A 144,179-nucleotide genomic window follows, 5' to 3' on the forward strand; every position below is an offset into this window, starting at 1 on the left:
TTTAGCAGAAGCCCTGGCTGTGCTAGGATTTGTTTTGGTTTTTATTGTTTTGTTTGACACACAGTAGCTCTGGCTGTTCTGGAACCCACTATGTAGACCAGGCTGGTCTCAGACTCACAGAGAAGCACCTGCCTCTGACCTCTCAGTGCTGGGATTAAACCATGCACTATTACAGCAGTAGTGCTGCTGTTCTTATCTTCAGCATTAGGGCTGGACAGACTTCAAAGACAAGGCCCACCGACTACCTGAAACCCCTCAGAGAGACCACCAAGGCGCTTGGTGTTCCAGGGTGTCTCTCTGTCAGGTACAAAGGCTGGCAGACCACTTGCACCTGTGTCCCTTAGTGAGGGTGAGAGCTTTCCAGTGTTGGCTGAGATACTTGCCTGCCATTGCTTCACTAGGGCATTCTGCATGATCCGCTGCCTCTGGAATACCACTTCTGTATACTACAAGACTAGTAGCAGCAAGGTCCCTCTGTACATTGCGCCTGAACTGTGGGATATAAAATGGAAAACTGGAAGCCAAAGAGCCCCAAGGGGTGAGTGAAGGGGCTAATATATCTTCATTGGAGCCAAACAAAAGGAGCCTAAGATCAAGTCACATTTTTGTTTTCCTTACTCACTCCAACAGGTCATCAGATGACCAAAGAAGGGTATGACAGCTCCTATATCATTCTTTTCATGGTATTAACTGCTTCATTCACAGATTTCCACTTCTCCCAGGGTAGAGTTTCAATGTTACTTCAACGTTACTGGGGAAACTATGAGTCTAAGATTCTAAACAGAAGCTCTACAGAGGATCACCTGAGCCCACAGAAAACACAGGAATGTCCTGCTTTACTGAGACTTGTTTCAGAACCAACAGGTGAGCATGGTATTCCTTCACACATGGGTAGCACACACAGTAAAGATGCCATGCACCTGCAGAAGCAAAGAGGGCTATATGGGAGGCTTTTAGGAAATCAGGAAATGATGTAATGAATTATCTCAAAAGACATTTTTAAAAGATTTATTTATTATGTATAGTGTTCTGTTCTGCACATATGCCTGCATGCCATAAGGGGGCACCAGATATCATTATAGATGGTTGTGAGCCACCATGTGGTTCCTGGGAATTGAATTCAGGATCCCAGCACTCTTAACCTCTGAGCCATCTCTCCAGTCCCAGAAAAGAATTTTTTTTATGAGTGTACACACACACATTCCCACTTAAAATATTTAACTACCGCTGAAGTTAAGTCCATTTTGTATTTTGTCCATCTCATGGTCTACTACATAAACAGGCATAATTATGACTAAGAAAGCAAAGTGCTTTTTACACATGGACTGATAGCAGGACCAGAAGCCACAGTGGAGTGCCAGGGAGCAAGGAAACAACCAGGAAAGATGTTTAACCTTCTCCCCTTTCCCACATGCCAGAACCAGAGAACAGAAGCAGTAAAGACCACTCACCCAAGTGACATATGGAGTATGGAATAGAAACCAACAGGATCGAAGAATACTTTTCAAATCAGTGTAGTTGTGCCTGATTATTGTATAAATCAGTGCTACTCCTAACCTTGGTTAAAGTAGCTTCTTTTTGCAATGAGCAGCAGTCAATGCAGAGTCGTAACTGGTCAAAGTGCTGGAAATAAGGGACTGTTAGGTGCTCAGTCTTAAATAGAACAGCAGTATCAACACTGCTAATATTCAGGGAACGTAGCAGAAAAGAGGTCTAAGCAGACAGGGAGGAGTATGGTGTAATATAGTTTGCTGTTATCATCATAGCACTCATGAACTTCCACCTCCCCCAACACACACACACACACACACACACACACGATCAGGTCAGTTAACATTCCAGGGCTTGAGGCAATACTCTTACTTGAGGGCCTATCAGCACTTGACAGCTGCTAGGGGAGGCAGTCATTTTTCTTCAGGGTTGTAACTTCTGGCCAAGCTCCACTGAATGCCCCACAGCTATGTGCTTGTAGGGAGCACTAACTAGAAAAGGAGGATGTAGTTAGAATGGGAGGCATGTGAAGCTATCAAATAGAAAATACTATTTATAAAACAAAAGGCTAGAGATATAGCTCAGCAATTAAGACTATTACCAGCTCTTGCAGAGAACGTGGGTTTGGTTCTTAGTACCCACCTAACAGTTCACAAGCATCTGTAACTCTAGTTCCAGGGAACCTGATATTCCGTCAGGCTCTACACATGCACAGTGCCAGCACATATACATGAGGCAACCATGTATATACACTAAAAATACATTTTAAGAATTCATTATCAGGGCTGAAGGGATGGCTCAGAGATTATAAGCACTGACTGCTCCAACAACTACATGGTGGCTCACAAGCATCTGTAATAAAATCTGATACCCTCTTGTGTGTCTGAAAACAGCTACAGTGTATTCATATACATTAAATAAAATTCACTATCAACAGTGAAAGCCCAGAACTAGTTTATAGATTATGTATTGATTGTAAAGACAAGATGAAATGTGCACTTAGCACAGTACCTGGCATGTGTCTCATTCAAAGCAATCTGCTGTCATCTGTTCATCTCTGTGGCAATTCCCTAAAATTTCTTTCAAAGTGAAAGACTACCTGAATGCAAACTGCTACTAAATTTGAATTTGGGGAGGAGGGTCTGTTTGCAATATAAAAGAGTGCTATCATCTGGATGCATTATAGAATCTTCAGAAATATTATTTAGGCAAGGTAGTTTGCCTTTCAGTCAACTGTTTCAAGTAAAAAGAGATTCTAGATTGTATTTGCATACTGCAGAAACCTAGATCTATCACTTAAGTAAGCAATCTGGTCATGTGCAGATGGAAAGGCTGATGGAATCAATAGAAACCTCTCTCCTTCACACTGAGAACCTGCACTGAACCAACTCAGTCAGGCAGCAGCTCCCAGTTCTTTCAAACTTCAGTCTTAGATAAGGTTTCTATTGTGATAAAACATCATGACCAAAAGCCAGTTGGGGAGAAAATATACTTCATCTTACATTTCCACAGTCCACCATGCTGAGGAGTCGGGGCAGGAGCTGAAGTGGAGGCCTTAAAGGATGGCAGTTTGCAAGCTCACTTGAGACCTGTTAAGACTGTTCATTCTGCCTTTGGTTTAGCTGGTTTTTCAATAGTAAAAATGCTGCCCAAAGTATTCCCTGGGTGCACATGCACTCTGTGCACAAAACATTTCTTCTTGTTGATAAGGGAAGGTTGGTTTATTTTGCTAAATACAGTGAATTGCAGTATCTGTGGGCAGATGCCATTAACTACCCATACAGCAGGTTCTTTGATGACATCTGGGTATAACAGAAGACTTGTTTACCTACAACACTTCTTTGAAATGGTATCCAAACAAAAACTCAAGAAAGGTTTAAATTAAGTGGGTCTTATGCAAATACCCATCCAAATCATGTTTTGAGAATACAAAACTGGCTCAGTTTTGAAACTGAAAGCTATCACATCTAACGAATAAACTCTGCCAGAGCTGACAAAGGCAACAGAAAGCAGCATTGCAGCCTCTACTGATAGATACACAGAGTACACTCTGGATTAGATACACTTTTCTGGCTGTTGCTAAGTGTGATGGTTTATCTTGTCAACTTGACTAGCTTTAAAATTACCTAGGAAACTGTTGAGGTACACCTCTGGACATGTCTTTGAGGGAGTTTCCTGAAAGGTTTAATGAATCCTGAATGTAATGTATGAATGTAATGAAAGGTTAGATGAATCCTGAATGTAGGAGGCCCATTCCAGCCTGAATAAAAGGGAAAGAAGAAAAGAAATAGAAGCCTGGCTATATTCTATCAGGACAATGATTTCTGTCATTAAATTATAATCCAATAATTTACCATGTATTGCCTCATTTTTATCAAGAAGGTAAGCAGAGTGGTGCATCACCTTCCCATGGATCTTTTTACTTTCTGATTCACAACAGCTGCAAAATTCATTTAAATTTTACATATAAAAAACCTGGGGCTGGAAAGATGGTTTAATGATTAAAAGAACTGCTCTTATAAAGTATCTGAGTTCAATTCCCAGCATCCACATGGTGGCTCAAAACTGTCTTAACTCTCGTTCCATATGATCTGACGGCCTTTTCTGGCCTCCATGGGCACCAGGCACACATGTCGTGCACAGACCTTCATACAGGCAAAGCAGGAATGCACATAAAAATAAACCTTAAAAAAACCTTCTTAATCAGACACTAAACTAGCACCTTTCTATATGAAGAACTTATTTCAAAACATCCAAGCTAAATGTGATTCTGAGTATTCAGACAGTGTATAAAGACCAATGTACAGACTGAACCATATACAAGTATATTTCACATATAAAGTGGTAATTTTGATTTTTTGTTATTTTGGGTTTTTTTTGTTTTTGTTTTTGTTTTTTTGAGATAAGATTTCTCTGTGTGTAGCTCTGGCTATCCTGGAACTCACTCTGTAGACCTGGCTGGCCTAGAACTTAGAGATCAACCTGCCTTTGCCTCCTGATTGTTATGCGCCACCATGCCCAGCTTCAATGTGGTAATTTCATATAGCTAAATCTAGTATGCTGAATCAGCAAGAGATTAAAACTTCCTATTAGTCTAGATGATGTAACCTTCTAATTTAAGACTAATGCTTTAAATCTATAGGATACAAAAAAAAAAATCTATAGGATACTATGGGAATTTCTAGATTTGCTCACTTGGCCAACATCTGTATACAATTACATCAATGGTTTTAGCAGCCAGAAATGAGAAAGCAAGCAGCTCAGTACCTCATCTAGGTGGTTTTGATCTGAAGCAAGGGTGTCTGAATTCATTATAAAACAGAGACACACATCAGTGCTGAGGACTCAAACACTTGGCCACAATCCCCAAGCCATTTTTTGTTCAGGCTGATTCTTAATACTTACATGAAGCCTCAATGCCAATCAACCTGTGTATTAGTATGTCTACATACATGGTAATGATAACTGGCCATAATCATGCAACAATTTTAGACATTCAAATATAAGCCTCATAATTTTTATAGTGTGCATCACATATGGTAATAAGACTGCGTGACTTTTGCCTAAGCTGCAATGACAAAAAAAAAAATTAGAATTTACTGGGTGGGTAGACTTGGTGTGACTGCAAGTGCACCTGTTTTTCATGCTAATTTAGAACCTTACAATCACAATGTCTCCTGGATTCAAAATTCCACAATAAGCACCCAGGAGGTGTAGGATAAACCTACAAGTAATTTAACACAGAGATAACATGCTTCTTTTATGTTATGAGAATCCAGACAAAAAGCATGGGAAGAAAGTTATCACAACATGTTACATAAACCACAATGTTTCTGAAGACAAAAGAAACCAAAGTTCTACCAGGGATGAAAACAAATAACCTCATAATGCCAGTCTCTTCTTCTGTTGTGAAGTAATTTCCTTTGAACTTATTTCCCTTTCAATATAAAGAGTTAATGGACAATAAAAGCATAGTATTATATCAAGCTAGTAAATGTAAAGCCACACTGACTACTTGAAAGTTCTGGCTCCAATGGGTAGCAGACAAATGCATGAGCACACAAAGGCAAAGCATCAAAAATAAACCAAACCCGCTTCTCTTCAGAGAGCACTCACCATCTCATGCAGGCAAGTGGGAGCTGTATCACATACTACAAATCTCACCTAGAATCTGACCAAGTGTTATCCATTCTTGAAGTTGGCTAAGAGAGTAGTATCTATTTTTCTAAAGTAACACTCCAATACTTTGCATTTTAAACATTTTAATAGTTTTATTTGGCAAAGAGAAGCCTAAGAATTTTTTAAAAAACATTTCCAGACGGAACACCTTTTACCATAAAATAAACTGTGTGGTCTAGGAGGACAAATCTCCAATGTATATATTTTGACTCTGCCAATCTCAGAATTAGTACAAAAAAGATAATTTGCTGAAATTCTTTAAAAATGTAAAAACCAGTCCAGGCAACATAGCTATACAATCTTGCTGTAAAAGTACTTATATCAAATTCTGCCCAAAATATTTTTCGCAATATACTAAATTGAGTTTCTCAAGTCATTCTTCACTGGCGGCTGGCTTTCCCATTTTCTGTTGTCTCCATCCTGAAAAGTTTAGAAGGAGGAAAGTGAGATGGTGATAAAATATTTAGTAACAATTCATAGTTTGATCTACTTTTACCCATTGGAACTAAAATCTAACCTATTCACAACAGGAGAACGTGGGCACTTTAAGAAAGGGATTGAAGTTCGGGGTCCTCCAGTCAGTCCAACCTCCTCACTGTGCACATGAGAGAAAGGTGAGCCTGTAAGCATCAGGGCATGTCCCTAAGGCCCCCTCCCTATCCCACTCTGCTGTAAGCATCAGGACATGTCCCTAAGGCCCCCTCCCTATCCCACTCTGCTGTAAGCATCAGGACATGTCCCTAAGGCCCCCTCCCTATCCCACTCTGCTGTAAGCATCAGGGCACTACCCTAAGGCCCCCTCCCTATCCCACTCTGCTGTAAGCATCAGGACATGTCCCTAAGGCCCCCTCCCTATCCCACTCTGCTGTAAGCATCAGGACATGTCCCTAAGGCCCCCTCCCTATCCCACTCTGCTGTAAGCATCAGGACATGTCCCTAAGGCCCCCTCCCTATCCCACTCTGCTGTAAGCATCAGGGCACTACCCTAAGGCCCCCTCCCTATCCCACTCTGCTGTAAGCATCAGGGCACTTCCCTAAGGCCCCCTCCCTATCCCATTCTCCCTTCTCCAAGCAAAGAAAAGAGAAGTCTCCTAGATTTAGTCAAAGAGTTCTACAAAAGGAATTCCTTTAACAGTATGCTATAGAGAATATCTTCTTAAAACAACCGATTAAAATAATCACGTCTGAAATTTATTCTAATACTTTAACATTACATAGATTCAGTGTGTAGTTTTGTACCCCCCTGAAAATATAATGCTGTAAGTAGCAGACAGCTTCATAATTACAATCAATAAACTGGGCCTTTGTGAGTATCAAGGGTCTAACAGGTTAATATCTTTCTCCTTAGAGGCAATATAAGTATTAGCTCATAATAGCAAAACAAAACTGCTGACCAAAAGCAAGCAGTTTCATTACAGGACTACACAATCAACAAAGCAGTTTCCACAGGAAATTACACAAACCCATTTTCCTCCTTAAGGTGTTGATATAGCTCTGCTCTGTTATTGACAGAGTTCAAACGCCCAGCAAACTCCTGGTGCTTTCTGGAATTGGCAGTGTTTATTCTGTTACTCCACAAGGATAATAAGGACACTGGCCCTGGTGTTAGAGCAGAAAGAAGAGAAAAAAGCAGAAAAATTACTACTTCAAGTTTTAGAAATGTAACAAATTTAACCCTCACTTCTGTTGTTCACTTTATACTCTTCAGGCACTGTACCATGCTAAGAAAGTCAAACAGATTTCCAGCAAAGCCACAGGGCACACTTAGAAAAACCAGCCTTAAAGGCAGTGTAGGTAGACATCAGACACACAACTGGCTTTGGGGGGGACAGAAGGTGGGAAGTCTTTTCCAAAGCAGATGAAATGGGTTTAAGGAATGCTGTTGATCAGAAAACACACAAAGATTTAGCTCATAAAACAGAATGAAAGACATGAAGGTAGGAGGGGAAGAGGGAAGCAGGAATTGGGGGTGGAAACGAGTCAGATGCACTGCAATGAAAATTGCAAAGAGTAAAAAAAAAAGAACAAAAAACTTTAAAGTATAACTAAATATTTCATTCTAATCCATAGTGGTATATCCAGCATGTGAGATATGTAATTATATCGTAGACACCAATTTAAACTGTATTATTTCTAACTCTAGCAAAGGCCTGAGAGGCAGGCACCAAACCATCTCAAGGTGACCCCTGGTTCCCCAAATGCAAGGACATGAGTGGCTTGAAGAATGAGTATGTCTGTCCCAGTGCACACTGATTGGGGTGACTAGCCTGCCTGCTCAGAGGATGACCTGCCAGTAACGCTGGGCTGCCCTGCTCTTGATGGCTAGGAGACACAGGCATCAGATAGTGTGATGATTTTCCATATATTCTAAGAGGACTGAACCCAAGTTAGGCCCAGAATGACATCAGGAACACGAGTCTAAGTCCCATCATTTAGACCTAGAATTACTTCAAGAAGAAATTTAATTTTCTTCACCTATAAATAAGGTTAAAGTTTTCATGGTGAAAATATGGCTTTTAACAGTATCTTCACTTAAGCTTGGTCATACATTACTACTAAGTAAGTGTCATTACATTCCTCCCTGGGTATCAAGAGTTGGGTGGAAGGGAGAACAAGTATTTCTCTTTTTCACACGTAGGCTCTAAATGTTTTGTGGATGCACATGAAAGTGGGAAAGAGATTCCACGTGTGTGCACATGCACATGTGAAAGTGGGAGGGGTATGAAGGGACTATTGAGGGAGTGCAGGGGCAGAAGAGCATCTCATGCGGAGAGGAACTGTGAGCAACAAACCATGTCACAATAAAACCAACTACTCTGTTCATTAATCGAAATGAATAATGATAAAGGGGCTTAGGGAACAGTCTGTCCTCCATAAGCCAGCACTTGGCAGTTCCAGGAACATAAGCAGATAGAAGCTTCTAATTTACAAATTCTTTTTTTTTTTTTTTTTTTTGATTTGGTTTTTTCGAGACAGGGTTTCTCTGTATAGCCCTGGCTGTCCTGGAACTCACTCTGTAGACCAGGCTGGCCTTGAACTCAGAAATCCGCCTGTCTCTGCCTCCCAAGTGCTGGGATTACAGGCATGCGCCACCACTGCCCGGCCTAATTTACAAATTCTTAAAGTGTGGATTTTATATAAAGTGCTGTATTTTTCAAAGCTTTTATTAATAGAAGTATACTACTACTATTTTTTATTAAATGTTAAAAATATCTTCACTTCCAAGGATGTAAACAGCATCACCAGGCACCAGGCGTCAGCAGCTCTTCCTCACAGACACAATGTGAAGTAACACTGCACAGAAACAAGTGCTTAGCTAAACGGCCCAGGCCACTCCCAAGGTTGTCCTCACCTTTAGACTTTTCCATGTGCTGTGTCTCATCCATTTCAACAAGGGGCTTTTTGTTTGGAGGTTCTGGAGAATCAGGTGAGTCCTTTATGACCTCTGCTTCAGCCAACTCCTCTTTCCCTCGTTCTAAAATCCCTTTCAGTCTTGTAGAGGGACAAATAATGAAGCAGACTTTAGAGTCTATAAATGGCCTAGTAACTACACTACTGTGTGTATCAGTTTTTATAAAACATACTTGATCTCATAAAAGAATCTAAAAATCATATAAAATAATTTAATGAGTTCAACACAATTTTATTTCCCTTTATAGTAGTAACAGTTCAGGAATTAGTCCAATGTAAAAGTTAAAACTAAACCAGAAAATTTAAGTTAATAGTTAAAAGGTTAGAAACAATGTAATTATGAACAAGACAGTTCACATTCTAAAAGTGAAGAAAAAAATCGATTGCAAATTACAAATAAAATGAGTCCTAATGTCTGTCTTGAGTGTGGTGCGGTTTGTGTGATGAGGTACGTTCTAAGGGGTCCTTACTTGCAAGCCTCACTCTAAAGCTTTTCCTTGAGACAGTCTCAGTGTGTAGCTCTGGCTGGCCTCAAACTCTCTATGAAGACTAGGCTGACCTAGAACTCAGATCAACCAAAGTGTGTCTACCTGAGTGCTAAGTTGAAAGGCCCTACTCTAAGCTTTTATTAGCATCCTTAGTAAGAGGAATACTTATATATGCACAAGGCCACACACTGAAGGTCAACTGGAGCTGATGTAAGTATACTGCTTAAACTGCTAAGAAGTGTTCTACCTGACTAGAAATGATGAGGACTTCAAGAACTACTGTCAACATATTCCCACGGACCAATGGTGAAGGTGGAGGACATGGAAACGTGTATGCATGAGTAGAGATCTTCCATGAATTAGTAAGTGTGAAGGCAGAAGCTATTTGTCTCTACAATAAATTTAGCTGTCTTGTCTGACTTGTGGCAAGGACATAGAAGTTGATATATTAAGATATTTGTTAACTCTTACATAAGGATACGGGCAATTCATGTACAATGGCATGTGTGGAGGTCAGAGGACACCATGCAGGAGTCAGTTTTCTCCTTCACCATGTTGGTCCCAGGAATCCAACTCAGATAGTCAAGTGTGGCTTCAAGGGGAAACAGTGTGCTGATTAGGAATGATGTCAAAATTAGGATTGCATGCTGGTCTGCTCCAAAGGGCAACCTGAACTTAATTCATATAAGATAGCGTCTTCCACACTGTGCTGTGATCTCTGAAGTGTGGCCTATCTCTAAAATAAGGCAGGGTGTTCTTTCAGGATGGGATCTTGTGCCGAATGCCTAGCCAAAGACTCCCTAAACATAAAATTATGTTTGTGAATTTTACAATATTCAAAGTACATACTGGTATCAAACATCATGATGATAACCAGAAGCTAGTTAGAAAAAAATTAACACAATTTTGCCACAACAATAAAAGTTCATACCTTTTTAAGGCACAGAAAGATGGGGTAACTGAGAGTGCAATTAGCATGGACAAGCACATACTGAATGAAGTGAATGTGTGACAGGCCAAGATGTGTGCTAGGGGACAAGTCACCTGTCTGCGTCCGGCCGGGGCTTTTCCATGCCGTGCTCCTTCCCCGCTTGTTCCGACTTGTCCTCCCTGTCCTCCCTTTTCCTCCCTCGCTTCTTCCGCTCTTCCTCTTCTGGGGGTTTGCTCCTACATGCCATCAGACACTCCAGGACTCTCTGATGCTTCTCAGAGTTGCTGATATGGGCTCTGACAAGAGTCTCTAGTTCATTCCACATGATCCGGTACTGTTCATCTCTAGAGTAAACATCAAAAGCACCCTCAGAAATGCTCCTGGTTATAACATCTAAACATTAGGTACTTGCTATGGTAAAGGAAAGAGAAAGGGAGATGTATTTCTTTCCTTTTACTCCACAGTTAATGGTGGAACTCCAAGTTACACTATAGAAATGCCTACCATTATATGTCTCCATCATATGGTACATAACACCTCCTCAGATACTTTACACACAGAGGAGTTATCTTACAAAGTAATGTCTGTTAAGTAAACAGATGTGTGAAGGCATAAAGAAAACAGCACTACCTTTTAGGTCCCTTTCCTCTGGTACCAACTGTAGAAACAGGAAGAGGATCATTCTTCCTTTCCATATCAACTAAGTTGTATATAGTTTTTTGACAGTTTAACACATCCTCTTCTGTCAAAGACTCTTTCACAATGACACCAGCTAATGGAACTACCTGTTAGGTTAAAAAAAAAAAAAAGAAAGAAAGAAAGAAAGAAAAAAGAAAATGAAGAACTTGGCTTAAAGCTGACTTTAAAGATGGCCACACCATAACTGCTGCTTCTGTTCTCAGTCACTAACTCTTCAGCCACAACAAAATCATGCTTCCTATCTTGCTTGAGAAATGACACCAATTACAAATTAAAAAATTTATTTTCTAAAAGCATATTTGCAAAAATATACTAATCCAGAAAAAAATGAGACTCACCGCTTGCATGTTGAAAATAGTGGTTTGTGAAATAATCATGGGCCAGTAGCGGGTGTGCTTTTCTAACTGATCCTTTGCACGTTCCAACGGTGTCTCTAGACTTGCGTCAATTTTATATCTGGGGTCTAGAAAAGGAGTTAACCTGTTTTCCCTCATAAATTCACCAAAATCCTAATGATAACCAGATAAGACACAATTAGAAACTAGTCTAATGTTCCATCACAGTCTGTTTCCCTCATGTCCTCTGTCCAGTGACTGTCAGCAAAGCTCTTTCTCTAACAGTGACCCACCTCACTGCTTGCCCCACCCCCCCTTTTGAAGTTGAAAGCTATTAACATTTACACAATGGAAATGAAGCATGCCCCCACTTCACACCTATGATGTAACTGCTTTTTTTCAGATGCGTGTGAATTAATCGCATGGCAAAGCCAGTTTGCTTATAAAAAGCTCCGATAGAACATCAAAATGATGACTGTTAATCTTTGAATAATGGAATTATAGGTTAAGTTAGAGGTTTGGTTTTCAGATGCTTTTAGATTCTCAATTTTCCATAATGAATACTGATTGGTTTTCAAGCCCTTATTAAAATAACTACCAAGAAAAAAAAAGACTAATAAAATAATTCAATTACGTAATATTTGGTAGTTTATAAAAAGTAGTTATACATAAGAATCCACATTTAAGTTCCACCATCTCAAAAAAGTAGCCCTGAAATATCAAAATATATAAAAGAAAGCACTAATTTAATCATATCCTCTCTATAACTCCAGTGCTTCAGAACCCAGACACTTCCTACTTATTGAATCTGCCACATGGCAGAGTATTCAGTGATAATGGTTACTGAAACAACAATTAGCTTTTTTGAGACCACTTCTCCCTATACCCTTATCGTATAACGAGAACTCTTGCTAACTGACTCAATAGTAAGTTTTATGGCAGGGCTAGAGAGATGGCTCAGTGGTTAAGAGCACTGGTTGCTTTTGCAGAGGACCCAGGTTAGATTCTCAGCACCCAAATAGTGGCTAACAATCGTCAGTAACTCCAGTTCCAGAGGATCCAACACCCTCTGTTGGCATCCAAGGGCACCCGGTGTGCACATGCACATGGCACACAGACAGAGGCAAAACACTCATACACATATAATAAACATTTTTTTAAAAAGTCTCACTGTAATCCGGTAGTCTGTAACTCTTCCTCCACAGCCCTCACTAATTGAAGGTGGATCTTCTAGAATGGATCTAGAACTGCTAAGGACATGCAAAAAGATCTCTCCTCCATGGCTGCTAAGCATGTGACTGATGACTTTGGAACCTGACTTTCGTGGCTGCTCCAGCAACACAGATCGACCTGTCAGAAGCAAGATCAAGCTATCAGTAACAAAACTCAAACAGCTATATTTTAACCAGCATTGTTAAGCTAGTGTATCTACACTTCTCTCCTAATACTTAGCTTCTCTCAGACTCTTTAAGGTTTACACAGGCATACGGCTATTTTCACAATTATAATGGTATATTTGCTTTAGTGAATTTCAAACTCATAAAAAAATTTTCTCCTAGACATTCAAAATCAAAATTAAACTACTGGGGAATTCTCAGGTTATTAAGGCTACAAAGTATTTGAGGAAAAGGCAGTCTCATCCCTGTTCACAATGCCACCTTTTTGGTATAACTATTTCTATTTCATGTGCCGAATACTGTTGAATTTAGATTTTACATATTATGATAATCAAACTGAACATTGTAATGAAAATAACCTTGGAAAAAAGCACAGACTTTTAATCAATAGTTCCAAAACTTAAGATTACCCTAAGCTTCCAAAAAAGTGTTAAGTCAGACCCTAAAGACCAAATTTCTAATAAAAATTCTTAAAACTATGTTGGATAAAACTCACTTAGATATAAAACCTGGAAATCAGAAAGAAAGTTAATTTCTGCCCCCAGCAAAACTGTTAAAGGCTATTTCCAATCACATGAATTTAAAGCAATCTTGGTAAACAGACCATCATGACATGAATGACCCCACTTAATAATAACTGAAGACAAGCCTTTAAATGATGGTTACCATTGAGGAGAAAATTAGTGAGGCAGGAAGAAGGTCTACTATTTACATCAACAGGTGAAATTCGGTAAGCTCCAGTGCAATAGTGTAATTCTGAAATAGAAAAAAACAAAAAACAAAAAAAACCACTGACTTGAAAGAATACAATATCCTACACCTAAAAGAAAGCAAATCTGCTTGCTGAGTCCTTTAAGGCAATGAAAAACAAAATTTAAAAGGAAACTTGAGATTCAACTTTGCACTTACAGACCTTTGCATGTGCATGCCCTAGCTCCCCCAGCCCTTCTCCTTACCAATGCTGTTGGTCCTGGGTGTGCACCACTTCAGGGTTACTGTCTCTTTAAATGTCCCTTCTCTGCTGCTGCCCCCTGAGTGGCTGTCACCTTTAGAGAGGTCATAGAAACATTAACTTTACTAAGGAGGTCACCAACTTCAAAGTGGTGGTTATTTAAGTTTTCAAAGTTTAAACTCTGGAAGAGAGAAGAGCTCTATGAGAACACACTTTTTACAAAATCTCAGTGGAAAAGGCCAAATAGAAGGTGGATATAAACTATGGTTAGCATCAATAAGTAATTTTCCTCCAAATTTTTCATTCACTGGTTTAAGTAATTTAGGTCACTGTCTTAATAACCAGTAATAAAAATTTTATAGACCTCAGATATGATAGTAACATAGCCAATACTCAAAAGGTTTAAGATTCTAAAATGCACAAGTAAACCCTAGTGTGTTTCTTTAGAGGAAGCATAAAGGCTCCTTATATAAGGAAGCAGAACAGTCAATACGTTTGCCTTCATGAAACCTGCAGTGTGGCAGAGCAGATGTGCCAATCCAACAGTGGGAAAATTTGAAATTACAAAGTTGTCAAAGATACTTTGTTGAAGAAGATATATGTACACATACACACACACACACATACATACATATATATGTATATATGGGTATATATATATGTGTGTATATATATGCTATGAGAGCCTCTGGCACCGAGATCTGACCTATTCTAAAGTACTGGAAAAGCCTCCTTTAGATAGAAAGATTGGCTTAAGTTCTCAGAGAATGGTGTAAAAATTAAAGGAAAAGAGGAGAAAGCATTCTGAGCAGAGAGACAGCAGATGCCAAGATCTTTGCATCAGGGAGCAAGGAGACAACAGAGGGAGGATCTGGCAATGTAGGTCATGGACCTGAAGACAGAACTACACAGGCCACAGAGGAACGCTGCTTACCAGCTGGCTTATCCGGGCCTGCTCAGCTACCTTTCTCTGAATATCCCCACCCCACCTGCCCAGGGATGGCAGTACATCAATTAGCAATTAAGAAAATGCCCCACAAACAGCCACAAGCCAATCTGATGAAATCCATTTTCCACTTGAGATGCCCTTTGCCCAGGTGAATGTAATTTGCGCCAAGTTGACAGAAATGATGCTGGTGACACTGCATGGGAATTAGGACAAAGATGAGCTCAGTCTGTGTGCTTGGTGAGAATCCTGGGTAACGCCTCTTACCACTTCTCAGGAAATCTACATGTGCATCTTTGTGATGAAGTAGCTCCACGTCATAGTTGGCGGATGTGTTGGCATGCTGCTCTTCCTTTAAGCAAAGTTTAAGACATTTTAAATAACTGGGGTCTGCTTTCAAAATAATGAAATAAATTACTCACTTTGCTTTTTGCTGCAAGTGAGGTCAAATATATTCTATCTACAACATTAGCTAAATAAGAGGATGTTTTGCTCTCATTTATTTAAAGATGCAATACTTTCCAACAGTGTAACAAATTCTATTGTAGAACTATTCACTGAACACTGGCACAGGTAATAACTTTCTTATGTCAGAATTAACACAAATGATTCTTCTGGAATTTTTGAATTTTACTACAAATGTATCTTCTTGCCAATAGTTTAAATACCCAAATATAATATCATTGGAATAATTTATGTAAATTGAACTTAAAATACCTGTTAAAAATAGGCAATAGCATCTTTAAATACCTGCAGTGAATTAATGAACACCACTTATTTAAAATAGCAAATACTAACTAATAAACAAGCTTAGTAACTTGTTTTTTATATTATCTATTAACAGAAAGAGCACAGACTACAGAGGCACACAGTATCAAGTCCAACAAGCAAGCCACCTGCTGCCTTCCTGGCAATTCTGTTTCAACTCAGACATAAGCTGGAGTTTGTTACAAAGTTTTACTTGTTCACGGCCTCTTATCCAATGCCTGCTACAGGTCTCCTAGAAGTAGCAAAGAACCAGCCAACCACCGTGGGAGGATTAAAAAATGAAAATCTAAGATGACTTCTCATGCAATTTAGTATCCATGAGATAATGGTAAAAGAATTGAAAACAAGGCTGGGTACTATGATTCACAACTGTGAGCCTAGCATTAGAGAAGCTGAGGCAGGAGGATCACACATTTCAAGTCAGCATGGACTATAAAGTGAAACCTTGTCTCAATAATAAGAAAGTAAAAAAGTTGAAACTGGACTCCAATAAAGTCACCATGAATTTTTAGGCAAAAGTTGTTACAGTGTGGACCCAATATAGTAATGACTCATTTGAAGCTTACTGTGGGCCAGGCATTTTGCTTCATCCTGACGACTTAATGACAGCATGACTAGAGTGACAGACTCCTAAGCAAAGCCCATTGGTATAGCCATAGACTCATACCCACAGCTCTCTATCAGAAGAGCTAAATCAACTGGAAGCCAGGGGCTGTTTTCTGCTAGTCAGACCTTTATCAACATCTTTACACTTGGGTGGGTAAGAATGAAAGTACAGGAAATAAAAGATCCACTCAAATATACAAGTTAAATCTAATTATACAGCTCTCAGGAAAAGAATCACAGAGAAATAATTTAAAATATAGATTTTGATAAAAAAAAATAAGAACATAGTTTTTAAGAATCTTATGATATGTTCTTATTAGAAATAGTAATAGCACATTTTGTTCTGTGATCCTTTCTTTTTGATTTTCAGTATTTACTGACCTGTTCAAAGACACTGAATGTGGGCTAGCAAAACAAAATATGATATGGGGAGAAAAAGTAAAGGTTCAATTAAAGTGAATAAGGCATGTCAAGCAAACAATTAAAAAGCACACAAGAGCTCTCAGAACTGCCTACCTTCATAGGAATGTTTGTGATGGTTGTTGAAGCCAAGTCAAAATGCTGCTGTACTAGAACATTCAACTTGGTAGCAAGATGCCGCCCAGCTCGGACACTGTGGACTTCACTGGTCAAAACTGGGGACAACTGTAGGAAAGTACCAAGAAAGATAATCCACAAGGCATTATTTCATGGTAGCTCTCTGCTGAGTATTTTACTATAGACTATTAAGTGTCCATTGGCTTTTTAAGATGGGTCAGGAGAGTATAAAAGCTAGCAAGGATAATTATTTCATTAATGAAGTTTCATCTGTAATATATGTAATCTGTTTACTATACTATAGGTCAGGAACTATGTGAACCATTAGGTAGTCACAATACAGACACTGTCCTCTTAAAACCTAGAGGAACCATTCACTAAAATACATATTTGTATTTTTTAAGTTCTGCTTATCGATATGAAAATAGCCTTTAAGTCACAGAGATACTATAAGAAAAATAACTCACTCTGTATAAAGGACAAAACTGCAAATAAAAATTAAGAAGGAACATGGAAATCACAAGCATCTGACTTTATAACCAGTATGAGGTAAGGGAGCAAAAAAATTAGTAAACTAACAAAATTTTATTAATTCCAGGCAATAATAGTATATTTAATTGTTTTAGTTACCAAAAAGTAAAACCAACATATTGTGTCACAAAAAAGAGACATAAAGTAATCAGGAAACCACCTAAAAATGATAGTTAACAACCTGAAAATACCACTTAAATACAAAAATTCATATTCTAAAGTAATAGTGAATACGGTTAAATTAAAAAAAAATTGGCATACTACTATACATTTAGTATAACTACATACATGGATAGATTTGTATTTCTGAATACAAACTACCAATGAAGATGTGATATGTAGATATCTACCAACAAAATTATCTTTTCATTTAAAATTTTTCTACTTTTTAAGTTGGTTTCTTTGCCCTCTGAGATTAGAATACACTCCATCTCTCAAAATGAGGAAAAGTTAGAGTTACTGAAGTAACTAAAATTCACATTAAAGAATAGTAAGAATAAAAATTATAAGGATTTGCAACACATTTTATTAAAATAAATGTCAGTAATGATGGAAAAAGAAGAAATATCTAACATCTGTAATTACAACAGTCTATTCTGACTACTTAGGTGTTTGACATATAGGTTTGTTCTCAAACTTTCAAATAGTTTCTTGGCAGAAAAAAACAGCAATGGGATCAGTTTAATGCTATCATTCTTAGTACTGCTTAATTTGAACTCACAACCATCTTTTCCTGCAGTACTTCCACACTTACTTCTTTTTTAGGACGATCAGACACAAGGCTATCTTCACCAACTGGGTAGGTGTGAATCAAGACCAGCTCACATTTTTGAATCTGCATGAGACTTAAAAAAGAAACTTTCACTTAAAATGTTAGAATGGATATTATAAAGAATTCAGGCAAGCAAACCATTTCAACCTAATAATAATTAGTATTATGTACATAATAAATAAAACTATAATTAGATATCACTGTTATCACTCTAAGCTACACAGTTACACAGTGTATAATAAATAATTGCATTCATTTAAATGAAATACAAAACCTTCCTCTGTGTATTTAAGTAATAAAAACACTGACAGTGGGTGCTGGGTCACAGCCATGCACCAGGGCCCTGCTTTCCCGCAACGTCACTGAGGCAATCCCTCTCCTGCTGCCACTAGCAGATGAGATGCTCAGACCAAGTTACTGTGGAGAGTAAGAGACTGTACAAAGCATAATGTATCTAATTATATGACAATCTTTGCATAATCTGTTCAAAGTTAAAAATAACAATGGAGAGAAAGGCCTCAAGATTTTCTATAATCATCACAAAGAAAATGAGTATTTGTATATTGAATTTCTTAATTTTTTTTAAGGACAAAAATCAGGCAATAATAACTGCAAACTGTAAATGATTACTTCTAAGAAAATAAGACTAAAAAGTGTCCTCAGTTTTTCAAAATTACATTTTTATGGGAGGGAGTGTACCAGTGCACACGTGGAGATAGAGATCAGAGGATGTCGTGTTGTCAGATACGGAGCCATCTCACCAGCCCTTCCCTAACTTTGTATTCTGAAGAAAAGCTGACAGTAGTATATTCAATGAAAATCCATATATTCTACATACACATTCACTATTAGTTATATCTATGTTCTTTTGACTCTGAATAGAGGTAAGACTGTTTCTTACTAAACCATTCACAAGTAAACTGCACAAGATATTTCCAAACACTTGAGGATCCTTCTACTAAGGACAGTTCCACTTCTAATAGAAATGTCACTTATTCCCATAAGAAAATTAGTAACTGCTCAATCTCAACTGCAGTCCAGTACAACTGCAATAAACACACCTTTATTGGCTGTGATGCAACATTTGGTCTATGGACTGGGCAGATGGGACAGAGCTCCTAAAACCCTTACTTATAGGACTTTAGTCCTAAGTACTATGGGTACTAAAAGTATCTTCAGCTCTCTACTATTTGACCTTGGATCTAAGTTCTTGACAGCTGGTTCCTAAATCTCTGGGAATGTCCTGAGTACCAGTTCCTCTGTGTTAATGATCTGACTTGGGAGTCTTCACAGCTCCTGGATAGAGAAGATATTACCAGAAAGATAATGCTTTTGTTAGAAGCTTGGGACCTTTGAATCCTACTCTGCCTTCCTTTAGGAAGGAAAGGGGGAGCTGAAGAATATCCAGTCGCGCCTGTGTGACATCTCCATGAAAGCCCCAGAGATGAAAGGCTCAGGATCTTGACACGAACACATCCATACACATTCATCTCCAAGGGGTAAAAACTCCTACACCTGGGACTTCCTCTGCTTTGCAATATGTCACCTGCTTTACCTGTATCCTTTAAAACACATTAGCATCCTAGTTCACGGCAAACTGTCAGACATGATGGAGCTGTAGGAACAACTGATGGTTAGCAAGTCAGACTGACATTGGTGTCTCAAAGAATAAGGAAGGTATTCAATTCTGAAAAACTGAGCTTTTAATCTCTAGAGGCCGCACTAACTTTAGAGAGCTGGTATCATAAATGAACTGCAGGTTAGCAAGATGTTGCCCACAGAATGGCAAAATTGTTTGGTACAGAAAAACAAACAAACATAACACTTTTGATCATCCCTAAATATTGCTGAGTGTAAAGGAAACTAATGTTCTTTTAAACTGCTATTATTTAAAATTAAATTCACTATGCAGTGAGCTGAATAATAACATCCTTAATCTGCACATTTTGTAAGTTCCTAGAAGTGTATAATAATGACTTACTGAAACAAATATGCATTATAATTTAGGTATTATTTTAGGATTCTTAACCCTTTTCCTGTGAAAAGAAAGTAATACTCTAAAATGTAAGGAAAATGAAAAATCCTGATCAAACTTATAGCATTATGCTAATTTATTAAGTAAGAAAAATCAAGGGAATGCTACCAAACATACAAAAAAAATTGTTGCAAATAAATATGAAATTATATCATAAGGAGTTAAAGACAGTTATTTCATCCATGAATTATACTCACTGATCTGAATTTGCAGCAAGCTTGTTATGCTCATGAATTGTTTCCTGGACACAGTCTTCAAGCATTCGTACATGACTATCACTATGTTTTTTAAAAAGAGAGAGAGAAAACTTACAGGAACAAATAGTAAGAAAATAGTCAAAGCCACTATTCAATTACAGCATGCTGACACTGGCCCATCAAATTACTTGAGCAGGGCTGGAGGGAGTGCTCAGAGGTCAAGAGCAAGCACTGCTCTTGCAGAGGACCTTAGGCTGGTTCCCAGAACCCATGTCCAGCAGCTCACAGCTGCCTGTAACTCCAGCTGCAGGGGGATCTGACGTCACTTCTAGCCTCTGCAGCACCTGTACTCATGTGTAAACCCACTCACAGACACATGTGTACATATGGTTTAAAAAATAAAAATAAATACTTTTAAAAAATTACTTCAGCAAAGACTGTCCTGAATGTACTTCATTATCAAATTGTTAGCTTAAAAAAAAAATCAGTGAAAAAAATTGTTTTATCAATCTACATGATAATTTAAATAGTTTTCACTAAGATGATTTTGTTGAGAGTAGCTCTGGCTAACCTGGAACTCACTACATAGGTTAGGCTAGCCTCAAACTCAGTGCCATCTTCCTGCCACACCTCCCAAGTACTAAGAGTGCAGATATACATAAGCTTGTGCAGCTTATCAGGATGGATTTTTATTTAGAACTGAATAAGCCCAGTCTATTAAAGGCAAATACTAGAAATAAATTTGAGAATCATTTGCATATCCAAACATATTTAGAGGCCATCCACACTTTGTAAAATAAAATCATAGTAATTAAAATTCTCTCAAGCAAAGGATCACTGTGATTAGCATCCTACCTTTTTGCATTTGTAATGCAGATTATCCGTCCTCTATTCCCAACTCTTTCTGCATTCTCCATGAGTAAAGTGCGAGCCTCATGTTGGTATTCGGTAATTTTGCAAAGGGTTTCCACTGCTGCAACAAGACCATGCAGAATGCTGCAGCATTCTGGATCTGCCCGAGGGTTAGGAGGCCCCACAGTGGCTAGTGCTGCCATTAGCTAAGTAAAAGGAGAAACAACTATGTTGACAAAAAAATAACAATGACAAGTAGGACAAAAACATCCTGAAGAAACTACAAACCAATACTTCTTAAAATATGGACAAGGAGCTGGACAGTTGGTTGAGCAATTAAGAACACTGGTTGCTCTCCCCAAGGAACACACACATTCAATTGCCAGTACCTTCATGGCACCTCACAACTGTCTATAACTCCAGTTTCAGGGGATCTAACACCCTCACCAGATATATATGCAGGCAAAACCCCAATGCACATAAAATAAAAACAAAAAAATCATATATATGGATACAAACTCCCTGAACAAAATACTAGCAAGCCAAATCTAACAAAACACATCATAACCATGGAAGATTTCGGTCAAGAATGAAAGTGAACTTAGAATCAAATAGAAAGAGAAGAGAGAAAGGGCTTGTGGGAGGGAATATGGGAAGAGACAGCTAAAATTAAGGAATATTGGAAGGGTAATATGGAAACCTAATACAGTAGAAATTTTGTAATATATATATATATATATATATATATATATATATATATATATATATATATATACATGCACACACATATATACATACAAAAGTAATCTAAGTGAAATCTCCAAATAATGGAGAAGACAGTCCCAAATGGCCACTTCTTGTAACCAAATGAAGCTTCTAGTACCAGGATTGAGTTATTGGCCAAAGGAGCCCCACAGGAATCTCCAAACGACTCAGGCTGTTGCCAAGACTATAGGTTGCTCTCCACAATTGACAGCAAGGCCCCACTGCTGCAGACAACACCCATACAACTCACTGAATGGATATGTCAAGCTGGTGCCTAGAGAGCCTTTGCTCCTACATTCCAACACCTTTGGTACAGGAAGGTACTCTGCATGCTCTCAAAACACTAAGACCCTTTATCTGCAATGGTGTACTACCTGCAACACAGGATAAGGTAACAGTGGCTCAAAGCTTGCAGGAATAACCAATCAATAACTGATTTGATTTAAGGCCACTCCCTGAGATGGAATTCAAACCCGACACTGTTTGTGTGATCACAAACTTGAGACCAGAAAGCCCAGGGACCTGGAGTAAAACCAAATAATAATGGTCTAAAAAAATGTAGTGATAAAATGACTTATAATAATATTCTGCCATTTTCATAGGTCAATGCCTTGCGCTGCCATTACCAAAGACGCTTACTCTGTAAGAAGATGGGAGCAAAGACCCACAGCCAAACATTATGGAGTGAGGGACCTTGGAACACTAGGTGGTTTGAAAAAAAATGGCCCTCAATGGCCCATTGGGAATGGCACTACTAGGAGATGTTGTTCCTCCTTGTTGGAGGAAGTGTGCCACTAGGGATGGGTTTTGAGGTTTCAGAAGCTCAAGCCAGGCCTAGTGTGGCTCACTGTCTCTTCCTGCTGCCTGCAGTCCAGATGCAGAACTCTCAGCTACCTCTCTAGCACCATTTCTGCATGCATGCCACATCACTCTCACCATGAGGGTAAGGGAATAGGCCTCTGAACTGTAAGTTAGTCCCAGCTGAATGTTTTCCTTTATAAGAGTTGTCATAGCTACGGAGTCTCTTCACAGCAATGAAACTCTAAGACAAACACTCAGTACTAAATGAGATGTCTCCATAGAATCGTTCCCCTCAAAGCTCAGATAAACTCCTTGGAAGAAGAGGTGGAAGAGTTGAAAGGCCAGAGGGGATGAATAACACCAAGAAAATGAAGCTCTCTTAGTCCACCAGAGAAAAGCTCATATGAACTCAGAGAGACTGGGACAGCATGCATAGGGGCTGCAGAGATGTGGGTCCTCTGTGCTTATATTCTGGCTTCCAATTTACTGTTTGTATGGGATTCCTGAGTGTGTGAATGAATGTGTTTGACTCTTGTGCCTTCTCTTCAAGTCTTTTCCTTTTGCTGTTTTCTCTTGTCCAATTTTGATGTGATAGTTTTATTTTATCTTATTTTATTTTGTTACATTAAAAAAAAAAAAAAGAACAAATGAATGAATGCCTAGCTACTAGGGCAAAGGTTAACAACTGACCTGTCATTTTTACCTGCTAGAAGAGAGATAATCAGTTTTTTCCAATGGAGTGACACAGGGTGTATCAACCATTCTAGGACATGCCTTATGATCAGGAGTAACTAGTTGACCATATAATGGACTCCACAATTTATTTGGTTACAGTTTAGTAGGGGTTTTGCTGCTGTTTGTTTTGGGTGGTGTATCACTTTATTTTCTTGGTTCTGGGGAAGGAAGGTTATTGTTTTGGTTTTTGAGAAAGAACTAAAAAGTTGGGTGGGTAGGGAAGGGAAAGGGCTTGGGGGAGAGGAACATTATCAATATACATTTAAAATTTAAAAATGTTTCAAATAATAAAAAAAATAATAAAAATAAAATCAAGCTAATTTAGCATCAAAAAAGTAAATGTAAAACATATTACCAATAAAAAAACCCAAACCACACCATCACTTCATATAAACCCAGGAAAAGGTTTTGACAACATACAAATCAAAAAACCAATGGACTGGAAACAATTTCCTGAAAAACCCTTTGAGGGCATCATAATTAATGGTTGAAGACTAAAAGTATTAACCCTAATTACCTACACAAATCAAGATTAAAGTTGTAGGATATAAGATCAATACACAAAAAATTAATTATATTTCTATATACTTAGAACAAAGGATCCCAAAAGAAAATTAAGGGGGGGGGGGGAACCAATTTAGAATAACTCTTAAAAAAAAGAAAATACTTAGAATACATTTAACAAAATAATGAAGCTGGCACACGCCTGTAATCCCAGCACTCTGGGAGGCAGAGGCAGGCGGATTTCTGAGTTCGAGGCCGGCCAGGTCTACAGAGTGAGTTCCAGGACAGTCAGGACAGTCAGGACAGAGAGAAACCCTGTCTCAAAAAAACCAAATCCAAAAAAACCAAACCAAACAAACAAACAAACAAAAAAAAACCCAAAAACCAAAAAACTGCAAACGTTAACAAAATAATGAAAAGATTACACCTTAAAAACTATAAAACACTGATTAAAGAAATTAAAGAGATCTACATACAGAGAACAACTTCCTATGCTCATGGAATGAAAGACTATACTACCAAGACGCAACATCACCCAAATGATCTACAGTTTCAGTATGGCTCCTTTCAGTCTCAGCTGACTTCTTTGTGTCCAGTAAGCACATGAAGAAATGTTCGATGCTATTACTCATTAGAGAAATACAATTTTCAGATGAAGTAATGTTATATGTACTAGAGTCTAGAATCCAAAGTCAGATAATAAAAAGCAAGCATCGATAAGCACCCAGAGAAACATGAACCCTCACATTCACTGCTGGAAGGAGGCACGTGGTATATCTATTACTGTCAAAGAGTTTGGAAGTTCTTCAAAGTGTTAAATACAGGTTACCAAATCACCAACCAATTCCACTCTTAAGTATGTATAAAAAACAAAACAAAGGGTCATAATTTTCACATGAAAAGCATGTATGGGTGTTTGCAGCACTATTACCCATAAAAGCCCCAAATGTCCAATGCCTGACAAACAAAATGAAGTACATACTAATACAACAGTCTATAATAAAAAATGAACAGAGAGCTAAAGAGATGGCTTGTCCTCTTGCTAGCTAATGATGCAAACCTGACAACTTGAGTTCAGTGCATAACCATGTAAAGATGGAAGGAGAGAAATGAGTCCACAAAGCTGCCCTCTGATCCTCCACATGGATTCACACACATACACACACACATACACACACACACACACACAAAAAAAAATCATGAATACATACACAATTAAAACAAAAATGCCCAGGCAGTGGTAGCACATACCTTTGATCCCAGTACTCAAGAGGCAGAGGCAGGTGATCTCTGAGTTTGAGGGCAACCTGGTCTTACAGAGTGGGGTCCAGAACACCCAGGGCTATAATATATAGAGGAAACTGTCTTGGGCGGTGGGAGGGAAGCATAAACAACATTATGGATGGACCTTGAAAACGATGCAAATGCTAAGTCAAAGAAGCTAGTTACAAAGCCACATACTACAGGATTCCATTCACATAAAAATACTAGAACAGAGAAATCTATACAGAAAGATTAGTGATTAGTTGTCTAGAAGTTGGGAAATAAAAAGTAGTAATAACCAGTATGTATGGGGATGTTTTCGAAGTGAGGGAATATTCTATACACAGTTGTGAATATATTAAAATTTTAGTAACAGTATAGTTCAATAATTCTATACTTTCAATGAGCAAATTTCATGATATATGAGTTATTCTCAGTATAGCTTTTTAAAAGAGGAATCTCTGTGTCATGTGCCTGTGGTCCTAGATACTGAAGATGGTGAGGTAGAAGGACTGCATGACTGAGAAATCAAGTATATTAACTATAAAACATGATAATCTCATTGTTTTGGCTCCCTACTTTCCAACTCATTACATTCTGTGGAATGAATAAGGACATTTAAAATTTTCATGTAAGATTCTATTATAAAAGCCCATAAATCTATCTGGTATTCTAAATATCTATGAATTCTAATATTATTGCAGAATTAACACCTCAAGACATTCAAAGGATTTATAAAACATTAATATAAGAAAATAAGCATATTCTATCCTACCAATAAGTAATCTTATTTTATATTAAATGATTTTTTTTTAAAAATAAAAACATATTAACACTGCAGTTTTGGTGGCCCGTCTTTAATTCCAGAATTTGAAAGGCAGATAATATGGGTGGATCCTGATAAGTTCAAGGCCATCCTGCCTATACCATCATTTCTAGGCCAGTGAGGACTACACAGTAAAACCTCATCTCAAAAAAAAGAAAAAAGAAAAAAAAGAGAAAAGAGAAAAAAAAAAGAAAAATATAAAAGAAAAAATAAATCAAAACAAAACAAAAACAAGTGACACATTTTCACTCAAATGAACAACAGGTGCAAGACGTCATCTTCAGCAGAAACATCAATTCAAATAGTTTAGGATTTAAATGGGTTTGGGGGTGGGGGCTAAAGGACTGTTGAACACTGCTTACCAGACTTAAACAACTATACAATGTATACATTTGCTGAGCATCACGTGTACTGGGTTTGCCAATACATTATTTCTATGTCACAGTAGAAACCTTCACACGATGCAAGGGAACCAAGAATATCACGGTGACTAGATTTATAAAAATAGGAAAGGAGGGCTGCTAGATGGCTCAGTGGTGATATGTGCTTGCTGTCAAGCCTGGTGATTTGAGTTTGATTTCCAGGACCAACAAAGTTGAAAGAAATGGAGAATTGGCTATTTCTATGCTAGGATGGTTTGTTTGTAGAAGGTACTCAGGTAGCTCCAGCTAGGCTCAATCTCGATGCAGCTGAGGGTAACCTGACTTCTGAACAGCTACTACCGTCAACTCTGGCGCTGAGATCATGGGCATTTACTACCACAGATCTAAATGCAGGGCTTCATACCTACCACAAACACAAGTGTTCTACCAACTGAGTCACATCTCTAGTCTAAGAAAGAATTTTAAAACTTTTTAGTCTAAAGGAATGTTAAATTTAGGCAGATACAGTTTACCTGATTTGAATGTCATATGATGTATTCATATTAAAACATCACTTCTTACTCCATCAACACATATTATTTTTGTAATCAATGAAATAAAGGGTTTGTTTTTTTAAGCATTGATTTGCAGTTTCTCTTTACACTGTGATTTGGAATCAGGGTATTGCTAATGTAAAGCTGTTTAGAATGGCACTGGTTCAGCTCTCTTCAACTGCCACAAACAAGTTTTAGCACCAATAACCAAAGAAGAAATTAAAAGTGGGCAGTGTTTTAACAATTTGTACTTAGTGCAAATCAACGTCCACAGGCTCCCATGTTTGCACAGGAGGTCCCCAGCTAGTGGCGCTGTTTCAGGCTATGAAACCTCTGCATTTGGGAGCCCACAAAGCAAATGTAAGGCAGGTCTTTGAGGGAGACAGCCTGGCCTGGCTTCAAGTGTCCCCTTTGGCCTCCTGATCTGCCAATCTCACATTCCCACACAGATAGCTCCAGACAGGGATGCAGTCACCATGCCTTCTCTGCCAAGATGGGACTGTACTCATCTGAAACTTTGAACCAAAGTAATGCTCTCCTCCCTTAAATTGCTTGACAGGCATTATGCCACGACAACAGGAAAAGTAATGAACATGATTATGAAACACATACATGGAGGTACACATGTATGGGTAGAGATGAACATTTTTTAAAATTAGATGGATAAAAGTAACTACAAGAAGAGAGAATATTATTTATAAACTGCTAAATAACCCAGCAAAATAGGAAAAGCTTAACAAGCATTGGTTTACAAGAGGAGATAATATATTTCCTTGGGAAAGCAGAGGGAAAAAAGCTTTGGAGTCAGATATGGATTGACAGTCTCTTCAGTCTTTTATTACCTGTGTGACCCTGGTCAAGCTCTTCTGGCCCTTTTCTTCATCTAACTGAAAAATAATAGAACTTGTTCCATATTAGTGACACTCTTGGTCAAGCTTTATTTAACAGACAAGTAAGACCTAAACCCCTCAAGTGTGAAAATTAAAAACAAAAAACCATGTATATAGACTAGAGATGGGTGCCACACTAGAAAGACCATCTCTGGTAGCTGTGGGTCTTGGGCATTTTGCCTGCATGAGGAAGGAATTACATAGCAAAGAATGTTGAAAGTTCTTCCAGCCTAAATATTTACAACCAGGTGACTTCATTCATTATTCATGAGGATTTCTGACAACTCACTGTGTGAGAATAACCAAAGCACAATGTACTATATACACTTCAAACAAACAAACAAATGCATTCAACATCAGTGACATACTAGAGTTGTCCTCACAATTGAGTTTCGCCCTGATATACTCAAACTTCAGAATACTGAAGGGTTCCTCCCAACACTAGACATTTGGAACTTGCTTCATTTGGTATGCTGGGTTTACTTTATGTGACAGGGTCTGCTGTAGTCCAGGCTACCCTCAAACTATGACACTATGTAGTGAAGACTTATTTTAAATTCCTGATCCTGCTGCCTCAGGAATCGTCCTAGCAAAATCTTCCCTGTCCAATCACACTAAATATTAATACGAGAAGCCTGTAACTGGACAGGGAAAAGGAAGGCAGAGTGAAGAGTTACAAAAACAGAGACAGAGGAAGGAAGACGGAGCAGCAGAAAGATAATCCAGATTCTGCATGGCTGTAAACAGCCACAGGTAGCCATGAATACAATAAGAGGATAGAATAATTGGGATAACTTGTCTAATCTAGGTGGGCATCTTGTGAATTGAGAATTTATTGTTATATAAATCTGACTGGTTAATTATAAGCTTCAAGAGTTTTGATTTCCTGGGTTACTGGAATTTGGGAAGGAAAGACTGGGAGGAGGAAGAGTGCTGACTGGGGCTAGCTCGAAGCTGTGAGACTGCCAGACAGAGAGTAGCTGGTGTAGCTCGGAAACTTGCCCTTCTTTTTAATATTTTTTGCAACGCCTCCTAAATGCTGGGAATATGGGACTGTGCCATCATGCACATCAGAAGTTGTGCCAGCAACTTCTTTTATAGTCATATGCTATGGATAAACCTCCGTAGTGCAGAAAGGAAGAGCTATACCAGTATGTGCTGATTTTTATTTACACACAAGTAGAAAGGTTCCAAGATTTTTTTTATGGCATTTCCTGAAAGATAGTGAAGATGTATAGAATCCTTAAATTGTTTTCAAATAATTAACAAAATATTAAGAATATTCTGGAGAAGTAAAAGTATAAAGGCAAGCCAATAAAACCCCATTTCTTCAGTGACTTACCTCAAAACAATGAGAAGTTAGGCATCCTTACAGTTTAAAAGACTAATCACAAATATTGTAGGACCAAGCACAGTGATAAACACATTTTATAGTCTTCTATTAAAACTAACCTTGGAAGGATTATTTCCATTGAGGAGTATTCATTAACAGAAAAATGTTTAAATAAATTCATTCAAATAGTATATTCAAATATTTCATTAATCTCTTTGTCTCATATTGTTCATAGGCATCAGTGAAGAATTAAGTAGGAAAGGAACTTTTAAAAAGCATAAACCTACCAGCCTTAATTGGGCAGGCATCTAATAAGCTATATGGAGGTAAGGCAGGGGAATCATAATTTTAAGGTCTGAAAAGTCTATAAAGGAGATGCAGCTGATGTTAGAGTGCTTGTCTAGCATGTAGGAGGCCATAAATCTAATCCCCAAGAACATTTCCACCACTGCCACAATAAAAAAAGCACAAAATCCCCATATTAAATGTAGACAATGAATAAAAAAGAATATGGAAATATCACTGAGAATTATAAAAATGGAAAATTGGCAATGAGCATAACAGTACTGAACCTGCTGAAGCCTAAATACCTACATGGGAAGAAAGACAAGATGACAACATGTACAGAAAGGGCGCATTTCCAAGTAGGAGGCACCATGCATCACACAAAGCAAGGCTAAACAAGGTACTAAAAATCCTACAAATAGCTTGAAGGCAGTTATACAGCACACTCCAACTCAGACCCTAGTCTACTAACCTTTCCCAGGCAACCCTAGACAGACACAGAGTCACATTAGTAACATGCCTTGCAGTGTACACCACAGAGTGCAAAGGCAAGGTCCTGAGCTAGCACTGCCCAACAGAGCTTGATGAAATGCTAAATTCCTGTCTGTCCTGGTCCATACAGTAACCACTATCTACCTGTGGCTTACTAAGCACCTAAACATAGCAAAGGGTACAAAGGAACTATAATTAAATTTTAAATAGCCACATAAAGCTAAAACTTCTCTTACATAGCAAAGGTCTACATTAAAAAACGGCAAGATTGAGTATATTCTCAAAGTCCACCTATGAATGGCAGAACCCGCCTTTCTTTCATCCCAGAAAGCTGACAATGAAGTTTACAGCACACAGGTAAAAAAGTAGAGGACACTCTCTGGAGACCCTACAAGATCCCTAAGAGATAATCTGTTGACTGTGACATTTTGCAGTTCTTTAATGAGATCAACTCTGGCTTATAGCACAGTGAAGCCCAGTCAAGAATACCTACCCACAACTGAAGATCTTCTAACTGCCCATTCAGTGACTTGCTAATAAATGACACTGCATAGCCAAAGGTCAGCAGGCATTTAAGTAAAGTCTTAGCATGGAAAGAACTCTGGGCACAGAGAGATCAAAACTGATCTTCAAGGAAGTCCTAATTAATAACCCTACAGTTCTAAAAGCCATGACAAAAAAACGAGAAAAATCTGGCAATAGGACATAATTAAAATATAAGGACAAGCTCTTGAAAATTAAAATAGTCAAATAAAACCTCCAAGTAAGAGTTAAAAGGTTCAAAATAGTCAAATAATAGAGGTCCTCAATGAGAAAAGTAACTTTAACCTGGGAAGTCCAACATCCTATTAATAAATATTCTAGAAAGACATAGAACAGACACAGGAACAGTATCAAAGACACAATTCAGAATTTCCTCTACTAAAAAGAGTGTAAGGTTCAATCTAACAAGTGAGAAAAGACCCACACAGGCAGAACACTGAAAATGTTCAGAATATAAATGAGGAAAGAAAAGATTCTCAAAGACTTCAGCATTTAAATGGCACGACATTAGACTTCAACAGCATCAATGGAATAGTGGAGTGAGATCCTTACAATTTTGATAAAATTATTCCTTCTATATCCAAAATACTGGTAAGAAAAATCATGTTACATGAACTGAGGAGGCCATACTCTACCAGACAAATGAGCACAAAGAGGAATCGATGCAATGTGAGAAGCAGAAGACACCTGGCGTCATGCAGTCAGTGCAGAGGAAACACTGAATTATCTGATACACTTGTGGTAAGACAAACACTGAGAAGATTTGAGAGACATATATATAGGTAAATATGTATACAGGTATACAACAATAGGTATATAGAGGAAAAGGAAATGATAAAATCTACAAATAATCATAAACAATATTTGGCACAGTAGTGAATAATACTTTTATGGATATTATTATGCAAATACAGAATTCTAATAAAAATTCTAACAAAAATTCTGATTAGAAAAAATTAGAAAGGCATGAGTGTGGAAGTTTTAGTAAATCATTACTAACAATCATGATAAAGTTTAAATCAAGAATTCAATAAATGCTATGTAGAAATTGTATTTAACAAGTAAGTAAAAAAAAAGACACTAGAGCTGAGATTTGCTTGATGGGGCTGAAATGGAAAGGGCTGTTTTTTTTTGTAATATAACTTAGGATTTTAAAACTCTGTGAAGATATTTTTTTAAATTAATTATTCTTAGAAAGTTTTACCATTTAGATAATTTTCAAAAACTGCACATACCTCCTGTAAGTTTTGGTCTTCTTGAGTCCATGAATTTAAAACATGTGCTCCCGAGTCACTCACAATGAAATTAACCTAATAGATGTCAAAGAAACAATTAGTATTCCACTCTGCTTTCACTCAGTCACCAGCACACTACACTGTAAAACCACACACAATTCCTAACACTGGCAATCATCTGCTTCATCTATTGTGTAAGCATAAATCCCTAGGACATGCAGCTGTTCTTCCAGCACTGAGTATATGGGAACCCGGTGATAGACATAAAACAGTTTGTCACAACATGGAGAATGTCTGGGGTGAAAAATGTGGTAAAGAAGTATAGGAAGAACACAGCAAATATAATCAACAGGGTAATTTCAGGGAATGATAAATGCCATGAAAAGTAACTCAGTTAACTCCCCAAGACGAGGTGTTGACACATAGATTGTCTACAGACGTAGGTAGCAACTTTAGGGAGCTACAAATTGACTAGTGAACCAGTCACAGAACAAGCCAGGGATAGGTAACTCCAAGTACAGCAAACAGCAGCCAGGAAGGCACAGGAAGGTCTTTAAATTTAAATAAACCCCCCAAAAGGCAAAATCCAAAATAAGTAGAGGGTTTAGAGGGTTTAGAGGTAACCCTGAAGAAGCAGGCTTTCTGAGCACTGATAGCCACAAAAAGCAGTGACAGCCAAATAGCAGTCATGAACTCCATTCTTTCTTCCCCCTCAATAAAATGCAAAGTTAAAAAATACCATAAGGGCTGGGCAGTGGTGGCGCACACCAGTAATCCCAGCACTCTGGGAGGCAGAGGCAGGCAGATTTCTCAGTTCGAGGCCGGCCTGGTCTACAGAGTGAGTTCCAGCCAGGGCTACACAGAGAAACCCTGTCTCGAAAAACCAAAAAAAAAAAAACAAAAAAAAACAAAAAAAAAAACCATAAGGGACAAAAATACAAGTCAGTGGTATAGGGTTTGCCTAGCATGCAGTGTTAGGTTCAATCCTAGTGCAACAAAACAAAACCCTATCAGGTAAGGTGATGAGGACCTTGGTCAAGCAAAGAAACTCATCTGCTAGGTTCCAGCTTAGGCGTCTGCAAGTAAGATGGAGCACATGCCATCTACTCACAAGTAACCCTCAAACAGCTAAGATACTCAAACCTAAAGGTGACTTTAATATTTGGCATTTCTATCAAATGTCAATGTCTCTTCTTACTGATGGAAACAAAAGAAAACAAAAAACAAAACACCACCACCAGCAACAACAAACCGTAAGCTTTTTGGAGCTGGGGCGATGGCTCACATCTTTAATCCCAGAACTTGAGAGAAAGAAGGTGAATTTCTGTGAGTCCAAGGCCAGCCTGGTCTACATAGTGAGATCTAGGACAGGCAGGGCTACAAAATAATAACCTCTCAACATTCCCACCAATTGTTCTTAAAGTTTGGTGCCTGTTCCATACTTGTAACACGTATAGTACTTACTTCATTGGCCTGCTGAGAGGCCAGTAAGTACAAAGCCCTTTGGAACAAGCCTGGAACTTGTAAGTGCTCAGCACCATCATTACTGCTGCCTGTAACTAAATACCAACACTACACTAATCATAAGGGGCAGTTCTGCATACATTTTAACTATTCAGTTATAACCCTACAGTAAATACACAGTTAAGTCATCATCCCATCATACTTTTGTTCATAACACTCACCAGTTTTTTGAAAGGAAATATGTCATACATTATTCTACAATATTCCATGGACGATTCTACTGAGCAAGTCCACAAGGATTTGGAGATGGGGGCCAAAGGGATGATGCCTTGGGTCCTATTCTTCACCAGCATATCAAACTCCACATGCTGCCGACATGATTCTGCCATGTATGGGCAGTGATCCACAACAAAGACTGTTTTATGAGATTCAGAAAAAATCTTCATTTTGTTTTAACCTGTAAAAAGATAAACATACTAGTCAAATGTTGACAGATAACATTTATCTTAAGTGATTTCTCACTTAGGTGTGTTTTCCTCAAGATTTGATAGGGATCCTAAGTTCTGGGAATTTTGTGCAAAAAGGGCCAGAGTAATGGTGCCAGTTCAAAGGATATGCTCCATCATACCATGCAGTAAACTCGCCAAATGTAGTTTATACTTTTTTCTTCTACAAAGCACTTAAAATAGAAGAAAATATCTGTACACATTCTATTTGATTTTTATGCCTACAAACCTAAGGTAACTGCATATTGCGTCTTCCTATGGCTCAAACTCATCCTCTCTCTCAGCTTGCAATACACTACAGTAATTCACCACGTAGACCAGAACAGATGCTATTCCATGCTGGTGAGGAGGAAACACTTCTAAAACTTTTTCTTATAAACACAGAACATGTGGTGCACTGCCCTGCTTCACTCCTAAAATTTAACAATCCCCAAAAAATTAAAAAAAAAAAAACTACATTCTAAAAGTACATGAGAAACAGCAAGTGTGCAGGGTAACGAACAGTCTTACAGTCCCGCTATTAACTCCTGATGCTCCGGAACGCGCCGCGCCGCCCCGCCCCGCCAAAGTCCCCGTCCGCAGCCTTCTGCACACACCTGGCAGCAAGGGGGGGGGGGGGCGAACGAGGTGAGTGGGCGGGGAAGCCCTCGGCATCGGGGTTCGCTTACTTTGGTGCCTGGTCCTGTAGTGAACGAATGGAGGCTGAGGGAGAAGGCAGACGAGGGTAGGTGGGGAGTCGGTGCACAGTCGGTCCGCTACCACCCGCAGATGACTGACTGCCCGGCTCATCTCCCAACACTCCGGCTTCTTAAACGCAGGAGCGCGCGCATGCGCGTGCACGCACAAGAGCGCACTCGGGCTCGCGCGTGCGCACGGCGCTCTCGCACAGCCCCGCCATCTTCCCTTCCCCTTAGAGGCCACTAGAGGCCGAACCGGAAGAGGGCGGAGCAAGTGAGGGAGAAAAAAAAAAAAAAGCCTTTAACGATTGTTCCCAATCAACCGTTGGGAAGAACGGTCAGGACGACCTGAGAGAACCCGCAAAGTACTAAGCCGTGGCCGGGACAAACCGGCCTCGGCTCTGCACAGGCAGAGCCCACCTACTCAACCTCCCCCCTCCGCCTTCAGTCCAGGACTGTAGCACCTCGGAAAAAACGCGAGAGTGAGCGGGCGGCAGGGCAAAGCTGTGAGAGCAGGCGAGAGATAGGCCCCGCCCCCTTCACTTCCACCAATCAACGACCAGAAATTCCCAGGAGGCGGGGTCTTCGGTAACCCGCGGAGGGAAGTCTCGCGAGGCTAGTCGTCCCTTGGCTGCCGGTAGCGGAGGTTCTGGTCCGCCCGGGATGGAGCCGAGGCGAGTGGGCTGCGGGTCTGTCCCTCTGCTGTGTGAGCAGGGCTGTGCGTCCGCTCACTAAACAGGCGCAGCGAGGGTGCGGAGACCACTTCCAGGGCACTCCATCTCGCGGGTGGTAGTCGCCGTAGGGGGGCCGAAGCTGAGTGGAATAACACGCGTGGGCGAGCCTCCGAGCCGGGCTCCCTCTCTCCGTGCTCTCACCGAGGTCCTGCTGGGAACTGAGGTATGGAAAGTTCCGTGGAAACCCTGGGCCTGCACGCCACGGGACACCCCTTCCGGGTTTCCCTTCCTGCCACTCGAGAGCTCCGTGGGCGGTGGCTGGAGGGACTTGTCACTGTTGGGTTTACCTCCGCACACTTGGCCGCGTTTGCGACTTGGGCTTAGCCTCGGACCTAGGCATCTGCTGGAATCGTTTGAATCCCGCAGCGTCCTTTCTGAATTCTGTTCCAAGTTGAAAAACTGGTTTTCTCCAGACAGATGTTTCAGAAGCTCCAAGTGTGTGCATTCCACCGTTTTCAAGAACAGTGCAGATCTCGGCTTTCAGAGTGGTGTGTGTGGACAGGATGTATGCGTGGTCTGCACTCATTCTTTATCCCGGTCTAAGGAAGACACATGCCTTTTATATTGCTACCACCATCTGTGTCTGCTCACGGACCTCAGAATTGTCTGTATTCCACAGACACTCACACTGCGCCAGGGTTTTGCTTCTTTCACTGTGACTATTACAGTTGCCCTCCCTCCACTCCAAACCGGGTTCCCGGCCTCAGCCTTCCATACTTACTGTGTAGTGCATTCTCCTGAAACTTTGTCAAGTTCTAATTTAAGCATATCGATTCGTCAAGGCTTTTTACCATCCCATCTCAAATCATATTTTACCTCTTCAGTGTCATCTCGTTGCCGACCCTAATACTTTTCCATCCACCTGTGTCAGGCTGTTGGATGTTTCCCCAACCACGCCTCACATTTCCACCTCTGTGCCTTGTGAGCCCATATAGTCTTTTGGGATGCTTGCTTTTCCTTCTGTCTCACCATCTATCAAAACCCAATTCATAGATGAGTCTTTTTAGACTCCCTCAGGTGACACTGATAATACAGTGAACTTCCAGAGCTCTTGACATAGTTCTGCAGTGTTTATTAGGATGTATTATTTGTTCAATTACCTGTCTCTCCTGCCAGCTTGAACCTGAGACTGGAATCATGTCTTATTCATGTTTAAAACAAATGCTACCTCAATATTGGCCCATAGCAAGATATAGATATTTGTGTGTGTGTACATATATGTACACATACATATATATACACACATGCATATGTACATGTATAATGTAATTATTCTAAAGAATTTGCTGTAAAAACTCTGTCTCTTAAAAATCAGAATCTTATAACCCAAAGGAACTTTTTTATTTTGGGTAAAAGCCCTTACCTGTTTTGAACATGAGCAGCCATGTACTCCTAACACTTATGTAATTGTACTTTTGTTGTTAGTGGGTAGATATTGTATATAATATCAAAAGCACATGCATGCACACACCCTATGCATTCAAATGATTTTATATTATGTTAGTATCATGTTTGACAACTAGGATGTTATGTGATGCAAATGTTTTTGATAGTGCTCAGCATGAGAAAAATTCTACCGACTCTTGGCCTATGTTAGAAATAACTGGCTTGAGTTAGGTTAGTTCTTTTTTGGATTGTTAATTTGAACACACACACACACACACAAAGCATAGCCACAATTTTAGGGAGCGTATAGATTGGTCTTGATTCAATGTGCTCTTTCAAATTGTGTCCTTTCAACTTTAAAAACTGGTTTTCTTCCTAAAGCTCCAAGTACATAACTTTCAAGAAGAGCAGACATTTCCTGTCCTTTCAAGTAGTGCATATGTCTGAACAAGAGGCTCAGTTTTATATGTTTTGTATATACATTCTTTTTGTTTGTTCATGGGTTGTTGTTGTTGGAGTCTCTGCATAGACCTGACTGTCCTAGAACTCATTAGATAGAACAAACAGGCTGGCCTTAAGTTCACTGATAATCACCTGGCTCTGCCTCCCTAGTGCTGGGATTAAAAGTATGTACTACCATATTTGTCTGTATACGTTCTTGATCTCTTAAAGTATTTCTCTGAAAGACTTAACACATTTTTATTTTGCTATTTTCAGGTGCCAGTTAATATATTATCTGTGTATTTACTAACACTAGAGGCACCCACCTGAGCAGTAACAGTTTAAATTTTTGACATTTAAAAATACATCTGTCATATAACACCATGTTTTTGTGTCTCCAGAAATTGGATAATTTGTAGACTTGTTTATAAAAAAAACAAGAGTTACTTGAATTTCTTTAGATTTTTCTTAACTAAAAGCTAAAAGATAACCAGCTGGCAATTGCTACTGTGGGTGGGTGGTGGTTTCTCTTTAATGAGCAGCAGAATGTTCTGGACCATCTGTAAGAATCTGACTGCAGATGTCTTAGTGGTCGAGTGGGTGAAAATGTGGCTAAAGCCGGAAGCAGAAGAAAACTTGATTCTTAAAGGCTTACCTCTGTAATTTGACCCTACCTGTTTAAAATAACAAGACCTTTTTTATATTGGAGTCAATTTTTTTAGTGTGTTTAAAAGGATGTGGAAAACTCTCTCCCACTTTATTTACTAGTCAGAAGGGGGAGAAGCGTCTTTTCAAAGGATGACAAAAGAAATAAGTACATAGATTTTCAGAAGCTGTGTCAGTGTTTTTCTGAAATGGTAATTAAGTGTTGAGTTTTCTGTTTATAATTCCTTCTGTGTAGATGAGTTTTTATACTTCTAAAACATACAATGTAGTTCATTTTGTTAGTTTTTATGCAGCCTAGAGAACATTTTTTTAAAAGCCCACCATAATTTATTGCTAGTTATAGACTAGTTAATTTTTATGTATACTTAAAACATAGATTTTTATTGTTATATAAAAAATATTTAAAAATTTGTTGTTTTAATTTATTCATGTAAATTTCCATGACTCAAAATAAAAAATTAAATCTTTTAGAAGTTCCACTTTGTAGAATCAGGGAATTAGTTTTTTCTGTCTCGAGGTTAGGACAGTTTTTACACAGGAAGAAGCAAATGAGGCCTTGGATCCAGCTTGGCCTAAGCATTCCAGTCCTTGCATTAGCTGGGCTGTCATTCAACTACTTTATTTGGAATTTTTGAGTATATTTTTTCAATGGAAAAAAGAAGTTAACATTTGTTCTTTGTCTAAATGGCAAAATAAGATAGTGTTCTTCAGGTCCACAGAGCTACCATTTTAAATTAACTAAAATTATTGAGCCTGCACTTTCCACCAACCCTGACGACCTGAGTTTGATCCCCACGCTCACATGGTGAGTGGAGAGAGCCTGTTCCGCACTTGTGCCATGGCAACCCACCCGAACAGAGAAGTTAATGTATTATCAAGTATTACCTAGCAGTTTGAGTATGGTTGGGATGGATATGACTGTTGTAGTTAAGTTTCCTTAATGATAGTAAACGTCTTTCCTTGTGCTTTTTATTTTATTTTTTTGCCATTTGTGTATCTTTTAGAATAAGTAGTAAAGCCTTCTGGCTATTTTAAAAATTAGACTTATTCTTGCTCCTCTGAAAGTTTTTTCTAAACAAGTACTTCATCAGCTATGGATTGGGAATGGTTCCTCACAGCGAGAGTGTATCTTTTCCCACTGTCTTAACTATCCGACAGTCTGTTTATTATCTTGATGAAACCTTGCTTATCAGCGGTTTTTAGAGTTCTTTTGTTTCATGCTTTTGGTATCGCGCCTAAGAAAAGATCTTTACTATCTCCATTTCTATGTTTCCTTTTACTATCTCCAGACTATAGAGATTTTCTTTACTATCCCCAGATTATAAGGGGTTTTTTCCCCTTAAAACATTACCATTTCTCATTTTATACTCAAGTTTGTGTTCCATTTTAAGAAACACTTTCGGGCAGTGGTGATGCATACCTGTAACCCCAGCACTTGGGAAGCAGAGGCAGGAGGATTTCTGAGTTCAAGGCCAGTCTGGTCTGCGGAATGAGTTCCAGGACAGCCAGGGCTATACAGAGAAACTCTGTCTCGAAAAGCCAAAAAGAAAAAAAGAAGGAGGAGGAGGAGGAAGGAAGAAGAGGAGAAAGAAGAACTTTATAAATTGTATTAAGATTAGTTTCGGGCATATACATGTCTAGTTCTACCAGTGCTATTGTTGAAAAGCCTTTCGAAAGAAAAAGAGAGGGGGGGGAGAGGGAGAAGAAAAGAAAGAAAAATAGATGTGTGTGTGTGTGTGTGTATGTATATATATGGGTGTGTGTACATGTGACCTTGAAGGCTAGAGGAGGGCTTTGTTTTGCAGCTGGGGTTGGTGACATTTTTGGGTTCCCCGACAAGGGTCTTGGGGTCTGAACACTTCCTCACAGTCAAGCACAGCACTGTTAACTACTGAGCCGTTGTCTAGTCCTGATACCCTCTGATTTGCCTTTTCACCTTTTTTTTCTAGTTTGTATATCGTCCAAGATGGCCTTGAACTCTCTATGTGGTAGTTCATGCTAATCCCAAACTTGGAATGATCCTCTTGCCTTATTCTCAGTGCTTGAATTACAGGAGTGTGAGCACCACGCTCCTTTTGCACATTTTCAGAAATAAATCTGTCAGTCTTCTGCAGCCTGTGATTATGGTTTCCTTGCTTTCTGTAGAAACTGTAAAGTCAGCTTGTCGGTTTCTAGCTGCATTAGACTGATAACTGAAAACAAACCTGTTGTCTTTATGAGTCTTCACATCCTTGAGCATTGCTGGCATACTTTTTAGCTATTTTAATAGGTTCTTACACCTCTACCTCCCTTCCAACCTTATTCCACCCTGATCCCTTCCAACCCCCAACAACAGTAGGAGAGAAGGAAGGTCAAAGGGGGCATAGACCTCTTTAGACTACTTCCTGCTGGTTAAAGGCATCCAATTCTTAGGGTTAAGTGCAATCCTCATCAGAATATCCAGCAAACAGTAGCAGCAGCAAGATAGACATCCGAGGCCACAGACCCTCTTGGGGCTTTCCCATTTATACCCTCTGCAGAGTCCCCAGAATTATCTGCTGCTGGCAAAAGTCACACCCCTGCTAAGTGCATAAGGCAAATCATAATCACCCTCCTGTGGAGCCACCTCCTATCCACACCTGGGATTTAAAAAGAAAAAAAAAAATTGGGTTTTCAAAGAAACCAAAATTCTCACTACAGAGCACAGTACTTGACATATTTTATGTGTATGAACCTTTTGCCTGTATGTACGTTTTGTATGTGCTCCAAGTACATGCTTGATGTCTGCAGAGTTCCTAAGAGGGTGTCAGAGCCCCTGGAATTGGAGTTAGGAATGGCTGTGAGCTCCCCAAAGGTGCTCAGAAGCAAACCTGGGTCTTTTGCAAGAACAGCAGTGTCTTGACTACAGAGCCACAGCTCCAGCCCTTGATGTTTTAAAACCTGTAAGTGAAGCTCTCTGGGTATGGAGCTTTTTTTGTAAGATTTTTTTTTTTTAAACTCGGTTTCTTCCCTAGTTAAACTTCTCAGAAAATAACTGTGGGCTTGTGGTTATATAACTCCAGTGGCTATGATAGTTATAGGACTATCACTAGTTATTTATTTCTTCTTGTATGACTTTGTCATTTGTGGCTTTTGAGGAGTTAATTTGTTTAACCTCAATTACTTAATTCATGTATATGGGATGTGTTATTCTGTTCACTTGTGTTTAAAGTGAATTATGGCTCTGCAGTGATTTCCTTGCTCTTCAAGTGAGTGGGAGTTGAGACAGACTGTGTAACCCACACTAGACTCCTCTTGGTCCCTTTGCTGCAAACAAAGGGATTGCCATTATGGGTCCCCACCCCTGGCTCTCTTTTGTTCTTGATTTGTTTATTTAAATCTCTTCTGGTACCTGTCTCTATTGTCCCACTTCCCTCTCCATGTATGTGCATATGTCACCCTCTTTGTTTTATGGGGCTTTTTAAAGAACCAGCTTTTAGTTTTACTGAGTTTAATTCTTTATCTTCTATTAACTTTGTGTTTATTCTGCCCTTTTTCTAGTTTCTCAAGGTTAGGGCTTCGATACTTGATTTCAGGTCTTAAATTCCAGTAGGAATTTATGTTATGTTGTGCTATAAATTTATCTTGAAGAACCATTCTTCATTTCTAGAACTTCTCTTTAGTTCTTTTTTGGGTTTTTTTTTAATTTATGTATTTATGTATGTATTTATTTATTTATTTATTTATTTATTTGCTCATTTCTTGCTCTGTAATTCTTTTTGTTTTGCTTGGTTTTGGTTTTGGTTTTGGTTTTTCGAGACATGGTTTCTTCTGTGTAGCTCTGGCTGTCCTGGAACTCATTCTGTAGACCAGGCTGGCATTGAACTCAGAAATCCTCCTGCCTCTGCCTCCAAAGTGCTAGGATTAAAGTCATGCACTACCACTGCCCCACTCTTGCTCTATAACTCTATTTTCATTCAATATTGTATTTTTTAGATCCATTGAGCTGTCTGACCTTAAGTTTTACATATGTGTGTATGTTTCTGTCTGTCTGGGTATGCACACATGCATTGGAATGTGCTGAGGCCAGGTAGAGTATTGAATCCCTACACCTGAGGTTATAGACAGTTCTGAGCCACCTGATGTGTGTTCTGGGACTTAAACTACAATCCTCTGCAGAAGCAGCAAGCATGATTACCCCTGAACCATTACTCCAGCCCCAAACTGAGCTTCTTAAAAATTATTCTCTTAAATTGTTCGTTTCCTTATTTATTTGCTTGTTTATTTGAGATGGGGTCTCAATATGTACGCAGTCCTATAACTCACCATGTAGCCCAGGGCTGGCCTTAAACTCACAGAGATCTGCCCAGCTTTGCTGAACTCTTTAGCCAGCATTTCACCTATTTGTCTTTTTTAGAATCTGTTAACAGAGGGATCTCTTGTTTTTTCAGATTCTATTTTGCTTGGAGATTAGCATGGCCTGTCAATCAGCCTCCTAAAGGCCATCATGTAGATTTCAGGTTATGCTTCCCAGCAGCAGTGCTGCTGTGATTGCAGCCTAGATCCACTCCAGAGATTGCTGAAGCTCTTGGCTCACCCCTTCTTGCAGAGGAAAGGCTGCCCTACCTGAGCCATGGCACCTTTGCAGCAGATGTCCTGCTGTTGTGTCCCTGCTGCTACCAGGCCCAGGCCTGGGCTCTTGAAGGCTCCTGTACTTTGCTGCTATTTAGGGTGCCCTTGGTGACTCCTTCAAAGGGCAGCTGAACACCTGCTATTTCTGGTCCACATGCTTGAGAAAAGGGGAATGTTAGGTTCAGCCATCTCAAAGTCTCTTTAGTGTCTGTTAAAATATAGTGAGTGGCTAATGATATTCTCTGTGGAATCTTTTCCTAGGAAAGATTGAGGAATTGGGATTTTAATGTCACTTTACATAAGAAGCTGAAGCTCCTCCAAGAGGAGGCTGAGATTTTGACATAGATAGCAAAGCCTGTGGGTGTGCCCGCCCCCCCACATGCACACAGACACACACACACACACAGGAGGTGGGGGAGGGTGTAGGCTAGGGAGAGTTCTTACAGAAAGATTTGCATTTAAGCTTATGGTATCCTACCAGGCTGGGCAGGATATTCCTACTTTTCCTCTAGAAATAATGAAGTCTCAGAAAGTGAAGCTTAAGAAGGAAGTCTATGATGATGTGAAACCAAGAGAAGGTGATATGTTGACTTAAGTCCTGATTTTAACTTATTTATTGGTTCTCCTGTAGAAATGAGCTGCACCATCGAGAAGGCGCTTGCTGACGCTAAAGCCCTTGTGGAGAGACTTCGAGACCATGATGATGCAGCAGAGTCTCTCATCGAGCAGACCACAGCCCTCAGCAAGCGAGTGGAGGCCATGAAGCAGGTCTGACTTTACCTACCAAGGTTTTACTAACACTTGGTTAGGTGATACATAAATTATAAATGCCTCAGTCAGTGTTCTGTTGCTGTGAAAAGATACCTTGACCACGCCAACACTTACAACGGGAAAACAGTCAGGGCTTGCCTACAGTCTTGAGAAGTTCATTCCATTATTACCATGGCAAGTAGCTTGGCGGCCTATAGGCAGACATGCTGGAGTAGGTGCTGAGAGTTCTGCATCTGAATCCACGGGGCAACAGGGAGAGACTCTGGGCTTGGAATGGGTTTTCTTTAACCACCAAAGGCCACCTCTTTGAGTGACACACTTCCTCCAGCAAAACCACACCTCCTAATCCTTTGAAATAGTACCACTTGCTGGTGACCTACTATAAGCCAGTGGGAGCCATTTTCATTCAATCCAACATAATAAACTACTACTTAAGCAAATAATTTCTCATTAAAATTTTCAAGTAGCCTCATTTGTATGTTTGTTTCACTTTGGACTAGGGTATTACCATGTTTTAGTGACATGTATATAGGTAGGTGTACTGGCTAGTTTTGTGTGTCAACACAAGTTAGAATCATCAGAGAGGAAGGAGCCTCAGTTGAAAAAATGCCTCCATGAGATCAGCTTTAAGGCATTTTGTCAGTTAGTGATGGGGTGTGGGAGGCAGCCTATTGTGTGTGGTGCTATCCCTGAATTCTATAAGAAAGCAGGCTGAGCAAGCCATAGGAAACTAGCCAGGAGACAGGACCCTTCCGTGGCCTCCACATCAGCTCCTGCCTCCAGGTTCCTGCCCTGTGTAAGTTCTTGTTCTGACTTCCTTTGATGATGAACATAGATATGGAAGTATAAGCCAGATAAACCCTTTCCTCCCCAACTTGCTTCTTGGTCGTGGTGTTTTTCGCAGCAATAGAAACCCTAATAGGGCTGGAGAGATGGCTCAGTGGTTAAGAGCACTGACTGCTCTTCTGAAGGTCCTGAGTTCAAATCCCAGCAACCACATGGTGGCTCACAACCATCCGTAATGGGATCTGATGCCCTCTTCTGGGGTGTCTGAAGACAGCTACAGCATACTTACAAATAATAAATAAATAAATCTTAAAAAAAAAAAAAAAAAAAAGAAACCCTAATACATAGGTTTATTTTAAAACCTATAAATTTCATCCCTCTTCTGACTAAAATGCACATTTCAGTTAAATAATAAGTGAAATTGTTAAGTCTAAATACATTTGTTAAGGACCAGATAATACATTTCACTAATGTTGGCATGCATTGGACATTTTACTGTGTTATATAAGGTCAAGATGTTTATACTTTTTTTTTTATCAAGGCACTTGGATATTATTTAGCAACCAAATAGTTTTTGGAAATAATGCAAGAAAATATCTAATTTTCACCCTATACAGTTATTTCAAGTTAATTTTTTTTCTAGCATTTGTTTGTTTGTTTTTGGTTTTTTGGATTTGGTTTTTTTGAGACAGGGTTTCTCTGTGTAGCCCTGGCTGTCCTGGAACTCACTCTGTAGACCAGGCTGGCCTCCAACTCAGAAATCCGCCTGCCTCTGCCTCCCAGAGTTCTGGCATTACAGGCGTGTGCCACCACCGCCTGGCTTCTAGCATATTTTAAATCTGTCATTTATAGAAAGAAATTGAGTTTTTCTTCTTAGTAAAGTAATGTGGAGGAATCTTCCAGTGGACAATCAAATTCAGCTACTGTGTAAGCCACCCCTCTATAAAGATTTTCAGCTTTAAAAGAAAGCAGCCCTAGCTGGGTGGTAGTGACACGTGCCTTTAGTCTCAACACTTGCAAGGAAGGCAGATCTCTGAGTTCGAGGCCAGTTTGGGCTACAGAGCAAGTTCTAGGACAACCAGGGGTATAAAAAGGAAAACTATGTTTTTCTCTGTCTCTTTAAGAAGGAAACAAAGCAGCCCTGAACTAAGGCTCTTTAAAAGGCACCAGAAATATTGTAGCAAGTTCACTTACTTTAATTTGCATCTGTGTCTCCCTAAAGCCATCTGTCTGCTCCCTGACCATCCAGCCTGACTCCTACATGCCAGTAAGCATAGACCTGGTGGCGATATGTTTTTAAAGATTTATTTATTTATTTTATATGAGTACACTATTGCTATCTTGCTGTCTTCAGACACACCAGAAGAGGGCGTCAGATCTCATTACAGATGGTTGTGAGCCACCATGTGGTTGCTGGGACTTGAACTCAGGACCACTGGAAGAGCAGCCAGTGTTCTTAACCATTGAGCCATCTCTCCAGCCCCCAAAAGGAATTTGACTCCTGAAGTTAAGAACCAGGAGTGTTACTGTGTTAGTTAGGGTTTTAGTGCTGTGAAGAGACATCATGACCACTGCAACCCTTTTAAAGGAAAACATTTAAATGGGGCTGGCTTACAGTTGAGTGCTTTAGTCCATTGTCATGACAGGAAGCAGGCAGATGTGCTAGAGGAGCTGAAAATTCTACATCTTGATCCACAGGTAGCAGGAAAAGAACAGGCTTGACCGTCTGAGACCTTAAGGCCTACCCCCTAGTCATGCACCTACCCAAGGCCACACCTCCTAATAGTATCATTCAATGTGAGCCTATGAGAGCCATTTTCTTTCAAACCACCAGTTATGGTGAATTTATTGATAGCTATTCAGTAAGAATGCCTCAAGAAAAATGAATGTAATTCTAAAGTTGGATTTCCACTTAAAAAAAATTTTTTTTCAAAATCCAACCAGGTATGGTGGCACATGCCTCTAATCCTGAAACTTGAGAGGCAGAAGCAGGTGGATCTCAGGTTGGAGACCTGCCTGGTCCATCTTCATAGTGACTTCCAGGACAGCCAAAGCTATATAATAGACTCTGTCCACTCCCCAAGAAAAATCTGCTCCTCCATTTTGTATACATCCATCAGTTTTTTTGGCTTCCTGCCCTCAACCCTGGAAACCCTGAGTGTCTCTCCCAGTGGATTTGCCTGCTCTAGACACTGCATGTGAGTAGGATGTGAGATATTATCTGCCTTTTGTGATTAGTCTCTTACCATGTTTAAATGGGTTGTAATAATATATGTCTATTCATTGCCCAATAATACTCCACTGCAAGGGGATACAGAGTATTCTGTTTCTCCTTTATTCCTTGAACTCCTCTCTTTTTTTCTTATTATGAGTAAGAGCACTGTGAACATTTTCTCTTCCTTAGGAATGGAATGTTGGGTCATATAATGCCTATTTAATACTTGGAGGGTCTGCTCATTTATAGTCATATATCAGATAAAAATTTGCAAGTAATGCCTTCCTATATGTTGTTGTTTAACCTTTTCATTAGTATCAGGAAGAAATCCAAGAACTTAATGAAGTAGCAAGACATCGACCACGGTCCACACTAGTTATGGGAATCCAGCAAGAAAACAGACAAATCAGAGAATTACAACAAGAGAACAAAGGCAAGATAAATGTCACTAAAGATAACTTTAATTTTTCATTGTGATATTGGTTTGGGACTAATTTGTATACTCATGAATGGGAGAGGGACTGGAGAGATGGCTCAGTGGTTATGAGCACTTGCAGAGGACCCAGGTTCATTTCCTAGCACATCCCACATCAGGCAGAGCTCACAGTCTATAACTATCATCTGCAGAACACCTGACACTCTTCTGGTGTGTCTAGTTTTCAAACTTACATGCAGGCTCTCATGTGTACACATGAAATAAAATAGAATCTGTTTTTAAATGGAATAGTTAACAGAAGTTACTTTCTTAACATTTAATCTCATTTTCTGGTCTGTACCCCTAAATACACTTATTGCTGCTTTATCCATGCCACTCTGTGAATGCCTGCCCAGCTTGGCATCATCTTAGATTCCTCTTCAACATCCCATTTGCACTGTTTTTGTCACCTGTGAAGGAACTCCATTCCATCCTCTATAGTCCCAGCCTGGGTACTCATCCCTGCCATCCTGTCGACACCTCCATCCTTCAACACACACATAAGACTGAACTTCCCAGAATAAGTATTTTATTTTCTTGAACAAGGACCTTCAGTCAGTTCCTGGTTCTCCTCTGCCCTCTTCCCACAGCTCTCCTCCAGATACATACATTCTGCCATTGCAAACCAGTTCTTAAGATATCCTTCACTGCCACGACCCTTGTTTAGGATTATCATCCCTTCATTCCTTCAGTGTTCAACATAAGAGCTCAAGTTCATCACAACACTCTACTTTGGAACTTTGCCCAGTCTGAAATTATTTTTAAGAAATGAGTTTTAAATGAACACTTTGAAAAGCTGAGAGAGGGCTCAACAGATCAGGGGACACTTGCCACCAAGCCTGACGGCCTGAGTTCTATCCCTGGAACCTGTGTGGTTGACACACACACAGCACAGAAGCATAAAACTTTTTTTTTTTTTAGTAGAAAATGAGGGAGTCCTTTGTTGCATGTTTTCTTTTTAAGATATCCTGTATGTCAGTGTTTTGATAAATATTATATGGAAGAGCATAATTTACATAAACTTAACTCATTTGAATAAAGCACATTGTTCTTGATAGAACTGCGAACATCCTTGGAAGAACACCAGTCTGCCTTGGAACTGATAATGAGCAAGTATCGAGAGCAAATGTTCAGATTGCTAATGGCCAGCAAAAAAGATGACCCAGGTATAATAATGAAGTTAAAAGAGCAACACTCAAAGGTAATCCATTCTACGAAATTGACTGGGAATGAAAATGGGGGGCCATTAGTTAATCTCTGTTCAGATTTTAAACAATGAAAATCTAGTAATATTGTTTCAATGTATATAAAATACCTCAAAATTTTATTTGACATTTTCTGTCATCATCCTCCCCATTTCTAGATACATACCGATTTTTGTTTGTTTGTTTTTTTAACTTAGCTTATTATTCTAACTCTCTTTGTTCCTTAGTAACAGGGTCTCACTATGTAATCTCTAGTTGTCCAGGAACTCACTCTGTAGACCAGGCTAGCCTTCAGAGATCCACCTGCCTCTGCCTCCCAATTGGTGTCTTTAGTATCTTTAAAATGGTGTGTGTGTATGTGTTTATATTTACAGAAATAAACTATTTTAAAAATAAAAGATTCTCTGCTTTTAAGTAGTAAGTTTTTCTAGTAAATTTGTGCAATGTTCCATGTTACACAAATAGACACTTAAATGCTTTTAAAGTCAGCAGCTGAGTGTAGATTGCTTTCTTGAAGAGTCTAGCCTGGATAAAGCCAACTCATTTTTGTGAAACACTGGGGCTGGGGAAGGAATCGGAGCAATACTGCGTGTGGTTGAAACCATTTTAGAAGCAGAGCCGGGGTGGTTAGGGTGACTGTTCCTGCAGTCAGGTCACCTGAGGTCACTGGGGGTGGGGTGGGGGGGGGCAGGTGTCAAGGAAAGAGGGATAACTGTCGCTGTTTACATTAAACTGGATTGTGACTGCCAGTGTGAAATAAAAATACTAAATTAGGTTGGATAATGATAATGTAACCTACTTACAACTAATATTTATGAAATAATGATAGTTATGTGATATATATATTCCGCAATTATTGACACATATTTTTGAATCTTTAAAATATTTTTCCATGATGGTTACTGTAGAATTTTTAAATTATTCCATCAGAATTAAGTAACTAATAGTATTCTTTGGGAGACAGATTTACATACTAGGAAATGAACTGCTACTTCTTGTGTTAGTAGGAGAATAAAGAATTAAAATTGAGGGTTGGAGAGATGGCTCAGCGGTTAAGAGCACTGATTGTTCTTCCGGAGATCCTGAGTTCAAATCCCAGCAACCACATGGTGGCTCATAACCATCTGTAATGAAATCTGATGCCCTCTTCTAATTAAAATTGAATTTAATATTCTCTACTTATAATATTCATGCCCTAACAAAATGGAAGTTCTTGGATATTTAACTGGTCTTCTGAATGTAAAGTCTATATCATCAGTGATAATATTCATTACAGAGCATTTCAGTGTATACCTAAGCCAAGCCTGGTGACACTCACCCCTTTAACTCCTCCAGCACTTGTGAGATAGAGGCAAACAGGTCAGGATTCAAGGATAGCCTGGACTACATGAGATCCTATCTTAATTCTACCCTCCTCCAAAGAAATAAGTAAATGTGTAACAAAGAGGGTTTTGTTTTTTTTTTGTTTTTTTTTTGTAAGTATAAAGAATTGAAATTTAGTCTTAATTCCCAAAGGCTCTCATGTTTAACAGTTTTAAAAATGAAATTTTGAAAGAAGAGTAAAATACCATGGTGGAGAGAGGGTGGAGGTGTAGAATAAAATCCATCAGATCCTTAGTCCCATAGAGTAGAACTGTGGCAGCATGTGTTTTCTAAAACACACTAGGAGATGGGGCATAGCTCCATGGTAGAACATGTCTGAGCACACCTGAGGCTCTGGGGTTAATTCCCACACCAAAAATAAAACCCACTGCTATACCACTCTTCTATACTGTCCTGTTCATTTAAAATGTTAAACACTTCCTGAGTAGCCACCCAACCTGCTGTTTTATTATGTAGATTGAGTTCCTCTAAGTGCTGATCTTTACCTTCCCTAAAGTGACTGTTGAGTTATTTGTTATTAATTCTAACTAATACATATTAATGTTTGTGGTTTTGATTTTTCCCAAAAAGGAGACACTGGCTCAGTAAATCAAACATTGATTACTACCCTGTGTTTAGTTGCTATAGGCAAGAGCAAGATAAAGGAGAGAATCCTTTATATTACTGTTAAGCTTACAGTATAATGGGATATACAGAAAAAAATATAACTATGATATAAGGTAGTGTGATAAAAATTAGTAGTTATTTTAGCAGGAGGAACAAAGTCTGAAAGAAGGCAAATTATTTAGTCTGGCCTTGGATTAACTCTAGGAGTGGGCATGCACAAGCAGAGAAATGAGGCAAGGGCACAAAGGTGCAAGATCTAGACTTGTTTGGGCACCAGTGGTCTAATATGCCTAAACGGAAGATTCTGCAGCACGCTTGGGAATACAGATGAATGTAGCTGCACTTTGGAGTATGCGTCCTACTTGAAGCTATAGTAATATAATTTTGCATTCACCCAAAACTTTTTGAGTCCATATTTAAAAATCACTAGAAAACATAACTCAGTTTCATCCAAACACTTATTTTTACATTATTTTTTAACAGATGCCTTTTTGGAAATCTTAAAAAAGCAAACATTCCAACAGTTGGCTAACACGCATGAACTAACACTCACTCAGTTTATTATGACGGATGAAATCCGTATTAACACTATAATGACTCTGTACTACAGATTGACATGGTACATCGTAACAGCTGCGAAGGATTCTTCCTGGATGCATCTCGACACATCCTTGAAGCACCTCAGCACGGACTGGAGAGGAGGCACTTGGAAGCAAATCAGAATGTACACTAAATCAAACAGTCAACTTTGGGGGTGGATGGAAGTGGGGTCCATATAAAAAGTTGTTTTACTTTGACTTGCCCTTCAGATTAGATGAGCAAATAAATGGAATCAATGAAAGAATGGTGTGCATTTCATGGCCGTGCTGCTGAGTCTAAAACACTTAATTCTCTGTGTTTCACGCACAGGATATAAGTAATTATACATATACATACATAAAATTTACATATATAAAACTAAAAATTATGTGTGTATGTGTGTGGGTATACACACACAGTGTGACAGAAACTTTTGAGATGTTTACCTACCATCTTTTATTTGCTCTTGCTAGACATTGCTGAAGTTTTATAACAACTGTGTATTTCTAAATGTTTTCTTACTCAGGAGGCAGAGGCAGGGAGATCTCTGTGAGTCTGAGGCCAGATTGATTTACATAGTGAGTTCCAGGCTAGCCAGAGTTATGCAGTGAAACCCTGTCTAAAAATAGGAAAACTATTTTCTTTATAGCCTATTAGTATAAAAGGGCTGGTCCATGAAAATTAAAACTTTTAATTTAGATCTTTAAGTATTTACAGTCCTTTTGTTTGAGTTCACAAATAGGAAAGCCTTTTGTGCAGACATTGTAGCTGTACATAGTGATGCTCTCTGCCTGTGTCTTGTGTTGTTGCTGCAGAGTAGGAATAGACAGACATAGAAGTGAGCAGTGTGTCAAGACAGCTCAAGGGTACTGTGTTGGTGCTTGGGCTTTGGTAGCTTTTGCTTTGTGTCCCTTAAAAACAGTGTGACCTTCACAGCTAGTGAGTAAGTCTTTAACGGGGCCTCTAATTCATGCTAAGTATGTTTTGTTTCTTCCTGATGAAGACTATACTAAAAAATTAACACCAGTCTTCTCAATTTTAAAGGCAAGAAAATTGCCTTCCTATGTTCCTTTTAAGCCTATGATAGTGCCACAGTTCTGACCACATCATAAACTGAGAAAGCCATTGGTATTCAAAAAAATTTTACCATCATTGAGCTGTTCAGTTTTCTGTTCTGTGTCCTCTGTAACAGAGGGGTCTTAGTGACATTGCAGTATGGCAGACAGTGGCAGCTCCTTGCTTTGGTAACAGCTTTGCTGCTGTAGGCTATCCAAGGCTGTCCAGTAGACCATAGATGGTATCTGTGTATCATGCAAAAGGCACTTAGCCACATATCACCATTAACCACTTAAAAGTGTCACTTGTACAAGAGAGAGACAGAATTACTAATTTTTAATGTATTTAATTTTTATTTTAATTGTACTGTACTAGACAAAGCAGATTAGTTCTTTATTGTATCTTCTGAGTACTGTGTCACAAAGATTTCTCCATTAAGACAAAAGAATAACCTCCATTAAGGGTGTAGCCCTGGATTCATTCCCCAGAACCAAAAACATGCAAGATTATTAAATGGGGCTGGGGTGTAGCTTAGTGATAGAGTGCTCTTCCACTCTGATAGTTATATGGATTCTTTAAGGTCTTGATCAGACCCTTTCTACAACCATCCAACTATCTAAAAGACTTGATGTTCATTTGGGAATTTTTTTCATTGACTTTCATTATTTAATTTTTTATTAATAGTAGCGAGTTAATTATTCTCAGGCTTCTGTTTGATTTTTTTAACCCCTTTGTCTTCCTCACTGAACAGTGCTCATAAGGTCAGGGGAGATATCTTGAGAGGAATTACACTTTTGTTGTCTGGCTTACTGCTTGACACACCATGGATATGCCAAAAAAACAAGGAATGAGATTGAAATAATTTATAAAGCTGATAAATATGGGTATCTATTATAGTGAAATTAATTCTATTTTCATCAGGTGAGGGAGAAAATGCCACTTAATGTTTTAATACTCCATAGCATTTTGTTCATTTTACATAACTCATACACAGCAAACACTAGATAACAGATGTGAGCAATATGCTTCCGACTCTGACGGAGGATCGGTTGAGTCAAGTCAGCTTGTATGCATTGATACTGCAGAGAAGACTGACTCATGCAGACTCTGGGGAAGAAGAGATGGCATGTGTGCTGACAGGTTTTAATCTTTCCCGTTTTACAGCAGTACATGGAGATGTGAAAAAGAAAATCTTCCTGGTCATTGTGATACATGTGAATAAGTATTTTGCTGTAGGGTTGACACGTATCCTTAGTTCTAATCTTAACACCTGATGTCCTCCAATTATGACTCATGTTAATAGGCCACATAAGGACATCACACTTGTGTTAGATGGCAGTGTGGTCCTCTCAAAAGAGAGAATTCAATCCTAGTAAAGCCTTCCTCTCATCTCCACATCCACCCTTTCTTCCAGGAGTTGCAAGCACATGTTGACCAGATCACCGAGATGGCAGCAGTAATGAGAAAAGCTATTGAAATCGATGAACAGCAGGGTTGCAAGGAACAGGAGCGAATATTTCAACTTGAAGTGAGTTTTAAACTTCAAATATGGGTTGAAAATATCCCTGAAAACACTCAACCAGAGAACATTCCCAGTCTTAGCACCCACACTCTTTTGGGTTTTTCGAGACAGGGTTTCTCTATGTAGTCCTGGCTATCCTGGAACTCACTCTGTAGACAAGGTTAGCCTCGAACTCAGAAATCCACCTGCCTCTGCCTCCCAAGTGCTGGGATTACAGGCGTGCACCACCATGCCCAGCTAGCACCCACACTCTTTAAGTTGGTGGTAATGATTTCTGATTCTGAATGCTGGTAACAGTGAGTGGAATAGGCCACTGGGTAGTAATGTCAGAGTCGGGTCCTCAGGGATGCATAAGTATACATTGTTAAACTAGGCATAGTGGTGCTTGCCTTTAATCACAGCATTTGGGAGAGAGAGGCAGGTGAATGATCTCTGAGTTCAAGGCCAGCCTAATCTCCAGAGCAAGTTCCCGGACAGCCAGAGCTGCACAGAGAAACCCTATCTTGAAAAGAAAAGTTGAGTTTTGGTTCTATATTGCTTACATATATCTGAGTTCTTAAAATTACGAAATTGAAGAAATATGTATATGAATTCACTCACATATATATGAATTTCAACTTCATAATTTTAAAAATTCCGTTCATAATGTTAATTATGATGTTCAAATATAATAATTTATATAATAATTATAATGTTCAAATTATGCCAGATATGGTACTCCTTTCATTCTAGCTCTTGGGAAGGAGAGGCAGGAGGATCAGGAAGGTTATCCTCAGCTCTCCAGTGGGTAAACAGCTTAACTGTGAAGCAGGAGGACCTGACTCTGGATCCCTAACAGCTTCATCAAGGTCGGACACAGTGGCTAGCTGCAACAGGAAGTTCCGGGGTCACTAAGAAACCCTCTATCAAAAAAGGAAGTAGATTGCAACAGAGGAGACTCCTGGCTTCAGCTTTTTGTCTCCACATGTACAGACACTCATAGAACAGATACACCCAAAAAATAAAACTTAAAACAGTTTACTTGGAATCATGATCAGGAAATTTCTTATAGATGGCCATCGTATAGTACTCTCCTGTTTGTATAATAAGGGTAGGTCAGCTTTCTCAGCAAAGAACTAGAAAGCATTTTGGATTTTGCAAACTAGTCAGTTTATATCTACTCAGCTTCATTGTGGTAATGCAAAAGCAACCACAAACAAAAAGAAAGTCAGACCTATGCTCAGAAACAATCCTCAGGCCAGATCTTTGAGACTTGGAAAGTGAGGCCGCAACAGCTGTAGAGAATAGGTTATAAATGACAAAATTGCTTACAATACTAGATAATCATTTACATTTCTTTCTGAAAAATAATTACCTCAGCTGGTCTTGGCTGAACTCAAATTTTGCTGAGGGAAACAGTCCTACTAACTAGAACTCCTTATGTAAACTAGAATGCCCTCAAACTCAGAGAGATCCCCCTGTCTTTGCCTCGCAACTGCTGGGATTAAAGGCAGGTGTCACCACACCTGGCTTTGAAATCTGTTTAGATTGAGGTTGTGACTTCCTGTAGCTCATAGTATATCTATCTATTTATGTGTTATAGAGTCTGCTTTCTATGCTATACTTCATACAATTACCTTTTAAAATATGTGTCCCTCTTGGAGCTGCCTTAAAACAATCAGCCAAACCAGCAGTTTCTGTTTCTGCATGTTTCCCATTTGCATAGGGTATAAACCATCTTGAGTTTTGTTTGTCTCCTTACAGCAAGAAAACAAAGGCTTGAGAGAGATCCTTCAGATAACTCGAGAATCCTTTTTGAACCTTCGGAAGGATGATGCATCAGAGAGTACATCTCTGTCCGCCTTAGTGACGAACAGTGATCTGAGTCTGAGGAAGAGCTGAGTGGCTTTCTGCGTGGTCACTAGAACAGACGGGCCTAGAAGTGAGTGGATGAGTGAACATAAGACCCAACTTCAGTCAGCCTTTTCCTCTAGTATGTGCAGGGACACTGACAAAGAGACAGCAGCAGAATGTCTAACCAGTGGTCCTGCACTGGATCCCAGTCACAGTCAGAAAGGAGAAGCTGAGCCAGAGTGAAGTGAGTCTGCAGGGTGCTGCGGAACACGGCAGTTTCAGACGTGCTGTTGGCTTCTTGGATGATACAGGATCACCCTGAATACTTCTAACAAATGTGGTTTTCTGAATGGAAGACTTTGTTCTAAGTCTTCTCCTTCCTGTGCAGTGTCTGAGTTAACGTGGCTTTTGTACATACAGCTTCTGCGTCAGCGCTCACCTGTCCACCTGCCCATGTGTTCCGTCCTCATCAAAGGCTGTTCATGTTTAAAGGCTATAGGAATGCCACTCGCATCACAAACAGCAGGATATACTTACACCTAGTTCTCATAACTCAGCTAGCAGTTATTCATGACTTGCTTGAGTGTATGCATCTCAGGAAGGAAAGACAAAGAATATACTTTCTAAGAAAGACAGCGATATATAGACACATTTAGTAGGTTAAACTACTCTGAAAGATTATGTTTTGGTTCTCTGTTAACAATGAACCTGGCTCTTCCTCCTCTTTACATGATGTTTAATGATACAAGACAGTTCACCAGTAGACAGAGTTGACATATTTAACGTAATGAGATATGTATGGTCATTTCCAAGTAAATTTGGAATTTCTTTATTGTTATTTAAGAAATTACTCTTCAAATACAAAGTAGATGCAGGTTCCAAAAGCAAAGTTCTGGGTCTGAGTCTAAGCCCCATCTAGTTCTTACAACTGTGAGGTTTTCCCAACCGTCACAGTTTTCTGAGACTCAGAAACTGGCAGTGACGTGTGGACCCACAGGCATCGTACTTAACACTTAGAAAAGAGCTCCTTAAGGCCACAGGCTACAGAAGTGTGCTTTACTACCAACTGCAACCCAAACTGTTCTGTAGTGATCAGAATAAAAGATTGTGAACTATGGCTAAAAACACACTATGCTTGTATGTGAAGTCCATACTGAAATCAGCACAGATAGAAAGTTAGACTTTTCAGTACATCATTTGTTAAGTGCATATTACTTTGCAGTGTAATTTTATGTGTGATTTCATGTATTGGCAAAATTCAAAGGACTTTTCCGTTGAGAACCCTTCATTCTGAAGTCTGAGGTGAGTGGGGTCATAGGTCTGTTAGGAAAGGGCCAGTACTCCAGATGTTAAACCGTTCTCATGCAGAGGCCTTAATATTTTATATATAAGTAGGTTTATTTTTAAGATTTTTCTATTGGTTTTTGGAAAGTAACCCTTCATTTAATGGTACATTCTTTCATATAGTTTTGTCCTAGGCCAGAATTTTAAAAAGAAAGGCTGCACAGTTGAGATGAGTCAGAATCAGTGTGTTGAGCAGTTCTAGTGTGAAACATTATTTCAGAAGTAATTAATTTTATAAAAAATTATTTATCCTTTGTCTTCTTGGATATAATTTTAAGGTTGTGAATAAAGACATTTGCTTTGTTTTTAGCAAGTTTTCCACCCCCCCCCCAAAAGAAACAAAACAGCTTTAAGCTTATGTATGAGAGCGTGCTGAAGAGGAGCCTATTTTGTCAATAAAGATGAGTGTTTAAAACTGGTCTGGTCTCAGGGTTAATTTGAAAACAAAGCTCACATTTCTTAAATATACTTTGTCTCTTTGCTGAGGGGAAAGGTGGTGCTAGGGCTTAAATCCAGAACTTTATATACAAGTGCTCTTCACTAAGCTGCATCTTCAGTCCTTGGGCCTATTTTGTGTGGGGGGCTGGGAGGGCTCTTTTTGCCAGTGCATTCATGGGTATGTGCGTGCATGTGTGTTTGTGCACATACATGTCTTATTCCTGTCACTCCCCTCAATTTTCTCAAGGTCTCACCCAGTCTGTAACCTGCATAGTACTTTCATGCCCTGGGGCTCTCAGACTTTACAGTTCCTGCTTAGAGCTCTCAATTCTTCCACACCAATCTGCCTGTAACTACCATAGAGACATTTCAGGCTGAAACTGCCCAAAGCCAAACTCTTCATCCCCAAACTTGTAAAGTGTTCCCCATCCTTGCAAGGGAACTGCAGGGCACAAAGATAGCACCTTAGACTTTAGGTTCTTTTATATCTTGGATTTGTTGGTAAATCCTGCTGGTTGTTTATGCAGGGATACCTACCAGCCCTAGTCTAAGCCACAGTAGAATGGATAATAACATTCAATCTTAGGCTGGGCAGTGGTGGCACACACCTTTGATCCCAGCACTTGGCTGGCAGAAGCAGGTGGGTCTCTGGGAGTTTGAGGCTAACCTGGTTGACAAAATGAGTTCTAGGACTAAACCATTTCTGAAAAAAGAAAAAAAAAAAAAACTGCCGTAAGAAGTCATTGTCAGGACACACTTGGTGTGGTTTAAAGCAACAAGAAAAACCTAAGGCCACATAATGAAAGTGTTGAGTTACAGACCTACAGGGCTTGGGGGGTGGCTTAGTTGGGACAGAGCCTGCTCTTGTATTCCTCGAACTTATGTTAAAAAGCACTGAGGGCCTAAACAATTCTCAAGGTCCTGGGGAAATTCAGGTGGAGGCTGGCTCCTAACAGAATAGCAAAGGTCAGCAGGTTTGGCCACTTTGAAGATTTAAAAAAAACAAACACAGTGACATAGTAGGCATTCCACATGTACCTCTTTCTGTACTGTGAGTCTTGTTTAAATCACTGGGCATGTATTAGCTCTTATCTGGAGAAGGCACTTGAGATAGAACCCGGCAGGACCTTGCCTCTACCACAGTGCACATCCTCAGGTCAGGCCACGTTCACCTTTACCCTTTATCTTTAAAGGAAAGTGAAGGTGTAACCACAAATATAACTAGTCAGTAGATCTCCCACAACCTTATTCCCAACCCCTGAACTTACTGTACATTTCCTGAGTCTCAGAAACCTGTCTGGTTATTTGTAAAGGTGTATGTACAAACAACTGGAACTATATTGTACTGGAATTGTTTAAATATATATAACTGTGGTGGGGCACATGCTACAGCACCCACATGTCACAGCACACACATGCAACACATGCTCTGGAGACCAGAAGATGATTCTGTGGCGTGAGTCCTTCCACCTTTACGAGCTGCAGGGACCGACTTCAGGTTTCCAGATTTGAGGTCAAGATTCTGCACTGGGTTCTTAACTTCAGATTTTTTTTTTAAGTTAATAACATCCCGTGCATTCTTTTCCCATTTCAGCAAAACAGATCAACTAGCCCACTCTTTCAAACCACTGAAGCCTTGAGCAAGTACCAGCAGTTAACCCTGTACTCATGATAGAATTATTAATCCTGAGATACAGGCCATTCTTCCCAAAGAGCATGGGCAGGAAGAATACATGGGAACTTTAAGTGTAACCACAGAAATGGGAACTGTTTGGCATGCAGGCTCCCTACAGACTTAGCACTCTCTGTTCTGGACTCCTTTAAAATAGATGTGTCCCTGTCCCTTTCCATTCTCAAATCCCAGCAGGAACCTGTGGCTCAGTATTATCCTAAGAGTTTCTCAAATACCAGCTTGCTCTAGAAGGGTCTGTATTAACACCTACTGTCAAGACAAAAGGCCAAAAAGGAGTCAGTAAATAAATGTCGCAACACACACACACTTTAATCTGGCCAAGAACATCTGGAGCTTCGCCCTTAGTGACCTATGTTTACTCCAAGCGAGGCTCAGACCACTCGGGTCATCCTTAGCAACATAGCAAGTTCAAGGCTGGCTTGAGCCACATGAGATCCTGTCTCAAAAAAATACTTTATTTCCCCTTCTGAGAAAGATTCGAACATTCTCCCTTAGACACTCTGTTTTCCTTGGGTTCTTTGGGTCTGTAGAGTAGGTATATCGTGGGTATCCTGTGCTTTTTGGCTAATATCCACTTAGATACCATGCTTGTCCTTTGGGTCTGGATTACCTCACTCAGGATGATATTCTCAAGTTCTATCCACATGCCTGCAAAATTCATGATGCTCTTGTTTTTATAGCTGAATAATATTCCAATGTGTAAATGAACCACATTTCCATTATCCATTCTTCAGGTGAGGGACATCTAGGTTTCCAGTTTCTGTCTATTACAAATAAGGCTGCTATGAACATAGTTGAGCAAGCGTCCTTGTGGGATGGTAGAACATCTTTCAGCGTACATACCCAAACTCAGGTCTTCGGGTAGAACTATTTCCAATTTTCTGAGAAACCACCAAATTGATTTCCAGAGTGGTTGTAAGTTTGTACTCCTGTCAGCAATGGAGGAGTGTCCCCTTGCTCTACATCCTTGCAGGCATGTTTTGTCACTTGAGTTTTTGATCTTAGCCATTCTGATGGGTATAAATTTCAGAGTTGTTTTGATTTGCATTTCCCTGATGACTAAGGATGTTGAATGTTCCTCTTAAGTGCTACTCAGCCATTCAAGATTCCTCTGTCATGAAATTCTTAGGCAAATGGATGGAGCTGGAGAACATCATACTAAGTGAGGTAACCCAGTCTCAAAAGATCAATCATGGTATGCACTCACTAATAAGTGGATATTAGCTTGGAAAACTGGAATACCCAAAACATAATCCACGCATCAAATGACGTACAAGAAGAACGGAGGAGTAGCCCCTAGTTCTGGAAAGACTCAGTGTAGCAGTATAAGACAAAACCAGAACAGGGAAGTGGGAAGGGATGGGTGGAAGAACACAGGGAGGGAAGGGGGCTTACGTGACTTTCGGGGAGTGGGGAACCAGAAAAGGGGAAATCATTTGAAATGTAAATAAAAAATATATCGAATAAAATTTTTAAAAAAAGTCTGTTTAGTTTTGATTTGCATTCCTCTGATGACTAGGGATGTTGAACATTTCTTTAGGTGATTCTCGGCCATTCAATATTCCTCAGTTGAAAATTCTTTGTTTAGCTCTCTACCCCATTTTTTAATAGGGTTATTTGATTCTCTGGAGTCTAACTTCTTGAGTTCTTTGTATATATTGGATATTAACTATCGGATGAAGGATTGGTAAAGATCTTTTCCTAGTCTGTTGGTTGCCATTTTGTTCTATTGACAGTGTCCTTTGCCTTACTGAAGCTTTGCAATTTTATGAGGTCCCATTTGTTGATTCTAGTTCTTAGAGCATACGCCATTTGGTGTTCTGTTCAGGAAATTTTCCCCTGTGCCCACGTGTTCGAGGCTCTTGTCCAGTTCCTCCTCTCTTAAGTTTCAGTGTATCTGGTTTTATGTGGAGGTCCTTGATCCACTTGGACTTGAGCTTTGTACAAGGAGATAAGAATGGATCAATTTGCATTTTTCTACATGCTGACTGCCAGTTGAACCAGCACCATTTGTTTAAAATGCTGTCTTTTTTCCACTGGATGTTTTTAGCTCCTTTGTCAAATATCAAGTAAACATAGGTGTGTGGGTTCATTTCTGGGTCTTCAATTCTATTCCATTGATCTTCGTGCCTGTCTCTGTACTGATACCATACAGTTTTTATCACTATTGCTCTGTAACAAGCTTGAGGTCAGGGATGGTGATTCCCCCCCGAAGATTCCACCTCACACCAGTCAGAATGGCTACAATCAAAAAACTCAGGTGACAGCAGATGCTGGCGAGGATGTAGAGAAAGAGGAACATTCCTCCATTGCTGGTAGGATTGCAAGCTGGTACAACCACTCTGGGAATCAGTTTGGTAGCTCCTCAGAAAATTGGGCATAGTACTACCTGAGGACCCAGCTATACCACTCCTGGGCATATATACCCAGCATATGTTCCAACATATACTAAGGACACATGCTCCACTATGTTCATAGCTGCTTTATTTATAATAGCCAGAAGCTGGAAAGAATCCAGATGTCCTTCAACAGAGGAATGGATACAGAAAATGTGGTGTATGTATACAATGGAGTACTAGTCAGCTATTAAAAACAATGAATTCATGAAATTCTTAGGCAAATGGATGGAGCTGGAAAATATCCTGAGTGAGGTAACCCAGTCACAAAAGAACACACATGGTATGTACTCACTAAGTGGATATTAACCCAAAAGCTCTGAATACCCAAGATAGAATTCACAGATCACATGAAGCTCAAGAAGAAGGAAGACCAAAATGTGGGTGCTTTGGTTCTTCTGAGAGGGGGAACAAAATACAGGAGCAAATATGTAAAGTATAGAGCAGAGACTGAAGGAAAGGCCATCCAGAGACTCTCCCACCTGGGGATTTATCCCATATACAGTCACCAAACCCCAACACTATTGTGGATGCCAAGAAATGCTTGCACAAAGGAACTGGATACGGCTGTCTCCTGAGAGGCCCTGCCAGAGCCTTACAAATACAGAGGCAGATGCTCACAGCCAACCATTGGACTGAGCTTGGGGTCCCCAATGGGGGAGTTAGAGAAAGGACTAACGGAGCTGAAGGGGTTTGCAACCTTATAGGAAGAACAACAATATTAACCAACCAGACCCCCCCTCCCCCGCAGAGCTCCCAGGGACTAAGACATCAACCAAGGGGTACACATGGTTCCAGCTGCATATGTAACAGAGAATTTCTTTGTCAGGCATCAATGAGAGGCGAGGTCCTTGGTCCTATGAACGCTTGATAGATATGCCCCAGTGTAGGAGATTTGAGGGCAGAGAGGTGGGAGTGGGGTGGGTGGAGGAACTCCCTCACAGAAGCAGGGGGAAGGAGGATGGGATGGGAGCTTTCTGGGAGTGGGGGAAAGTGGAAAGGGAACATTTAAAATGTAAATAAATAGTATATCCAATAAAAAATAAAATATTATTAAATTAAACACCAGGTGGTGGTGGCACACACCTGTAATCCCAGCATTCTGGGAGTCAGAAGCAAGCAAATTTCTGAGTTCGAGGCCAGCCTGGTCTACAGAGTGAATTCCAGGACAGCCAGGGCTACACAGAGAAAGTCTGTCTTAGAAAAAAAAAAATCCAAAAAAAATTTTTTTAAAAATATTTAAATCTTAAATAATACTTTAGTTATTTAAAGAAAAAGAATTATATTTAGTTCTGTATTAGGGGAGATTAGATATTGCAAGTGGATGGAAGGAGGGAACTGGGTGGTAAGGGGATGGGGAGGGGACTGGAGGGGAATCAGATGTAGGAAGAGCAAAGAAGAGAACAGAAATTGGTGGTGGGCAGGGCAGGGCATCTCCAGAACGTACTGAAGAGTCTATGTGGGTGATGAGCTAAGACTTCTAGCAGTGGGGGATATGGAACCTGAATTGGCTACCTCCAACAGGTCTCCCAACAACCCACACACAAAACTTTAACCCAAAACTTGTCCTTCCTACAAGATGTGGACAGACAAAGATGGAGCAGAAACTGAGGGAATGGCCCACCAATGGCCTAACTTGAGACTCATCCCACAGGCAAGAACTAAACCCTGGCACTATTAACAATACTCTGCTGTGCTTGCAGACAGGAGCCTAGCATAAGTGTCCTCTGAGAGGCTCCACCCAGCAGCCAGTGGAAACATGCTGAGACAAACATTAGATGGTTGGATGGAGCATGGGGAGTCTTGTGGAAGAGTCAGGAGAGGATTGAGGGACCCAAAGAAGACAGACTCCACAGAAAGACCAACAGAGTCAACTGACCTGGACCCTTGGGGGCTCCCAGAGACGAACCACCCCCAAAGAGCAAGCAAGCATGGGGCTGGCCCTAGGTCCTCTGTACATAGGGGCAGATGTGCAGCTCTGTCTCCGTGTGGTCCTCTAACAACCGGAGGAAGACTGATCCTGACTGTCGCCTGCCTGCGGATCCTATTCCACCAACTGGGCTGCCTTGTCTGGCCTTGATGTGCCTAGTCCTGCAGTAACTCGATGTCACAGGATGGAGTGATAGCCAGCAGACCTCCCCTTCTCTGAGGAGAAGACTGGGGGGGGGGGGGATGGGAGGAAAGGGGGCTGATACTGGGATGTAAAGTCAATAAATGAAAAAAATAAGTAAATACACTTAAATATACATAAACCATAACATATCACCCTGGATTCCCTTCACTTCCTGTTATCCTTAAGTGAAGTTTTTAAAACAACTATTTTCCAATTTAACTTTATATAAGTACAAACATGACTGGTATAAACTCCTGGAGACATCCTAATAAGCAGCACATAAACATTTTCTCAAAGTAGATATTTATTACAAAAAGTATACAAATGGTATTATTAAAAATTATGAAAATTTACAAAAATTGTGTATCTCCCAAAGCACCTTCTGCCTTTTATAGCTCTGATGGGCAGTGTGTTCTGACAGTACAGAGAATAGTTCTCCAACAATCTGCACAACTAAAATACATGCATGTGATAGAAGCCAGAAACCCTATAGCAATTTTTTTAAAAAAGAAATTATTGCTGAAGTAATAACAGAACAAGAATTTTCAGAAATGAACCAAAAGGGGTTCATTTTACAATGTTTCATTACTTTTTAACTTGAAAACCTTTTTTCAAAGCCAGAACTGAAGACTCCACCCACTCCCTGAAATGGCAAGGCTAGTCATGCTGTGAGGAGACTAAGAGGCAACATCAAAGGTTAAGTAGTGGTAACTCTAAGGGAGCACACCACTGATACACCAGTGCACTGTGCGTCACATACATCAGGGACGCCAGATCACAACCCACAGCCTGATGTTCAGAGGAGTCAAAAGAGTGTGGCGGCCTTGAAGCAGCTTGGCTGAGTGATCCCTCTGAGCTTTGGAGTACAAGAGCTCTGATTATGCAGAGCAATCCTTAACACAACTTCACAGGGTGCTAGGAAGAAGGTCTCATTGACTTCTCTCTGACAAAATACAGTCCAGTCACCAACTAATGCAACCTAAGAAAGAAGGGTCAGCAGCCAACACTGCTTTAAATGGCCCCAAAACAAAAATAGGCCAAAACAAAAATGGGCTATAAATAACTTATTCATATAAAAGTTATATTATCTGTAATACACTGAGCTATTTTAGATTACAGAAATAACTTATTTAATTCACCACTTCAAGCACTAACTGGCAAAACAACAGGAAATCTACATTGATACACTTTAGGATAGTTTGTCACAGTTTTTAAAATAAATCATTTGAATATTGAAAAAAATGAAAAGGGTTCCTGATTTTAATATGAGATGGAGCCAAATAATCAGACTGCTTTTAAGGAAAAAGGGAGGTTACTTTTCTCTTAGTCTTGACATTCAAGGGCCCAGAATCAAATCCCTAAACTACACACAAAGCAAATAAATACCTACTGCCTGCCTTCCCTCCACAGGTTCAGACTGAGTTGTAACTGTCTAAGAAGCTACAAGAACAAAACACCAAGATTTTAAGGAGACATTTTTATTTTTTGTGTATTTTATAAAAGACATCAATCATCTATTTATAAACCAAAATGTAACGTCTCAAGATTGTGGAAAATGAGGAAAAACATCTACAACCATCTTTTTGGTGATTTTTCTAACCTTATCACTTAGAATTCTCTAACTCCACTGCTGTACTTCAATGGGGCGTCACCCTATCGCCCACCCCAGCTGACCCCACACTGGCCCTGGGACAGCTCCAGGGCAAGCACACTGACCCGCAGCTGTCTACAGAAGCAGGGGTGTCCGCTCTCCAGCCGGTTGTTCCTTGTGGAAGAGCTCTTTGATCCAGGCGACCCGGCCATGAAGCCTCTCTCTCAGGGGAGGGATGTGATGGCTGGGGTCCAGAATGTTGGTCACTCTGCGATCTCTCTCTTGCTTCCACAGCTTGTAGGGATGGGGCGGGAAAGGCGGCTGTCCCCTTTCTCTTCGAATCTGAAGTGTAATTCCACTGACAGCCAGCATCCCCCACACAGCCAGGATGATGTAGTCTAAGGGAGAGAGATCCTTTGTACTCATGGGATTTTGTGTGGTGGGATGGTTTTGCTTTTCAGTGTGTCTCAAGTTACAGCCCAGACTAGCCCTAAACTCAGGGCAATCCTCCTGCCTTCTGCTCTTGAATACCAAGATTATACACATGAGCTACCGAGCCACTGATTTTTGATTATATATGTATGGCGTGTGCAGATGCATGTGTGCGGAGGCCTGCGCAGGTGGCAGGTGTCTTCCTCTACTGTAATCCACTTCACTGTTCGGACAGGCAGCCTGTCCCATTGAACATGACCAGCTAGAGCAGCTGGCCAGCAAGCCCCACTCGCTGGAGTTACCTATGCATGCTGTGACGATCGGCTTTTTACACAGGGATCTGAACCAGCGTCCTCACGATGCAGAGCTGCCCTCCCCTGCCCCAACTTCTCCTTTTCTTTCTCTTTCCTTGCTCCTTTTCTCTCTTTCCTCCTTCACCGCCCCCCCTTTTATTCCTTTTATTTTTTTCAAGATGGTGGTCTTAATTCTGTAGTCAATCCTGACCCGGAACTCACTATTTGTAGCAATCCTCCTGCTTCAGTTTCCTGAGTGCTAGGAGTGCAGCTGTGTAGGAACACGCCTGGTTCAACTGTTTAACATTTAATGTGCGCCAGCGCTTCCCTTCGCAGGCTAAATGCATATCTTCCTTTCCAATTTTGGACGTCTGTCCAAATGTATTTCCTCACTTTCAAGCCAAGGCATGAGGAGACGCCACAATAGGCTCCTCTACCACAGGCATCCGAAAGTTGAAGCAGGTAGTGAAAGCTGGCCTTATAGCTCCCCGGACCTAGTGCACGCAGACATGGCCGCCCTAGCTACTCTCTACATACTCCCAGGGGCCCAGGCTGCCTACATGGATGGGACACAAGACAATGTGAGATGACACCCCAGATTTGACCAACCATCCGGCAAAGGCATGGCTCTGGAAATACCATTGCCTGGACTGTGTGCACTTTCCAGTGTGGCTGCCCTGGGCTCACCCAAGCTCTTGATGACAACCTCTTCCCCAGACTCTAAGCCCAGTAAACTCACTGCTTCTCACAGGAGCTCTGGTGGAATCAACCTTAGGCTGAGACCTTAGAAAGGTAGGGGTAGACACTGCCTAGACCCCACAGTCCCAGGGAGAAAATTCACACAGGGTCTCCCCCCCACTGACCTCACACCCAAAGGGGAGATCTTGACTGTTGTCTCTAAGTAGAGGCAAAGATTTGCCGTAAAAAAATCGTAACAGTCACAGCTGTACTGTCCTATGTCACAATTCTAAGGCATGCTTCTCTACCTAGGCCTTTAAACTTGTCTGAAACCAACACAGTTTGAAGACTCTGTGAATGTGTAGTGTGTTCTTTGTTTCCTTTAAAGAGTTAACACAGCTGTATGTTGGGGTCCACACTCAACATCTCAGGGAAGATGAGGATCTTCTAGAGACAGGAGGATCAATGTTAATTTGAGGCTAGCTGAGGCTACAGAGTGAGGCTCCTGTCTCCAAGACAAATTAAGATAGAAAATCAGTAATGGACGGAATCTTCTAATTAAGGTAACAACATGATCAGTAAATTGAAAATAAACCACATCTTCACTGAAATGAGGAGACAAAAGGATACAGTTAATTAAATCGGGTGTGACACTCGTTCCTCATCCACCCCCACCCTTGGATGTCAAGCAGGCTCCCATCTGAGAATGGAAGGTGAGCAGGCCCAGATAGCAAAGCCCACGTAGCTGTTTGGAAGGATGAGTGCCCAGGGCCTTAGCCATCCAAGTCTTTTAGTTCCCGGCAGGAGCATTCCCATGGCACCTGTACCACGGCTCCTCTCCCAGCCCTAGGGGAAGCTTACATGCTCCTGTTAGGGCGGGTTAGTCAGCACACCTATTTAGCCATCAGTCCAGTGTCTTACCGTTGGTCTGGAAGGGCACTCTGATGAAAACCCCTCGGAAATCTACGTTGAGAGCTCTCCTGAGGACGTTCAGGGTGATGTAGGAAAGGCTTGTGAACATGTAACTGCTAACAGCCAACACCACGGAGTAGGAGCCCACGACTCCGCAAGCCAGGATGTTCAGCTGTGGACGAGCAGAAGAGACAGGTGTCATCCATGGAAGGAGAGCAGCCTCCAGCCCCCACGATGGCCTTGCTGTCTTAGCACTGACAAGGGCTAGTGAAGAGACGGTAAAAACAACCCTCCTTGCCCACAGTGGGTCTTCTTTTTATTCTCTGAGGGTTTCATACACTGTATTTTTATCATATTCTTTCCTGTCCTCCCATCCCCTGTAGTAAGTTCTTACCTACTACAGGTAATAGGGTTGGCTCAGCAGTTGAGACTACTTGCTGCTGTCAGGGGACCCAGCATCCACATGGAAGTTTACATCCATCCTTAACCATGGTTGAAAGGGATGGGAACCCTCGTCTGGCCTCTGTGGGTGCCAGGCACGCACCAGGTACACATATTTACATGCAGGCAAGACTCTCAAACCACCGTGCAACCATAAGGCCAGTGACACCATTCCATCAGACCCTCTGTGGTAACTGTGGCCCTCCAGGCCTGTGTAGGTCACTTTGATGCCTGAACCATGGGAAAACTGCCTATCGGTGTCCCCCTCAGAATGCAACCCTGTCACTGAGTGATACACAACTAGACTGTAGAAAATAGTCTCCCCTGAAGAAGAACTTGCACAGTAAAATCTAATCAAAGGAGCCACTCTGCTGTAGTAGAGGAAGGTGTCTTGCTCTGCTCTCGCGGGTGGGAGGTACTGACCCTCTGAGGGACTGGCGGCTCTTCAAATCCCTGACAGGCAGGGCAGAGAAATCGGGAAAGGGGCCACAGACAGATTGATAAAGACGGCACTCTTCCTGATCCTTCATCCTCTTGACAGGAGACACGGGCCATAGGCTTTTCTCCCTGACAGGTCCCCTTTCTGGCTGACCAGTCCAGGATGGTCAGGTAAGTTAAAGGCTGGCCCAGAACATGCTTCCCTGAAGCTACAGGCCCTATCTATCAGCTCCCCTTCATTGTTTAAGTTGATCAGTCCAAAATCAGGGGAGGGGAGCTCACCCCAGGCCACCAGAAACAGTGCTGTGTGTGTGTGTGTGTGTGTGTACACTTTCACTTTGAGTACAACTTGCTTGCTTTCATGGGTGGGGAGAGCAGACCTGCCCTGAGGCAGACACGTGATACTCACAGAACTTCCTCAGCACAGATAACCACACAGTGCTCAATGGGGAGCCCTGAAGGCTGGCTGGAGGGGTCAGCTGACCCGCTGGCACACTTACTATTCGTGGGCAGCCCATGAAGATGACTGGAACAAGCAGAGCTATGCAGGAGAATGTCACCCAGAACACCCCATCATCATGAAAAACATTCAGGGTTCCTGGGAAAGTGGAGAAACCAAGAATACACAAGGTGCTCACGAGTTAAACCTCACGGTCTTGGCGTCCGGACGCAGACACTCACACAAGGCCTAAAGTGGCAGCTAGGGGCTATGCTCCCAGCCAGGCCCACACTCTGGTTTGCATTTAATGGTCAGTATACTCCATACCACCCTGTGTGTGTTTGTTTGAGGCAGGGCTTCTCAGTGTAGCCTTGACTGTTCTATAGATCAGGCTGGCCTCGATCTTTATTATCAGGAAGTGCTGCCTCTGCTGGGATTACACGTGTGTGCAACCATGCCCAGCTAACATAATGCCTTGTTTGTTTGTTTATTTGGCTTTTTTAAAGATTTACTTATTTATTTTATGTATGTGAGTACACTATAGCTGTCTTCATGCACACCAGAAGAAGGCATCAGATCCCATTGCAGACGGTTGTGAGCTACCATATGGTTGCTGGGAACTGAATTCAGGACCTCTGGAAGAGCAGTCAGTGCCCTTAACCACTGAGCCATCTCTCCAGGCCGACATCATCCCTTTTAAGGGCATCTTCAGGAAGGTGTGAGGGGGACTAGGGGTGACCTAAGAGACTGCCACTGCCCTTGCTCTCCCGTTCATCAGCCCTGTGACCCTGGTCTGATTCCTATCGCTACCGTGGTAAGACTGATTATACATACTGTGTGGAGGCCCGCTGCCCCTCTAACTCTAAGCTTTCATAATCTGTTAGGAGGAGATCCTCACTGATGATATTCCAAGTTAAGAAGTAAACTCAATTGGAATAGATTTGAACCACTAGCCCAATTCCTCCCATGAAGAACTAACTCCAGGACAGACCAGAGCGGGACACTTATGAGCTTCACACACTTTCTGCTACTACACACCTGGGTGACCCAGAGCTGTGAGGTCACGACACCTGCACTGCATTCCCAGACACTTGAGTGTCTGAAGAGGAATGCTTCTGCACTGAGGAGGCAGGAGAATCTCTGAATTTGAGGCCACCTTGGTTTACACAAAAGTTCCAAACTAGCCAGGATCACACAATGAGACCCTGTCTCAAAAAAAAAAAAAAAAAAGTAAAGAGTTGAAAATTAAAAAGGGAGCCACAGGGTTGAGAAGCCGCAGCATACTGACTCTTGTCACAAGTGAACAAGCTGTTTTTAATTTTTATAGACTCATTTAATTTATGTGTATTTGTGTTTTGGATACACATATGCACCAAGTGCCAACCTGGTGCCCGCTGGGTCTCAAGAGGGTGCCAGAACCCTGGGACTGGAGCTAACAGCACATGGGAGCTGGAGCCCAAACCTGGGTCCTCTGCAAGAGCGGCCCATGCTATTAACTGCCAAGCCATCTCTCCAGCCCCAGTCAGATTTTTGTAACTGATGGAAATAAAGACCTTAACACAAGAACTTTAACACTGAACCCTGCAGAAGCAGCTTCACAAGTCCTCGGCTGCTTGAGAACCCCTGGGGTGGGAGATGGAAAAGGGTGGGACAGAGGCAGGTCGAGAGAAGACCGGAAATAGCACCAGGTTCCCAAGCTCAGCGCCCATCATAGCAGCACCTGGTTCATCCGGGAGACATACTGGGAGTCTCCTTATGACTCGTTAGACTCCAAGGTTGAAAATGTTTACAAAGTAACCACGCACAGTGGCTCACACCTGGAATCCCAGTGCTCAGGAAATTGAAACGAGGATTACTATGAGTTGCAGCCAAACTAGCCTGCAAAGTTAGACCTTGTATCAAAATCCACAAAATTTAAAGTAAAATTTAAAAATAAAATTAAGCCTCTGTTCTCCCCTCTAAGGTCCCCAAGAAGGGTGCTCTCTGCTGGCCCTCCCCTTAGTGTCAAGCCATCTCTGCAAGTACCTTGCCTCTTCAGAAGGCAGAGATAAGCCACCCATTCCTGGATCCGGATTCCTGACAGCCCCAAAACCCTAGTAAAATCTCTCACAGCTTGAGAGTCAGCATCTCCTACCTACCCAGAGGAGTGAAGAAAGTCCCAGAGGAGACAAGGAAGCCCAGCACGAGTCCCACACACAGCATGCAGAGGGTGAGGATCCCGAATCGCCACCAGGAGGCCACCAGGAGGAGTCCACCGAAGCTGCCAGCTACAGCGGTGAGGACCAGGCGGACTGCACAGGGAGAGAACAGAGATGAATCCGCAGGCTTCGACCTGCCTTAGCATGTCGTAAGGTAGTCACCCTAGGGCTGGGGACAGGAGGACTTTGTCAGTGCCAGGACCAAGGGAACAAAGGCGATGACAGTTCTGTTAAATGTGTCGGGGCTGTGACTCGTGAGGCACTCTAGGCGCCTGCCTCTGCTTTTGTTTTTGAGACAAGATTTTACAATGTAGCACAGGCTGCTCTCAAAAGCATACTCCTCCTGCCTCAGCTTCCTGGGTGTTGGTTTTACAGGCACGTGTCCTGGCCCTACCTCTGTTGTACCCAGAAAGAGAGTCGAGAGGAGGTAGAGCGGGTTCCAGGCACAGGTTGCCCACCACCTCATACGATGCATGATGATCCCCCAGCACAGGCTAAACAGCACAAGGCATGGTGGGTAGGAAGCCAGCAGCTTCCTGTCTGCACCTGCAGCTAAGCTAGCATCTATACTCACCGTCGTACTTAAGGAGTGTCAGTCTGGTGATCAGGATGTAGAAGAAGAACCCCAGGAAGATGAAACCAATAAAGAATAATTCTAGGAGGAAACAAACCATCAGAGAATGGGAAACAAGTGAAAACCTCGGTCAGGATCCCGACCTATGCAATGGAGGCATCTAATTTACAAGTCTGTGCTAGAGCACCTAGATCTCATAGACCATGCCTAGTCACAGAAGGAACAGTTAGAAGTCAGGGGTAAAGTCATTTATTATTAAATGGATAATGAATATACTAGGCTACAGCACTGGGTGCTGCTGTCTGCCTGTGTTTGCCTGGTACATAGTTAAATGCTTCCTTGCTAGTCTCATAGTTCATCTTCATGTCTCTCCTCCTCCTCTCCTCCTTCCCCGCTGCTACCCCTCCTCTTCCTCCCCCTTCTTCCTCTTTTTCTTCCTCCTCCTCCTCTTCTTCATCTCCATTCTTCTCCCTCCTCTTTTCTTCTCCCTCCTCCTCCTCCTCTTCTTTGAGAAAGGGGCTCCTTATGTAGCTCAGGCTAGCCTCAGACTCATGGACTCACGATCCTTTTGACTCAGCTTTCCAAAGTCTGGAATTACAGGCATGGCTACCACAGCAGGCCATTGTTTTTTCAATGTGTGCGTGTGCTTGTGAGGACAGGAACAATCCCACCCATCACCTTTCACACTTTGAGACACCGAGAGGCGGATCTCTTGTCCTGCTGCTCCTCTGCCCGCCCATGTGCCGGCTCCAGAGGCTCTGGGGCTCTGCTTTGTCCACATCGCACCTTGCCTCACTGACAGGCAGTACTGCATCCAGGTCTCCACGGTCCTGGGGCTTGAACTCCAGCCCCCACACACAGCTATCTCCCCAGCCCTCCATCTTCCCTTTTGTACACACCTGCCAAGTACTGGAGCCTTAGCTATGTCCTCAGACCTGGGTTTCCTACTTAAATCCCTTGTGTCTAATCTGAAAGGACACACTAAATATTAGATAAATAAAAACAAGTGAAAGATAAGGAGAAATTAAAATGTGACTTTGATATATTCTCTCCGTCCATTGACATCCATGTAGCCTGGACATACACATAACTGTTTCCCACGAGTAAATCTAATCTTCTCTTTTTTAGGGGGTCGGGTGGGGTTCAAGACAGGTTTTCCTCGTGTAGCTCTAGCTGTCCTGGAACTCACTCTGTAGACCAAGCCGGCCTCAAACTCAGAGACCCGCCTACCTCTGTCTCCCGAGTGCTGCCATGTATGCCACCACCACCACCCTAGACTACTCAAGGATATCTAGATTAATCAAGATAAATCTGATCATGATGAGAAGGACACAGCTCTGGGTTTTCTCAAGTTCTCCTCAGCTGTCACTGAACACTGCATCTCAACACAGCAAGTTTGGGGACTTCCCCCAGAATGGCAATTATATTCTCAGTCTGTAATCACTGTGCCCTGAGGATGAACTCTTCCCTGTAATTTTTTCTTATCAACTAAGCAAGGAAAAAGATCATGTCAAAATGAAAGGAAAAAGGTTGAATTTCAACTCTGTCAGAGCAGGCGCCCAGGCAGGGCTGCCCAGGGATTACAGTTGCTGGTTATCACAACCTCTGATTCCATGTGTGTGCTCTGTCAGTGAAAACATCACATAAAAGGCAGTGCAGGTGTCCCTGGAGTCCCCCTTGCTGCCCTGTGGCACTTGTTCCATCCTGCAGTGGAAGCACTCAGCACTGAACAGACCCGTGGTCACTACTCATCATGGCCCCAGCCTGATCTCTACAAAATCAAATCTACTGCTGTCTCCAAACACAGGCGGTTTTCCAGTCGCCCACGTCTCTAATCTCAGCGCTCTCCAAGCCTTCAGAGCTGTCTGAGATGCACCACACAACCCAACCAACATCTCCTCTAAAGAGGAAGCTGCCCTCTGCTGCTGAAATTGGGAAAACTAAAAATGCGCGGCAGCTGCACTGACTCACCCACAGAAGTCTGTGAGCAGCGGAGGCACCCTCACAGGCCCCGGCAGCAGGGGATACATCACAAGGTGCAGAATGGGGGCTGGGTGGGAAAAGGTACCTGTTTTCCAGAATCTGTGTCCAAAGAAACAAATGAAGAGGCCAAGCATGGCAAACAAAGTGGAGAACACTTTCGTAGATACTCTTCCTTAAAAAAGTAAGATAAATAAAAATTAGTGGACAAGTGCATCTGTATTAATAAGCAAGGCAGGGAAGGTTGGAAGGTGTGGGTGGCTTGAGAGTCACTCACTCCACACATGATCACTGCTCCTAAAGATATCCTTCTTCCTAATGAGCTAAGCTATGCAGGCAGCTACCACAGCGGCTACTTTTTATAACAAGGAGAACCAGACAACACATGCTCTTGACAGAGGCACTCCAGGCTGCTTAGGGTGTTCCTTTAAGAACGATATAACCAAGCACGTGCCTAAAACAAGTTGTTTCTTCAGCAAATAAACTACAGAGAGAAAAGTGGGCACCCCAGTTAAGGGAAACTCATGAGCCATGTGCGGATCCCATCAGCCCTGACTCAGCCCTGGGTAGCGATGCATACCTGTAAGCCCAGCCCAGGGAGGCTGAGGCAGGAGGAGCACTTCGTATTCAAGGCCAACTGTGCTACCTGGTCACTTCCATGTCAGCCTGAGACAAAGAGTAAGCCCTGTCTCAAAAAAACTGAACAATGGTGCTGGAGATTCAGCTCAGCCGATATAAGCACTGTTGCTTTTATAGAGGACAAAGATCTGACTCCCAGCACCCATCCATCTGTAACTCCAGCTCCATAGGATACAGTGGCCTCTGCTGGTCTCTGCTGGCACTGAACTCACAGACTATACACAGATAAAACATCCAAACGCTCAAAATAAAAGTAAATAAATCAGTCATCGTTTAAAAAGAGATGCCCCTTATCAGGAGGAAACTCTGCTCACCAAATTCACCTTCCTTGGAAACCCGTAGAATGAGCATAAGGAAATTATCCTTCAGTAAGAACAGACCTACACTCTGAAAACTTAAGACAGATCAGTGCAGACCAGGGTCTGTGAACCACGGTCGGTGCACAGATCTGTTCTGATCTCACAGAACGATGAAGCTAAAGATAAAAATGCATATTCTGCCTTGGATCGTGGGTGGCTGTCACCAATACCAGAGTTGGTGGACTGTTCCACCTTGCTTCCCTTCAAATACGAAACCTGGGGTCTGGAAAGATAACTTTGTAGATGAAATGCCTTCCAAGCCCAAGATCCACATCCACACAGAAAATATTGGGTGTGGCAGTGGAGGCCTCCCAGTGCTGGGGAGGTGTGGACAAGAGTGTCTCTGGGGCGAGCTGGTCACGTGTGCACACCTGCAAACACTGTCTTACATACTCTTCTATCCCTGTGAGAAGGCAGCATGGCCAAGTATAAAACAGAGCATCAATCAGGGCTCCTTACAGTCTCAGAGGCGATTTCATGACCATCATTTCATGGTGGGAAGCAGCACAGGCAGGCATGAGGATGTGTGGCTGTGTTTGAGTCAGGTGGGAATCTCTGTGTGAGCACACACTACTCGGGTTCCAGAACCTTCTCCTGGACCCTGTGTCACATCCTCGCGAAGTTTAGTTTCAACAAAATCTGACGACTCCGATGAATTAGAATTGTCCCCCTCTCTTCTACCCTCTCCTTCCCTCTCCTCCTCCCTCCTAGCCCCATTATCTGATGGCACCAAATGTCTGACAGGGTCCCTCATCCTCTGCCCACCCTCAAAGTGATATCTCATCAACCTGGCCTCTCTTCTGCAAGAACCCATATTGTACTTTTTATAACCCTCACCCGACACTGGCTTTAGTGACTCTCCTCCCATATGCCTATACTTGCTGGAGATTCTTTTTTTTTTCTTTTCTTTTCTTTTTTTTTTTTTTTTTTTTTTTTGGTTTTTTTGGATTTGGTTTTTTTCGAGACAGGGTTTCTCTGTGTAGCCCTGGCTGTCCTGGAACTCACTCTGTAGACCAGGCTGGCCTCGAACTCAGAGATCCGCTTGCCTCTGCCTCCCAGAGTGCTGGGATTATAGGCGTGAGCCACCACCGCCCGGCCTTGCCGGAGATTCTAATGCTTTCATTCATTTGGGAATCTGCATGCTTGGCCAGACACTAAAGGTCCTTGTCCCCAGTTGGTTTTTGATTGATCAATAGAGATGCCAATGGTCAATTACTGGGTACGGGGTGAGACCCTTAGAGTTGTGCAGGTAGGACACAGAGAGGAACAGTGCATCTGTGTCATCCATGGGAACACAAAGCCAGGTAAGCAGAACCTACCTCATGGCTACATATACGGTCTTTAGAGCTGAGGCCTCTATCTTCCCCACTGCAAATTCTCACTGTGGTGGCATCCTGATGTCCTAATTGTAAGAGCCCTGTCTTTGCATAGTGTTCCTCATGACTTTACTAAGAGCTGTTGTCTTAGTTGTTGTGGGAGACAGGATATACCTCTCAGCTGTAGAGCTGTCCTGTGGTGCTTGCCCACCATGCATAGTGCCTACTTTAACCCTTAGCACTACAAAACAGTACTGAGGAAGGAAAGTGCTGAGACGTGGTCTTAGGCCCAGGATGACCTCAAACTTCTATGTAGCTGCTGGCTCTCCTGGCCACTGTAACAGGATCTTTCAGGGCTTGTTCTAGAACTAATTCCCTTTCATTCCCTTTTCACTCCAAGCGGGAAGACATCTCTGCTGTGGATGTGTGTCTTGAGCAACATTCTCTAGTTCTAGTCTTCCCCACATTAGCTGACATATCCAACCAACTGTGGACTGAAATCTCAGTGAGAACACTTGCTCCATGGGGCTCTCAAACTGCCATGGCCCTTCCTACTAGTTCACAGCAGCTCTCCTATAGTGGCTCAAGCAAACAACTAGGCCACTTGTCTTAGTTTCTTTTCCTATTGCTGGGATGAAAGCAACTTAACCCTGAAAAATGCAACTTAAGAGAAACAGTGTTCATTCTGACTTACAGCTCAAGGGTGAACTCCATTGTTGTGGGGAAATCCCAGTAGCAGAGAGAACTGGTCACACTACATCCATAGTGAACAGAGCCATATTGGGGTGTCATGCCACTTGGTAGGAACTCCACATTGATCAAGGTGAACTTCCTCTCCCAGACTTTGTTGAGCAGGGATTCCTGTGCTATTCAGGATCCTGCTCCACCTAGGGTGGAGTGCTCAGAGTGAAGGTGAAGTTCATTGTTCCTCCAGGTCTACAAATTCCTGAATTAAGCAGGTGACCCACACAGCTGCCTGAGCTGTGGAGCCAAGAACTGCCAGAAGACTTCCCCAGAACTCAGCCCGGAGTCTGGGGGGAGGGGCTTGCCCAAACTGTTAAATGGTCTGACCGCCATTAAAGTTGGGGCCTTGATCAGTAAACTATTGTCCTGGCCTTGTTCTTTTTGCCAGTTCCCCCATCCATCCCTCAGTTTCTGTTCCAGGAACCCAGTTCGCAATAGCTGCAGGCAGCTACAGGATACAACACTTCACGAATACTTAGCTAACTCAGCTCACTCTCTCCACTTTACACAGTCCAGGTTCCCTGTACAGGGAATGATCCTACCCGTGTGTGTGTGTGTGTGTGTGTGTGTGTGTGTGTGTGTGTGTGTAATTTGCCCTCACGTGACTGAGAAACAGAGGAATGTGTGCAGACCCAGGAAAGAAGCAGAAAAGTAAAAAGCATTGTACATCAACTAACACTGAGAGAGTAAGGGAGGAGTGAGTGCAGACCCAGAAAAGAAGGAGAAAAGTAAACAGCACCGTACAGCAACTAACAATACTGAGAGAGTAAGTATGTGCAACTTCTTCATATTATTTTTGCATCTTTTCTGTAAAATTATTTCCAAATAAGCAGAGTATACATGTGAACATGTAGACATGCACACACACGCACACAGGTCTCACAACCTCTCCACTGACGTCCTTCTAAATCATAGCATCCCTCACCTACATCACTTCAGGAAGTCTCCTGACTCATGTGGCTGTTTCTGCTGTCATTTGCCTTTTCTACACAGGCACTCTGACAGGTGACCCTGTCAGAGTCTAAGTCAGGATCAGGGCGCCCTTTGGTCAAAACCTTCCAGGGCTTTCTATGTCCTCCAGAAGAGAAGCTAGAGCCCATTCTGACCTACAAGGCTGGCCTGGAGCCACCATGCTGCACCCTGGGCTCACGCCTCCTGTCACTGTTCCTGTTCTCACTACTCTGCCTCAGACCTCCAGGCAGTCGCTCAGAAACAGGATTTGGCGTGGCTGTCCCCTCTGCCTGGCACATACCCGGAAGTGGATATGGCTCCTGCCTGCAAGGCCTTCACGAACAACCCTCTCACCTCAGACTTTTCTCAGACTGCTCCCCTTCCTGCTTTCTCCCTGGTACTCATTAGGTTCCCAAATTTTATGTTTTATAAATACTCCATCCCCGTCCTAGCTCCCCCACTACACATATATGTGTGTATATCGTATGTGGTGGAGGGATGGGCACCACCGGCCACACACTGCATGCTCAGTGCTGAGTTTTGTGCACTCAGATATTCTGTTGCTTTGCATGGAGGATATGATTCAGCATCTTTTTTAAAAATTTATCTTATGTGTATTTTGCTTGCATGTATCTCTGTGTACCATGTGCATGCCTGGTGTGGTGATTTGGATATGCTTGGCCCAGGGAGTGGCAATATTAGAAGTTATGGTCTTGTTGGAGAGGTGTGGCCTTGTTGGAGTAGGTGTGTCACTGTGAGCGTGGGCTTTAAGACCCTCATCCTAGCTGCCTGGAAGTCAGTCTCCTGCTAGCAGCTTTCAGATGAAGATGTAAAACTCTCAGCTCCTCCTGCACCATGCCTGCCTGGATCCTGCCATGCTCCTGCCTTGATGATAATGGACTGACCCTCTGAACCTGTAGCCAGTCCCAGTTACATGTTGTCCTTACAAGAGTTGCCTTGGTCATGGTGTCTGTTCATAGCAGTAAAACCCTCACTAAGACACCTGGTATTCTTGGAGGTCAGCAGAGGGCATCAGATGCCAGGAACTGGAATTATGCACGGTTGTGAGCTGCCATGGGAGTGCTTGATCTGAACCTTGGTCATGTGCAACAAGTGCTCTTAACTAGTGAGCCCTGCCCTCATCCCCAACGTGGGGCCTGACAGACGGCATGAGAGACCGAGTAAATGAACGGCAGACAGGGCACTGTGAACACCCTTAGGCTCTTCACAGTGGAAACCGATCTGCAAAGCCGAGGAGGAATCTGTCTGGGTTTAAGTCCACATACTCACCAGAAGAAACACAGTTACCACCCACTGACTCAAAGCTGCAGGCATATGTGTGCGCGGGAACGTAAGCTGCAGATGTATTGAGGGACGGATCCCAAACAATGACATTATAGATGACTCCTTGTCCCGGGAGGGAAGAGAAGGACACGACTGTCTTATCATCAGCTGTCAGGGTAACCACCTAAAGCCAAACATAACAAGTGGTGTTTACATGGCTTTTAGAGCTGTGGTCAGCTGTACAAGGCCTGCAGAAAACCATGCAAGGCAGCAGTCCAGCATCGAGTCCCCAGGAGCTTTTGACAGCGGATGCCTTCTAGAGAAGGGACAGTCAGTTTCCCTCTTTAAAAGAGTGTGTGTGTGTGTGTGTGTGTGTGTGTGTGTGTGTGAGAGAGAGAGAGAGAGAGAGAGAGAGAGAGAGAGAGAGAGAGAGAGAGAGAGAATGTGCATTTGTGAGAGTATGGGTACCCATCAGTCCAGAAGAGGAAGTCATATCTCCTGGAGCTGGAGTTAGAGGCAGTCGGGAGACACCGGAAATGGGCGCTGAGAACTGAATCCAAATCCTCTGAGAAAGCAGCAAATGACCTCAGCACCTGAGCCATCTTTCCAGCCCTAAGAGTCAGTTTTCTTTAAGCATGTGGCCCCTGCAAGTTTGGCCACACTCCACTGGATGGCTCTTACCCATGAGTATACGGGCAGTGCAAACAAACAAAAACAAACAAAAATGGGACTTTCGGGGAGTGGGGGTCCAGAAAAAGGGACAGACATCATTTGAAATGTAAATAAATATATCAATAAATTAAAAAAAAATGATGTCTTATATCGAATTAAAAAAAATAATTGTCAATTTAAAAAAAATTGGCAGGAAGTTGGGAGGGAGTTTAGAGGGGTGGATGTGGGAGGAGTTAGAGGGAAGAGTTTGGAAAGGTAGATGTAGGAGGAGTTAAGAGGGAGGAGTTTGGATGGGTAGATATGGGAGGAGTTAGAGGGAGGAACTAGATGGGTGGATATGGGAGCAGTTAGAGGGAGGAGCTTGGAGAGGTGTGGGAGGATCTAGAGGGGAGGATATGGGAGGAATTAGAGGGAAGAGCTTGGAAGGGTGGATATGGGGGGAGTTAGAGGGAGGAGTTGGAGGAGTAGATGTGAGAGGAGTTAGGGGAGGAGCTGGAGGGGTGGATATGGGAGGAGTTAGGGGGAGGAGTTAGGAGTGAATATGACCAAAATACATTTCATTTGTGTATGAATGTCTTGAAGCAATAAAACACATGACCAAAAACTAACACCAGTGTGTATATCCTTCAGCAGCGTCTCAGTTTTTAAACCTTTCCATTTACGCTTGCTTAGCAGAAGTCCTTATTTAAGTTGCAGAAGTGTACAGAAAATTATCATCTACTTCTTTCCCACCTCAGGATGATGAGGTCACAGATATGGCAGCAATCAAAACAAAGAACACCCAAAGCAGCCACAGGAGCTACAAGAGCCAGACTCACTTTGACGGCACTGGCCTTCACCTGGGCCACCTGGGCCATCCTCTGAAGATGACGGAGAAGCGAGGCCTCAGTGAGGTCGTCCTCGGGCAGAAAGTATTGGTACACATCATAGCGCAGCCTCCACCTGGACTCCTGGCCTGTGCTCACGTCACACGGTGGGGGCTCTGCAGCTCTAAAGACAACCACAGCTCAGCATCAGCATCAAGCCCTGTCCATAGAGAGAAGCCAGAGCTCTGTTCTCAAACCTCTACAGGCGCAACCCCAACTATACAGCTTTGAGGTCTAAGCGTCACTCTGGAGAAAGTGGCACACAGCGATGGGCTGGATTTCAGTTCATATCCCTGCTGTAAAATGTCTGTGGGAGATAACCAGGTCCTGAGGGGAACCCTCCTGAGTGGGATCGGTGCCTTCACAGAAGCAGCCTCAGACAGCTCTCAGGCAATCTAAGTAAGGACTTTCTCATAAGGAAGGAAATTCTCTTCTCATAACGACACAGTAAGAAATCTGCACCTGCAGGAGGCCCCAACCAGAGCCCAAAGGCACTGCCTCTGAAAGCGACAGAAGGAACCTTTGGGGTGTGGTGCATGGCTGTGGTCCTAGAACTTGGGAGCCAGAAGGAGAATCAATGCAAGTTCCAAGGCCAGCCTGGTCTACACAGAAACTTCCAAGCGAGCCAGTGGCACATATACGTAAGAAAACAAATACCTATAAGTAAGTAAATAAGTAAATTACTGTTACTCATAATCCATCCAAGTAGTTTTTGGTATGGGTTAACCATTCTTTATCTAAAAATCTGAAACCTGAGGGGCTGGAGAGATCATTCAGCAGTTAAAAGCACTGACTGCTCTTCCCTGGGTAAAAATCCCAACACCCACACAGCAGCTCACAACTGTCTATAACTCCAAGATTCGATATCCTCACACGGATATACATGCAGGCAAAATACCATCACATAAAATTACAGTAAATTTTACAAATCTGAAACCTGAAACTTTTCAGGCTGATATTTGATGTCTCAGACTTGTTATATTTGGGGTCTTCAAATAATTGGGGATGTTCAGCCATTAAAGTCTACACAAATTTCAAACACTTCTGCCCCTAGACATTTCAGATAAGGGATGTTTAGCTTATTCTTTACAATAGCAGCTGGCTATTACACACACACACACACACACACACACACACATACACACACAGGCCAATGTGGTTAAAAGAAAAAACAAAAACAAAATCTGGCGTGAGTCAGACCCACAGCAATGACACATTTCCTATTTAACATTGTGTTGTGTGGTTAAAAAGATTTGATTCTGTGTGTGTGTGTGTGTGTGTGTGTGTGTGTATACCCATGGAATCCAGAAGAGGGTGTTTAACCTCAAAGGCCTTAGAAAACCTCTCTGTAAAATAAAAGCCACTGCTTCTTATTAAGATTAAATAACAAAGAGCCCATAGCATTCAGCGCTGTAGTGGGCAGGCAGGCAAAGAGTTTTCAAATAATCATTGCTATTCAAGTAGAAACTGAGGCAGTTTTGTAAAATTAAATCCTCAAGAGGTGTAAGAACTTAGGGCTATGAATACCTTCTATGTTTGAATGCTTTGAGAAAACCAAGACGAGGCAGGAGAGTCGCCTCAGTGGCTAAGTACACAAGCTTCTCTTACAGTGGACCAGGTTCATTCCCAGCACCCACACGGGGCAGCTCACAACCACCTGTAACCTCAGCTCTGAGGCATCTGGCACCTCTAGTCCTTACAGGCACTGTGTTCATGTGCACACACTCACACAGACATATACACACTTACAAATAATAAAAATAAATCTTTAAAACAGAGACCTAAGATGCACTTCTACGCTCACAATAGGCTTACTTCATACCTATCTCTTCAAATAAAGAATTCATAAGGACTGAGGAGAGTATTCAGTATAAAGAATAGTTCGAATATTAGCACTAAGGTTTAAATTACGCCAACCCTCAAATACGAAACAATCCCACATTGCTATAGAAGTGACGACCATGAGGCAGTCTGCTGGTCCCGTTCTACAGTCAGGAAAGTCCTAAGAGCAGCTCTGGCAGGGTGGGGTCGTCAGCCTACCTTGCATAGCCTATGTTTGCTGGTGCAAACTTGATGGTTGTTTCAAAAAAGTTATAGTCCAAATAAATGTTGGGATCAATATCTAAATCAAACTCCAAATTGCAGCCTCCAGGAATGGGATCTGAATGGAAAACGGTGAGGTTAGTAACCCAACAGTCCTTTCCATATTCCAAGAAAGCCCCACAGAGCCATGTCGGCACAGAATGCCACCCAGCACTTCCGCTGTATGGTGACTAAGGTTAGAAGGGGATGGGTCCCTCATGCCCTGTCCCTCACCATCTCTTTCAAATCCAGGGCTGTGTGCACATTACCCCTGAGCTGTTCCCAGCCCCACTCCCAAGCTCCAGCTTCAGACTTCCCTCAGCCGCTGTGAGCTGACTCTCTCTCAGTGCTGTCTGGGCCGGGTGCTAAAGGACCCCCTGACTCAACACTGCTCTTTCATTCAGACACCGCTGGTCACGTCTTTGGACTTTTCTGGAATTTACTATTCCCCACTGCAGGCTCAAACAGGCATTCCAGGCATTTCTCTTACCTCCAGGTATCTCCTCAGCCCTGAGCCTGTTCCTCAGTAGACACCATCATCCAGGTACTTGTGCTCAACACTAGGAAACGGCCATGTTCCCCCAGGTACCTCCACTCTCATGCGTGGCCTTGGCTTTGATACCAGCTATCTATCTAATCTTGTTCCTTTACTCCTGGCCGGCATTCTATGACGTGCTTCCAATGAGACGTCCTACAAGCATGTCAGACTCACTGTGCCCTCACAGGAGTCACTACTGACTCCATCCTACCCCATGAAAGGCCCAGCACCCAACAGCCCCACATCTAAACCTACTGTGCAGCACAATATCTAATATGTCCAAACAGGAGGCCGAGGCCCCTCTCTGGTAACGTGTAACCACTGCACCTTTTGGGTGGCTCTCCCCAGGCCTGGTCTAGGACTTGCTTTCAGACCCCACTTGTCACTTCCCTCACAGCTGTCGGGCTCCATCCTGACTCAGCTCTTTCTTCTTCATGTAGCTCAGGCTAGCCTTCCACTTGCCACGGAGCTGGCTCTAACCTGTTAGTCCTCCTGCTTCCACCTTCCAGTGCTAGATTATAAGCATGTGCCACAATGGCCAGTTTTACACGGTGCTGGAGATGGAACCCAGGGCATGGTGCATGCCGGGCAAGCACTGACCAAGCACGCTACATCACCAGCTCCTCCGTAGCCAGCTTTCTAAAGATGAAATGGACTGCGTGGCTCCCCTCTCACACTCTCTCGGCTTCCTTTGAACCCTCCTTAGCAATGCGTGCAAACTGTGTTCAAGGCTCTTTGCTTTCCAGCTGCAGACACACCCAGTGCCCACCACTCTCCAAACCCTGCGCCGTTCTCAGGATACACCCACTGCCTCATCTGCCCAAGATAACAAAGAATGAACGCTCCAAGTCACAACCCAAGCTTCCAGTCCCACTAGCTCTCTGCTAGTGAAACACTCTGATTAAATAAACTACGCTCCTAATGAACAACTTTACCAGGATAATGTTCCCTGAGATCCCACAAACAGATGAAGCTCATGTCCACGGATGAGCTTGGCAAGGGAATTACCTTGTTCTGAGTAGGAAAGCGTGACGGCCACACTTTGAACAGGCTTGGCATCTTTCGTCTCCAGGTACCAAGTGCGCGTAGTCTGCTCGGGTCTAAGTATGAAAACCAGCCCTCTGTCGTTGCCTGTTCCCGAGGTGCTGGGAAGGAGAGTCTGCATTTGGGAAGCAAAGCCCCATGAAAACTGACTTGAGAAATCACATCCACTGCAGAGCTGCTCAGCGTGCACTGCTCCCCAAACCCTCTCAAAACAAAAGAGAAAGAATTCCTCAGGGAGTTTTCATCTCTCTGTTCTAATATCCACACCTTCATGCCGGAGAACTCTCTGAACATATCACTGGGGCTGGAGTGATGGCTTTAGCAGTTAAGTGTACCGGTTGCTCTTCCAAAGGGCCTGGGTTCAATTCCCAACATCCACATGATGGTTTACAACAGTCTGATTCCAGTTGCAGGGGACCTGACACCCTCTTTTAGTCTACACAGGTACTGGGCACATATGTGGTACACATGCATACGTACTGGCAAAACACCCATATAAAAGAAATGAGTAAATAAATAAAAGTTTAGTAATATTTCCTCAGTCAGAAGGTTTGAACTTCTGTGACAAAATACAACAGGTTTTATGGTTTAGGAACACAGCAGAGTGAGGAAGGAAGGCACTGTGGGGAGCCTCTTTATAGGGGTGCTGTCCTTTTGGAGAGGTTCTCTCATGTCTGCATCCCACGGTTACTGCGTTTGAGGGTGTGCGTGTGTATATATGTTCCTGTGTATATGATTACATGTGCATATGCCAAGTGTGTGAGCACATGTGTGGTGAGTGTGTGAGCAAACGTGAGTGTGTAAGAACATGTGGCGAGTGTATGAGCACACATGCTGTGTGAGCAGACATGTGAGTGTATGAGTACACATTTCGAGTGTATGAACAGACATGTGCTGAGTGTGTGAATACATGTGGCAAGTGTGTGAATACATGTGGCAAGTGTGTGAATACATGTGGCAAGTGTGTGAATACATGTGGTAAGTGTGTGAATACATGTGGTAAGTGTGTGAATACATGTGGTAAGTGTGTGAATACATGTGGCAAGTGTGTGAATACATGTGGTAAGTGTGTGAATACATGTGGTAAGTGTGTGAATACATGTGGTAAGTGTGTGAATACATGTGGTAAGTGTGTGAATACATGTGGCAAGTGTGTGAATACATGTAGTAAGTGTGTGAGAAGACGGGTGGCCTGTGAGTAAGTACACGTGTCAAGTGTGTGACCAGACATGTGGCAAATGTGTAAGTACACATGACAAGTGTGTGATCAGACATGTGGTGAGTGTGTGAGCACACGTGTGGAGATCAGAGGTTGACATTGGGTATTGCCCTTCATCACTCTCCAACTTATTTTATTTAATTTATATATTTTAGATTTGTCATTTGTTTCATTTTATGTACGAGTGGTTTGCCTGCAAGCGTGAACATACACCATGTGCATGCCTGGTGCCCTCAGAGGTCAGATCTCATGGAACTGGAGTTACAGGTGGTTATGAGCCACGCTCTGAGTGCTGGGAACTGAACCCAGGTCCTCTCCAAGAACAAGTTGCTGAGTTATCTCTCCATCCCCTGCAGATGACTTTTTAAGACATGGTTTCCCACTGAACCTGGATCTCACTGACTGGCTAGGCTGATCAGCCAGCTGAGCCTTGTTTCTCCTCCCCAGACCTAAGGTAACAAAGCCACACCAGGTCTGGCTGGTTTCTGTTTTGTTTCTTGGTGGGTTTTTAGGATCAATCTCAGGTCCTATAGACTGAGCCTTCTGTTCAGCCCTCAGATTCCATTTCTTAATACCAAGACACCAGGAGTCAGGGTGCAGACCAGTGGTAAAGCACTTGCCTGTGGAGTCTGATGGCCTGGATTTCATTCCCAGCTTAATATGGAAAGAAAATAAAACAAGCAAAAGCAAGGAAACAGAGAACCAAACACAACCTCTATGACTTACATGCTGAACTTCCCAAGCACTACAGTTCAACTGAGCTGAGACGTACTCTGTCTGGTCCTGAGGCTGACAAGACAAAACCAAAGCTCTGGCCCCAAAGACTTCAGTTTACAAAAAGCATTTGTTTTAAAGATGTGTTTAATTACTTATTTTTAATTTATGTGCATCAATGTTTTTGCCTGTATGCATTTCTACACACCATACACGAGCCTGATACCTCTGTGGAGGCCAGAGGAGGAATCAGAGCCCAGGCACTGAGTTGTGAGTTGCTGTGTGGGTGCTGGGAACCAAACCCAGAACCCCTGCAAGAGCAGCAAGTGCTCCTTAACCACTGAGCCATCCTGCTGGAAACCTTTTCTCCTTTAAGGCCAGTGTTCACGTAGGTCAGGTCATCTCTGCCTCACTGTGCAGTGGAAGCTGGCCAAGTGCTCAAGCCTCCACAATCAGAATCTCTTAAAGCTAAGAGAATGAGAAGGAAAAATGTACCATGTGAGTTTCAACTTGGCAAGCCCCAAAGCAAGGGGCTTCACCTACAGAGTCGGGGGGCTTCAGAGAACCCTTTGCCACAGCAACCAAAAATCAAACAAACAAAAGACCAAGAACACTACTGGCCATCAGAAGGGACAGAAGAAAGAGCTCTGCTCCTCACAGTCATTTCTAGAACCCTGTGTTCTGTTCACTTACATAGTCTGCCAGTCAAGGAAACAGAGGGCAACCCAGGCACCGAGGTCTTAGAATATAAAGATGGCCAAAACTTTGCTGCATGGAGACCCAGGCCCACTCACACACAGATATCAAAATCCCTAACATACAAGACTCAATATTATAGAGATGCTTTTTATCGAAACAGTCCTTTGCACTTACCTTAGTAAATGAAACGGTTGTGTTCTGATACTGTGAGTGTATTTGGAAAAGAAGAAAGGTCACATTGCTTGAAATATGGCGCAGAACGGCCTCCTGCGGAAAGGACCTGCTGAGTGCAAAGTACGTAAATTTTCCCACAGAAAACTCGAGGAAACCTACAATGAGAAAAGTTTCTCATTACAATATTGTGCCGGTAGCATCAATTTGTGGAAATTCCATTCATAAACAAATGTACCATGCTAATTTAACCCTTGGAAAGCCCCTTGAGTGTCAGGCATGGTGGAAGAAGCCTGTTAGTCCTCGGGAAGCTAAAGCAGACGGATCCGTGTGAGTACCCGGCCAGCCAGGAGTACAGATCAAGACCCTGTGGGTGTCTGGGTGATGTCTGTCACAACAAGGATACTGAAACTTTAAAGCTGAAACATGGTTAGACGAAGCCATTGCAGTCCTGATTCACGACAGCCACGGTCACCCGTACCAGGCCTACACGAGGCCAGCCAACCCTGTGAACAATTCCTCACAGGTAGCAGAGGAACTCACGGGTCCTATTCTTCCTGCTGAGCTGTGACCGCTGACAGAATCTAGGAGTATCACTGTCTTCAGTTCTATCTCTATTGAGCCCACCAGTCTCCAATAGGTAGTTCCAAACCCATGTATGAAAATGACAAGTACTTTAATTCATTTTTAAAAAATGACCCTGTCTCAAAAAACAACACATATATGCCTTCCGGCCTGTCAGCTGTGGTGGGACACTTTTCCTGGCCCTCAGGGACCAGTATCCTTTCCCTGCACAAGAAGCTCTCCCCTCATTTCTGTCCTCCAATTCTTGGTTTCATTGTTTGTCTCCATCCACTCCCCTAGGCATACACCCTTTCCCCTCATTTCCTCCAGTTGGCAAGTATCAGCAAGTACTTATAAAGTAGCTCTCTGTGCCTAGACCCTGAGCAAGCAAATCCACTACAGCTTCTCTAGCAGAGCGGCCACTGTCATCCCTTGGGCAATCCTCCAATGTCCTCTAGAGAAGTGGTAGCCCTCCCTCATCATCTGCCGGGACATAGACTCTGCGCCAGAACAGCTCAGAAGGTGTGGAAGACACTGAAGTCATCTCCAGAGATATGCTGGTGGCTAACTTTCCTTAACTTCTCTCTTCAACCCAGAAGTGAACATCATTCTCCCAGATTCCAACACACTAGAAACCGCAAGACCAAAGCTCAGCAGTTAAGAGCCCAGTGGTTCTCCGTGGCCCAGGTTCAGTTCCCAGAACCTACACAGCAGCTCAACACTGCCTATATCCAGCTTCAGGGGATCGCATACCCTCTTCTGGCCACTGCAGGCAGCAGGTACACATGTGGTACACAGGTGTACATGCAGACAACACATAAAATAAATAAAATAAATCTTTAGAAAAGAAACAGGACCACAGCAATTAAAATGATTAAGCACACAGACCACTGATAACACCAGAAGCGATGCTAAAAACAAGCGCAAGCGGCCCTGGGAGTGTGTAGCAAGTGTCAAGTGGTTTCTTTTTATGCAGACTCTTTTTTTTTTTTTTTTTTTTTTTTTTTTTGGTTTTTTGGAGACAGGGTTTCTCTGTATGGCCTTAGCTGTCCTGGAACTCACTCTGTAGACCAGGCTGGCCTCGAACTCAGAAATCCGCCTGCCTCTGCCTCCCAGAGTGCTGAGATTACAGGCGTGCGCCACCACCGCCCAGCTGCAGACTCTTTTTCAAGTTTCAAAGCATTCTTTTCAGAAATTTCATGATTTAACAAAAGCTTCCAGCTTTGATGGCCTCAAGATTCAAGTTCTGCTTTGAGTCTACATCTTAAATTTGTTAAAACAACAATAACACAACAACAGTAAGAGAGAGAGAGAGAGAGAAGGAGGGAGGGAGAGAGGGACGGAGGCAGAGAGCGCGTGCTATGTTCAATTCTCCGCACTCAGAAGGAAAAAGGATGAAACAATACAGGGATGCTATCAACTCCTGCCCATTGCTTTCCCCCAGTGCAAACATCCCCACAGCTGACACTCTGGTGTCATCATCCCTTAGCAGCCACAGGATACAAGTCCCAAACTCGCCAACTGCCAATCCCTGCCCACGCCTCACTGAACACGGTAGATACCGAGAGATGGCTCAGTGGGTAAGACCACTTACTAAGCAAGCATGAGGGACCTGGAGTTCAAATCCCAGCACCCACATGAAAAGCCAGGCACACCACATACACTGTAATGCCTCTACTATGGAGGACAGCGGTAGGAAGATCACGGGGATTTTCTGGCCACCAGTGTAGTTCCAGGTTCAGAAAAAGGTTATTTTCAAGGAAATAAGGTAGACACTAACACACACACACACACACACACACACACACACACACACACGCACAGAGAGAGAGAGAGAGAGAGTTAGCATTTCTTCTAGGTTCTGCCCCATAGCCAGGTGTGCCTGACTCAATATAAAAGGGGCTGCTTGCCCCCTCCTCTCTCTCTTGCTCTCTTCCCTCTCTGTCCCTTCAATCCCCATGCCCCTCCCCCTCCCTCCACATGCTTATGGTCTGCCTCTACTCTTCTACACTCTCACTTTGCTTCTCTCTCTCTCTCTCTCTCTCTCTCTCTCTCTCTCTCGCTCGCTCTCGCTCTCTTTCTCTCTCTGTCTCTCTCCCTCTCTCTGCCCCTTTCTCTCTGCTTTTCTCTGTCTCTATTACCCCCTCCCCTCAACCTCCTACTCCATCCCCTAAATAAACTCTACTCTACATTATACCCATCCACTAGCTGGCACCCCAGGGGGAAGAGGTGGGGGCTTCAGCATGGGCCCCCGCAGAGCACCCCTTTCCCTGCACCATACTGCACCTCAACAAACATATCCCTGGCTTCTCTTTCGTTTTTAGAAAACACGACGCACGTGCATGCATACCATGTGTATTTAAAAAAAAAAAAAACGGCGTTATGACAAACATATATCCACACACTTTATCTGTGGATCATTTGCACACCTAACACAGGTGCTGCATCGTTACATTGTTAGAGAGCAATAAAATGAAGAGACTACACTTCTGGTACAGATACACTTTTACATGGTTATCATCATCGCTCTGCAGCTAGTCGGATCTGCAGGACACAAAGCTTGGGCATGGAGACCAACTTGTGTTGAAGATTCAGTATCAGGATTCATGCTGCCTACTTCTACACATGCTCAAGAAGAAAGATGTTTAAATGTGAGGCACAGACCACTCACTGGGTCTTAGGCATCTGCATATGTCAGTGCTGATAACTCAGGGCTGAAGCTGTAGCTTGGTGACAGAGTATTTGTTTAGCATGTTTGAGAGGGAGCTCCGTGCCTGTACTACTAGAGGGTGGGGGGTGGGGACTCTAATTGGCCCTTTTTAAAGCCATTGAGTATCCCATTGTACATGCATATCATAATTGCATCTACTGATGAGCATCCCCACTGCTAGCCTAGTGTGAAACACAAATCAAGAAAAACTGCTCTGCATGGCACGCACACCTTCAGTCTCAACGCTCAGAGGGTTTTTAGGGTGGGGTTTCTATTGCTGTGAACAGACACCAAGACCACAGAGATTCTTATAAAGGAGAACATTTAGTTGGGGCTGGCTTACAGGTTCTGAGGTTTAGTCCACGGTCATCATGGTGGCATGCAGGCAGACATGGTGCCGGAGAAGGAGCAGAGAGTTCTACATCTTGATCCACAGGCAGCAAGAAAAGAACTGGCTTAGCAGGGTGGTGATGGCACACACCTGTAGTCCCAGCACTCTGGGAGGCAGAGGCAGGTGGATTTCTGAGTTCGAGGCCAGCCTGATCTACAGAGGACAGCCAGAAAACCAGAGAAACCCTGTCTCGAAAAAACTAAATCCAAAAAAACAAAAAAACAAAAAAAAGAACTGGCTTGAGCTTCTGAGCCCTCAAAGCCCACCCTCTAGTAAAGCCACACTCATTCCAACGATGCTACACCCACTCCAACGAGGCCACATCTTCTAATAGTGCCATTCCTTAGGGACTAAGTGTTCAAACACATACTCTATCAGGGACATTTCTATTCAAACCACCACAGGAGCGACATCAGAAGACTAGGGTTTAAGGTCATCCTAGGCTAGATAGTGAGTTTGAAGCCAGCCTGGACTATATCAGACTCTGTCTCAAAAATTCCCCCAAATAAAATAAAATAGTTCTGTTTTGCAGGAAAGTGTTCTAGAAAGCATATAGGTCAGGTGATTAACTTAATGTGAGATTTTTTTGATGTCATGGTGTAACAGATGACCTTTGCCCTTATGGCGAAACTGTACCTAAGTTGTCTTCCTGTCTATAAAGTCACAACTGGAAACAAAGCCTGAGACATGACCTAGGTAGCCGGGCTGAATTTCCAAGCTGAAGCCTGCGCTTCTGACTTCAGGAAGCTCCCCCAGGCTCATAGGAACCACCAGGAAGAGCGCCTGCGTTTTCAGACGAGATGCTCCACCGAGGCCCCACCCCCACATGCCTGCAGCAGGAAGGTGCTGAAGATAGATAGTGAGGTGGGGTGGAGAGACAGTCTATGACATCTAAAAACTGGTCCCGTTGTATTAACATCAGTAACATTAAGAACAGCTACCTTGCCGGGCAGTGGTGGCAGACAACACTACAGAGTAAGATCCAGGACAGCCCGGGCTATACAGAGAAACCCTGTCTCGAAAAAACCAAATCCAAAAGAAAAGAAAAAAAAAAAAGAACAGCTACCTTGCCGGGCAGTGGTGGTGCACGCCTTTAATCCTAGCACTTGGGAGGCAGAGGCAGGCAGATTTCTGAGTCCGAGGCCAGCCTGGTCTACAGAGTGAGTTCCAGGACAGCCAGGCCTACACAGAGAAACCCTGTCTCAAAAAAAAAAAAAAAAAAAAAAAAAAACAGCTACCTTAAAGTGCTCCTCTTTTTTAAATATAATTCCTTCCTTACTTATCACCTTTTCTATAGTTTTTATGAACTGTCCTTATTATCATAAGGAAACTACAATATACCCTGATTTAATTGTTTGTGGAGGTGATCTCTTGCCAAGAATCACCCATACCACTTAAATGAAAATGCCTAGCAGTAGCTTCAGACAGGAATTTGAAAACAAACATTCATTCAAACAGTTGGGAGAGCGCTCAACACACTCAACCACCGTGCTCAGAGCCCTGGGTTTGAGCGCCGGCCATGGACAAGCCAGTGTTGGTGCTGCCATCCAACAGTGTGGAGGGGGATCAGATGCAGGCAGGAGGATCAGATGCTTAAGTCGTCCTCAGATATGTATAGCTCAAGGTTAGCCCAGCCTCAGAAAACAAGCAGAAAGTTATCCATGTACCTGAAAACTGCTAACTTCAAGTTTGGTGAGTAAGAGAGAGACTGTCGCGGCTCCATTCCTAACCCAGCGCTTTGTACAGGGGAACGATTCGCTGGACAAGAAAGAACCATTGCACAACTGGTACAGAGAGTTGCATTTTAACCCAAGCTCCTGTGGTTTCCCTCCCGGCTACACAGGTCTTTGTTGTATCTGATGATCCTGTGTCTGGCGCAGCACCAGCGGCCTGGCAGTGAACGCCTGTTCAACGCTGACTGAACTCTGTGACTTAAGGCAAGGTACTTATTTCCTCTGGGCCTCTGTTCTCTCGCAGTAAAAGGGAAGTAGCTGTGCTACAGAAACCACCCAACAAGCGGGAGGATGGTTTTATAACCTATAGGTCCTGCCTAGCCAGGATCATGAACTTCTGTACCTTGCCAGTGCTTTGGAGATGTAAAAATGTCAGGCACCCTCAGATTGGCCCCACAAAGATGCTAGTGGGGAGAGGGTTAGCATTTCCTCACAGAGATGCTCTGCCTATCATAAGCCACATTGAGGGGACTTCCACAGAGATACAATGGAAGATACTCAAGGTGGGGCCTGGGGTATGGCTGATGGTAGATGCGTGCACAGGGCTCTGGGGTCAATTCCCAGTGCCACCAAAAATAACCCAGAAATGGGAGAGACGAACAGGGGAGTCTTTCTGCCTCAACCTCCCAAACAGCTGGGTCACGACAAGCCTGAGACACCCAACCTGGCTGGAAAGAGCATTTAATTTCTACTCACAAAAGACTTGGCAAGAGAAGACATACCCTGCAGAAGTTAATAGGACCCTACCCTTCCCTCCAAGCCATCCAGAGAAGGAGTCACCAGAGACATTTGACTGGCATAATTAGATCTTATGACTGGGGTGTGGGAAGCAGACAGTACATCAAAGGTCGTTACAGAGCGGATGGCCCAGTCAAGATGGCGTGCTTACTCGAACTGTACTTGGGAGGGCTACGGCTCTGCTTTATCTGACATTTTAAAAACAATCCAAACTTCCATCAGGATGGGAGGGACGGTGTTTCTATTTTCACACGTACTTCCCATCCTTAACCAGCGAGTTTTCCTTCCGCTAACTCCATTCTGGAAGACCGTCCACTCCCAATCACTTCTCTATCTTAAATCCCCCCAACTCTCTCCTCACTTCATTAGTAAAATGCACCTCAGACTTCCCTCCATTGTCTGTGCTAGCTAACACAGCAGCTAACTTTAGGAGCACCAACAAAGTGTATCCCTCCTAATTGGACTAATTCTCCTCAGTCCAAACACTCAGGGCAAGAGGTACAGCTCCTGCCACCTGTATCACAGCCACAACTCCACCATTCATGGGAGGCTCACCCTTCGACTGTAATGTCCATGCTACATTTCACCAGCCAGACAGGGAATAGCAGCTTTTAATCACGCAGCTGTTGAGTGTCGGAGTCCAATCCCTCTCCTGTACACAACAATACTAACTTGAAACAGAAAGAACAACACACAGCAGAAGTGCCGTGCCATAATCAGAGGTGAGACAGTGTAAGAAAAAAAACTTAGCTCTCCACGTAGTATTTCTCTTTCTTGACTTCTGTGAAAAGTTTCTGCCTATTAAGTACTGAAACTCCAAACTGGAAATAAAAGCTCTGGCTCCCAGCCTTCCAGACTCAGGAGCAATTCCAGGTCAACCCCAAACTCAATCCTTCCTCTTTCCCACCTTCAGAAGGCTGTTCCCAAGATTAAGACTCATAGACTGAATATAAAGCCTTATGCTGTGAAAGGTTTTTGTTTTTGTTTTGTTGTTTTGTTGAAATAGGGTCTCGTGTAGTCCAGGCTGACTTCGTAATCCTTGTTTAGTTGAATCTGATTTTGCACCCTGGATTCTCCACTTTCTGAATGCTGGAGTAGAGGCCATCACGCCTGGTCCATGTCATGCTCAGGAAGAACAACACCAAGACTAATTAAATGCCAGGCAAACACTCTAACAACTGGGCTACATCCCCAGCCCTGGGGCAAAATGATCTCAGAAAGTGGGTTGCTGAAGGGCAGGACCATTCGACTTGCAGGGCAACACACCAGGTGCTGCGAAGTTTGTGAAAAATGCATCTCAGGCCTCCAGAGGGATGGATTGCTATCTCCTGGGGCATCGAGGATTACTCAGACCGTGAAATGGGCCTAACAAACGGCCAGGGCCAGAGGCCAATGCTTCCACTGTAAGCCAGAGTTTTCTTCAAGAAAATAGAAGGATGTGTGTGTGTGTGTGTGTGTGCACTCAACACACAAATATTTGTACTTTTCAGTACTGGCCTTCATTGTACTCAAAGATCCTAAAATGCAGTATTAACCCTGGCTTTTCACAGATAAGCCAGGAAAAAAAAAGATCTCATCATTCAGAAAACGGTTGTATTTGCTGTTTGACTAGAGCTCAAAACAAGGAAAGTAGTTAACACAGCCACAAAACAGCACGTGATCACCAGCCTGACACAATTAGAGCTTTATGCGCTTCCCATTAACGCCCCCACCCCCTCCCAACAGTCGCTAAACCCCTCTCACTCAGCACACGACCTAGGATTTCATGTCCCATCACAGGCTCATTTTTCCTCTCAAACTGCAAATCGTCACCCAGCTGAAAAGCATCTAGATTTGGGAGTGTCAAAGGCAGATAGTTGCGTGGAACGCTTTAGTTCCTCGATAGACTCAGCTGCCGGTAGCCGACCGGCTGGGTTTGGTTTTAGTTTGGGCCTGACGCTTACTCTCCAGGCCGGTCTCGAACGCGTAATCCTCCTGTCGCAGCCTCAGGGGTGCTGCGCTTACAGGCGTGCTTCCCGAAATTCAGTTAAAAAGGCCGTTTCAATGTGTCCAACTAAAACTACAAACATGGCTGCTCCCTGCCGGGAAGAATGCCTCAAAGGGGGCTACTTATCTCTTCCCGGTTCCCAGCCCAAACGGGGCGCTGACAGGATGGACCCGGTCCCGAACCCACAGCCTAACGCGTGTCTGCAACCAGGGAGGGCTGCACAGAGCCGGGCAGCCTGCGGCCTTGCTGTCAGAGCGGAGGCAAGTTTGGGAAGCTCACCGTCGCTGGAGTTCGCCTGGGCCTCGGCGCTGCCCGCCGCCAGCACCGCCAGGACCAGCAGGCGCAGCCGCCACATCGCTGCGGGCCGGGGGCGCGCGGGCCGGGGGCGCGCAGGCCGGGTCGGGTGCTACCCCGGAGCGCCCGCGCGCATCGCTGTAGCGCGCCGGCCCCCGCGCGTTCACCTGTCGTCCCAGCCCCGCCAGGCGCGCGCTTCCGGCACGAAGACCGCGCGCGTCCCCGGCCGGCCCCTGCGGGCGCGCGCCTCCTGCCGGAGCTCCAGGGCGAGCTGGGCTCCGGGGCGAGCCGGGTTTTTTTGTGTCTTTCCTCTTCCTTCCTTTTTCCTTCTTTGTCTTTTCTCCATTTCTCCTTTCTTTCTTTCTCTTTCTTTCTTTTCTTTTTTAGTATAGAATAGTTTATTTAGGGCGTGGGGAGGGGGGTTAAGAGGTTAGGAAAGGCAGAGAGTAGAGAAGTAGAGGCTGGCCCTGGCCTTTAGCACGTGGAGAGGGAGGGGAAGGGGAGGGAATGGGGAGGGGGAGAGCAGGAGAGAAGCAAGAGAGCAGGAGCTTCTTTCTTTTTTTTTCTTTTTTCTTGGTTTTTCAAGATAGGGTTTCTTTGTGTAGCCCCAGCTGTTCTGGAATTCACTCTGTAGACCAGGCTGCCCTAGAACTCAAAAGATCCTCCTGCCTTTGCTGGGACTAAAGGCATGCATCACCACCACCACCACCACCACCCCAGCTACTTTTTGTCATTCCAACCGTGCAAAAGAACTTTCTCTCTCTTTTTTTTTTTTTCTGAGACCAGGCCTGACACAATCTAGAATGGCCTTTAGCTGCTATGCAGTAGAGATGACCTTGAACTTCTGACCTCTCATAGCTTCCCACGAGCTGGGAAGATAAACTTGTGCCACCACTAATGGATTTCATATTTTATTGAGATATTGAGGCACAGTGAGGTGCCCCAAGCCACAAACAGGATTCTTAGTATCTTAAAAGGCACTTATGAAAAAGGGAAAAACTTTAAAAAACAAGCATAACACAGACTTGAGTTAATAATATAGCCTGTACCACTCTTTTCACTCTTTCAAGGTAAGATACCAATGACAGTCATGACAGAAACGGATGTAAAATGTGTGCGAGAAATTTTGCAATTTTTTCTTGTAACCTAAACCTTAAAATAAATTGATAACATTTTAAATGGGAAAGGCAGAGTGTCTGGGGCTTGTCATTCTAGCATTTGGGAGGCTGAGACAGGAAGCTTGCTAGGAGTGAGAGAACACAGATTCCACACATAGTGAGACTGTAAGAAAACAGTAATGATAAAATCAGTAAGCAAATTAATGCAATGGACAGTAATGGAGTCAGTCCCATGCAAGACCACCTAAAGCACAGTTCTCAGCCTTCCTAATGCTGCGACCCTTTAATACAGTTCATGTTGTATTAATACATGTATATTTAATACAGTTCATGTATGGTTCTCCAACCATAAAATTATTTTTGTTGCTACTTTATAACTGTAATTTTGTTATTGCTATGAATCATAAATATTTGCGTTTTCCAGTGTACTTATGTGGCCCCTGTGAAAGGAGATTTTTGGCCCCCTAAAGGGGCCGAGACCCACAGGTTGAGAACAGCTGACTTAAAGCACCCTTGGGTCTTCAGTGAGTGTGCTCTGAAGGTCAGCATGAAGATGTCCATCACTTCCAGGCAGGAGTGACAAAGGAATACAAACATCCCAAGTCATCACATTACACACATTAAACATGCCTGCTTCTTTCAAGTATCAACTACACTCCTTGAGTTCCCTTATTGTTTTAATTATTATTAATAATATTAATTGTTATTGATTATTTTGGTTTGGGGAGATACAGTCTTGGATCTTTCATTGGTAGCCTAGGATAGCCTAGAATTCACTATGTAGCCCAGACTGGCCTTAACCTCCTGCTGCAAAGTACCCTTCCGTTGAGGCCTAAGAATCCCTGTTTGTGCTTAGGAGCCCTTTGCAAATAAAATAAAATAAAATGAAATGAAATGAAATGAAATGAAATAAAATACTAAATAAAGGAATCCATTGATTGCTTTGTTTGTTTGTTTGTTTGTTTGTAACAACATTGGAAGATTGCTGCTTCCTGCAGCAACTACCTTAGCTACTACAGTTGACTTTAGGGCGGCTTTTGAAGTGTTTGCTAAATTAGTCCTGAGCACCATTGGGGGGGGGGGGATGTTTCTCTCTTCTAAGCAAAGATATCCTTGAAAACTCACAACCTCAATCTGAACTTCTCAGATGCCGTATCTGTGTGCTGTTGAAGAGCCACAGCCCATGCAACAGAAGGTCACTCAGGGACTACGGGCTCCATAATGGATTTGTCTGGGACGGCTACCTTGCTTTTTTTGTTTTTGATTTTTAGGTTCATGTATGAAGGTGTTTTATCTGAATAAGTATCCGTGCACCAGGTGCATGCAGTGCCTAAGGAGGCCAGAACAAGGGCTTTGAACCCCTTGGAGCTGCAGTTACAGATGGTGGTGAGCTGCCCTGTGGGTGCTGGGAATTGAACCCAGGACCTCTGCAAGAGCAACCAGTGCTCTTATCAGCTGAGCCATCTATCTCTCCAGCCCCTATTTTTTTTTTACAATAGGAATGCAGGAAAGAAGAGTTGAAGATGGCTCAGTCAGTAAAATGCCTGCCACAAAAGTAATGAGGGCCTGAGTTTGATCCCCAGAGCTCATGTGTGTGTCCGTGCACACTATAACCTCATAGGCAGAGAAAAGGCAGAGGCAGGAGGAGCCTTGGGGCTGGCTGGCCAGCCAGTACGGCTGAGTCAATCTCGAGCTCCAGATTCAGTAAGAGACCCTGTAGAGAGTCACTGAGAAAGACACTTGACATAACCTGGAACATGGCACACAGATAAACAAAATAAATAAATAAAAATAAATGATCTTAGAACAGGAGGAATGGACTGGATGGACGACTGAGTGGTTAAGAGCACACACTGCTCTGTCTGAGGACCTAAGTTCGATTCCCAGCATCCACATAAGGAAGGTGCTTAAAACTGCATGTGGACGCCAGCTTCCGAGAGACCTGGCACATCTGACCTCTGTGGCGACTCGAATTCATGCATATATGCCCCACCCCCACATACACATAATTAAAATAACAAAAACAAGGGTTTTTTTTTTAATATAAAAGAAAGAACAGGAAGAATTTGCTAAGCATAAAAGAAAGGAAGACCCCGTAAAGAAAGGGATAGAGAGAATGCGTAGATGATTCTATAAACATTAGAAAGCAAACAACCCACAGCTGACAATCAGAAAAAGTGAATCCAAAGGCAGAGGTCCACAACGCACGTGAGGGGGTTTACCACGGTGGTCAAACATACACAAAAAATCAAATACACACGTCAGGCTTGGGAGCTCATGCCTCTAACTCTGGCACTGGGGGGCGAGATTCAGGAGGATTGGTACAAGGTCAAAGCCAGTCTGGGTTAAATAGTTAGGCCGTATCTCAAACAAACAAACAAACAAACAGGGGAAAAACTAAGTTGTAGGTTTTTTTAAAAAAAAATAAAACACAGTGTTCTAATAGAGGGAAACTGTACAATTCCTTTAAGTACATTGTGTAGCTGGGCGGTGGTGGCGCATGCCTTTAATCCCAGTACTTGGGAGGCAGAGGCAGGTGGATTTCTGAGTTCGAGACCAGCCTGGTCTACAGAGTGAGTTCCAGGACAGCCAGGGCTACACAGAGAAACCCTGTCTTGAAAAAACCAAATCCCCCCCCCCCAAAAAAGTATATTGTATAAAAAATCTTTTCCTCAACACTGCCCCTTAACCAAAAATTAAAAAACTAAACACTTTATTTATATAATTGTGGTGTAATAATTCCATTTTAAGTGTATAACTAGATAGCAAAATTAGCATAAGCTGGGCAGTGGCAGCACATGTCTTTACCAGCAATTAGGAGGCAGAGGCAGGAGAATCTCTGTGAGTTCCAGGCCAGTCAGGGCTACACAGAGAAATGCTATCTTGAAAACAACAAATTAGCTTCAGAAACTGGGTGGGTAAAATGGCTCAGCGGAAAGGCTTATGCTGCCACACCTGATAACATCTGTTTCATTCCTGGGACCCATGTGGTAGGAGGAGTCAGGCTGTCTTCTGACTTCAACTGTGGTATGTGTGTACCTTCAACACACACCCATAAAATAAGTAAAAATAAATAAAATATAAAAATGAAATTTTAAATCAGTGTCAAGAAATGTTCAAGTGGTTGTTTGTAACAGAAGACACGTGCTTGACTTTAGGTGCTGGCATGATAACGGGTTATAGCCATCTAATAGAACCCTGTGCAGCCTTGGGCAATGGTCAGAAAGTACCTGAAACATTAGAAAGGCTTAGGAAAGGGCAACTGTGAAGCAATGTACACATGAGGGTCTTTTTTCCTTTAAAATATGCATTTATGGTTAAATTCACAGAAAAATAGGTTTCAAATATGTCATATGTATATCTACCATATGTAACCAATATTTAAAATGCTAACAAGCAAGTTAATTGATGGGTTTTCTCTGCACATTTCTATATTAAAATGCTTTATGTAGGATCTGTGTCTACTGAATAAGAAAATATGATTTTAAGAGATACATATAATTTTTAACGCTTGATTATAAAATGCATTGTCTGTCTAAGACCCAAAGGTTCTCAAAGGACTGCTATTGCTTTGGAAAGAACAGAGCATAGTCACAGGAACAGAACTCTGCACGAGCCACACTAACTAAGGGCTAAATCCACAAGGCAGCTGAGGCAAGGGGAAGTTATTAGAGACAAAATTAGGAGGGTTACATCAGACATTTTGAAACAGTAGTCCTTGGCCATAACGGTTAATAAAAAGTGTGGTGACTGAAGTGTCACTCTGAGCGGGACAGTCTCCGGGCTTATGTCCTTGTAAAAGAATGTTTTTAAAACTGTGAGTGCCTGAGTGTGTAGGTGCACATGTGTCTGTGTGTGTAAGAGCACATATGCCTGTGTGTGTAGGTGCACATGTCTCTGTGTGTAGGTGCTCATGTATCTGTGTGTAGGGACACTTGTACCTGTGTGTGTAGGTGCACACGTGTCTCTGTGTGTAGGTGCACATGTATCTGTGTGTGTAGGGGCACATGTGTCTGTGTGTGTAGGGGCACATGTGTCTGTGTGTGCAGGAGCACATGTGTCTGTGTGTGTAGGAGCACATGTGTCTGTGTGTGTAAGAGCACATGTGCCTGTGTGTGTAGGTGCACATGTCTCTGTGTGTAGGTGCACATGTACATGAAAGCCAGTGGTGAATCTTGGCGCTGTTCCTCAGGAATCCATGTTGTTTTTTAATTTGTTTTTGTTTTTTCAAGACAGGGTTTCTGTGTGTAGCTTTGGCTCTCCTGGAACTCGCTCTGTAGACCTGGCTGGCCTTGCACTCACAGAGCTCCGCCTGCTTCTGCCTCCCAAATGCTGGTATTAAAGGCATGTGCCAATACCATCCAGTGTTTTTTATTTTGTCTTTATTTTTTAGGATATAGTCCTTCACAGACCTGGGCCTCATCCATTTGGCTAGGTTGTCTGTTCAGCCTCAGAGATCTCCACAGCTTCAGGAAGTTAAATCTTTCAGTTTAAAATGTATGAAAACATTTAGCCAGGCAGTGGTGCTGCACACTTTTAATCCCAGCACTCGGAGGCAGAGGGAGGAGGATCTCTGAGGTCAAGGGTAGCTTGGTCTACAGAGCAAGTTCCAGGACAGCCAGGGCTACACAGAGAAACCCTGTTTCAGAAGACAAGCAAACAAAAATGTATGCAAACATTAGAGTCTTGTCTGGAAGAAAGGCTCTGACTAGACTTTGGATATTAGGATTCTTCCAACAGCCCACATGCTACAAACTTGTTCCTCAGAATGCACCACTGGAAGGTGACCAAAACTTTAAGAGGTATATTCTAGGAGAGGCCACCTTATGTGACTGGGGTGACCCCTGAAGGGATAATGGAGTTCTGACCTCTCCTCTCTCTCCTTTTGTGTCCTGACCATAAAATGAGTTCCACCATATAATCTGTCGATGCTGGCCCAAAGGTAACACGGCTAATCGGTAACAGGCAACAGACTCCAAAGGCACTAGTAAGAAACCTCAGACTCTTTACCAAGCCGGATAAGCTGCAGCTTATCAGTAACCATCTGTTTTAAGTGTTCCCTGAGAAATGTTTAATCGAGATGGCACGACTGCTCAGCATGTGAAGGTGTTTGCCGAACAAGCCTGACAACCGAGCCCTACAACAGAGAAGGAATCGACAATGTCCTTTGACCTTCACCTGCATGTTGTAGCATATACGCACACACATATCACATACACGCATAATGCACATACAAAATAATAATTTTTAAATGTTTTCATTTTCTGTTTGCTCTTTTTTGCTTTTGGGTAGTTACATTTTTAAAATGTATTTTATATAGGGGAGTTTTGTCTGTGTGCACGTCTGAGTGTATGTCTGTATGCAGTGTGCACTACCCCACCCACCTTTTTGGTGTTTTTAGACATGGTCTCACTGTGTAGCTCTGGCTGCCCTGGAACGTGGTAAGTAGAAGAGGCTAGCCTCAAACTCAGAGATCCAAGCACTGGCATTACAGGCAGGTGCTAACAAACCTAACTGTCAATTTCATTTATAAGAGGAAATGCAAAACATGAGGAGGTTCCCAGTTTGACCACAGTGGTAAAGTACACTGTTGGTGGAAATGAAGACAGCTGTGGGAAAAATCCCAGAGGCTGAGATCCTCAAAATGATTTCCTTGATTTCTACTGGAACTTTAAATCCTAAAGTCATGTGTTAATAGGATTTGAGAGGGGAGACCTTTGGAAGGTGACTGGGTCCTGAAGACTCTGTAGCTTGGATCTTCAGAGACCCCTAAGGGCTCATTCATGTAATAATATGATGAAAGTATGCTCTCTTGGGCTCTCTTGCCCTGCCTTGTAACAGGCCCCAGACCTTAGCACAACTGACTCCATGATGAAGTATCATTTAGAGCATAAAACTCGGCATGCAGACAGCACCACCTGCCAAAATGAAAACAAAGACCTAATCTATCAAAGTCCATGGTTCAGGGAAAGTCTGTAAATGAACTAACCTTGCTTTTTGACTTCTGCAGTTAGACTTCTAACCAAGGTTTTATTTGTTTATTTGTTTGTTTTTGTTTTTTGTTTTGCTTTTTGAGACAGGGTTTCTCTGTGTAGCCCTGGCTGTCCTGGAACTCACTCTGTAGACCAGGCTGGCCTCAGACTCAGAAATCCACCTGCCTCTGCCTCCCAAGTGCTGGGATTAAAGGCGTGTGCCACCACTGCCTGGCTAAGTATTTTTGTTAACTGAGTTCTATCAACTCAAGATACAAATTTTGTGCTTAAAAGTTCACCCTGAGTGAACAAAATACTCACAAGAGGAAATATGGAGACAAAGTGTGGAGCAGATACTGAAGGAAAGGGCATCCAGAGACTGCCCCACCTGGGATTCCATCCCGTATACAGCCACCAAACCCGGACACTGTTGTGGATGCCAGGAAGTGCTTGCTGATGGAAGTCTGGCATGGGTCTCCTGAGAGGCTCTGCCAGAGCCTGACAGATACAGAGGTGGGAGCTCACAGCCAACCATTGGACTGAGCTCAGGGGTCCCCGATGGAGGAGATGGAGGACATGGAGGAGGGACTGAAGGAGCTGAGGGGGTTGGCAGCCCCATGGAGAGAGCAACAGTGTCAACAGGCCAGACCACCAGAGCTCCAGGAGAACATGGAGAGACTCATGGCACTGGCCCCTTAAGTGGCAGAAGATGGCCTTGTTGAACATCTGAGGGAGGAGTAGCCCTTGGGCCTGAGGGTGTTCAATGCCCCAGTGTAGGGGAATGCCAGGTTGTGAGGATGAGAGTGGGTGGGTGGGGGAGCACCCTCATAGAGGCAGGGGGAGGGAGGATGGGATAGGGGGTTTCCGAAGGGGAGACCTGGAAAGGGGGAAAACATTTGAAATGTAAATAAAGAAAATATCCAAGAGAAAATAAAAAGTAAAGAAAGATGCCTTTGAAGTTCTGAAAAAAAAGATAAGACTTATTTAGAATCTCCTGCATCAATATTTTTCACTTTGCCATAGTAGTATTTTCTAAGTAACAAATTAAACAAAGAACAAAAATGTACTCTGGATTAAACGGACACTCTATTTGAAAAAAGAAAGTTCACCGGAGGAAGGCTGGCTAATCACCACTATCTGTTGGCTTAAACCACATCTGAGGAGTTTTCGCTGGGGGGTACCTCACAACAGCCTCCTCTGTTATGCCCTCCTCTGTGAGACTTCACTAAGAAGGCTCTCTAAGGTGTTAGCACCTTGATAGTGGACTTCCCAGCCTCCAGAACGCGGTAGGGAGTAAACGTTCTGTGTAATTACTTGTATTCAGTTGCAGCAACACAAACAGGCTCACATGCCCACCTACCCCCACTCCAGAAATGATCAGCCTGGGAACTACAACAAAGTTTGTCTGAGGTCCACAAACCAGGTATTTACAGATTCAGGACTCATTTCCCATCAGAATATCCCCAGGCTAACAGAAATAACCTTTCTGCCATCACCCTTCACATGGAAAACTGTCAGGAAGTCCCAGTTCTAAACTTAAATTCTGAAGCTGCTCTTTCTTAAGACTGAACCCGCCTAACTTGCTCATTTTCCTGGAACCTCTCTGCTGATCAGAGTCTTTTCCTTTTCCTCTCAGTCTGTGCTGACAACGCACCTCCTACCTTCAAATGCTTCTTTTCCTCCTTTTCGCTTTACCTTCCTCAGCACAGCGCTGTTTAATGATTTCCATCCCCCCAAGGCGCTCCCACTCAGAATTAAAGCAGGAGAATCTAGGCTCCAGTTGGGTATGCACTTCCTGCCCCAAACTAACAAGCCACCCTCTTCTAGTCATTTTGATTTCCTGGAGAATGTTCATCTCTTGGATTTAAATGTTGTGAATGGCTGGCTGCGTGCATGCTTTGTGGTATACCTGGACAGTAAAGCAGAGGGAAACGAGTGTTCCAGACAATGAAAAACAAACGAACGAACGAACGAACAAAACCAAAACACATTCCAGGCTAGCCAGGACTGCACAGTGAGGCACAACGCCGACAAAGCTAACAGACAGGAGGGAGGACGGCCCTACGCGGAGCCCCTGGGTCCCACCAGCCTGACGTCAGCAGGCCGCAGGCTGGCCCCGCCCCTCCCCGGCAGCGCGCCTTCTTAACCACGCCTCTCAAAGAGGAAGCCCTGTGATTGGTCCGGAGCTGACATAAATAGACCAATCGCGCGCGACCAGGGAGCTTTTGCGCACCCTTGCGTGCGTGTGAACATGGCGGATAGACTCACGCAGCTGCAGGACGCTGTGAACTCGGTGAGGGCTTCCCTCTGCTCGCCAGCCTTTCTGTTCTGACGGGGAGAGAGGAGGAAGGGGCGAGGCTTGGTCCCGGGGAGCGCGCAGATTGAGGTCGCCGCGGATGGCGACCAGAGGCCTCACAGAGGCCAAAGGGCGGGGTCTGAGGAGATGGGCCGGTCCTGAGCGGGAACCCGGCCGGGCGGACCGGCCTGAGGGGGGACCCGGACCGGCGGACCGGCGGACCTGCGGACCCGCATGAGCGGGAACCCGGCCGGGCGGACCGGCCTGAGGGGGGACCGGCCTGAGGGGGGGACGCGGACCGGCGGACCGGCCTGAGGGGGGGACGCGGACCGGCGGACCGGCCTGAGGGGGGGACGCGGACCGGCGGACCGGCCTGAGGGGGACCGGTGGACCGCCCTGAGGGGGAACCCGGACCGGCGGACCGGCCTGAGGGGGGACCCGGACCGGCGGACCAGCCTGAGGGGAGGCCGGAGCCGCCAGTCTCTCCTAAGCGGGGTGGGACCCGGGGCCTCTCCTGAGGTGCGAACTTGAGGAGGGGAACTGATGGCCTCTCCTGAGGGGACTCAAGGTCCGACACCAGGTAGCTGGGAACGCGAGTACTCAAGTCCCAGGGATGCATCTGGAAGCTCCTTTGTGGGGAGGGACAAGCCTAAGCACTTTCGTGTACATCCCTCCCTCGCGGTTCCATTTCAACTTGCCAAATGGATCCCTCCGGTGATCGCACTCCGGAAGCTGAGACCGGAGAATTGCAGCGAGCTCGGGGCCAGCCTGAGCTCCAGTTTGATATCCCCTCAGAAAACAAAACAAACAGCTACAACAAAGTGTTGAGTGTCTGTAGGTTGGTGTGTGAGTGGCCAGGGTGGCCTTGGCTTCTGTAGGCCGTGACTCCTCCGCTCTTGGCAACTGTAGCACCAGTGGCTGGAGAGGAGCATCTTCTAGAGGAGTCTAGATCGGCCTTCTCCTTTTCTTTCCATTTGTTTGTCTGCTTTACGATCTTCCCTGAGAGACTCTTAACAGGTAAAAGTGAAGCGCTTGCAGCACAGTACCGTGGAACAATTAACGTACACAAAGGATTTTTTATTTGTTTTGAGATGGTCTTTCTCACTGTGAAGCCCTGGCTGACCTGCACACTGTAGAGACCAGGCTGGCAGTTAAAAACAAAAAACAATCCGGGAATCAAAATCTACTACAAAAGCTCCTGGAAACTGCTAGCTTCTCTAACTTCGTCCCCTCTGACTGTTATTCTTGCTTAATTGTACATGAATGGGAAGCTAAAAATACTGAGCTTGGAATGACGACCCATACCTTTAATCCCTGTAATCCCAGCACTCAGGAGGCAGAGGCAGGCAAATCTGAGTTTGAGGTCCAGCCTCAAAGTGAGTTCCAGCCAGAACTATGTACAGAGACATAGTTCAGCTATGTACAGCCAGATCTATGTACAGAGACACTGACTCAAAGAAGCAAGAATTAAAAACAAAAGAACAAAACAAAAAACCCCTTCTGCTTATTTCAATTAAGAGTGCAGCAGTTTTCCACTGGTAGTTAAAAATCTCTTAGTGTCATCCTGGTTGTAGTTTAATATAGAAGGGTCTACAGAGTATATGCTTGCTGGAAAAAATCTAAATACCTAGTCCTCTGGCCAGTGTTTTTCTAACAGTAGTACTTTGAAATTGTGAATCTACAAGTGAGAAAACTAGTCTACTCTGTGTAAAGTAGTTTTAAAGTTGAGCTATCTCTTAAATATTGATGAATTCACCAAGGTATATTCTGTTTTGCAAAGATTCCCTGGGCTGCCAGCCAACCTCTCTCAAGAAAATTCTCAACTTCTTTGTGGTTTTACAAACCTTTTTTTTTATTTAAATTTTATTTTGGTTTTACAAATTTTAATAATGCTGTGTAGGAGCTTAACTCCTACATATGCATATTCATATAGGTCCTGGAGTTAGGATGGTAAGGATACAATATGATCTTGACTCATCTTAGGAGTACTGATAATTGAGTTAATATGGGTGCCTACTGTGTCTTTGGTAATGTGTTTACAAAGAACTACTTGAGGAGCTTAGAAAGATGTCATAAACTCAAGAGACTTTTAGATGATGCAAACAAGCCCCATACATGGCTAGGGAGTTACAATGAATTCTTTTCAGTTCTTAAGAGCTAAAGTAGACTGGAACACAGAGCAACATTAACATTTGTTCTGACATCTGGAAACTCTATGAGTACAGAAGCTAAGTCATGTTCATCTCTATAATATTTATATACAGTGCTTGTCATGGAGTTGGTTTTTCAATAAATATTTTTGAACAGATAAACAATGAATCTTGAATAAATGTATAGGACAGAACACATAGCTACTGTATTAAATAAGTTTCATTTGTATTTTTCTTATGACAGTGCTGCTAAATTGAATACTGCAACTTAGCCACCCAGGTTAGCTTTTCAATGACAATTCAGAATTTTGTCATTGAAATAATGACAGCAAAACAATAGAAATGTTTACTGATTGGAAATAGTAAATGAGGTTTCAGGAGTTAGGACTAGTGAGAACATGTGTTTAGTTTGTGAGAGGTGTGAACTTATATTCTCAAATTACTTTTTAGTTTTGCTTCTTTTGAGACAGAATCTCATGCAACTCTGGCTGGCCTAGAACTGTCCACATAGTCCAGACTGGCCTCAAACTGTCAGAAATCTGACTACCTCTGTCTCTGCCTCCCTCATGCTAGGATTCATCATGCTCCAACAACAAATTTTAAGCAACAAGGTTACAACTTGAGTCTTGAAGAATACATTTCTGATAATGTGCAGTAAAAAAAAAAATGTAGTACAGACTGGCCTCAAACTCCCTTATGTGGTTGAGGATGTCGACCTTGAGCTGCTCTTCCTTGCCTCCATCTGATTATTGAGTTACATGTATATGCTGTTACTCCTAGATTTTTGTTCAGTGCTGGGGATATAATTTAAGCATTATGTTTGTTGGATGAGCATCTACCAACTGAGCTATATCCTTAATCCTCGCACTATTTCTTTATACTTGGCAACTGCTCTGTTTACAGAAAAGAAATCATGTGCTTTGTACATTACTTTTTTGTTGTTAGCCTTGGTAGATATATTTGCCAGCCAGATTTTCTCAATCTCAAACTACTACCTTTTAAAAGTACTTATTTTTAGCCAGGTGGTGGTAATGCACACTCTTAATCCCAGCACTTGGGAGGCAAATACAGGAGGATCTCTGAGTTGAAGCCAGCCTGGTCTACAGAGTCCAGGACAGCCAGGGATAAACTGAGAAACCCTGTCTTTGGGGACTGGGGCAGGGGAGTACTTATTTTGCTTGGAATAAATTTTGGCATATATATACCAATACTTACAAAAAGAAAAGCAAGATTACTCTTGTTTATTTCTTTATTTAATTGAGACAGGTTCTCATGTAGCCCAGATTGTCCTAAAATACAATTCTGAGGATATCCTTGAAATTCTTATTCCTGCCTCCAGGTCCTGGGATTACAGGCGTGTACTATCACCTGCAATTTAAGCAGTGCTATGGATCACATCCAGGGCTTCATGTATGCTATGCAAACAACCAAATGAACTCTATATTTCTTTGTGTATGTGTGTCTGGTATATGCAGGTGCACTTAACCTGTGTACATTTATGTAGAGACCAAAGTTGTCCAAGATTATTTTTCTTATTTATTTATGACAAGGTCTCTCAATGAGCTGAAAGCTCACGTTTTTTAACTAGATTAGATGACCAGTGAGAGCTTGTCTCTGTTGGGGGGGGGGGGCACATTTGTGTTCTTGTTCTTAAATAACATCTGCCTAACCCCTGTTTTGTTTGTTTGGTGGTTTTGGTTTTAAAAATTAGCATATAAGACTGGAGAAATGGCTCAGCAGTTAAGAGTTTGGCTGTTCTTTCAGAAGATCTGGGTTTAACTCTCAGCATCCACAGAGTGGTTCACAACCGCCTAAAACTCTAGTCCCAGATGATCTGATGGCCTCTGTGGGCACTGAATGCTCATGGTCCACATACATACATGCAGGCAAAACACCCATACACATAAATAAATAAAATTAACATATAAAATGGTTTAGGGGGCTGGCAAAGTGGCTCAGCTCAGTAAGTAAAGATACTTGTCACTAGATCTAATTCAGGACCCACACTGTAGAAGGAAAGAACAGACTCTTGGCAACTGTCATTTCACTTTGGTATCTTAGGATCTATTGAGTTATGATTTGCAGGAGTTTTTTTTTTTCTTCTTCTTTTTTTTTAAATATGTATGAGGGTTTTTTGCTACATGTAAGCGTGTGTACTATGTGGGTGCCTGGTGCCCAAACCGGCCAGAAGAGGACATCAGGTCTCCTGAGATTAGAATTATAGTTGTGAACTGCCATGTGGGTTCTGGAAGTTGAATTCAGGTCCTCTGCAAAAGCAGCTAGTGCTCTTAACCATTCAGCACCTGTTTCTCTATTGTAGTTTGTATATCTGCTGGGATGGAGATCTGGTTTTATTTGTGAGCAGCCTTTTCTTGAGAGCTCAGTCTCCAGAGCTACTCAGAACAATCACTTAGGGCTGAGCTGAGTCTTTGGTTTTCTTGTCACAGCCCTGGCTGGCCTTGAGCTCAGAGATCAGTCTGCCTTGGCCTCTCAGGTGCTGGCATTAAAGGCATTTGATACCATAGCCTGGCTTTTATGTATTGATTCTTTAAACTAGATTGATACCAAATTTAATTTTACCTAGACTGATACCAAACGTAAGTTTCTTTGTATGATTAAACCTTTTAATCCAAACTAGAAACAAATAGATCCCTGGAAGAGTGAGAGTTTTAATTGGACAGTCTGTCATTGTTAGTAATAATGGGCTCATTTTATCTATGAATATTCCTTTGTCTGAGGAATTTGCATAGAGATCATTATTATGAAGAGATTGTTGCCATTTTTAATGAAATCCTTAACATTGATAACTCTTTGTAACCTTGATTTTTTTCCTTTTGTTCCAGCTTGCAGATCAGTTTTGTAATGCCATTGGTGTATTACAGCAGTGTGGTCCTCCTGCCTCTTTTAGTAACATTCAAACAGCAATTAATAAAGACCAACCAGCCAATCCTACAGAAGGTGAGGTCTGCTTAGTCTGACTGACATTTCTTCTACAATTTATAGCTTCTTTGTAAAAATGTGACTGTGGTTAAAGTATATTACTGTAAGTTTTGGCATAAATGATTCCTTATTTTTTTACATTTATTTATTTGGTGTGTATGTGGGCATGCCTGCCATAACATGCATGCAAGAGGTCAAAGGATCTGGAGTAACTCTCCTTCTATTATTTGGATTCTGGGGATCAAACTTAGGTCTTAGACTTGGTGGCAAGTGCCCTTGTCTGCAAAGCTATCTCATTGGCCCAGGAATGACTTTATCAGTATAATTCATAAGCCTCATAATTCTGTTTATGTCCAATAAAGATTGTTACTTCCTTAGAGGAAAGCTTGTATGAGTTAAACTGAATTTTACTTTTATGACCTTAATAAGAAAAACGTCTCATCTATGGATTCCTTTCCTTAAGGTACCAAAATGTTGTCCTAATAAATAAAATGACATGCTAATTCCCAATTTGAAGTAATAGTAAATGTATAAATAGTATTGACATGCTAAAATTATCTTTCATAATTGGAATTATATAGAAAACTTAGCTGAGCTTTTCTTGCTTTATTAATCTTATAATTTCTACTTATGAAAATGTAAAATTCTGATCATTCTTTAATTTGATGGGTTTTTTTTTTCAGAGTATGCCCAGCTTTTTGCAGCACTGATTGCACGAACAGCAAAAGATATTGATGTTTTGATAGACTCTTTACCCAGTGAAGAGTCTACAGCTGCTTTACAGGTAAAACTCCTCTAATAAAATTACTAGTAGTAGAGAACTTTGAATTAAAGGAGATTATGATATTCAGTTTAATATTAAATTTTAAATGGGAAGTATATGAGGCTTTATTTGGTTTTGTGAGTGTTTTCTTTTCATTCCTTTGTGTGTGTGTGTGTGTGTGTGTGTGTGTGTGTGGTCAAATCCAAGATCTCACAGACTAGGCCAATATTCTGTCTCTGAGCTATAACTTCAGGCTTTCTTGGGTGTTTTGTTAACTGAGCTGGCACAGCCTCTGGAAGATTGTGCTATAAGTCTGTCCAATTTTGACTGAAAAGGTAAGATCAGGTGTGTAAGGTGGTATTGACATTGAACAATTTCATCTTTGGCAGCAGACTCCTACCTAACTTTGTCTAACTAGCAGAGTGAGAAGAGTGGCATTCTAAATGTGGAATAAAACAGTCTTCAAGCAATGCAAGTGGAGCATATATGTACACCTATATATTCTCATTGAAAATTAGTCTTCTAAGAAGTCATACAGAAAAATGTTGATAAAATACCTGCTACTAAAGATAAAACACAATGGTTGGAAAGGCATTCTGATTTTAAAATAAATACTTGTATTTAGTTTCTGTTCATTTCATCTCTGAATATATTAACATTCATGTCTTACAAAGGCTGCAAGCTTATATAAGCTAGAAGAAGAAAATCACGAAGCTGCTACATGTCTGGAGGATGTTGTTTATCGGGGAGACATGCTTCTGGAGAAGATCCAAAGTGCACTTGCTGACATTGCACAGTCACAGCTGAAGACCAGAAGTGTTACCCATAGTCACTCTCTCCCAGACTCATAGCATCAACAGCTAAGACGTGACAGAGAAAAGAACTGTTGGAATGACATTAAGAATGCTGCATCAGATGTAAGCCCTACCAACAACTATAGAACATCATATGCTATGACTGTGTTGCCTTTTTTTCTAGCTAGTTTTCATTGTGTTCTCTTTTCACTCTTGATAAGTAAAAAGCTTTAAAATAGCAACTGAATCATCTTCAAACATCATTACGCCTTCATTTTTTATCTGACTAGAATTTTCAGGATAGATACTGTACTAATAAGGTTTGTGATATAATTAAACAGTTATACAATAAAGCTCTTTGTTTTGTGTATGTGGTTTTGTTTGTTTGTCCTTTTTTGTGCAGTTTGGAGATGGAACCCAGATTTTGTGCATCTTGTGTATGCAAGGTATGTACTTTGCACTGGGCCTTACTTCCCCCAGTTCTGACTTCTCTGGTTTTTTCGAGACAGGGTTTCTCTGTATAGCCCTGGCTGTCCTGGAACTCACTCTGTAGACCAGGCTGGCCTCGAACTCAGAAATCCGCCTGCCTCTGCCTCCCAGAGTGCTGGGATTACAGGAGTGCGCCACCACGCCCGGCTCAGTTCTGACTTCTATTGTATTATTGTAGTTCTTTCACAGATCAAAATAAACTTAAAAGCAGAGATATGGTATATTTCAACTTAGATAGGTGTCCTGCCTCTTTAAAGGTGGCATTAAATAAATTTGTACTTTGAGCAAAAGTTTCTTAAAGTGTTTTAAAGAAACAATTAGAGCAAATAGGGAATAGTCATCTGTTCTTCTGTGGAAAGCTTTTTTTCTTCCAAAATGTCCCACATTCTAGTTTATCTCTACCTTTGTCTTGACAAAGAAGTTTTTACTGTCCATGGAATTACAGTGTTACTGTGAGAGTTTCTCCATCCTAAACCATGTTTAAATAGTTTTAACCTACATTCTCCATATTCTTAGTTTACATGTCTTCATAGTGAATTTTTTTAATTTTTGAATTAATTCTTTCTCACTCTCTGTACCTGAAAGTACTTCTTCTTCTTCTTCTTCTTCTTCTTTTTTTTTTTTTTTTTTTGAGACAGGGTTTCTCTGTGTAGCCCTGGCTGTCCTGGAACTCACTCTGTAGACCAGGCTGGCCTCGAACTCAGAAATCCGCCTGCCTCTGCCTCCCAAGTGCTAGGATTAAAGGCGTGCGCCACCACTGCCCGGCCTGAAAGTACTTCTGATATTTAAAAAGTTTTATTAGGTTTATTCATTTTAAATGTTTTTCCTGCATTTGTATATGCACAGGATGCATGTGCTTGGTGCCTTCAGAGGTTGGAAGAAAGAACCCTGGAATGGGTTGTGGGTGCTGGGAATGGAAGCCTGGTCCCCTGCAGGACCAACAAGTGATCTTACTCGGAACTATGTGTCCAGCCCTCTTTCTGATCTTACTAACAAGTAAACCTTTACTGTTGTAATGTAATCAGTGTACTTCTGCTGTATATCAGTGTATATGTATATACTTACATAAACTACATAGCAGTATATACAGCAGTAACAGTAATTTTTTTTTCTATTTTACTTGAGTTTGTCATTACTGATATTTGTATCAGCATTTGCAACTGTGATTACCCATCTACCTCTTGGATCTCACTGTTTGTTGTTGTCCAGAGTCTTAAGTCTAAGTTATAACAACTTACTGGCTAAACAGTTTTTAAAAACTGGCATAGACAGTTTTTAACTTTTGATTTGTATGTGTGTGTGTGTGTGTGTTAAATCTTATAAGTCCTGTCAATAGAATACTGCCCTTGTTTGTGGGGGGTTTGTCCATATCTTCTATAGCTCTTGAATTTAAGGAGCCATTTCATAGTGAACATCTTTTACTATTACTCCTGACAACAACCATTAGGGTCTTTAAAAGATGATATTGTTCTCTCAACAGTGATTTTTAAATTTATTTTTCTAAGTGTTTGCTTACATATATGTCTGCATATCATGTGTGTACCCAGTATCCCCAGAGGCTAGAAATGGGCATTAAATCTGGAACTGGAATTACAGATAGTTGGAAGCTACCATAATAGGCACTGGAAACTGAACCCAGGTCCTTTGCAGGAGCAGCCAGTGCTCCCAGCTGCTGAGCTATCTCTCCCGTCCCAAGGACGATCTTTGTTTTTCAAAAGCCTTTAAAGACAGTGTGTCCTCTGGATCCTTCCAGAGGATATGGGGTAAGTTGTACATAAGTAATGTTTCTTCTCTCCTGGAGTCTTGACCTGCTTTTCTCTGTATACTAAGAATATTCTGGCATCTTGCTTCCATTAACACATACTTCTGACTAAATACTTTTTAAGAAGCCAAGTGACTACATGTGAGAAGTGAACTTTCTCCATGGGCTATCATTTACTACAAGATGTTAAGGCCTTTCCTTTAGGGGCTGGAGAAATGGCTCAGCTATTAAGAGCACTGGCTGCTCTTCCAGAGGTCCTTAGTTCAATTCCCAGCAACCACATGGTGGCTCACAACCATCTGTAATGGTATCTGATGCCCCCTTCTTGGTGTTCATGAAGAGAGCTATAGTGTACTCACATAAAATATTGTTTTTTTTTTTTTTTTAAAAGAAGGCCTTTCATTTAGTGGTATCAGAAAACAAATCCAGATTTCTGTCCCTAAGGTTCTGTCTCCTATTTTTAATTGTAACAAGATTACTAGTAAGGTAGGTTCAAAAGAATATAGCTATGAAAATGAGACCTACAGGTATTATAGTAATGAATGGTTTGGTCAGGGAGTTGGCACACTCACAAAACTCAAAAAGAGCTGGTGCGGGGCAGAAATAAAGGATCAAAAGGAAAAAGACAAATAATGTTATCCTAAAGAGGAGTACAGGCATTTAAAAGATTGTGACAAATGTGGCATTGAACAGAACATAAAGGAAAACTGTTGGAAAGAGTCTTGTGAAAACTGCTGCTTCTTACACCTTGCTGCCAGTGTAGAAACTACCTTATCATTGGCGTGGAGCTAAGTCCTTGATGCTGCCTGTCTTAGTTAGGGTTTCTATACCTGTACAAGCATGACCAAGAAGCAAATTGGGGAGGAAAGGATTTATTCAGCTTACAGTTCCACATTGCTATTCATCACCAAAAGAAGTCAGGACTGGAACTCAAGCAGATCAGGAAGCAGGAGCTGATGCAGAGGCCATGGAGAGGGGTGTTATTGGCTTGCCTCCCCTGGCTTGCTCAGCTTGCTTTCTTATAGAACCCAGGACCACCAGAAATGGCACCACCCACCATGGGCCCTCCCCCACTTGATCACTAATTGAGAAAATGCCTTACAGCTGAATTTCATGGAGACATTTCTCCAAGGGAGGCTCCTTTCTCTGTGATAACTCCAGCTTGTGTCAAGTTGACACACAAAACTAGTCAGTACACTGTCTGCTCACTGGATAACTTGTGCTTCAACAATTGGAACCCATAACATCTTGCAGCACTAGCCACTACCTTGTCACAGAATTTCATCAGCCAACTCTAACCACAGTAACATTAAATAGATATATGTAATACTATGCAGGACTTGGTGACACACACACCTTTAATCCTAGCACTTAGGAAGCAGAGACAAGCAGATCTCTGAGTTTGAGGCCAGCCTGATCTACAAAGTGAGTTCCAGGACAGCCAGAGCTACACAGAAAGCATTAAAAAAAAAAAAAAGAAGTGTATGCAGTATGTAATACCAGAAAAAAAAATGTCAGCATGGACACTATGAAGTTAGAGATTTTTATTTGTATTTTTGGTGGTGGTGGTGGTGGTATGTGACTAAAAATTCAATCCAGAGCCTTCTATTTCCCAGACAGAGACTCTACCTCTGACTTATATCCACAGAACTCTTTTGAGTCTGTCTTTGATGCTCTTTCCTCAGGGACCACTGTACTTGGTCATCCCAGGGTCAGCTTTCTTCTCTGTGTAAAAGGGACCTCAGAGACCAGTCCTTACTGGAGGAGGCAACCCATCGGCTGCCCATCTCCTCCAACCCTTGCTTGTAATCCTGTGTTTGTAATTTGTTATCTGTAATCCTATGCCTGGGTTTCCTACACTGCTACTGCTGTGCTCTTAGGAACCACAACAGAACCTGACACAGCAGCAGTCAAACCTCTTGTTTCTGTGATCAAACCATAAAAGGAAGTCAAAGATTAATTAACCAGGGTCTGCTAACTACTATGTTTTATTGATAGGGCATAGCTAACCATCAAGGTGCAAATAATTATTCCTATTGCTTAAAACTCTTTTGAGATTAGAGAAAAGGGCACTCTGATTCATTCAGGGCCCTAAGTATTGCACAAAAAGCAGCGCACTGATCACGATTTTGAATAAAAATAAAAACATAAAGGAAATAGCAGATTGAATTATGTTCTATTAAATGGGGAAGAGATAGCTCACTGGTTAATACCCTTGGTGGTAAATCATGAGAACCCTAGTTCAGATCAAGCGCCCATTGTAACAAGCTGGGGCACCTGCAAGCAACAAATCTAGCTCTGAGGGACCGGATGCCCTCCTCTGGCCTGCACATGCATACATTTGCAGACACAAGAATAAAAGAAATTTTCTTTCAGACAGTATCTCACTATATAACCCTGGCTGGTCTCGAGCAATGTGTTAGATTTAGCTGGCCTCAAACTCAGAAATCTGTCTCTGCTTTCCAACTGCTCACATTAAAGACATGTACCACCATGCCTGATTCTAATGATTTGAGGGAGGGGCGTTCTCTGTTTCCTGACTGCAAGCGACATAACTAGATACCTCAAGAAGCTCTTGCCACCATGATGTCTCTCCTATGATTGTCTGTGCCCTGGAACCGTGAGCCAAAATAAACTCTTCCTTAAAATTTTGTTTTGCTTTTATTTTTTTGGAGAAAGCATCTTATTATGTAGGCCAGGCTGGCCTGTAATTCATTGTGTAGCAGTCCGACTCCTATCAATTACACCTTAGTTTCACAAATGCTGAAATTAAAGTTCTGTGTTTTATTTGTTTGAGACAGGCTTTTTGCTACACTTTCTTGTATACAGGTTGTCCTTGAACTTACTATGTAGCCCAGGGTAGCCTCGAATTCTTGATCTTCCTATCTCTGTCAATAGAGTACTGGAATTACAAGCCTGCACTACCATGCCAAATTATAAGTACACCAGTAAGTAACAAGCTGGGTATAGTAGCATGTGCCTTTAACTCAGGAGGAGCTCTGACAAGGCCAACAGCAGTGAGACCTTGTCTCAAAATAAGAATAAGAACAGCACAAAGCAGCCTTTATGATAAAGATCTAAATAGGAAGAAGGAGTGGTCAACCCTGTACTCTGGAAAACTCCCTACCCCTCCTGATGAAAACTGTTCTAGTAACAGTTCAGGCAGGACATTCAGCTCAGCATGTCAGAGTGGATCCTGAAGAAGGTGTTGCCGTGGCGCCAAGTAGGTCCAAGAGACCCAGGGCACACCCCTTGTCTCTGCTCTCAGGGCTGTGGACACAGATGGACTAGGTCTCCATGCAGAAGCAGGGCAGCAGACAGTGGGAGTCTGTGTCCTGTTCCTCTTGGCACACCTCTTTCCCTCATTCCTAAACAGGGCTCTCCAGCCCTGTTCCTAAAGGACCACAAACTCTAGGCCTCTGTTGGGGCTGTATGGAGACCTGGGGAGAGGAGGGGAGCAAGCCCTTGTCTGTCTGTTGCATCAGCTCAAGCTATTGAGTTCAAATGGGTCTGGGTCAAGTAGCATCCAGGGAGACAAATACAACCTTGCGTTTGGGTGCTAGGCGCTAGCCTCTTCCTCTTCCTACCATGATCCCTTGGTGAAATTCCAGCTCCTTTGGAGACCATTGTTTGCATAGTCTGATAACTGAAGGGAGGAACACAGTGTCTCCCTGTACAATGTCTTCACCCTTGCCAGAACGGAAACAGTACCAGAGGAGGAATGGTCTCCCAGGAAGAGATTTCATGGCCCTGACCACATGTCAGAAACTGGCAGGAGAAAGTGGAGAGCCTAGACAGTGCTGCATCAGTGATGGAGGAAGATGGAGCTGAGGGGTGTGGCCAATGGTCCTCAGTGATGGGCAGGAAGATGGAGCTGAGGGGTGTGGCCACTGGTCCTCAGTGATGGAGGAAGATGGAGCTGAGGGATGGAGCTGGGTGTGGCCACTGGTCCTCAGTGATGAAGGAAGATGGAGCTGAGGGGTGTGGGCCACTGGTCCTCAGTGATGGAGGAAGATGGAGCTGAGGGATGGAGCTGGGTGTGGCCACTGGTCCTCGGTGATGAAGGAAGATGGAGCTGAGGGATGGAGCTGGGTGTGGCCACTGGTCCTCAGTGATGGAGGAAGATGGAGCTGAGGGATGGAGCTGGGTGTGGCCACTGGTCCTCAGTGATGGAGGAAGATGGAGCTGAGGGATGGAGCTGGGTGTGGCCACTGGTCCTCAGTGATGGAGGAAGATGGAGCTGAGGGATGGAGCTGGGTGTGGCCACTGGTCCTCAGTGATGGAGGAAGATGGAGCTGAGGGATGGAGCTGGGTGTGGCCACTGGTCCTCGGTGATGAAGGAAGATGGAGCTGAGGGGTGTGGGCCACTGGTCCTCAGTGATGAAGGAAGATGGAGCCGAGCGGTGCGGCCACTGGTCCTCAGTATTTGTTCCTCATCTCAATGTGAACACTGAACAGATAGTCTTTCTCTGTTATTTGTCTTACTGTTACTTGTCTTTTTAATTGGTCTGCTGGGGATGTGTGGCCAAGCTGGGCCCGTGCTCCAACGCTGAGAACTCTGATGGTCCTGTGAAGCATAAGCACCCAGGCTGATGAGACTATAATAGAAACTGGAATTCAGAACTTAGCGAAGGAAGAAAAATGTGTCCAGTTGAGTCAGCATTAATGTCGAAACAGCATAGCAGAGACTGAAAATAGGCATATGGCAGAAAAGGAAGCGTTAGAATTTAAAGGTATAAAATCAGCAGGCAAGTTTGACCAAGGGAAAAGAGTACTGTATATCAATCATATTAAACAAAAGGTCAAAGTGTAGCAATGATGATAGAACAGAGAGAACATTGCAAGTTAAGGTGCATGCTAATAAATTGAAAATGCTGACAAGAAGGGCGTTCCTAGAAAAACTTAGTAAGTGGGCCCAAGCAGATACAGCATAACACCTCATTGGGTGTTAAAGAAATTTAAACAATAACTGAAACTTACCTACAATTAAAGCACCACATTAAGAGTTATGATAAGTTTTACCATGCATTCAAAATTGGTCTTTGGGGCTGGAGAGACCATGCTCTTCTCTGGACTCTTTGGAAACCTGTAATCACACACATATTCACAAGTACATACATACACACACACACACACACACACACACACACAGAGTTAAATATAAAATAAATCTAGTTGTGTATGGTTGTACGTGGTTTTTATTCCATCACTTGGGAGGCAGAGGCAGGCAGACCTATGTGACTGGGCCAGCCTGGTCTACATTGTGAGTTTCATGCCAGCCAGGGCTACATATTGAGACTCTGTCTCAAAATAAATAAAAATTAATATATTTTTAAAATTTTGTCTTTGAATTTTAGTTTTGCACAAAATATAGGAAAGGCCAATTGCCAAGATTTTATAGTGGTAGTCCAAAAATAAACATTACAGCCTATTTCACTACTAAATTTGAAAAATATCGGCAAATCAAATTCACTGGCAATTAGGGAATTGAATACCTGACTCTGAATCAATATTTAATCTCAGGAATGAATGCATGGCAGTTTTACCTTTAGGAAATAACTTGCCGGGCAGTGGTGGCACACACCTGTAATCCTAACACTTGGGAGGCAGAGGCAGGCGGATTTCTGAGTTCGAGGCCAACCTGGTCTACAGAGTGAGTCCAGGACAGCCAGGACTACACAGAGAAACCCTGTCTCAAGAAAACCAAATTAAAAAAAAAAAGAATGAAAGAAAGAAAGAAAGAAAGAAAGAAAGAAAAGAAAAGAAAGAAAATAAGTGACTTCATATTTGCCTATTTAGATGTTCAATTTTTAAAAATGAATATCCATTGATCACTCCAAAATGTAATAATGTATTTTGCAATTAATGAAATCGCTGATCCAGTTAAATATGATAATGTAACTTAAAACACTAGTATATTAAAATGAGAGTCATTCAATAATTCATCTTGATGCAGGACATGTATTTTTTAAAAAGCTATAAATTAAAAAAACTTTTAGTGAAGGAGAAACAGAAAGTATTTTCATATATAAAGTATAGGGCTGGTGAGATGACTTGATGGCTGCTCTTCAGAGGTCCCGAGTTCAGTTCCAGCGCCCACATGGAGGCCCACAGCCAGTTATAACTGTAGTTCCATGGGTCCAGTGCCCTCTTTGGGTGTGCAGATGTACATCCAGACAAAACACCTATATGTATAGAATATATAAATAAGTAGATATTTTAACAAAAGAAAGCATAAAGTGTGTGTGTAAACCATAATGCACATCGACTGTGAGGTCAGATGCATCCCTCAGAAAACTGAGATACAGTAATAACCACATCTGTCTGTCGCTGTGCCTGTGACTGTCACCAAGACTTTAAAACAGAAGACAAGTTAAAATCTTAATATTTTTGAAAGTGAAACAAAGCTTATTTAAGGCCAACAGGAGGACCCTGATGTAGACTGAGCACGAGTGGGAGCTGAGGCAGGTGGATTTCAAAGGCGAGGCAAACTTGAGTTACACAGAGAATTTTGGGCACCGGCCAGGTCTGCGCATCCCCACAGTTAGCAGGTCAGCCTGGCCCGCTGTAAAAGGGGCTGCTTGCCCTCCTCTCTCTCTCTCTCTCTCTCTCTCTCTCTCTCTCTCTCTCTCTCTCTCTCTCGTCTCTCTTCCTCTCAGCTTCTCTCTTGCCCTCCCTTGGGCTCTTCCCTTTCCCCTCCCCATCTCCCCCTCTACTTCTCTACTCTCTTCTTCTCTCTGCCTTTCTCTGCCTCAACTACCCCCTTAACTCCCCTCCCCATGCCCTGAATAAACTCTATTCCATACTATACCGTCATGTGTCTGGTCCCTCAGGGGGAAGGGATGCCTTGGCATAGGCCCACTGAGGCACCCCCTTCCCTAACACCTCACCACACCCCCCATAGAACATATCTTAATAGCTCTTTCCCTTTTTGTAATCACAACTATATATATTTTATATTATATAATATAAAATATATATTAATATTTTGTAATCACAATTATATAGATAATGTATGCATATATACAACATGTGTTATATATAGTATTATATATTATCCATACATGTATGTATTGTATATAGTATGTATATTTGTATATATATTATACACACCACACACGTACACACACACATGCACACTATACTTTAAAGTCAGTGCTTATGGGGAATCAGGGAAGTTAAAATGCTCAGAATTTAAACAGTGAGGATAGCCACACAAGTCTGTGAATATACTAAGGAAAACTTAATTGAGTCGTTTTAAAGTGAATTTTACATTATGTGAGATAAATGTAAGGTCTTGTAAAACTCAGACTTGACATATAGGTCACTGGTACAGTAATTGCTTAGAATGTGCAGGCCTCGGGCATGGGCTCAGTTTTAGAAATCAATCTGTCTATCCACTTGTGAGTAATAGTCATGCCAAACGCATTAAAAACCTCTTCGTAGCCAGGTACACCTTTAACCCCAGCACTTGAGGGGGAGAGGCAAGGGGATCTCCGATTTTAAAGTCTTGGTCTACAGAGCAAGTTCCAGAACAGCCAGGCTACACAGAGAAAAACCAAAACAACAATAAAAAACCTTCCTTATCAAGAAGACCACAAGAGGGCAGTTTGACCTTGAGTTTGAGCCCTACGGAGCCCCTGGCTGGAGTGCTGTCTGATACTGAGGGAGCTGGATTAGTTAGCTTGGTAGCAGTATCAGAAAACTGATTTCTCCGCTAACACTAATGAGAATCAATCTTATGATTCTATTAGAACTAGCATCATCTTGGAAGCAGAAACTCATGTACAACCATTGAATATCCATTTTCTTCCTTTTAACATGAAAACCAAAGTGTGTAGACATATATTCATGGTAAGGAATTTTAAGCCTGCCACAGAAAGTTTAAGCCCTAGGACTGAATGCAGTGTTACCTAGAGCACTTGACGTGAGAAATTATTTGAGTGCACGTACAACATGTACCCAAACCTCACAGTCTGTTGATTCAATACTAAGGGACATCTAACGTAGAATCTGCACCTCTCTGCCAGACACAGCTCTCTCTGATGGAAGACCTCTCTGCCAGTATGCCTCTCTGAAGCTTTTTTGGCAACAGATGTTTAGAAATATTTTCATTGTTTTGGTGTGTTTTTGTCAAAACTGATGTATTCATTCAAAAAAAAAAATCTGTGTGGCTTCTTAAGACAGCTCTATACTTGCTCACCCAATCTGTTTTAAATCTTTCGAAATTAGTTTTGAACCTTTTCATTTAAACTCCCAACATGCAAACACTTTGCTTTTGTAATCTAAAATTTCAGTTATAATTGCTCGTGTGCATGCATGAGAGTGTGTGCATGAGAGTGCTAGCATGCCTGTGTGTGTGCGCGTGAGTGTGTGTGTGTGTGTGTTTGCATGTGTGAGCACACCAGTGCATGTGTGTGCACGCACGCTGGTGTGCTCACTGTTGTTTGTGCATGTGTAGACCAGAGATTGACAGCAGGATATCTTCCTCACTGACTCCTCTACCTTTATTTTACTGATGACAGAGGTAGACGTCTGTATTCATTCAAGACCAGCCTCAGCCACGTAGCGAGCTCCAGGACAACAGGGTTGTAGACAGTAGACCCTGTCTCAATTTTTTTTAAATTTTATGTGTATGAGTGTTTTGCTTGCGAGCACGTTCACTGTGAGGACACTGCCGGTGGGCTCAGAGGAGGGCGTTGGATCCCCTTGAGCCAGAGGTACTGACAGTTTTGAGCCTGTGATCTGAATCCAGGTCCTCTGGAAAAGTACCCAGTGCTCTTTAGCACTGAGACATCTCTGCAGCCTCCACCTATTTTCTGAGGCACAGACTCTCACTAAACTTGAAGCGCACCATTTTAACTAGATCAGAAAGCCCCCAGGATTTGCATGTCTCTGCCCTTCCATGCAGGGTTACAGGCACACGCAGCCAGGCCTACTGCCTTTTCCCCCTTGGTCCTGGGATCCCAACTCAGATCCTCTGCCTATGCACCAAGCACCTCACTAGTGAGCCATTTCCCAGCCCCAATGTCAATAAAAATACATTTTTATGATCGGTGTCCTGAGAAATCAATACTCTGATTTAGTACATGAGGCAAATCCTTTTTTTTAAAGATTTATTTGTTATATATAAGTACACTGTAGCTGTCTTCAGACACTCCAGAAAAGGGCACCAGATCTTGTCATGGATGGTTGTGAGCCACGGAGTGGTTCCTGGGATTTGAACTCAGGACCTTCAGCAGAGCAGTCGGTGCTCTTAACCACTGAGCCATCTCTTCAGCCCCAAGGAGGCAAATTCTTAATGTAAATGAATAACTCTTTGCAAGACCCTTTAGGATAAGAGTCATTAACAATAATATTAAACTAAACCTACCAGTGAATTTAATATCACTTTGTTCCACGACATACAACCCCCCAGTTTCGTAATACAAATTGTATTACATTTTTTCACTAAAATTCTTTTGCAGAAAGGCAAAGAGGTGTTTTATGATGCTGGAGCGAGGGCTCTGCGGATAAGATCACTCTTGTTTTTGCAAGAGACCAGGGTTTGGTTCTCAGCACCCGATGGAGGGGTACAACAGTCCATAACTACAGTCTGGGTGACTTCTGCGCCCTCTCTGGCCTCTGTGGGCACCAGGCAAGCATGTTGTGCACTTACAAACATGCAGACATAACACTCATTCACATAAAATAAAAATACCCTTTTAAAAACACACACACAAATAAGTATTATGTTTACTATCGGAGATATAGTTCAGTAGCTAGGTGAGGGCTTAGCACATTCGAGGCTCTGGTTTCAATTCCTAGTAACAGAGGAAAAAAATAGTGTTCCGTTCCATTTTTTTTTATTTTTTATTTTGGAGTTTGGCCTTATGGCTCATAAAATGTGCTAACAGAGCACTGCATATGATTTATTTTAAAAGCAGATATGCGTCTATAAGGGAACTCAGCCCTATCTTTGTTCTCCTACAGTGCCCTGTAAAAAGTCTTGTGGGTCATAGGTCTATTTTCTGGCAAAGCAAGAGTGTTTTGCCTACATACTGTGACACATGCACACAGTGCCATCAAGGTCCAAAGAGGACCTCAGATCCCCTGGAACCGGAGTCACAGACCTGAGCTGCCATGTGGGTGCTGGGAACTGAGCCCTGGAAGAGCAGCCAGTGCTCTGAGCTGTGGAGTCACCTTCTCAGCGCTCTCCCAAAACTACTTATTTAGAGTATGCCTCTCACCAAAAAGGAAACCTTGGAGATGGGGCGTTTCCAGTTGTTGTTGTTGTTGTTGTTGTTTTTGTAAACTAAAATTTAACGAGCATCAAACTATTGTTAATGGCAAAATTAGAAAGTAGTTCTTGGATATTTACAAAATCATCACCAACACATTATTCAATATTTTGACATTCTAATATGAAACTAGTGATTCATTTTAAGAAGAGATGATGTCTCAGTGCACAAACCATCTTGTTTGTCTTTTCCGCTTGTTTTTGGAGGCGCTGAAGTAAACATAAGATCACGTGCATGCTGCCATGGCATTCGCGGAGGCTGCGTCTGTCCCTTCTTTATGACCTCATGTTCCTGTCTTTGCCACTTCCTTTCCCCCCATGTTTTATTAGATATTTGCTTTATTTACATTTCAAATGTTATCCCCTTTCCTCAAGTTATCCCTCCAACCCCCCATTCCATCTCCCCTCCCCCTGCTTACCAACCCCTCTAACCCACTTTCCTGACCTGGCATTCCCTTACACTGGGACATTGAACCTTCACAGGACCAATGGCCTCTCCTCTCACTGATGTCTGAAAAGGCCATCCTCTGCTACATATGTAGCTGGAGCCATGGGTCCCTCCATATGTACTCTTTGGTTGGTGGTTTAGTCCCTGAGAGCTCTGGGGATAGCATCTCCAGATCTTAATGTATAGTACTAAAGAGAATAATGCTTTAAAAAAAAGATTGATTTTGTTTTCAATTATGCATCTGTGTGTGTATATGTACATGTATGTGTGTGTATATGTGTGTGTGTATGTGTGTGTACAGGAATGCAGATGGCCTCTGAGGTCAGAGTAGGGCTTCAGAGCTGGGCTGGAAGCAGTTATGAACCATCTGATGTAGGTGCTAAGAACTGAGCGCTGGTCCTCTTAACTACTGACCCATCACTCTACCTTTCTACATAGCCTTGGTTGTCCTGGAACTCACCATGTAGACCAGGCTGGCCTTGAACTCCCAGAGATCCAACTGCCTCTGCCTCCAGAGAGCTGGGATTAAAGGTATGCACCACCACATCTGGTTCCAGGAGAATAATTCTAAAAGTTTGGTTCACAGACCACTGAGGCTGACACATCAGACTCTTCATCACAACATTAGCACCTTGTCTGCCCTGATCACCACCCTGGTGTTCACACTAATGGCAATGGTTGCCCTTTCCTGTCAGATGCCAGGATGGATGATACCAGGCCTGCCATTTTCATTGTGTAAATAGTATAGGTGTGAAGGTATTCGGTGTAAACCCTGAGGCCCTCTGTGAGAACTGTGACAGGCATTCTCATGAGGTGACCCAGCATAAAGAGAGCGTGGATTCCCTGTGGGCCCAGGGATAGAGCGGGGAGGAGAAGCAGAGGGGCTGTGGTGTAGACAAGCCAGCTCTCCAGCAGGCTGAGACCATGAAGAAAGTGGTGTGAACCAAGAAGGCACCGGCTGTGGAGGGATGTGAACCTGAGAAGAGGGGGAAAGAGAAAGGGACCCAAACTTTGTTCTTCCAGTCTTGAGAAGGAAATACTGGCACTGTAGAAAAAATCAGAAGAAATAGTGTTAGTATTTAAAGATTTGTTTATTCTTATTTTACATATATGGTGTTTTGCCTGCATGTATGTCTATGGACCGTGTGCATGCAGTACCCATGGCAGTCAAATGAGATCATCAGATCCCTAGAACTGGAGATGACTGTGAGTCTCTCTGTGAGTGTTGCAGATCGAAACTGGGTCTTCCACAAAAGAAACAAATGCTCTTAACTGCTGAGCCATCTCTCCACCCCTAGTGTTAGTATATTTTTTTAAAGCAGTGGTTGGAAAAATTGTCCAAGTCTTAGTGTTAAATACCCAAACCAAATTAGTCATTGTATTCTTTTCTTTGGAATACATACTTTATTTTAAGTTATGTATACATATGTGCAACTGTGTGGGGCATTGTACCTGTGGGTGCAATGCCATTGGGAGCCTGAAGAGGGCATCAGATCCCGTGGAGCTGGAGTGACAGATGAGCCACCAGTGTGAGCTCCAGAACTGAACTTGCTTCCTCTGCAAGAGCCTTAGGCATCCTTACCCAAGGAGCCATCTTTCCAGCCCTGTCGTATGTCCTTTACAAGCATACATTCCCAGAAAGGAGAAAAGTAAAACAGCTAGTTCGATTAAGAATCCATTTGATGAAGCAGTAAAAACTCTGCAATCTGGACTCCTGACCACATATCCCTGGGACCGGTCGTGATGCATGCATATCTATAAATCACTTCTGCGTGCAATAATGATGGCTCCCTTCACGCACCACTGTGCAGTAGTGACTGGCACACGCTGGTCAGATAATTAGGTAATGTCACACAAGCAACTAATCTTGTCCCTTTGAGAGAGCGTATCTGTTGCCAATGATAAGACTTTAGCTTTCAGGTAAAAAAAAAAAAAAAAAAATTAAAGTTTTAGAAGACTTGTATTCTCTCTGTGAATGTGACAGTTTCCTTACACCTGGAGATGTTTCTGATCTGAGTCAGCAATGAGACAATCGCAGCAGATGGAAACATTGTTTAAACTCTAGGCATTGCGGTGCCTGCCTGTCATCCCAGCACTGGGGAGGCGGAAGCAGCTGTGCTCTGTAGTGAGATCCAGGGTGGCCTGTACAGTGAGACGCTGTCTCAAAGAAGGACATAGGCAGCCATCTAAAATGGCATTAAAATCTTCCTCCTGGCCAAGCATGGGGCACATACCTCCCAGCACTCAGGGGTAGGGGTAGGAGAACTGTTGTAAATTTGAGGCCAGCCTGGTCTAACATAGCACAAGTCAGTCCAGCCTGGGCTATAAACAATCCCTGACTAAAAACAATTACATATTTCTCCCTAAAATGTTTATTCGGATCTTCTTCACATACTTCAACCAAAGCAATATGTTTTGTTATAATTGACACAAAGCAGGAAAAGATACCACAACCCAGCACTGACAAGATCTTTCTGTGCTCAAAATTATTTATGTGTCATCGAATAAAAACATTAAAAAAATTATTTATGTGTCTATGTGGGAAATAAAGTATATCTGCTCCTATAGGGTATAGCTCATTGTTTTAAAGTAAATAACACTGATTTTTATCTTCATTTTAAATTCTTAGATGCTGGGGCAGGAACCCAGGGCCTTGTGCTTGCTGGGTAAACAAACGTTATACTACTGAGACAGTTCTTTTGTTCTCATTCTCCCTCTTGTAATCCCAGCTTGTAGCTGGAAGTTTGAATTGTTGGAACCTGGCAAGAAGAATTCTCAGGATGTGAAGGACTCATGACAACCACATCAACCTGCTGAGAGGAGAGATGCCTTTCCCGGCAGAATTAGGCAGACCCTTGGCGAGCTTCTGTTTATTATCTGGACTCAAGATGGGCAAAGGTCACAGGGACAGAGCCTCGTGGACACCAGCCAAGTGCTCTGCCTCTGGGCTGCCTCTAGCACTCTTTATGACAGGGACTCAAGATCATCTGACCTTGAACTCTCTCTATAGTCCAGACAAGCCTTGAACTTGTGATCCTCTTGCGTCAAACTGGGATAAAGGGTGTGCCACCTTGTTCAGCTGGAAGACTCTTTCCAAGTTACAGCTTTCTCCTGACAGAGCTAAAAATTTAAGCAAGTCTCTAAATAGACAGTTATATATTAATAGTTTTTAAATTATGGTTCTCATTCAGCACGCAGTGAAAGCATTGTTAGTGAAAGTAAGTCTGTTCCAAACCAAAACCAAAACTAAAACCAAACAAATTCCAGTCAGAGGAGCAATAGGTACTGCACTGCAGAGGACAGTGGAGCACCGTGGTTCTGACCCGGTGTGGACTCTCTGACACCCACCTGCTCCTTCCAAATGTTTCAGCATATAAGGTATAGCAGTATATCCCTGTCTTAGTCAGGGTGTCTCTTCCTGCACAAACATCATGACCAAGAAGCAAGTTGGGAGGAGAGGGTTTATTCAGCTTACACTTCCACATTTCTGTTCATCACCAGAGGAAGTCAGGACTGGAACTCAAGCAATTCAGGAAGCAGGAACTGATGCAGAGGCCATGGAGGGATGTTACTTACTGGCTTGTTTCCCCAGGCTTGCTCAGCCTGTTCTCTTATAGAAACCAAGAGCACCAGCCCAGGGATGGCACCACCCACCAGAGGCCCTCCCCCCCTTGATCACTAATTGAGAAAATGCCCCACAGCTGGATCTCACGGAGGCACTTCGTCACCTGAAACTCCTTTCTCTGTGATAACTCCAGCCTGTGTCAAGTTGACTCTCAAAACCAGACAGTGCAATCCCTCTCTTTCCCAAGAGTGTTGCTGTGAGAAACTTCTCCGCTGCCCAGGCTAACGCTCTCTTTACTTATTACATGGGTTTGTGCTTGTAGCTTCAAACAACAGTGGGTGCACAGGAATTTAGGCTTTTCTAGGCCTGAGATGGAAGTGCATGGTCAGCTTTTTTTCCCCTTTCATTTTGACTAAATAAAGCAACGGAAGAGTCGCCAAGGCAGGCACGCTGTGCAGAGTTCAGGACTTGTGTGGTGATTCAGCATTGACTTTTAACCCTCATGGTTTTCCGGAAAATCATACAGTTACCGAGAAAACCAATATAACATTGGCTTTGAGCCCAATAGACATACGCTGGGATTGTGGAAGGCAGAGCCTTACTATGTGCCTAATTATCTCTTTCTTTTAGATGGGACCCAGGGATTGCACACTGTAGACCAGTGTTCCATCACTGAGTAAGCCCCTCCCCTGCCCCAGCTGCCAGAGTTCTAATCCTTGCTACAAATCCTTCTAGGTCTATACATCAGTGACTCATCTCCTTGGAAAGCTCTATACTAGAAAACATGAAGCAGGGATTGTGAGCCCGAGCCCGACTGGACCACTTTAAGTTGTGTGATATTGATTAAGTCCCCTTATATGCCAGCTATAACAAGAGCAGTGCTGAGCCGTCTCATAGAATCATGTGGCCTGTATCAATAATATGCACGCTTAGACACTAAGAGGCCAGAAAGTGTTGTTTATATTTTTTAACATTTTTTTTTTTAATTTGAGGCACCCATGTGCCACAGCAAGTAGAAGTCGCAAGACAGTTTGGTGGAGCCAGTTCTCCTTGAAGCCCGTGGGTCCTAGGGATGAACTCAGTCATCAAGCTTTGTGCAAATACCTTGACCTGCTGAGTCATATCACTGGCTCGATAACATTATTTATTTACCTTCTAGGGAAAAAAAGGTGAGGAGTGACTGAGGTACCCACTTCCTTAAAGTACTTGCAGGATAGAAGCTATTTCAGGTTTTTGACATCACAGCACTAAAGTAGGTACTGGGTACTAGGTACTAGGTACTAGACATTCTTTAGAAGGTGCTTGAGACTCAATACTTTTGCTCTTATTTATATATTTTTATTTATTTACTGTGTATGTGTGCTGTGTGTGTGCTGCATCCTGAATCGGGGTGCCAGCAGCAAGAAACCTTGCCTCAGTAAACACAGTGCGTGGCAATCTACGAAGGCACAGGTCTTCAACTTTTGGCCTCGCGTGCATACGTCCCCGCACACACATGTGCCTTCCTGTGTGCTCACTCTTAGATACACAGAATGCTAAAGCCCGAGGCACTGTCTCAAAAACACAAGCCAGTAATGAGTAGATGGGAATCCTGCCGGTCAAAGGATTAAAGTGACTCATCCAAGCTATAAGACGCTGCAGACCCCGGCTTCTCACCGAGTCCTCTGAGCCAGGAGCCTGTTCTCTCTCTGAGCACCCTCTCTTGCACTCTACCCTTTATCCATTGTCTACTTAACCACCAGGCCCGAGAGACTCCTCCCTTCCAGATGCAGTGTTATCTCTCTTTCAGGAGGAGAATAGTAGCCGGGCAGCGCAGACCTAGGGGAGAACATGTCCACTATGGGACTGAGTCTGCTCTTCAGTCCAGCTCGGCATTCTGACACACAGAGTGAATGGTCAGGCACTTTGGCATCTCATTTGCCGGTCAGGTCCCACAGTTCTTTCTACATCACTACCTTTGCTATGTCCTGTCAGAAAATGAGGGTACCTTGACCACTCTGTTTTCCCCAGAGGAATTGGGCCACGCAGAAACATTGGCCATCCCCAGGTGTTTAAGCTGATGTTTAGGCTGTAGTTGCATAAAATACTAAAGAGTGTCTTTTTTGTGAGACCATTTCCAAAGCGGTCGTAATGAGGATGGAAGACCCGCCCTCAATGTGGGTGGAGCCATCTTGTGGGCTGCGGTCCTTAGGAAATTAAAGAAGAGGAAGTGAGCATCCTTAAGTTGCTCCTCAGGCATCTTGTCACAGCAACAACAAAGTACCCAACCATCTTCACGTAAAGTCCTCTCCTGACCCGTGGCTGTGGGCAGCCCTGCACTATTCATTTCCCCTCATTAGATCAGCGGTTCTCAACCTTCCTAATGCTGAGACCCGTTAATACAGTGCCTCATGCCATGATGACTCTCACCATTAAATTATTGTCATTGCTACTTCATAACTGTAATTTTGCTACTCTTATGAATCAGGATGTAAATTAAATATCTATGTTTCCTGATGGTCTTAGTCTGTGAAAGGGTTGTTTGGGGTCGAGACCCCACAGGTTGAGAGCCCCTGATCTAGAGGCTGTGGTGGAGCCTTGTATTAAGTACATGTTCCTGGTAAATGTGTGGGCCTGGTGTGTAGCACTCTCTTTGGATCCCAGTTGACTCCAACCCAACATGCCCTTGTGGAAACTTCTGACACATCTCTTGGGGTGACTCCAGTCACAAATTCAAAGCAATGTAGGACAGGAATGGCATACATCTGCCATCTACAGGACTTCTAGCCACATATGGAAGAAGAGACCATCCAAGGCAAGTGATCCTACCCTGAATTAACCAGTCTCTCCTGTAAAAACTTCAGAGCCCTGACTTGTGTCATCATCAGCTAAAGCAGCCACCACCCTCAGCCAGGCTAACAGCCCAGCAGTCTCTACTCTCCATTTACAGTGCCTTTAAACCCCGACCCTCCAGTCATCCAGATGCAATTTGAAATCACATCACTTTAACTATACACTGGGGGCTGGAGAGATGGCTCAGCGGTTAAGAGCACTGACTGTTCTTCCAAAGGTCCTGAGTTCAAATCCCAGCAACCACATGGTGGCTCACAACCATCTGTGATGAGATATGCTGTCCTCTCCTGGAGTGTCTGAAGACAGCTACAGTATACTTACATATAAAAAGTAAATAAATCTTTAATTACGTACATACACATACACACACACACACACACACACACTTGATGAGTGGCCTTGGTCCACTGTGCTCTAATCAGGGTCCAGAGGCACTGAGGTAGGACGTCAGCTGGAGGGCGAGCTGTTGTGAGCCCTTCACTCAGAGTGTTCCCACACTGGCAGGTGTAACTATGGTGTAACTATGGTTGTGTGTTAGTGGCTTTTCTGTCACCATTATAAAACAATACGCCATCTCATATGGTACAAAAGTACTGTTTCATGAGTACAACTTTCTCCTGGCCTAGTCTCACTGATTTATCAAATGCCTTTATAGTATAAAGAATGAGAACCCACACTGAACCCTGCAGCAGTAGTAGGAGACGGAGATAACAAGAGGACGAACGCTTGCTTTTAATCTCCATGTTTCTGGATCTCTAGAGATTCTTCTATGATGGGTTTTCTAAAGAAAAAATTTGACATCTTTTGTGGCACATTTTCAATACTTCTTTTTTAAAAAAACAAAACCCTTTCCCAGTGTCTTAAAACTTTGAAAAAAATGACAAAATTTCTGCTATGGTAAAACAAAATTTTTGTTCCCCCTGGAAACTGGGTCATCTTTGAAAGCTTTTCCTCCTAAATCTGAGAACACATGCAAGCGATAGAGGTAGAAAGTCTTCTACTATGCAGTGGGGGAAATTCTGCATCAGGACAAAAGAAGCAAGCTGCCGACAGGCTGCTGAGAGGCTGCCAATGGGCTTCAGCAAGGCCAACACAGGTATTTTTAGTGTTTGACAGTGTGGGATCCGGCACTCAGATCAACAGAGCAGAGAATGCCCGAAGAGCCACAGTCCCCTGGCTTCCTCAGATCTGTGTGTTTCATCTATCTGCTTATCCGTTCCTCCTCTCCGTGCTGCCTGGTCTGTGACCTTTGCATTCTAACATTTAGTCTGAGGAGGAAGGTCCACCCCGATAGGGGGTGTGAGATGTCAGTGCCTGGCATTTCCCAGAGTTCACAGCAGCCACAGATGGAATAATCCGACAGCTGAGTCTAAAGAAAAACAAAGGTGCAAGGAAGAGAGGAAGCCAGAAGTACCCGGCACCCAGTGCAGGAAAGCCAACCCGCGACAGAAACAGAGAGATGACAGGCTGCCCAGCCTTCTTTCTGGCTGCCTCACCCTTTATCAAAAACAGACTCTTTTCTCATACAATATATCCTGACTATAGTCTCCCCTCCCGCCACTCCTCCCAGTTCTTCCCATCCTCCCTCCTCTCCAGGTCCACTCTTTCTGTCTCTCATTAGAAAAGAACAGGTTTCTAAGAGATAACAGCTAACTGCAAAATAGTACTCTAGCTCTTGACAAGCCCTTCCACTTAAGTGGTCGTCAGCTTCCCTCATGAATAATTCCTACAAATTTAACTGTTTGCTAAATTGAAAGAAAAAAGTTATTTTTTTAAAAAGTTATTTTGTCTCCCAGGGACTACTTCCATGCTCAGATTTAATATAATGAACTATTTTTAAAACATGATTGAAGTAGGTGCAGGGTGGAGAGGAACCCTCTGTGGTCCTGGTGAGAAGGGAGCTAGCTGAGTCTGAGAGAGTCTGGGACTAGCCTGGGATACAGGGCAAAAGACCTGGGAGGTGAGAGGCTATCAGGACCCAATGGGGATGACATTAGCCAGAATGCCCAACAGTGGGGGATGGAACCGGAAGAGACCACCTCCAGTAGATAGGCATGGCTCTGAGTTGAGACAGGGGACACCCACCCATCTTTGAAAATCTTAACCCACAATTGTTCCTTTCTAAAGAAAATGCAGGGCCGGCCAGGCAGTGGTGGCACATGCCTTTAATCCCAGCACTTGGGAGGCAGAGGCAGGTGGATTTCTGAGTTCGAGGCCAGCCTGATCTACAGAGTAAGTTCCAGGACAGCCAGAGCTACACAGAGAAACCCTGTCTCGAAAAACAAACAAAAAACAAAAAAACAAAAAAAAAAAAAAAGAAGAAGAAAATGCAGGGCCACCCAGTGACCAGCCCAACTGAGGACCCATCCCATGTGTGCACACCAAATCCTGATACTATTACTGAGGCCATGTTGTATGTACAGACAGGAACCTGGCATGGCTGTCCTCTGAGACGCTCTACGAGCAACTGTCTGAGAAAGATGCAGATACTTATAGTTAACCATTGGACTGAGGTCAGGGACCAATAGAGAAGAGTTAGAGGAAGGACTGAAGGAGCTGAAGGGGATTGCAACCCCATAGGAAGAACAACAGGCTCAACTAACTGGACCTCTCAGAGCATATACAGGCTGGTTCATGGCCCTAGGCACATGTGAGGCTCTATAGGACTGCCTTGTATGGCCTCAGTGGGAGAGGATGCGCTCAATCCTGTGGAAATCTGATGTCACAGGGAAGAGGGATGATGGTGGGTGTGGGTGGGAAAGCACTCACTCAGAGGCAGGGCAGGGGTACGGGGTGAAGAACTTTGGGAGAGGGGACCGGGAAGGGGGGCAATTTTTGGATGTTAAATAAAGTAACAAAAAATGAAATAATAGAATAGAGAAACAATCCAGGGTAAAAAAAATATAAATGGGATAGCACCCAGATGGCTGGGTGGGTAAGGAAGATAGCTACCAAGCCTGGTGACCTGAGTTCAGTCTCTGGGAGCCATGCTGTGGAAGGTGAGCACTGACTCCCCGACGCTGTCACCTGACCTTCACTCACGTGCTATGCCCCGCCCCCATCAACCACCTACAAAATACATAAATGTAAAAAGGGCTTTAGAAGTATGGATGTTGTTATAGTTTGGATACAAAACATTCCCAATATGGTCATGTGTTTGAATATGTGATCCCCAAATGGTAGCTTTGTTCTGGGATATTGTAGAACCTTGAGCTGTGGTCAGATGAGCAGAAGTAGGTCACTGGGGGGAGGGCTTGAAGGCGGGCAGTACCCATCTCTGGTTTTGGCCAAACACTCTTCCTGGTCAGCCAAAGTGTGAATAATTCTCAGCCCCTGATACCACAGATCAGCCTCCATGCTGGCCCAGGAAGGCATGCTGTCTGCACTCCTGACACATGACCTGAAATAAGTCTCTCCTCCCTTAGGTTGCTTCTGCCAGGAACATTGTCATGGTGACAAGAAAAGCAAGTTAGATAAAATAAACCATTAAACTAGTTCTTCACAAGTCACCTATAACCGAGAACAAGGGGATGGAGAGGTGGCTCAGCAGTTAAGAGCACCCGCTGGTCTTGCAGAGGACCCAGGTTTGGTTCCCAGCACCCTCATCTTGGTTTGCAACCATTTTTGACTCCAATTCTTGGAGCTCTGATGCCCTTTCTGGCCTCCAATGGCACTGCACCCATAGAGCACAAACATACAAAAATCCTCATACACATAAAAGCAAATCTTTGAGAAAAAATTTTTCCTTAGAGATTTCCATGAAGAGAAAACTAAACTGTAACTATTTAACCACAATTTTATTTATAATGTTAAATTGTAGTAAAATTTATTAGAGGTAATTTAAAAGATGTAGACTTAAAAAGAGAGAGAGAAAGAGAAAACAGCAGAAACCATCTACTGTTTCACCAATTCCAAAATAGGTACTGCGAACGTTGTGGCATTTGTTCTGTGCCCCTTTGTCTTCTTATACGATACATATTGTCTCAGCAAAATGTAGCTCGTAATACATAGTTTGAATGACTTGATTTTTTCCCCTTAAAAGTATATTGAAAATAAATGCATTTTATCCTTAAAATTAAATGTTATCTTGATATTTTAACAACCATGCTTGTTATACACCGGGCTTGTTTTTAATGTCAGCTGTGCTTGCTGCCTATGTAACTGATCTCACCGGCAGAAAAGTGACTAATCATGTCTTCTGTGATATCTCTGATGGGGTGTGTGTGTAAATCAGGATTAAACAGAGATAACATGCCACACTAGCAACTCCTACATGATACTCACTACATGCCAGACTCTATCTAATCACTTTAGAAGCAGGAAGTTGTTCAGCCTTCCCAGTAACTGTGATGTTACTGTAATGACGGGGAAATGAGGACGCCCGTCTGTCCATCCGTCCATCTGTCCACTGGGGTTGCTTGCTCAGGGTTTCCCAGGTGGAATTGACTGAGCCAGTCCTGCATTTGGGCCTCTGTTCTTGACCATTTCTGGGTCATCTGAGAAGCAGTGATTTTGTTCTTGGCTGGGCACAGGAGAGTCTCAGGCAGATAATTTGACAGGCCTTGGGGAAGCAGCCTAGACCATCTCCACAGACAGAAACAGAATGCCGGGCATTTTTTTGTTAGACTCAAAATAAAAACCCCATGTGAGGCGATTGGGAACATCCTCTACTCAGATCTGCTGGGAGTTTAATGTGTCCTTTTCCAAAACACAATTACTCTACAGAGCGTGATATTTTCTTTCATCATTTTCCTGTGAGATAAATACAGTTCATTACTCATTTGGTGACAAAGGATTTCAAACTGACAGCGGTACACTCTCTTAGACGTTTGCCCAAAGTCTGCTTGGTAATTAATCCTAAGAATTCAAGACAATTCAAAACTCAATCAAAGTTGGTGAATACAGAGATAAATTCAACAGCAGCCTGTCCTACAGACAGACTCGAAATAGGCAGTTACGCTCTAGGAGACCCGCCCACAGTTATTGGAGAGGCCCACCAGCTGCAAGACAGGTGCTTCGCAGTCCACTGGGGTCACATGAGGGCATCTGTAGCCAGATGGATGAGACTTTCTGGAGAAGAACAAAGGCCCCTCTCAGCCTCCTGAGGCACTCCTGTGAGGATGTCAGCATGGCTCCTTATAACCGGGCCAGTTTGGGGACCTAGTTCTCAATGCTGCTTAAAACTGTTAGCACAGTGTGTACACCCTGATTTCTCCAAGTTGCTGTGACAAGCCCAGTTCCACGCTACGTGTACTAGTGAAAACACTCTATTCAGCTTTATACATACACAATGCCTAGCTTCCCTCCAGGGATCATGTGACCCAGAGAGAATGAAACAAGGGTAGGCTGGCAGACACAAAAAGCAGTCACCCTGTCCACAGGATACCTCAGCAGAGATAAGGTTTTGGTCATTTTTAAAAAAAGAACATGTATGCCGGGCAGTGGAGGTACATGCCTTTAATCTCAGCACTTGGGAGGCAGAGGCAGGTGGATTTCTGAGTTTGAGGCCAGCCTAGTCTACAGAGTGAGTTCCAGGACAGCCAGGGCTACACAGAGAAACCCTGTCTCGGAAAAAAAAAAAAACAAAAAAAAAAAAACCAAACAAACAAACAAACATTTGTTTATTTTATGTGTATGGATGTTTTGCCTGCTTGTATGTCAAATTTGGTTCCCAGAACCCAAGTTAGGCTCACAACCACCTGTAACTTCAGTTCTAGGGGGTCTGACACCCTCTGCTGCACCTGCACATATGTGATTTACATTCACACACATGGAAAAAAACCAAAAGTTTAAAAAAAAATATGACATTCTCTTTTTTCTCTTTCTTTGTGTGTGTTTATGTTTGGTGTTTTGGATTTGATTGAAGCTTCTTATATTTGCTTTTTAAAAAAAAATACCTGTATTTATTTGATTTTGTGAGTGACTGTGTGTGTGTGTGTGTGTGTGTGTGTGTGAGAGAGAGAGAGAGAGAGAGAGAGAGAGAGAGAGAGATCAAATGTGCATGTGCCGTGGCATGCATGTGTTGGTCAGAGGAGGGTGCCAGCCACCCACTGGCAAAGGTGGCCTTCCCCAGCAGGTAACAGACCAAAAGCTGTGTTCCAGCTGCCGTACATGAGGTTTGAGGTGAGCTGGTCATATATTCAAGTAACCATTTATTTTGCTGAGCAAAATTAAAGCTTATAGGCATCCACTGGAACGTATTCCTAGGCTCTGTTTAATCTAGGAGAAGAAATTTACTAAATGACACTGTCCTGTTTTAGAAGAATCGGCCCAACTTAACTCACTGAGCCTTTTGTCCGGAGAGAAGTTGGACACTGACTAGATGACCTCGCACAGAAGCTACCTGCCCTGCGAGGCGCTGGGCTAGAGAAAGCATGAGCCACCTCTGGACTCCACTTTAATGATGTAAAGAGATGGAAGACAGCTTTTTCACAAAAATCTAAATATGGCCCAAGATACAGTGATCTGTGCTAAAGGTCTTCCTTTCTGTCTCTCAACACACATACACACGTACTTTAGGCAGCAAAACAACTGATTAGCTTTGAAAAATAAGTTTGATTCGGTGGGAAAACCATTTATTGAGAGCACAGTGACCTGCAAAGTTGTGTGGGTCCGGTGGCAAGGATGGGGACAAAGTGAAGTCACAGCTCTCCAGAAGTCATGTGTAAGGTGGGAAGCTTTGATACAAGGTGCAAGGCAGCCAGGTGCAAGGCTCGGAGTAATAAAATACAAGAATTGTTGCACCGTTCCAAATTAACAAATTGTTACATTTGTCAAATAGAAAGTAAAAGTATGGGTACAGTGAGAAAGCCCAGGCTTCGCCATACCCCAGGCAGCCAGCAGGAAGGTGCAGAGAAAGACACAGCAGAGTGCTCGAGTTGTATCCTGCAGGGTTTATAGGATTTTTGTAGAAGGCAGAGAGCTGAGTGGTAAAGGGGCAGCAAGGCAGCGTGGTGGGAGAGGAGGACAGAGGAGGATAAGACCACGTAATGAAGCATTCATCACTCTTCCAGTATCCCGTGTGTAAACAACCAAGAAAATGGAGGGCCCTCAGGTGGGGTGGAGGGCCCTCTGGTGAGGTTGGCTTGAAGTGTTTTAGTTACTGTCTCACTGCTGGCTGTGGCAAAATGCCTGACAATGGTGAGCTAAGGGAGGGAGAATTTATTTTGGCTTCTAGTTTGAGAGTGCAGTGTCTTATGAGGGAGGGTGTGAGGGCAAGAGGTGCTTGGTGACAGGCACACGCAGCTGAGTCTGGTGCCTCGCAGCTTGGAGGAGCAGGAAACAGAGAGCGAGGCCAGATGAGCGAGCCCTGCCTACCATGACCCACTTTCTCCATCTCCATCTCCTGAAGGTTCCACAGCCTAAACAATGCCATAACCCTGGGGGACCAGTGTTCACACACGGAACAGGCACGGTGAGCAAAATGTGGGCAAACAGGGATGTGCCACCCAGCTGGGCTTGTGGGTGGAGCAGAGATGCAGCTGCACATAACGCTGAAGGCGACTTCTAGAGGAAAACAGAGGAAAAGGCTCCTAAGACGAGACTTGCAGAATTCAAGGACTGTGAGCCAATCATAGGAAGACCTGGGGAAGGGAGCAGGTCAACAGCCCAACAACTGTACATAGTTCCAGAAAAACAAAATGGACACCTACTGGACTGTTTCTACTGGACCACTCTTAGTGGGTCTTTTGAGATCAATTGCAGGAGAACAGACAGGGTGGGAACCGGTTACCCTGCCAGACATGGAAAAATATTTGCAACATGCAGGAAATTTAAAGATAGGCAGGAGCTGATGTAGCCTCTGTCAAGGAGGAGAGCGTTTCAGAGAAACTAATGGAAATCCTGAGAAATAGGAACTGAAACTGTCCAGTTCCCCAAGGCAGACAGACAAGAAACATTGGCGGAATGATGTCATTCTGCCTGCTTGGATGATGTCATTTCGCCCTCAGATGGTAACCCAGACTGTGTGAGTAAATATCTATATTTGGACATAAAGAGAACCACCTTCTGTGCTGTGTGCCAGCTCAGAAGTCTGTCCGCTCAGTCTGGCTTAGCTCTGCCTAATTGTTTTAGGCTCTGGCTTTACCAACAGCCGAGGGAGTTAGTCTGTTTTGTGTCACACAGTTAGAATTCCAGCACATTCATGTTCATGTACATCATCACCGCTGGTCTGTCCCTTCTGCATTTGGAAGACCCTAGCATGTAACCACAAGGACACGCAACAACATATTTTTTAAAAGGCAACGTGGGCATATGTAGCAGAGGATGGCCTTGTCAGACATCACTAAGAGGAGAGGCCCTTGGTCCTGGGAAGGTTCGTTGCCCCAGTGTAGTTGCCAGGACAGGCAAGCGGAAGTGGGTGGGTTAGTAAGCAGGGGGAAGGGGGAACGGCATAGGGGGTTTTCAGAGGGGAAACAAGGAAAGGGGATAGCATTTGAAATGTAACTTAAGAAAATATCTGATAAAGTTTTTAAAAATAATAATAATAAAAAAACCATTCTGAATCCCCAGTGCTGTGCCAGTTGAGGTTTCACTTGCCACAGGGCCGAAGGCTCTGATCTGAATGTGAACTAAGCAATGCCTTTTGCAGTGTTCTGTACACTGAGGGTCATTACAGACAGTGTGCAGCCAGAGCATGGCTTGTCCTCTATGACTAGCAATTTTTCCAGTGATCTTACTCTTAGTAATTTTAAACATCAAAAGTTAAAATAAAGGTAAAGTTGCCAATGTGCTTAAAAAAAAAGGTAAAGTATGAATATCAGACGTGATCTATATCCAAGAGCTTATGCAGATGCTAGGTATGGAGTAGATTCTAGTACATTCTTTGAACTAAGAGCTCAGGGTTGGCCAGACAACTTTTGTAGACAATTGCTCTCTCAGTTTAGCTCCCAAACCTAGTTATGGGTACCGACAGAAAGGGTAAAGCAGTTTGTGCGTGTTCGTCCTGGCAGCAGATGGTGGTTTCCCAGTCTTGTGCTCACCTCTTCAAAGAGTCATGGTGCTCACTGCTGCAGAAGGGAAGTGAACCGAGGGACTGAAGGGACGGTGCAGTTAGGAAAGTCCTTGTCATGAAAGGGCCTGATTCAATCGTGAGCGCTCAGAGAGCTACACAGCGAGACCTTGTCTCAGAACCCCAGCTGGCCACAGCCATGCACACTTGTAACCTCCTGGTAAGATCCTGGGCTCGATGCCCAGTCAGATTAACTGAACTTGTGGGTCCCGATCAAATGAGACACCCTGTCTCAAAAAAACAAGATGGGTGGCCAATAAAGAAAGACACCTGAGACTGACCTCCGACATCTACACACACAAGCACACACATGCAGGTATACCCCCATGCACCTGCATATACAGGAGCACACACATATACACACACACAGAGCGGTGAGCCCCTTGTGGAATCATGTTCAGACTCATCCGTAGACGTTCCTGGTGGATGGAGTCAGCCTGCCGGAGGTTGGCAAAACTGGACAGTGAATGACTTTGACTTCCGCTAGAGAGCAGAACCAGAGGAGAGGAAGCTCGCCCCAAGAGGAGAAGAAGTTCACCCCAAAGGAAAGGAAGCTCCCCCAAGGAGTGAGGCCTGCAGGGAAAGCCCAAGCTCAAAAGACATCAATTCTTGTAAAATCTGAAGTCTTTTGAGCTGTGATGGTCCTTCCTTTGTTTAAATCCTAATAAGAACACTGGGGGTTTTACTCCCGGACTGCCTGCAATGGCCAGAGGCACCCGGATACCCAACACTCGGAAAAGAGAATGAAGCCAGCATTTGACAAGCACCTGTCTCTACCCTGTGTGTGCCAGAGACTCGGCAAAGACGAAGGAGCCAGTGCCTACTCTCTCCTAGCCACTGTGCTGGTGCTGTATATGCAGTTCTACAAGGACAATCAGAAGGCTTAAAAGGGAGGGAAGCTATCAGAAGCAACCACACAGGTCCAAGAGCTCATGGAGATGGTTGGCTGGGACTAAAATAGTCACCGCTTCCATGAGTTGAGTGCTCCAAGTTTTCCAGCCACTTTTCAGAGAATGCGTGTTACATACTGGCACGTGATCTTAATTGGAGGCTGGAGAGAGGGTCATTGAGGCAAAACTGGGGCATCTGGGGGTGGACCGCTGAGAATTGGTGTATATGATGTCCGATGACATTTTGGGGATATTTCTCACCAGCTGAAGGAATCAATTCGGAAAGGTCATAGGTCATCATATTGCTATAGTTCTAGAGTGTTTTGTTCTAGACAGTTTTGAAGCATTGACTTTTAAAAAGTTAATTCCTTTATTACTAACAGCAGCTGCACCCCCAACGTCACCCCCAGAATCTTACCTTGTTTGGATAGGACTGAAATTCTCAAGAACAAAGGGCAGCCTCCCTGGTTCCTAACACTAACATGCCGGCAGGCTCCCCGGAGGTGATGGATAAACATTTGTTGGGTTGGTGAGTGAAGCACACAACACTCTGGCTTCCGTGTCTAGCACTTCTGCAAGCACAGGGGAGGGGTGCTTTCCACCTCGGGCTGAGGACAGTCTTTCTATGCAGCCAGTGTTGCCCTGGGTTGCTGAGTGCTCATTCAGTTTCATTAAATTGTGCACCAGCTGCTCCCTCTATCTCTGGCAGGAGGGCCCGGTGATGATGTAAAAGATTTAACTCAGCTCTTCAACTGTGTAAGCAAATATCACGACTCCTTCAGCCCACAGCCTAGGACCCAGGAGATCCCTTCTTTGCCTTTCTCTTTAGTACCAAGATGGCACCAAGTTACTAGGGTGCATTTCTTCCCACTGATAAGAGTTACAGCTGAGTGTCATTATTGTGGCCTGAGCTGTCTCCCAAACCTCATGCCTACACAGAACATATGACTATGGCATTGTTTGAGGTAGGGCCCCTGTGGATAGAAGCAAGTTGGCACAGGCCATACTGGGAAAAGGTGAATGATAAAGTGAATGACTGGTACCCATATCAAAAGAGGGACGGGTTAGAGATGTAACTCAGTGGAGCAGCACTTGGTCAGCACAGTGAGGCTCTGGATTTGGTTACAGCAGAGCTAGGGAAGGAGGGAAGGAAGAGGGAGGGAGAAAGGGAGGAAAGGAAGGAAAGGAGGGAGGGAAGAAGGGAAGGGAGGAAGTAAAGAAAAAAAGGAGAAGAGAATTTGGATGCAGAGGCCCTGAAGACAAATACCATAGCTGAGGAAGAGTTAAGTTATATGCCCACAAACCAAGGAACACTAAGGATTTTTGACAATCACCAGAAGATTCAAAGACCCAAAAAGGAGTCCTTCACCAGACTCCAAAGAGAGTACAGACCTGCCAACACCTTGACGCTGGACTCCTGACCTTCAGACCACGACAATGTCTGTCTGCGTAAGCCGCCAGTTATGTATTTGCTATGACAGTCCTTAAACACACTTGCGCTTCTCGGCCATCTCTGTGGCATTTCTTCAGAAAAACAAAACAAAACAAAACAAACAAACAAACAACAACAACAACAACAAAAAAACAGGAGAGCCAAGAGAATTCTCTTCATAGGGTCACGACCTTCTGACACTCAGGAAAGCTGTAGCGGATTCCACAGTGAGGGTTTGCATTTCTTCTCAATCTATTCTGTCAAGCTGGAGCTAGAGAAGGAACTGCTCTGCTTCTAGAACTTTCCTTGCACCAAAGCTGAGGTGGCCTCCCAGCCACACACTCGTGTGTGACAGGCTGTGGTTCTTGGCAACCTCTGGATCTATCTTGTCTACTCCTCCTTCTTTGTTAAAGATTTATTTTTATTTACATGTGTGCATGTGCTCGGGTGGTGCCTGCAGAAGTCAAAAGAGGGTGTCTGTGCCCCTTGACCTGGACTTACCGGAGGTTATAAACTGATTGTCGTGGGTTCTGGGAACTGAGCTCTGGCTCTCTGGAAGGGCAGTAAGTGCTCTTAACCCCTGGGCCTTCTCTCTGGACCCTTTACTCGTTTATTTATACACTGGGCCAACCCCATATATCTCAACTCCATGATGGTGGATTCCTTTTCCGTATAGAACTGAGAAGCCAACAGTGGTTCCCGAGACACAGAAAGTGCTAGAAAGGCAGAGAGGAAGAGGCAGCAGTGGTTGGAGGAACTGACAAGCTGAACCATTATTGCCAAAGGCATGCCAATTCAGATTGAAGTGGGGATTGCTACACACACACACACAAACACACACCACCAACAACAGAAATCTGCATCTTCTCAAAAGTGGGAAAAGTGTGGAAACGGTGCGTGCTTCTGTTAACAGATTACAGAACAAAGACTCAGAACACCGATGTGGTAGAATGAAATCCCCATTCGAGACTTGTCTCTCCTTCCTGATTCTGAGCAGCTAAAGCCCCTGGAAGATCCATAATCGTGGGGAAATGAGTACCCTCATTACTCATACAAGTCCCTTCAGCCATAGCTGAGTTGGTTGCCTCCTCATTGGCCCCTAGATAGTGTGGCAGAGGAGACAACGTGGGAATGAATGTGTGGTTGGAACTTCAAGCCACACAACCTTCAGGGAGTAATGAAGGACTAGAGGTTGGATTTAGTCACCAATAGCCAATAACATAATCAATCAAGTCTATGCAACACAGCCTCCATAAGAACCAGGAAGGTGGTGTCTGGAGAACTTCCAGTTAGAGAGCATAGTGGGTGGTGTGCTCAGAGAGGGTGTGGATTAAGCTCTCCCCCCTGGCTCTTCTTGAATCATAATGAAAAAAATTTAAAAAGGCAAAGCATTTTCCTGTGAGTAAATTACCACTCTTGAAGAGGAGCCTCCACCCACCCACCTTACACATGTGCTCTGTGGCTGGTGGAGCACAGGAATGACTGCTCTGGACTAGCAGTTGGCATGTGAAAGACAGAGTCCTTAGCCTGATTAATCTGTAAATCCTGAGTAGTTGACAGACTGGAGCTGAATGTAGGGCATACAGGTGAAGTCCAGGGTTAAAGAATTAGTCCGTTAAAGGGAGAAGCCATGTGGTCAGAAGTGCTGGGTATAAAATCAGTTTGCAGTAGAGTCCAAGCCTGAACAGAGATGATGCTAAAGATTCTCCTCCTCGTCGTGAAGAACAGCAACCAGAAGCTTTGTCTGTGTGCTTCTATCTCAGTTCACTGAAACAATAAGCACTCGGGATGTCTTAGTTAGGGTTTTACTGCTGTGAACAGAGATACCTTGGCCAAGTCAAGTCTTATAAGGACAACATTTAATTGGGGCTGGCTTACAGGTTCAGAGGTTCAGTCCATTGTCATCAAGGCAAGAGCCCGTGGCAGCATCCAGGGAGGCATGGTGCAGGAGGAGCTGAGAGTTCTACATCTTCATCTGAAGGCAGCTAAGAGAAGACTGGCTTCCAGGGAGCTAGGATGAGGGTTTTAAAGCCAACACACACAGCGACACACTTCTTCCAACAAGGCCACGCCTACTTCAACAAGGTTACACCTCCTAATAATGCCATTCCCTGTGCCAACCATATTCGAACCATCATAGGAAAGTTGTCAAGTGATGGGCAGACAGTAAGGTAAACTGTGACTGGGTAGGGTGCTGGATTTATCAGCTGTTGCTGAGTACTGTTCTAAGGTCGGGGTTTTAAGGCAGCTTTGTAGTGAAAGACTCCCGAATCCTGGGAAATCTTTACTCAAGTCTTGGGATAGGACAACACCCCAGAAAATTTACGAGAGACCGTTCTTGATGCAAATACATGAGGTTTAATTCTCCAGTGCACTGGGCCACTCCCCGTGTCTGAGTAGGGACAGAGGAGTTTGGACCCCCCCCAGTCCCCTATCCCCCCTCCACACCCCCCCACACCCCCCATCCCCCCTCCACACACCCCCACAGCTGCCGCTGGGCTTTTTTTGAGAATTTTTTTTTTTAATTTATTTATTGTTATATGTAAGTACATTGTAGCTGTCTTCAGACACACCAGAAGAGGGCATCTGATCTCATTATGGATGGTTGTGAGCCACCATGTGGTTGCTGGGATTTGAACTCAGGACCTTTGGAAGAGCAGTCGGTGCTCTTAACCTCTGAGCCATCTCTCCCGGCCCCCCCCCCCGGGCTTTTTTTTAAAAGAAACAGACCATAAAGAAAAAAAAAAGGGAGAGGATGCTCAGGCTGTGATTTATGTCATAAGGAATGGGGAGATCGGCCCCAATTCATGGCTCAGAGGAAGGTTACAGGGTATCCTGGGCAAACACAGTTACTTTGAGCAGGGATGAGGTCTTTGAAGCAAGGGGAGTGCTCACCTTTGTAGCTGGAGGGAGTGCTCACCCTTGCAGCTGGAGGGAGTGCAGAGGGGAGGGAGTGTTGGCCTTGCAGCTGATGAGAGTGTTATCTTAAGGTTGACAGTTTTCTAAGTTGCACTGTGTCTAGGCTAATTGTTGGTGGTCTCTCAGTAGGAGCAGGTGCTACCCACTAAGGCATGGTGCTGTCCTCTGTGATGATGTGCTGCATACACTAGGTGCATGGTTTTCCTCTCCTCACACTTCACTTCCTCCCCTCCCC

The 144,179-nt window shown here is 43.0% G+C and overlaps 4 protein-coding genes across 10 annotated transcripts; 2 read left to right on the forward strand and 2 right to left on the reverse strand.

Annotated features, from left to right (window-relative positions):
• Positions 1-5,736: 5,736 nt before the first annotated feature.
• Ints13 (integrator complex subunit 13) lies at positions 5,737-34,879 on the reverse strand. Of its 4 annotated transcripts, XM_052175274.1 has the most exons (19): positions 34,354-34,879; positions 33,401-33,636; positions 31,716-31,790; positions 27,780-27,824; positions 21,131-21,333; positions 20,276-20,356; positions 18,026-18,116; positions 16,720-16,848; positions 15,097-15,181; positions 13,888-13,977; positions 13,598-13,687; positions 12,706-12,884; positions 11,538-11,708; positions 11,131-11,285; positions 10,614-10,844; positions 9,023-9,162; positions 7,134-7,269; positions 6,188-6,265; positions 5,737-6,090 (listed from the first exon to the last, which is right to left on the reverse strand). In XM_052175274.1, exons 2-19 carry the CDS (start codon positions 33,623-33,625, stop codon positions 6,051-6,053), a joined length of 2,244 nt encoding a protein of 747 aa, XP_052031234.1. In that variant the 5' UTR covers positions 33,626-33,636; positions 34,354-34,879; the 3' UTR covers positions 5,737-6,050. The 4 variants fall into 4 exon arrangements, with proteins under 4 accessions (XP_052031234.1, XP_052031235.1, XP_052031236.1 ...); XM_052175275.1 differs by lacking the exon at positions 27,780-27,824 and having other exon boundaries at positions 34,354-34,878; XM_052175276.1 differs by lacking the exon at positions 6,188-6,265 and having other exon boundaries at positions 34,354-34,878.
• An 86-nt stretch (positions 34,880-34,965) lies between these two features.
• Positions 34,966-56,372, forward strand: Fgfr1op2 (FGFR1 oncogene partner 2). Of its 4 annotated transcripts, none has more exons than XM_052175279.1 (7): positions 34,966-35,259; positions 42,811-42,947; positions 46,267-46,384; positions 47,485-47,627; positions 50,231-50,344; positions 52,670-52,783; positions 53,510-54,498. In XM_052175279.1, the coding sequence occupies exons 2-7, from the start codon at positions 42,813-42,815 to the stop codon at positions 53,669-53,671; spliced, it is 786 nt and encodes a 261-aa protein (XP_052031239.1). In that variant the 5' UTR covers positions 34,966-35,259; positions 42,811-42,812; the 3' UTR covers positions 53,672-54,498. The 4 variants fall into 4 exon arrangements, with proteins under 4 accessions (XP_052031239.1, XP_052031241.1, XP_052031240.1 ...); XM_052175280.1 differs by lacking the exon at positions 53,510-54,498 and adding an exon at positions 54,521-56,372 and having other exon boundaries at positions 34,969-35,259; XM_052175281.1 differs by lacking the exon at positions 50,231-50,344 and having other exon boundaries at positions 34,968-35,259.
• Positions 56,373-60,552: 4,180 nt separating this feature from the next.
• On the reverse strand, positions 60,553-94,484 carry Tm7sf3 (transmembrane 7 superfamily member 3). Its single transcript, XM_052175283.1, has 12 exons — positions 94,271-94,484; positions 85,872-86,026; positions 83,030-83,180; positions 81,442-81,562; positions 79,354-79,525; positions 77,870-78,047; positions 72,659-72,745; positions 70,591-70,671; positions 69,957-70,109; positions 67,880-67,977; positions 66,510-66,672; positions 60,553-64,583 (listed from the first exon to the last, which is right to left on the reverse strand). Exons 1-12 carry the CDS (start codon positions 94,344-94,346, stop codon positions 64,321-64,323), a joined length of 1,698 nt encoding a protein of 565 aa, XP_052031243.1. The 5' UTR covers positions 94,347-94,484; the 3' UTR covers positions 60,553-64,320.
• Positions 94,485-103,588: 9,104 nt separating this feature from the next.
• On the forward strand, positions 103,589-110,688 carry Med21 (mediator complex subunit 21). The gene is made up of 4 exons (XM_052175284.1): positions 103,589-103,668; positions 108,665-108,779; positions 109,445-109,545; positions 110,199-110,688. Exons 1-4 carry the CDS (start codon positions 103,627-103,629, stop codon positions 110,373-110,375), a joined length of 435 nt encoding a protein of 144 aa, XP_052031244.1. The 5' UTR covers positions 103,589-103,626; the 3' UTR covers positions 110,376-110,688.
• The last annotated feature ends 33,491 nt before the right edge of the window (positions 110,689-144,179 follow it).

The sequence above is a fragment of the Apodemus sylvaticus genome, chromosome 2 (genome assembly GCF_947179515.1).
Source record: "Apodemus sylvaticus chromosome 2, mApoSyl1.1, whole genome shotgun sequence".
NCBI lineage: Eukaryota > Metazoa > Chordata > Mammalia > Rodentia > Muridae > Apodemus > Apodemus sylvaticus.

Bases quoted from the DNA above. Each gene is read 5' to 3' on its own strand.
- Ints13 (XM_052175274.1), bottom strand. From the start codon at position 33,625: ATGAAGATTTTTTCTGAATCTCATAAAACAGTCTTTGTTGTGGATCAC. The intron at 13,688-13,887 runs GTAAGGAGAAGG...TTTCTATTTCAG, and splicing joins ACCCAGGACCAACAGCATTG to AATTACACTATTGCACTGGA. The intron at 9,163-10,613 runs GTGACTTGTCCC...TCCCTCTACAAG, and splicing joins CCCCGGCCGGACGCAGACAG to ACTGAAAGGGATTTTAGAAC.
- Fgfr1op2 (XM_052175279.1), top strand. From the start codon at position 42,813: ATGAGCTGCACCATCGAGAAGGCGCTTGCTGACGCTAAAGCCCTTGTG. The intron at 42,948-46,266 runs GTCTGACTTTAC...CCTTTTCATTAG, and splicing joins GAGTGGAGGCCATGAAGCAG to TATCAGGAAGAAATCCAAGA. The intron at 52,784-53,509 runs GTGAGTTTTAAA...CTTTCATTCTAG, and splicing joins AGCGAATATTTCAACTTGAA to CTCTTGGGAAGGAGAGGCAG.
- Tm7sf3 (XM_052175283.1), bottom strand. From the start codon at position 94,346: ATGTGGCGGCTGCGCCTGCTGGTCCTGGCGGTGCTGGCGGCGGGCAGC. The intron at 83,181-85,871 runs GTAAGTGCAAAG...TCCCAAATGCAG, and splicing joins CAACCGTTTCATTTACTAAG to ACTCTCCTTCCCAGCACCTC. The intron at 67,978-69,956 runs GTAGGTAGGAGA...CCACTTTCCCAG, and splicing joins GACTTTCTTCACTCCTCTGG to GAACCCTGAATGTTTTTCAT.
- Med21 (XM_052175284.1), top strand. From the start codon at position 103,627: ATGGCGGATAGACTCACGCAGCTGCAGGACGCTGTGAACTCG. The intron at 108,780-109,444 runs GTGAGGTCTGCT...TTTTTTTTTCAG, and splicing joins ACCAGCCAATCCTACAGAAG to AGTATGCCCAGCTTTTTGCA. The intron at 109,546-110,198 runs GTAAAACTCCTC...TGTCTTACAAAG, and splicing joins AGTCTACAGCTGCTTTACAG to GCTGCAAGCTTATATAAGCT.